Source organism: Carcharhinus amblyrhynchos, unplaced genomic scaffold (genome assembly GCF_965287045.1).
Source record: "Carcharhinus amblyrhynchos unplaced genomic scaffold, sCarAmb.v2.hapA scaffold_46, whole genome shotgun sequence".
In the NCBI taxonomy this organism is placed as follows: Eukaryota; Metazoa; Chordata; class Chondrichthyes; order Carcharhiniformes; family Carcharhinidae; genus Carcharhinus; species Carcharhinus amblyrhynchos.
The window spans coordinates 2,772,615-2,916,793 of NW_027649787.1; positions in this window are offsets into that span (position 1 = coordinate 2,772,615).

A 144,179-nucleotide genomic window follows, 5' to 3' on the forward strand; every position below is an offset into this window, starting at 1 on the left:
ACAAAGAGCAGCAGCCAGGGACCGAGTGGGCAAGATGTGACTGAGGGTAGGAGAGACTTGCTGAAGAGTTAGAGCGGCACCGTGTCGCCGAGAGTGGGAGCAGCGGCAGTGCCAGTCTTTGTCACAGGGTCCATTCTGAACAATTTGTAATTCTTCTGGAAGTGTTGATCTCCTGTGAAAATAATATACAAAAATCTCTTTGGAACCAGACAATAGATGACATTTCAAACGATTGTATCAATGCGGGCACTGTGTGTCTGCATAAGTCGCTCTTTTGAGAGTCGCTGCAGGTAATCCAGCACTGTGGCACAGTGCCTCACAATTCTCGGGATCTGGGTTGGATTCCTGGCTTGGATCACTCTTTGTGTTGAGTTTGCACGTTCTCCCCGTTTTTCCTGGATTTCCTCTGGTTTCATCGCTTACTAAATTGATCCCTTGTGTCACAAGATATGCAACTAAGGAGAATTGGCCTTGCTAAATTGCCCCCTAGTGTCCACAATGTGCAGGGCAGTAGAATCGGCATATGAAATTGCCCCTTATTGTCCCATGATATACAGTTTAGATCGATTGAGAAAGCTAAACTAACCCTTAATCTTCCAAGATATGTAGGTTGGATGGATTGGCCATGTTAAATCGAACCCTGGTGTCCAAAGATGTGCAGTTTAGGTGGATTGGTCATGCTAAATTGCCAATTGTTATCTAGAGGTGTGTTGGTTGGCTGGATTAGCTATAGTAATTGCTCTGGGGGTAGATGATTTTTCCAAGACCCTGTGCAGACTTGATTGGCCAATGGCCTCCTTCTGTACTGTGGGGATACTTTGGCCTCCAGTCCATCCTCTGCACAAAAACCTGGTTGATCTTCTAGCTCTGCTTCACATTCTGCTAATTCTCAAAAATGCATGGGTCTCTGTGTAGCGAATCCCAAAGTCCTCCAACTGATTTATCCAATCTCAGTCTTCATTTGGAGACTATTAATCCGTGTTCCAGAATCTACGCAAAGGGGGAGAGAAAGCTTGTCAACATTTACCCTGAACGCCCAGCCAGTATCTTGCATATTTTCATGAGATTACCACATACTATTCTGGACCCCAGGGAATACACACTCAGCTCACTCAGCGACGTAGAAGCCTCAAAGACATAAACATTACTGTTAAAGTACAGCCACCTCACAATAACTCCTAACAATCTGATTCATCAAAAATACATTAACTTTGTCATTAGTTGCAAATGAATGAACACTGCACTGAAGTTACTGTGAAAAACCCTATCGAAGGAGATTTACAAGGGTGTTGCCTGGCTGGGGAGGCATGCCTAATGAAGATAGGTTGAGGGAGATAGGTGTCTTCTCCCTGGAGAGACCAAGGTTGAGAGGCGACCTGATAGAGGTTTATAAAATATTGAGAGGTATAGATAGGGTGGATTCTCGGAGTCTATTTCCCAGGGCTGAAATGGTCGCTACGAGAGGACACAGGTTTAAGGTGCTGTGGAACAGGTACAGAGGAGATGTCAGGGGTAAGTTTTTCACTCAGAGGGTGGTGAGTGAATGGAATCGGCTGCATCGGTGGTGGTAGAGGTGAATTCGCTGGGGTCTTTCAAGAGACTTCTGGATGAGTGCGTGGGATTTAATGGGATTGAGACTTATAAATAGGCCTGGTAGGTATGGATATGATCGGCACAACTTGTGGGCCGAAGGGCCTGTTTGTGCTGAAGTGTTCTAAGTTCTATGTACTATGTTCTATGTGCACTTGTGATGTCAAAACATACACGGCTTTAGATCAAGTGACTGCTCCTTCACTGGCAGAGGAATAGAGTACAAAAGATGGGATATAATGATGACCATGTACAAGACATTGGTGAGGCCACAAGTGGAACATTGTGTGTAGATCTGGTCATGATGTTACAGGATGACATCTTTGCTCAGGAGAGAGTGCAGAACAGCGTGACAAGAATGCTTCCAGAGCTGGAGAATTGTAACAATGAGGAGAGATTGGAGAGGTTGGGTTTGTTTTCCATCGGGAGAGGTTGGGTTTGTTATCCACTGAACAGAGAAGGATAAGGGGTGACAATATTGAGGTACACAAAATTCTGAGGGGTGGAGATGAAATGGAGAGGAATAATCTGTTTCCCTTGGCAGAGCGATCAAAAAACAGAGGTCATAGATTTAAGAGAAGTGGCAATATCTGTGGAGGCGATCTGAAAAGAAGTTTTATTTTATGAAGAGGACGGTGGGAGTGTAGAATTCGCTGCCCGAATTGTTGACGGAGGGACAGACCCTAAACTCTGATTAGTAAAAAACAACTGGAGCTGCACCATAAGATGTATGCCTCAATTAGGTCACCTCTCAACCTTCTTCTATCTAACAAAAACAACCTCAAGTCTCTCAAACTTTCCTCATAAGACCTCCCCACCATACCAGGCAACATCCTGGTAAACCTCCTCTGCACCCTTTCCAATGCCTCCGCATCTTTCTTATAATGCGGCGACCAGAACTGTACGGAATACACCAAGTGCGGCCGCACCAGAGTTTTGTACAGTTGCAACATGACGTCACGGCTCCGAAATTCAATCCGTCTACCAATAAAAGCTAACACACCGTACGCCTTCTTAACAACCTTATCAACCTGGGTGCCAACTTTCAGCGATCTATGCACATATACAGTGTATACACCATATACACATGTTCCACTGGTCGGCGCAACATCGAGGGCCGAAGGGCCTGTCCTGCGGTGTAATGTTCGATGTTCTATAACTGCTGCAACCTACGGCTTTGGGCTGGGTGAACAAAGGTGGGATTAGAATGGGCACCTAGGTGCCTTGGATCGGCATGGCCAAGGTGCACCACATTCCGCCTCCTGTGCTGTATCATTCTATGGCTACATCATTCTGATTTGCACTGCATCCCTTTCAATGGATTACTTCAGATTTGCTGTGTCCACAATTATGCACAGAGATTCACATCCTGGGAGATTTAAGGAATGCAGCAGAAAGAGAGAGATCAGATAAGCATTGGCCTGCAAGTATAATATCAGGTGTGAAATTGGCTGATCTGACGTTGTGCATCGTGTGAATATTGACTTGGGCCAAATGAATACACCTGACATAGGACTTTGAATAGTGTGGAAGAACAGAGGGATCTAGGTGTGTGTGTACATAGATCCCTGAAAGTTGGGAATCAAGTAGATAAGGTTGTCAAGAAGGCGTACGGTGTCTTGGCGTTTATTGGTAGGGGGATTGAATTTAGGAGTCGCAGTGTAATGTTGCAACTGTACACTACTCTAGTGCGGCCGCACTTGGAGTACTGTGTGCAGTTCTGGTCCCCGCATTACAAGAAGGATGTGGAGGCGTTGGAGAGGGTGCAGAGGAGGTTTACTAGGATGTTGCCTGGTATGGTGGGGAGGTCCTATGAGGAGAGACTGAGGGATCTAGGGTTGTTTTCGTTGGGAAGAAGGCGGCTAAGAGGGGATCTTATTGAAACATATAAGATGATTAGAGGTTTAGATAGGGTGGATAGTGATAGCCTTTTTCCTCGGATGGAGAAAGCTAGCACGAGGGGGCATAACTTTAAATTAAGGGGGGGTAGCTACAGGACGGATGTCAGGGGTAGGTTCTTTACCCAGCGGGTGGTGAGGGATTGGAATGCCCTGCCTGCTGCAGTTGTAGATGCGTCTAGTTTGGGGGCGTTTAAGAGATCTCTGGATAGGTTTATGGACGAAAAGGGATTGGTATAGGCTAGTGGGTCATTGTTTTTGTAACTGGTCGGCGCAACATCGTGGGCCGAAGGGCCTGTTCTGCGCTGTAATGTTCTATGTTCTATGTTCTATGTTCTATATTGTGTGCAGTTTTGATCTCCTTTTTTCTGAGAAAATATATTCTTGCTCTCGAGGGAGCGCAGCGCTGGTTTTCCAGGCGGATTCCGGGGATAAATTAACTAGGGTTAGGATAGTTTTCGCTGGAGTTCAGATGAATGAGGGGGAATCTCACAAAGTCTTATAAAATTCTAATAGGATTAATCAGGGTCGATACAAGGAGGGTGTTCCCGATAGTCGGGGAATCGAGAACCAGGGTTTACGGTCTCAGAATTCGGGTTAGACCATTAAGGCAGAGGTGAAGAGATATTTCTGTCATTGTTAATTAGGAGTGTTTATCAGTATAAAGGAGATCTTTATAGACATGCTGGCTTCGTATAAGTGCTCTGATAAATAAATATTATTACTCTCCTTTACTCTTATGACCAATAGCCGATTTAAAGTGAATGACGTAAGATTATCTTAAGTACAACAAATCACGTTACTTTTTTTCGTTTCGAATTTAGAAACTTGTCTGTTTCTGTGTAGTGTCGCCATTTGTCATTTCTGCAAAAAAGACTAATACGTATTTGTAGAAAAGAGGAAAATATCGACAGGATTCAGCCATGTTAAATTGTCTCTTAGTATCCAAAGGTGTGCTGAATAGATGGATTGGTTCTGAGAATTTTTCCCTTAGTGTCCAAAAATGTGTAGATTAGCTGGATTGGTCATGCTAAATTATTCCTCAGTATCAAAAGATGCACAGGCAAGGCAGAAAGGATATGCTAAATTGCCCTTAATGCCCCAAGATGTTCAGGTTAGGTGGCTTGGCCATGTTAAATTGCCCTTAATGTATCAAGATATGCAGGTTAGGTGTATTGATCATGTTAAGTTGCCCTTAATGTATCAAGATATGCAAGTTAGGTGTATTGATCATGTTAAACTGCCCTTAATGTATCAAGATGTGCAGGTTAGGTGGATTCGCCATGTTAAATTGCCCCTTAGTGTCAGTAGGGTAAATATGGGAGGTCATGGCAATAGGGCCTGAGTGGGATCCCTGGCGGTGCAGGCTCGCTGGGCTGAATGACCCCCTTCTGCACTGAAGGAGTTTTATGATTTTACCAGTCAACATATCAAGGTGTCATCACTTGTCTGCTTTCGGGATCTGATTTTGCATAGATCTGAATCTCTTACATTGCAAAGACACATCATCGGCTGCAAAGAGCCCTGGGGTATTCTGTGTTCGGCGCAGACTCCACATGAAGCAAGGCAACTGAAATCTCACTGAAATAATGTCGGCCGTGCCCTGTTGCAAGTAATACAAAGCAAAGAGGCAGCGCTCACTGCTCACATATCAGCCTTTCAAAGCATGGCCTCCGTATGGCTTGGATTTCACGTTTTTTTCTAACACAATTGCATACAAAGCACAGCACAGGTTGGTATCATTTGCTCCACTCACGGCAGTTAATGCTCCAGACGTGCATCTTCCTGTCACCCCATCAACATATCCTTAATCCGGGATCGTCAGCGTGGTTTCGTGCGGGGTAAGTCCTGCCTCACAAATTTGATGGAATTCTTTGAGGAGGTAACTAAGTGTGTAGATGAAGGTAGAGCAGTTTATGTCGTACACATGGATTTTCGTAAAGCGTTTGATAAGGTTCCCTATGGTAGGCTCATGAAGAAGATAAGGAGTTGTGAGATAGAGGGAAATTTGGCCAACTGGATAAGTAAATGGCTGTTTCGTGGGAGACAGAGGGTGGTGGTTTGGAAGGTAGGTCTGATGAGGAAAGGTGGAGGGAGATGGGGGTTTTCTCTTTGGAGCGGAGGAGGATGAGGCACGACTTAGAGGTTTATAAGATGATGAGAGGGACTGATAAAGCAGGCGTGCAGAGACTATTTCCTCGGATGGATATCGCTGTTGCTAGGGGGCATAAGTATTAGATTCATAGTGGGAGATACAGGAGGGATGTCCGAGGTAGATTCTTTACTCAGAGAGTGGTTGGAGTGTGGAATAGACTGCCTACTGTGATAGTGGAGTCGGAAACTTTAGGAACTTTCAAGCGGTTATTGGATAGGCACATGGAGCACACCAGAATGATAGGAAGGGGATAGCTTGATCTTGGGTTGGTCATAACTCGGCAGAACATCGAGGGCCGAAGGGCCTGTGCTGTGCTGTAATGTTCTATGTTTTAGCTCTTTCCCTCCTTCGTGTCTATCGAGCTGCCCAGTTAAAATACATTTTTATCATTCGCCACGAGCAGAAGTGAGGAGGAAAATGGGACATTGAATGCCATGATCAGATTTTAATCGTGCGATTTTTTTAAAATCGGGAACTCTTTTTAATTTGATGTGATTTGATTTATTATTGTCACATGTATTAGCATATAGCGAAAAATTGGCCGACCTTGCATTAAGTTGTTCCTTCTCTACACCCTAGCTGTGACTATAACACTACATTCCCTCCTTTCTTTGTCTATGAACGGTAAACTTTGTGTGTATAGCGCACAAGAAGCAACACTTTTCACCATATCCCAACACATGCGACAATAAATCAAGTCTATGTACTCTATGAATGGTATGCTTTGTCTGTATAGCGCGCAAGAAACAATATTTTTCACTGCATTCCAATACATGTGCCAATAATAAATCAAATCTATGTACTCTATGAACGGTATGCTTTGTCTGTATAGCGCGCAAGAAACAATATTTTTCACTGCATCCCAATACACATGACAATAATAAATCAAATCTATGTACTCTATGAACGGTATTCTTTGCCTGTATAGCGCGCAGGAAGAAACAATTTTTAATCTAAGCTAATACATGTGACAATAATAAACCAAATCAAACGAAATCAAAACACTCCCTGTGGTAGCGAGTTCCATATTGTGCCCATTCCTCCAAAATACATTTTTTTTCCTGAATTCCTTACTGGCGACTATTTCATCCTATAATATTTTGAAATTCTACTTTGTTGAACCATTTCATAACTGCAAATTCTCGATGGGTCAGCCCTCAATTTTCACTTGTTTTAGAGAAAAAAAGAGCTCCAAACTCTTTAAGCTTCACTGACAGTTACACACCCTGTCTTCTGGTATCATTCATATGAAATGTTAACTGCATCTTTTCTGTCCCCTGTGCATCCTTGCTGGGGAAGCCCGGTGGCACCGTGCTTAGCACTTGCTGCCTCCCAGAGCCGAGGAACTGGGTTCGATTCCCGGCTTGGCACACCACCTGTGCAGAATCGACACGTTCTGCCGTGTCTGCCTGGGTTCCCTCTGGGTGTTCCGGTTTCTTCCCATAGTCTGAAAGATATGGTGGTTACTTGGATTGGTCCTTGCTAAATTCTCGCACGGTCTGCAGGCGGCAGGGTATGGCGATGAGGAGGTTTTCACAGTAACTTCATTGCAATGTTAATGTAAACCTACTTGTGCCCAATAAATGAACTTGAACATTTTTTTCTCGGACTCGGAACAACTGTGCTCTGCACTCAAAATCTGGCCTCAGTGATGTGAGTCAGACATCTGAGATATTCTGTAGAACATGTCGAGTGCTCGCAGTCACCTGAACCTCTAGTAAACAGGAAAACCGCAGAGAGATTCCACCTCGGTTCTATTTTCCAACCCCAGTCATGTTTTAGTTCATATGCACAGCGCGCACATTTCAGGCGTCCCCCACACAGAGAGAACAAGAGCTTGTTCTTGTTGTGAATCTTGTGAATCTCAGTGCGATTCGGAGCGCGGACTCAGAGTCTCACCTTCTGGGTCAAGGACAATGAATTTCCTGGGCATCTGTGCATTGTTCCATCTCTTCCAGGGTGAGATATCCTCATTATACACAGACAGAGTGGAGAAGGATTTGGATAGAGCGAAGGGGCAGAGACTGTTTCCATTGACAGGCGTTCCTGGAACCAAGGGAACATGGATTTGGTAAAAATAACAGAGAGGGAGATGAGGGGAGTTCTTTTCTTATCGGTCTGAGTTATTGTTGTCTAGGAGGCTTTGCCTGAAAGGGCGGAGGAAGCAGATTCAATAGGAGCTCCCAAAAGGGTGGAATGGAACTTTCAAAAGTGGGGAACTGGATACATCATTAAAGGGAGAAAATTTAGCAATATTAGCTAAATCTTTCAAAGACTCAACACAAACTCGAAGGTCCGAACGGTCTCCCTCTTGATTCTGTGCTACTATGCGATGTGAGTTAGCGTGTAAGTTTGACATAACAACGAAACAAAATTTACTGAGAAAATGGGAAGCCAACTAATAACAATGATTAGAAATCCCAATTGTGATTTCTCCTGTGATATGACGTGTGAGTGAGCTCCGTTAACAATATTGGCCACTATGGAGAAGAAAGTTCAAGTAGAACTTCAGAGTGAGTTTTTTTTTGGTGAAAAAAGGCGCCCAAATTCAGTGGAGGAGAAGAAGAAACGAAGCCAGAACTGAAACTGCTGGGATATCTCAGCGGCACAGTGGTTAGCATTTCTACCTCTCACCACCCGGGGCCTGGGTATGATTCCTGGCTTGGGTTACTGCCTGTGTGGAGTTTGCAGTTTCTTGCCGTGTCTTCGAGTGTTCCCCCTTCTTGCTCTTGTTTCCTCCCACAATCACAAAAAAATGTGCGGGTTAGGTTGATTTGCTGTACTAAATTTACCCTGTGTTAGCAGGGTAAATAGGTGGCATTATGGCGATTGTGATCAGTGAAGACTAGATGTGGCTCCTTTCTGCATTGTAGAGGCTCTGCGATTCTAGGCCAGAGAGCATGGAGCTCTGACGGAGGGTAACCTTCTCTGGCCTTGGAGGGAGAGAAGGTTCACTGGGCTGATACCAGAGATGAAGGGGTTAGCTTATAAAGAGAGACTAAACAGACTGGGTCTGTACTCGTTGGAGTTTAGAAGGATGAGGGGGGATCTTACAGAGACGTATAAGATGTTGAAGGGGATAGATAGGGTAGGGGTAGAGAGATTCTTCTCGCTTAGGAAGGATAGCAGGACTAGAGGGCAAGGCCTCAAGATAAAGGGGAGGGGGGCAGTTCAGATCAGAGTTGAGGAGGAACTTCTTCACTCAAAGGGTGGTGAATCTCTGGAATTCTCTGCCCGTTGAAGTGGTCGAGGCTACCTCGCTGAATATATTTAAGTCACGGGTAGGTAGCTTACTGATAGACAAGGGAATTAAGGGTTATGGGTAGAAAGCGGGAAAGTGGAAGTGATCCACTTCAGATCAGCCATGATCTTATTGAATGGTGGGGCAGGCTCGAAGGGCTAGGTGGCCTACTCCTGCTCTTATTTCTTATGTCCTTCTGTAATCCACACTCGGAATTTTGATTCTATTGTCTCTCCACAGATACCCTCAGACCTAGAATCATACAGTGCTTCAAGAGGCCATTTGGCCCACCGAGTCTGCACTGATCACCATTTCCATAACCCAACAGAGATTTTCCAGCATTTTCTGTTTTTGGTTCAGATTCCAGCACTCAGCTGGTGTCATATAAGGAGGGAGAGGGATGTAGGCAATCGTTGAGGCATGTAGTTTATCTGTAACTCTTTATGTGATTTAACATTACAAAGTTCACATGTGTCCCCTGCCAAACCAGATTTACAGGTGAATGAACTCGTATTGTAACTTTAGATCGTGAGGAGGAAAATGGGACAATTGAACACCATAATTAGAACGGTTTAATAGTGCGATTTTAATTTAGAATTGGGCATTTTTAAAAGTTTAATTTGATACATTATTGTCACATGTATTAGCATACAGTGAAAAGTATTGTTTCTGACACATTATACAGACAAAACATATTGCTCATAGAGAAGGAAAGGAGAGAATAGAGAATGTAGTGCAAAGAACAAAGAACAACACAGCACGAGAAACAGGCCCTTCGGCCCAACGAGCCTGCGCCGCCATCTTAACAATCTGTTTTTCCTCCTCCATCCTTGACCCGTGTCTATGCTTATGGTACCCCCATTGGAAACCAGATTAAGGGGAGAATAATTTAGGGACAATTTGTTACACCAATTAGCCTAAGTTTAGTGTTACCATCATAGCTGGGGTGTAGAGAAGGATCAGTTTAATGCCAGGTAGACCATTCAAAAGTCTGAAGGCTGCAGTGAAGAAGAAGTTCTTGAGTCGTTTGATACGTGACCTCAGACTTTTGTATCGTTTTCCCGACAGAAGAATGTGGAAGAGAGAATGTCCGGGTTGCGTTCGGCCCTTAATTATGCTGGCTGCTTTTTCTTTCTGAGGGAGGTGTCGATGGAGTCAATGGATGGGAGGCTGGTTTGATTATTTAATCCCAATCGGCGTGTCATAGTTGGGGGCTGTCTTCAGAAAATGTTCCATAACCCGAGGTGACTGTTCGCTCTCTCGCTTTCCTAGTTATAGAGCCTCAGATCACCTTGTCCCAGTCTCCGCCGGTTCAGACACTCCCTGCCGGAAGTTCCATTAATCTCAGGTGCCGCATCCAGGGTAAAGCTGCTCATTTGGTCCACTGGTACAGACAGAGAGAGGGTAACGACATGGAGTTGGTTTATACAGCGTTCCGGAACAGTCCAGCTGAGGGGAGGTTTTCCAGCGAGATTTCTGCAAAAGAGGGCATTTGTACACTAATCATTGCGAATTCCCAGAAAAAAGATTCTGGGATGTATTACTGTGCATTCGTGGAATATCAAAACATGGTGCATATATTCGGAAATGGCTCCAAGTTAGTGATTACAGGTAAATCCCATTATTATTTTATTGGAATGGATAGCCCAAAGCAAGTAAAGTTCAACCTGTTAATAAGTTCTCCGTTTCATTTGCCTGATTTAGGGGGGGCTCCCTCCTTAGTCCTCCTCACCCCGCCGCTGGATGAGATTCCCGCCATGGAAAGGGTCCCGTTGTTGTGTTTGGTCAGAGGCGTGTCTCCCCATTCCTTTCCCGTCCGCTGGAATGTTACGGGGCAGGATACCGAGGGACAGACCGATTCGGGGACCCTGGAGCCGGACGGGACCTACACCGTCAGGAAATACATCAGCCTCCCGGCGGAAACTTGGAGAAGCGGCGCTCGCTGCACTTGCGCCGTTCAGGTCAACTCCAGTGAAAGTATTCTCAGTGACAGTGTCTCATCTCAGAGAGGTAACTATCCTTTTATTTCAAGACATTTAACCTTAACGGGACAATTTACAAAGAACAATACAACTTTGTAAATTAATAATGTCTCTTCGGTATCTCCATGGAGATCGAATTCATCGCTGTCCTATCACAGCCCTCCCAATAACACTTTTTCGCTGCCGTAGAGAGCCGTGGATGTCCAATCGCTGAAGAACATTTGTGAGAGCGGATAGGAAAGGGGAAAGGGCGGGAAAGTTATGTTTATGTTAGCCATGGTGTTATAGAAAGACAGAACAGACTGGATAGGCCGAATGGTTTTTTTTCTCTCTCTCGCCACGTGTGTCTGCCGAAGACACCGTTACATTTCTGAAGGTCAGGGGCCATTCTGTCGGTGTGTCAAATTGAAATGTGTGACTAAACCCTCAGTGTTGCAATTCATCTCTCTACTTCAATCCCTTTCAATTGCACCGTGCGCTACAAATTACCTGTTCAATGGCATATTGGCATTGCTGTCTCACTGCTCCAGTGACCCGGGTTCAATTCCGGCTTTGGGTGACTGTCTGTGTGGAGTTTGCATGTTCTCCCCGTGTCAGCGCGGGTTTCCTCCAGGTGCTGCGGTTACCTCCCACACTCCGAAGATGGCATTCTCTGCCCATTGAAGTGGTGGAGGCTACCCCGTTGAATATATTTAGTCACTGGTGGATAGATTTCTGATAGGCAGGGGAATTAAGAGTTATGGGGAGAAAGCGGGAAAGTGGAACTGATCCACTTCAGGTCAGCCATGATCTTATTGAATGGCGGGGCAGGCTCGAAGGATGGCCTACTCCTGCTCCTATTTCTTATGTTCTTATGTGTAAGTTACATGGATTGACCGTGCTAACTTGCCCTTTAGTATGTAAAGATGTGCGGGTTAAGTGGATTGGCCATGCTAAATTGTCTCGTACAGTCCAGAGATGTCCAGGTTTTGTGGATTAGCCATACTAAATTACCCCCTAGTGTCCAAAGACACAGAGGTTATGTAGATTGACCATGCTAAATTGTCTCTTCGTGTCCAAAGGTGTACAGGTTAGGTGGATTGGCCATGCTAAATTGTCCCTTAGTGTCCAAAGATGTGTTGGTTAGGGTGGATTGGCCATGCTAAATTGCCCCTTAGTGTCCAAAGATGTGTAGGTCAGGTTGGATTGACCATGCTAAATTGTCCCTTAGTGTCCAAAGATGTGTGGGTTAGGTGAATTAACCAGTGCTAATTTGTCAGGATAAATACTTAGGTTCACGTGGTTGGGGCCTGGATGGCACTAGTGTCATCCTTGCTCGATGGGCCGAATAGACTTGTGTAGGGATTTTACAATCTGCCTAGTTGTTTATCTTCCCCTGTTAACTTCCCTTTCCTCCTCTTCTCTCTATTCGTCCTCCATATTACCCTGGAGTCAGTCTATCCTAACACACCGTTTGCATCTCTTTCACTCGCACTCAACCTTCAGCTGTTGATCTCTCTCTCTCTTCCTCCCTGTCTCTGTCTCTCTGTCTATTTGTTGGTTTATCTAGTATTCCCCAGCGTTCCTTCTTTACTATTATTATGCTAGTTACATGTTGCTCCATTTAAGTGTCTATCCATCACGCTCTGCATTATCTACATTGTCCTCTTCTTTCTCTAAAGCTCTATGTTTCATCATTGGAAATCGAGCTAAATAAGTTATCTGCTCTGTCTATCTCTTGACCTGTTTCAACAGTGTTCCATCAGATTGCTGCTCTAACTTTGAATCATTTATTCTCTCAATATATATGAGAGAATGCTTTTCTCACAGAAGATGGTGACTGTCTGGAACAGGCTACCAGAGGTAGTAGTGGAGGCGGGTAGGATTTTGTTCTTTAAAATGCGTTTAGAAAGTTACTTGGGTAAAATGGGTGTAGAGGGATATGAGCCAAACGCAGGCAATTGGGACGAGCGTAGTTGTTTGAAAAGGGGACTGGTTGGGCCGAAGAGCCTGTTTACAGCTGTAAACTTCTCTGACCCTATGGTTCTATCTTGTGCTTTAATTGTCTGTTGCTTAAACTGTGCTTTCTAAAATTTTGGTTCTTACTCTCTCCCTGAATCTTTCACTTTCTCCATCTTTCTGTATTTGTGCCTTGTTTAAAAAGTGTTTAGTCCTTCTGTCAGTGTCTCTTCCTGTGTCCCATTGGAAAAAAAGACTATCTAAAGTTTCTCGATTGGGCAGCGCGGAGGCATAGTCGTTAGCACTGATGCCTCACCGTGTCAGGTGACAGTCTTCAATCCTGGCCTCCAATCAATGCCTGTATGGAGTCTTCACATTCTCCCCATGACTGTATGGGTTTCTGAATCATAGAAATCCAACAGCACAGAAAAAGGCCATGCGGCCCATCGAGTCTGCGCCGACCACAATCCCACCCAGGACCCATCCCCATATCCCCACACATGTAGCCGCTTATCCGTCTAGCCTACACATCTCAGGACACGAAGGACAATTTCAGCATGGCCAATCAACCTAACCCGCACATCTTTGGAGTATGGGAGGAAACCGGAGCACCCGGAGGAAATCCACGCAGACACGGGGAGAATGTGCAAAATCCACACAGACAGTAACCCAAGCCAGGAATCGAAACCACGTCCCTGGAGCTGTGAAGCAACAGTGCTAACCCACTGTGCTCCCGTGCAGCCCACAAATTCATTCCTCCGGGTGATTCAATTTCCTCCCACAGTCCAAAGATATGTGGGTTAATTGGCTATGCTAAGTTGACCCGAATTTCAGGGGGATTGGCCGGATAACACGTGGGTATACGTGGATAGCGTGGGATTGTTGTCGTACAGACTCGATGGGCTGAGTGGTCTCCTTCTGCATTGTGGGACTCAATAACTACACTCTCCCTGAATGTTTTGCTCTATCTCTCTCTCTTTCTCTATAGGCGCCATGTTCAAAAATTGCTCAGTCTCTTTGTCACTATGTCGCTCTAGCTCTCCATACGTTCTATTGTAAAAGTGCTGCTCTATTGCATGATGGGAAAGCGTGCAAACACGTTTTGCCATTTTCCAGTCAATTTGCGATTTCGGAAAATCCTTCGCTTGTTTAATTATTTCCACAATCGATTTTCTTTGTGTGAAAGTTTAATTCTTTTCCAGATTCTCCATTCCCGACCACCTGTAATTTACTGTTTTCCGGGGGGTTTTCGGCCGCGGCGCTTCTCCTTCTGGGATTGGCCCTTGTGGCCGGAAGAAGGATCTACAGGAACCGGCAGAGAGGTAGCGTTTGTTGGGGGGCGCTGTTACTCCGCGGCTCTCTCAATCCACTTACAAATCACTGAGTTATTGGCACTTCTGAGCGGGTTCGGTGTAAAATGTAGCCATTTTAAATTTCAGATTTTTTCTAACAGGAACCACGAAAAGTGACGAGGAACTGACAGAATCCAGAGAACACAAACAGAATAAAGAGGTGAATAAATGGAATTATTGTGGCTATACCACACGGATATTGTTCATTTTTTTCAATCCAGGTTTTAAAATTCATATAGAACACAGAAAATTCTAGAAAATCTCAACAAGCCTGGTGGCATCCGCGGACAGAGAACGTTTCGAGGCCGAATTACATTTCATCAGTTTTGCCTTAGTTCACTTGTGGGAAATTTGATTTGATTGGATTTATTACTGTCACATAAGAACATAAGAAATAAGAGCAGGAGTAGGCCATCTAGCCCTTCGAGCTTTCCCCGCCATTCAATAAGATCATGGCTGATCTGAAGTGGATCAGTTCCACTTTCCCGCTTTCTACCCATAACTCTTAATTCCCTTGTCTGTCAGAAACCTATCTACCCGTGACTTAAATATATTTAGCGAGGCAGCCTCCACCACTTCAACGGGCAGAGAATTCCAGAGATTCACCACCCTTTGAGTGAAGAAGTTCCTCCTCAACTCCGATCTAACCTGCACCCCCCACACCCTATTTTGAGGCTGTGCCCTCTAATAGTCTGCATTAGCATATAGTAAAAACTATCGCTTCCTGAGCGCTATACAGACAAAGCATACCGTTCATAGAAAAGGAAAGAAGAGACAATAGATTGCAATGCTACAGTCATAGCTAGGCCGTGGAGAAAGATCAACTTAATGCAAGGGAGGTCCATTCAAATGTCTGATGGCAGCAGGAAAGAAGCTGTTCTTGAGTCGCTTGATACATGACCTAAGACCTTTGTACCTTTTTCTCTGGCAGAAGAAGTTGGAAGAAGGTATGTCCGGTGGCGTGGGGTCCCTGATTGTGCTGGCTGCTTTTCCGAGGCGGTGGGAAGTGTAGACAGTATCAATGGATGGGAGGCTGGTTTGCGTGATGGACGAGGCTACATTCACAAACCTTTGTTGTTTCTTGCGGTCTTGGACGGAGCAGGAGCCCATACCAAGCTTACTCACTTTGAAAGCACAAAATGGAAGGCAGGTGACTTCCTGAATGGTTCTATCTTGGGAGAGAAGAGTGTGCAGCGGGATGTGGGTGCCTTTGTGCACCAGTGGAGTGCCATTAGCGTTGGCAAGGGTCATGGGTGGAAGAGGGATTCACAATGTTGAAATGGCGGCGCGGGCTTGTTGGGCCGAAGGGCCTGATTCCCATGTTGTGTTCTTTGTTCTTAGCCCCTGAAGTTGGTACAGATACAGCAGGCGGTAAAATGGCAAATTCTATGCTGGCCTTCACGGCGAGAAATTTTGATTACAGGAGCAGGGATGTGTTGTTCCAATCATACGGGGCTTTGGTGAGGCCAGACCTAGTGTACTAGCTCCTTTTCTGAGGAAGGATGTTCTTGCTCTCGAGGGAGTGCAGCGAATGTTTACCAGGCTGATCCCAGGGATGGCAGGACTGACGCATGAGGAGAGATTGACTAGGTTAAGATTGTTTTCGCTCGAGTTTAAACAAATGAGGTGGATCTCATAGAGGCTTCTAAAATTCTAATAAGACGACGCACAATAGACGCAGGGAGGATATTCCCGATGGTGGGGGAATCCAGAGCTAGGGATCAGAGGAATCAGGATAGACCATTCAGGACGGAAATGAGGAAACATTTCTTCACCCAAAGAGTGGTGAGCCTGTGGAATTCATTACCACAAGAAGTAGCTGATGCCAAAATATTGAATGTATTCAAAAGTTGGTTGGATATGGGATCGAATGGGATCAAAAGTGAATGGGAGAAAGCAGGATTCGGCGATTGAAATGGATGATCTTCCATCATCGTGATCAATAGTTGAGCAGGCTTGAAGGGCCAAATGGCTTTCTCCTTGCTCCTCACTTCTATGTTCCTATGTTATGTGTAAAAGCAACCAGCAAAATCAAGGAAGCCACATATTCTAGACATACTGTCTTCTTCCATCGGAAAAGAAAAACATAAGTCTGAGGTTATGTACCAACCGACCCAAGGACAATTTCTTCCCTCCTTCTATCAGACTTGTTTGGAACCTACATTTAATTAAGCTGACGTTTCTCTACATCTCTAGCTATGATTCTATCACTGTAATCTAGACCCATCGCATTCCTTCTCAATGAACAAATGCTTTGTCTGTGTAACAAACAAGAAACAAAACTTTTCAATGCAATGCATTTGAAAGTAAAAAATCAAATCAAAACACTTCACACAAAGCGGGGCTGAATTCGGGAATACTCGCCACCAAAAAGCTATACAGAGGAGTGGACAATCGAAACTCTCAGAATTGAGACAGGTGCATTTGTGTTAAGGAATGGATTAAGGAATATGCAATGTTGGTGGATGTATGAGAGTTGAGCTGCTAGTCAACCATGAATAGATTGAATAGAATGGAGGGGCTCGATGGCCTCACCTACCCCTATAATGGTGGTGTGGATGACACTAACACATCACTTTTCATCCCCAGACTCTTTATGCTCGCCTGGCCTTTAACGAGGATCCAACACTCTAACCTGAGAGAAAAGAGAGAGAGAGATGACTCACCGGGTGTTTCCTGGATGTCTTGTGTTGTAGAAATATGCATCTTGTAGCACGGGAAATTCGGAAAGTGCAACGGGTGCAAATTCGGGCGGACTGGTGACTCAATTTCCGCCCAAAACAGGACAAGAATTTTCTCTAAATGACCGCCATTCTAAGGAGGAAGAGCGCCTGCAGTGCAATTTCACCTCTTCATCTTTCTCCTCTACCTGGCTAGGGGAGGGCACTCGTAATGTTAAAATGGCAGCGTGGGCTCGTTGGGCCGAAGGGCCTGTTTCCCCTGCTTTGTTCATGCTTCTAATTTCACATGTAGTTCTTACAGTTCTATTCTGCATTTCCCACTGTAATTGTGCAAGGAATAGTTCAAAATGTATCTTGTCCGAGTTATCAAAATATTGAAACAGAGCTTGAATACCGATGCAATGTGTGCGATTTTAGATTCTTTTATGCTACAAAACAAATGCAAGTCCCTTTGTTTTTCAACTCATTCACAGAGACATTTTCATAGTGAATGCGCATGCGTTGGATGTGTGGTTAAGGACTGACAAGCCATCTTTGCATCTGGCATGAGATTTCGGCTTCATGAATATGCAATACGCAAAATTAAATGTGTCCCCAGTTTTAAACGGATGTACCCTGGTATTGCACACTATTATATTTCATCCTGATAGAAACTAGCTACAATCCATATTCCCGTCCGTTAACACGGGTAAGCGGATGTTACAGAAAAGAAGCTTGGAACTATGGTCATTTCCGACACAGAAAGAGGCCATTCTGCCCGTCAAGCCAGTGCCATTTGTTTAATCTGGGAGTTCAGTCTGAATTCCCGGCCTTCTCCGAATGTCTCTGCGAAATATTCCTCTTTCACCACATCTCTCTTTCAATCTTGATTTTTTTCCCCTTAATTCTCAGTAAATGTTCGCACTGGATACCGAGGCGATGGCCCAGTGGTTTATGGCTAGACACATAATCCAAGAAAGTTAGCTAATGGCGACCAGGGTTCGTACCCCACCACCGCAGATGGTAAAATTTGGATTAAAAAAACCCCGCTGGAATGAAGAATCTATGGGTGACCATTGGCAATAGTGGAAAAATAATATCTGGTTCACTAATATCCTTTAGAGAAGTAAATCTGCCGCCCTTACCCCATCTGATCTACATGTGACTCCAGGGCCTCGGCAATGTGGTTGATTCTCAACTGCCCTCCAAGGGCAACTAGAGATGGGCAATAAATGCTGGCCAGCCAGTGGCGGCCATGTCGCGAAGATGACCATATAAAATCCATACAGCTCGAAGCATAACACATCAGCTTTAACTGCAAGAGGTTTGCTGGTGAACGTTGATTGTTCAGTCATGTTAGAAGATTAGGCAAATAAGTGAGTGCATTAGGGATGATTTTTCGCTGAGGTTGTGCGCCTTATTTCCATGATTTTTTAATATCAACACTATGGAGAATCTCTAATGTCGTATGACGATTTTGGGGTACTTGGGTCATTGTTAGTTTCGCAAGTAATATAGAACTTCGGACAATTCCTGGCACATATGTACATTTTCAAATTAACACCGCTGTGGTCCAAAAAGTCATTCTGCGCCGACATTTCGAAGAGAATTTTAAGCCATGTGCTACATTATGTCGAATCATAGAATTATAGAGCGCTGAAGAGGCCCTTCAGCCCATCGAGTTTACATCAAGACCTGAAATCCACCTAATTCGGTCCACCAGCACTTGGCCCATAGCCTTGAGCGTTACAATATATCAAGTGCTCATCCAGATAGTTCTTGAAGGGTGTAAGGCAACCAGTCTGTACCACCCTGTCAGTCAGCACGTCCAAACTTTCAGCACCCTCTGTGTGACCAATCTTTTCCTCACATCCGCCTAAACCACCTGCCTCTGACCTTGAATCTATGTCCACTCGTTACTGACATTTGAACTAAGGGGAACGGTTGCTCCTTGTATGCTCTGTCTCTGCTCCTCGTAATTTTGTACACCTGCATCAGGTCACCGCTCAGTCTTCTCTGCTCCATCGAAAATGACTCAAAGCTATCCAACCTCTCTTCATAACTTGAATGTTCCATCCCAGGCAGAATCATGGTGAATCTTCTTTGCACCTCTTCCCGTGCAGTCACGTCCTCCTGATAATTCGGCAACCAGAACTGCACACAGTAGTCCAGCTGTGACATCAGCAAAGTTCTATAGGACATCAACATGTCTTCCCGGGATTTGAAGGGAAGAGAAAAGATGGGAAAAGTTATTGTGCTCAAGACATTTGATCCGTCCCATGAGGTTTTCAAATTCTCATCCACCAGGACAATTGTTTCCACGGGAATGCAGGGATTTCATTAAATCATTCCCCAATTCGCTTTACTCAGAGATCCATTCTCAATGCCAATCACTTCCTGTCTGCTAGGCTCCTGGTATCATTCCTAAATTTGCCTTGGAATATTTTACACTATTGTATCAACAAGAACACTGGGATAGATGGAGTCCTTTCAGACACTCGGTAAGTTTGACCTGTCTTGACTGATCTGTATCTTAACTCCATCCAGGCTGTTCCATACAATAAAGCATTATTGAACAACATCTGAATTCTGATAGTTTTCAATGAACCTCCTGCACAGCAGCCCACCCCCCCCTCCCCTCAGCTGTTGTTGGAGGGTCGGAGTTCCAGAATATCCCACCCCTTTGTTTTCGGAAATATGAACAGGCCAACGGTCATGGGATCCCTGCAGTGCACAAGGAGGTCATTGAGGCAGCACCCATAACAATCCAATCCAGGCCCTGTCCCTGTAACAATATATATTTATTTGTTGAACCCCTCACACGAAAGTGGGGGGGGGGCGCTTGTGTGTGTGTGTGTGTGTGTGGCGTGAGATGTGTGTGAGTGTGTGTGTGTGTGTGTGTGTGAGAGAGAGAGAGAGATAAGTAGACACAATGACCAAGAAAAAATGGTCAAACTACGCTGGCACATAATTACATGGATTGAGAGAGAAAATATAGAGAAAAGGGGGATGTTGGGTCGTAAAGAACACAAAAATAAAAGGCAGGTAGTTAGACAACATTTTTCGGATGAAAGTATTTAAATGAGAATGATAGAAGTAGGTTATATGACATTTCAATTTGGCATATCTCCAGATTAGCCACTGATCACCAACTATGTCAATATTGCCTAGTCAGACGGAAGAACACAAGCAATAGAAGCATCAGGAGGCCACTCCGCCCCCTGTAGGCCGCTCCGCCATGCAATTACATCATGCCTAATCTTCTATCAAACATCCAGTTTCCCGCCCATTGCCCAAATCCATTAATCAGCCGCTGCCCACAGCGCCATCTCACAGACTGAACATCCACAACTCTCTGGGGTACAGAAAAAAGAGGAAGTACATATTTCAGAAAGGGAAACGTTGAATCTCTGAGAGGCCTGTGATAGATCAAAGATTAATTCAGATTATAGCATCCCTACAGTACAGAAGGAGGTCATTCGGATATCGACCATAGAACATAGAACATAGAACATAGAACATTACAGCGCAGAACAGGCCCTTCGGCCCACGATGTTGCGCCGACCAGTTACAAAAACAATGACCCACTAGCCTATACCAATCCCTTTTCGTCCATAAACCTATCCAGAGATCTCTTAAACGCCCCCAAACTAGACGCATTTACAACTGCAGCAGGCAGGGCATTCCAATCTCTCACCACCCGCTGGGTAAAGAACCTACCCCTGCAATCCGTCCTGTAGCTACCCCCCTTAATTTAAAGCCATGCCCCCTCGTGCTAGCTTTCTCCATCCGAGGAAAAAGGCTATCACTATCCACCCTATCTAAACCTCTAATCATCTTATATGTTTCAATAAGATCCCCTCTTAGCCGCCTTCTTTCCAACGAAAACAACCCTAGATCCCTCAGTCTCTCCTCATAGGACCTCCCCACCATACCAGGCAACATCCTAGTAAACCTCCTCTGCACCCTCTCCAACGCCTCCACATCCTTCTTGTAATGCGGGGACCAGAACTGCACACAGTACTCCAAGTGCGGCCGCACCAGAGTAGTGTACAGTTGCAACATTACACTGCGACTCTTAAATTCAATCCCCCTACCAATAAACGCCAAGACACCGTACGCCTTCTTGACAACCTTATCTACTTGATTCCCAACTTTCAGGGATCTATGTACACACACACCTAGATCCCTCTGTTCATCCACACTATTCAAAGTCCTCCCGTTAGCCCTATACTCGACACATCTGTTGCTCCTACCAAAGTGAATTACCTCACACTTCTCCGCATTAAATTCCATCCGCCACCTCTCGGCCCAGCTCTGCAACCTATCTAAGTCTCCCTGCAGACTATGACACCCTTCCTCACAATCTACCACACCTCCAACTTTGGTGTCATGGTCCTACAAAATTCCCACCCAGGCCCTGTAATCCCACAACTCCATCTATTTACCCTGCTAATCCCTCTGACACTAGGGGCAATTTAGCATGGCTAATCCACCGAGTTCACACATCTTATGGAACTCAGGGATAATTTAGCATGGCGAATCCAACCAACCTGCACATTTTTGGACACCATGGGGCAAGTTAGCATGACCAATCTGTCTAACCTGAACATCATCGGGAAGTGGGAGGAAGCTTGTGCTCTTGGAGGAAACATGCGCATAATGGGAGAATGTGCAGACTCCAAGCAGTCATTGTGGAATTGAATCTTGGCCTCTGGCGCTGTGAAGCAGCAGTGCAAGTCATTGTGCCACCGGGCCGCCAATTTCCATGGAGGCAATAGGAAATGTAATTTACAATGGTGGCCCACTCTTACTAAAAGTTAGCGCTGAATAGTTTTGTGAGTGGACATTGTAAATATCTACCTCTCTGAGCTGAGACACTGTCACTGAGAAGATAATCATCAGAGTTGATCTGAACAGCGCAAGTACAGCGAGGGCCGCTGCTCCAAGTTTCCGCCGAGACACTGATGTAACTCCTGACAGTATAGGTCCCATCCGGCTCCAGTGCCCCTGAATCGTTCTGTCCCTCCATATCCCGCCCCAAAACATTCCAACGGACGGGAAAGGAATCGGGAGACAAACCTCTGACCAAACTCAACAACGGGACCCTTTCCATGGCGGGAATCTCATCTAGCAGCGGAGTGAGGAGGAATCTGATGGGAGAATCCGCTAAATCCGGTAAATAGAACAGAAAATCCATTAACTTTTTGCACAGTAACATGATTGCATTATTAGCGCATGCAACGTGTGATTTCAATGAATAAACTTAAAACTTTAATTGTTGGAACAGGACACGTTTTAATTGCTGTTCAAATGCTTAATTCATTGGAAAAATGAAAATGATACGGATGTTTTTCTCTTTTAACTCACAGGTTTTAAGTCGGTCCGCCTTGTTGTCCAACGAGGGACATACATGCGATGGGTCGTACTAGGGCTGCTCTTGAATGTTCGAAAGTTGCCTAGTGCTTCATGTCGTTAGTGTGCGCTTAAAGTGGACCAGATGCTGAGCAACACGACAGCTCAGTGACTATCACTGTTTGCTGGGCAGACACCTGGATTTGGGCCGGTGTCTGTGGGAGTTTGCGCATTCTCCCCGTGCTTGCGTGGGTTTTCTCGGGTGCTCCGGTTTCCTCCCACACCCCAAAGATGTGCTATTACGCCGATTGGAGGTAATAAATTGTCCCTAAATTAGTTTCCCTCAATGTGGAATGCCATAAGCATAGATAAGGGTCATGGGTGGAGGGGGGACTGGTAATGTTAAAATGGCGGCGCGGGCTCGTTGGGCCGAAGGGCCTTTTTTCTGGGCTGTTTTTGTTCTTTGTTGTTCTTTGAGAATCAGCTAAATCCGGCAAATAGAACAGAAAATCCATTAACTAGGGGATTTTTTTTCACATTAACTTTATTGCATTATAAGAACATAACATAAGAACATAAGAAATAGGAGCAGGAGTAGGCCATATAGACCTTCGAGCCTGCCCCGCGATTCAATAAGATCATGGCTGATCTGTCGTGGCTGAGTTCCACTTTCCCGCCCTCTCCCCATAAACCTTAATCCCCTCTCTTATCAAAAACCCATCAACCCGCGTCTTAAAAATATTTAGCGAGGCAGCCTCCACCACTTCAACGGGCAGAGAATTCCAGAGATTCACCACCCTTTGAGTGAAGAAGTTCCTCCTCAATTCTGTTCTAAACCGCCCCCCCCCCTTTATCTTGAGGCTGTGCCCCCTAGTCCTACTATCCTTTCTGAGCGGGAAGAGTCTCTCCACCTCTATCCTATCCATCCCATTCATCATCTTATACGTCTCAATGAGATCTCCCCTCATTCTTCTAAACTCTAACGAGTACAAGCCTAATTTATTCAGCCTCTCCTCATAGCTCAACCCCCTCAACTCCGGCATCAGCCTAGTAAACCTCCTCTGCACTCCCTCCAAGGCCAAAATATCCTTGCGTAAGTACGGCGCCCAAAACTGCACACAGTACTCCAGCTGCGGCCTCACCAATGCCCTATATAGCTGCAGCAAGACCTCCCTACTTTTATACTCAATCCCCCTCGCTATGAAGGCCAGCATCCCATTCGCCTTCCTGACCACCTGCTGCACCGTGTGATTTCAATGAATAAAGTTAAAACTTTAACAGTTGGAACAGGACAGGTTTTAATTGCTATTCAAATGCTTAATTCATTGGAAAAATGAAAATATTTACCTGTGATCACTAACATGGAGCCGTTCCCGAATATTAATCCTCTGATCATGTAATGGCGCACTGCACAGTAACACATTCCAGAGTCGTTTGTCTGGGTATCCGCAATGATCAGAGAATAATTATCCCTTTTTTTGTTAGAAACATCACTGGAAAACGACTGAGATGAGGGGAAAATCCTTCATTCATAGATTTGTGAGGTTTCGGGGTGTTCTGCAATCAGAGTTCTGGATATTTATTGGAGACACAGATCGATGTCTGTGAGGAACCAAGACAATACGGAATTAATGTACAGTCAAGATCTAATTGCCTTTCAGAAAAAAAAAGAAAAAGAAAAGACCTAATCGCCTGATGGAGATCGAATGAAGTCTTTATTTAGCATGGTTTGGTATGTTAAACTCACTGAGGGTTGTTGCAGTTTCTCGTCCTGACCACACGGTGCCGCTCGAACTCCACCCATGCATTATCCAGTCCTCCCAAAGTGAAATATTGCTTGTTCCCTTTCCTCTTCCCCTTTTCCCTTTCCTTGTCAAACGTTGGCCATGACTCCATGCTGGGAGTGGTGTCGGTCATTGATTCATGCCGAGAAATCATTTATTTAAATCAAAAGTCGGCATCCTCAGAATGGAAAGAGAAGAGAAATTCTAATGAGCGAGGATTCTTCACGATTCTATCCCCGATACAGGTCTTTGTCAGACGCGAAATATTTTATGGAAACATATGCGGTCACTGGCTATCCAACTCTGAAAATGTCTGGCTGATTTCCAAAATAGGGTTGGGACCAGTAATGGATTTTGCATAGGACAGCACACAGATTTTTTGCCAAATATTTTATGAACTTTATCTTCTTTCTGAAGTTGTTCTGTCTCCCAGAACAAATATACTTCAGGAAAACTCTTCGAAATATCCGTCAGGGGTGCGGTTTGGAATCATTCTGAACTTTATTGGTCCACATCGATGTGATTTCCTCAGAATATTCACACTGTTGAGGATGTGCCAAGCTGCTACATGCAGACATACAATCCCTCAGCGCATGAGGAGGCCAATTACTCCCATCGAGTGGGTACCGATTCTCCGAGAAAGCATCTTATCCAGGGCTTAGTCTGTAACTGCTTGTACTTACCCCACTAACTCTCCTACACATATCAGCACACTAAATGAAATTTACCAAGGCCAACCTGCATATCTTTAGACTATGAGGAGAAATTGGAGCACCGAGAGGACACATGCGCAGACACGGAGAGATTGTGCAACCTGCACTCAGTCAGTGTTCCAAGCCAGGTTCCAAACCCAGGTCCTTGGATCTGTGAGGCAGCAAGGCTAACCACTGTGCCACCCTGCCCTTCTACTACATGACGCAGGAAGTAATTTTCAAATGGACTCATTGCTTAGAGTTTCCAAATAAACTTTCAACAGATGAGAAATTATAAAATTGCGAATTAACTGAAATTGTTGAATTACGCCATTTTTTTTTCGCTGGACGTGGATGTGACTCGCCAGGTTATTAATTGCGTCAAATCAGATGACATTTTATTAAACGTCTATAATTTTCCCAGGCAGCACATCACAAAAGTCTCTGTTCTACCAATCAGTTCGTTCTAGTTTTCTCGAACTCTATCGTTCACTTTTTCCCTTTCCCTCTCTCACGCACATAAGCAGACAATAAACATTACCACCTGAGCATATATATATACAACGTTAAATATTCATTTTCTCTCACACACAGTCAGTCTTCTATACATTAAGGAATTCTCTCTCTCATAAATACAGATATACTTGTCAAATTACTTTTTGTTAATTTTTCCCTATCTCATTCACGGGCTCTCATGCACGGTGGCACAGTGATTAGCACTGCTGCACCCACCCAGCCAAAGAGACGCATGTTGAGTTCCCTGTCTGGGTGACTGTCTGTGTTTTGCCTGCACGTTGTTGCGAATGTTTTAGCCTTAACGTTTGCCGTGAACTACACCATTGAGGATTGGGATGTTCTCGGGGCCTCCTCTTGCACTGAGTTGTTTCATTGTCCGCCACCATTCAGAGCTGGATGCGGCGGGACTGCAGAGTTTATGCGCTGAACCGATGGTTGTGGAAAGGCTTTGCCAGGCCTATTACTTGCTGCGTTGGGGTTTTTATGCACGCGGGCGATCCTGTGTATGAGTTTCCACATGGAGTCCTCAGCAGCTCGCATCATCTTCTGTTATGGATCACAGGACTGAAACCACATGGAGCTGCTTTGACAGTGGAAATTATTTTCTCCCAGAAGAGGGAAGACTTTCGAGCGAGTGTCCAACCAGGCAAGTAATTATTTCCCGCTCATTGTAACTATCTCGAAACAAAGGAACATAGAAACATAGAAACTAGAAGCAGGCGCGGGCCATTCGGCCCTTCAAACCTGCTCTGCCATTCATCCTGATCTCAGCTTATCGCCAGATACAATATTCAGATCCCCCTTTCCCCGATATTTCTTGATCCCTTTAGCCCCAACAGTTCTGGATAGGTTTAGAGAAAAATAGGGTGGTTGTATTGGGAGACTTTAATTTCCCTCATATAGACTGGAAATCCCTTCGGGCTGGGGGTGCGGACGGGAAGGAATTTGTAAAATGGGCCCAGGAAGGTTCTTTGGAACAATATGTTGATAGTCCGACTAGAGAGGGAGCTCTACTGGACTGAGAAATGGGGAATGAGCCCGGTTCGGTCATCAAACTTTCAGTAGGGGGACATGTGGCGAACAGTGATGACAATTCTGTAAACTCAATCCTATGTTCTTACAGTTGAATTTGGCACAGTTGAGCAGAAGATGCTTCATTCTGGGTATGATTCAAATAATCAACACGGAAGTTTTCATCAAACAAAGTTTATTTAAGAATACGGTTCAATTTAAATCAAAAGATTTAGCATAACATTTCCCAATTACACGATTCGAACATGACGTAGAATAAGCTTTACCAGCCAGCTGTCTATGAAGTTCCACTCCAAACAACATATCCCAAACATACTCGCTTTCCTTGTCTGAGCACAAAAGGTAAGCATATTCACGTGATGCTGAGTTTCCAGCTATTTAACATCTGTCATGAATTGATCCTTTTGGATTAAATCGCTGAGGCTTCCGAGTCCCGGACATTTCCAAAAAGCCTCTGGAGAGAGAAATGGACTGGGACATGGCAGCCTCCATCAGCCTCTAACAGTAACTCACACACAGCATTGTTTCCAACTCCAGAGCAAGGGCAAATGCACCGTAGATGCTCTCCATGTCAGGCTGCTGCTGAACAAGAAAACTAAATACTTGGACAAATTGTCCCTAAATTAGGTGCCCCTCAATCTGGTTATAATTCCTTAATTGTGGAGTTCAATAGGTGTAGACAAACTCATAGGTAGAAGAGGGCACTCACAATGTTAAAATGGTGGTGTCTGCTTGTTGGGCCGAAGGGCCTGTTTCCTGTGCTGTGTTGTTCTATGTTCTTCGTTCTTTGTTCTTTTCTCTGAAAGGAAAAAAAGTCCCCAGGCATCAGCTGACTTGTCGATCATGCTCCACCCGGTAGTTCCAAAAGGATCATATCACTTGAAGATTCTGCATTAGTTCAGATTAAAACTGAACTGGATGGCAATTATATTGCTTCAGTCACAATTAGAGGACGCCGGTCTCTGTGAGAAAAGCAGGGCCAACACAATGCTAGGAGCTGCTTGAAAACCCGACTAAATAACATGATTGAAAATACATTTTTAAAGGCACAGTGTTGCCACAGCTACTTACAGGTTACATTGGCTGTGTGTGGAAACATTTTACTCTTGAATGTAAACGTCTGGAAACACAATCGGCTCCTCAAATGAGCATGTCAGTCACATGTGAAACGTTTTCTGTTCACTGACATAATGGAATATATTTCCAAACCACCTTTAATTTCATAAACAATAAAACTCTGAACTGGAAATTGTTGGCCTGATCATTAATGGATAAATAAATTCTGATACAAAATATAACCTCTATCTTCCTAACCTATACAATCATTCTCAAATTAAAAATAGCTTATGTGGCCGTAAAATCATACCTAAAAGATATTGCAAACTGGTTCTACAGAAATCTGTTAAGACTGATAATTAGTCTTCCTGGAGGGTGTAGGACGGGTTAACTTAACTCTCCTAAACATAAGTACATAAGACCAGAGGAAATAAGAGCAGGAGTAGGCCATCCAGCCCTTCGAGCCTGCCCTGCCATTCAATCGGATCATGGCTGATCTGAAGTGGATCGGTTCCACTTTCCCGCTTTCTCCTCATAATCCTTAATTCCCCTGTCTATCAGAAACAAATTCATTCATTCAGAAATTTACTGGGCTGTGTATGATTTGACACGATCTGATTTATTATTGGCATATGTATCGGGATACATTGAAAAGTATTGTTTCTTGTTCACGACACAGGCACAACATACCGATCATAAAGTACACAGACTTGATTTATCATTGTCACGTGTATTGGGGCACAGTGAAAAATATTGCTTCCTACATACCACCCAGGCAAAACATGCCGTTCATAGTGGGTTAGCACAGCTGTCTCACAGCGCCAGGGCCTGAAGTTCCATTCCAGCCTTGGGTGACTATCTAGGTGGAGTCTCATGCTCTCCTTTTCTCTACCTGGATTTCCTCTAGGTTCCTCGCTTTCCTCTCACAGTATGAAAAGCATGCTGGTTAGGGACATTCACCATGCTAAAGTTTCCTTCCGTGTACCTAAACAGGAGCCAAAGTGTGGAGGATGGTTAGGAATGAAAGTTTCGAGACAAAAGCGAGTTATTTATGCATTATTGAATAGTTTCACAAGTAGGCTTCCATTAACATTGCAATGGCATCTCTGTGAAAACCCCTCGTCTGCACACTCTGGTGCCTGTTCTGGGACAATAGTCATGATGTAGAGATGCCGGCATTGGGCTGGGGTAAACTTAGAAAGAAGTCTCACAACACCAGGTTAGAGTCCAACCATTTTATTTGATAGATGGAGATCTGTAACCTCCATGTCTTGCCTGGGCTTGCAAAATCTCACTTACTGTCTGGAGACAATCCACATCTCTTTAACCTATGCAAATGCTCTCTCTGCATCTTTATGACTTGAATAGCAGATTACCTGCAAAGACTTACATTCTAATGAGTACTCTGTAAACTGTGTGTGTCTTTATATGCCCTTCTCTGATCAGAACCTTCCTCACACCTGACGAACATAGAACATTACAGCGCAGAACAGGCCCTTCGGCCCACGATGTTGCGCCGACCAGTTACAAAACAATGACCCACTAACCTAAACCAATCCCTTTTCGTCCATAAACCTACCCACGGAGCTCTTAAACGCCCCCAAACTAGGCGCATTTAGAACTGCAGCAGGCAGGGCATTCCAATCCCTCACCACCCTCTGGGTAAAGAACCTACCCCTGACATCCGTCCTATAACTACCCCCCCTTAATTTAAAGCCATGCCCCCTCGTGCTAGATTTCTCTATCAGAGGAAAAAAGGCTATCACTATCCACCCTATCTAAACCTCTAATCATCTTATATGTTTCAGTAAGATCCTCTCTTAGCCGCCTTCTTTCCAGCGAAAACAACCCCAAATCCCTCAGCCTCTCCTCATAGGACCTCCCCTCCATACCAGGCAACATCCTAGTAAACCTCCTCTGCACCCTCTCCAAAGCCTCCACATCCTTCCTGTAATGTGGGGACCAGAACTGCACACAGTACTCCAAGTGCGGTCTCACCAGAGTTGTGTACAGTTGCAACTTAACGCTGCGACTCCTAAATTCAATCCCCCTACCAACAAACGCCAAGACACCGTATGCCTTCTTAACAACCTTATCTACTTGAATCCCAACTTTCAGGGATCTATGTACACATACACCTAGATCCCTCTGCTCCTCCACACTATTCAAAGTCCTCCCGTTAGCCCTATACTCGACACATCTGTTATTCCTACCAAAGTGAATTACCTCACATTTCTCTGCATTAAACTCCATCCGCCACCTCTCGGCCCAGCTCTGCAACCTGTCTAAGTCTTCCTGCAAACTATGACACCCTTCCTCACTATCTACCACTCCTCCGACTTTGGTGTCATCAGCAAATTTACTAATCCACCCAACTATACCCTCACCCAGATCATTTATAAAAATTACAAACAGCGGTGGCCCCAAAACAGATCCCTGAGGCACACCACTCGTAACTGAACTCCATGATGAATATTTACCATCAACCACCACCCTCTGTCTCCTATCTGCTAGCCAATTCCTGATCCAATTCCCTAGATCACCACCAATCCCATACATCTGCATTTTCTGCAGCAGCCTACCATGGTGAACCTTATCAAACGCCTTACTAAAATCCATATATACCACGTCCACTGCCTTACCCCCATCCACCTCTTTGGTCACTTTCTCAGAAAACTCAATAAGGTTAGTAAGGCACGACCTACCCGCCACAAAACCATGCTGACTATCTCCAATCAATTCATTACACTCCAAATAACTATAAATCCTATCCCGAATAATTTTTTCTAAAACCTTGCCCACAACAGAAGTGAGACTCACCGGTCTATAATTCCCGGGGAAGTCTCTGTTCCCCTTCTTAAACAATGGGACAACATTCGCTAACCTCCAGTCTGCTGGTACTATACCAGAGGCCAACGACGACCTGAAGATCAGAGCCAGAGGCTCTGCAATCACTTCTCTTGCCTCCCAGAGAATCCTGGGGTAAATCCCATCCGGACCAGGGGACTTATCTATTTTCAGACCCTCCAGAATATCCAGCACATCCTCCTTATCAAATGTAACACTGTCAATTCTACTTCCCTGCAACCCAGTGTCCTCCTCAGCTATATCCATGTCCCCCTGCGTGAACACCGAAGAGAAATATTGGTTCAGTGCCTCTCCAATCTCCTCCGGTTCCACACATAACTTCCCTCTGCTGTCTATAACTGGCATTAATCTTGCCCTAACCAACCTTCTGTTCTTGACATACCTGTAGAACGCCTTAGGATTCTCCTTAACCCTATCAGCCAAAGTCTTCTCATGTCCTCTTTTAGCCCTTCTTAGCTCACTCTTCAACTCCCTCCTAGCCAATCTAAAGTTTTCTAGTGCACTACCCGAGCCCTCAAGCCTCATCCGAACGTAAGCCTCCTTTTTCCTTTTAACCAACGAATCAACTTTTTTGGTGCACCACGGTTCCCTAGCCCTACCAATTCCTCCTTGCCTGACAGGGACATACGTATCACGGACTCGCAGTAGCTGCTCCTTGAAAAAACTCCACATTTCGGACGTTCCCAGTCTCTGTAATCTCCTAGTCCAACCTATGCTTCCTAATTCTCTCCTAATACCCTCATAATTACCCTTCCCCCAGCTAAAACCACTGGCCCGAGGTTCATGCCTATCCCTTTCCACCACTAAGGTGAACGTAATCGAATTGTGGTCACTATCACCAAAATGCACACCAACTTCCAAGTCTAGCACCTGGTCTGGCTCATTTCCCAGCACCAAATCCAATATAGCCTCACCTCTAGTTGGCCTATCTACATACTGAGTCAAAAAACCTTCCTGCACGCTTTGTACAAAAACTGACCCCTCTAACGAGCTAGAGCTATAACAATTCCAATCATTATTAGTAAAGTTAAAATCCCCCATACCAATTACATTATTACTTTCACTCCTAACCAGGATCGTCTCCGCAATCCTTTCCTCAACCTCTCTAGAACTTTTAGGAGGTCTATAAAAGACTCCCAACAGGGTGACCTCTCCTCTCCTATTTCTAATCTCCGCCCATACTACCTCAACAGACAAGTCCTCATCAAACTTCCTCACTGACACTGTGATACAGTCCCTGACCAATAATGCTACCCCTCCCCCCCTTCTACCTCCTTCTCTCCTCCGACTAAAACATTTGAACCCCGGGACCTGCAGCAACCATTCCTGCGCCTGCTCTATCCATGTCTCTGAAATGGCCACAACATCGAGGTCCCAGGTACTGATCCACGCTGCAAGTTCATCCACTTTATTGCGAATACCCCTCGCATTAAAGTATACGCATTTCAAACCCTGCTCCACCCCACCCCTGCGATCCTGTGCATTGCAGTCCCCATCTATGCCCCCCTCACTTTCAACCCCTCTACTCAGGATCCCACCCCCCCTCCGAATCAGTTTAAACCTCCCTGCATAGCCTTAGCAAATTTACCCCCCAGGATATTGGTTCCCCTCTGATTCAGGTGCAGACCATCCTTCTTATAGAGGTCCCACCTTCCCCAGAATGAGCCCCAATTGCTCAAGTGCCTGAACCCCTCCCTCCTGCACCAGCCCCTCAGCCACGAGTTCAAACTTTCCCTCTCTCTATTCCTCTCTAAACTATCCCGTGGCACAGGCAAGAGTCCGGAGATAACCACTCTTTCTGACTTGGCCTTTAGTTTCCACCCCAACTCCATGAATCTCTGCTTAATGTCCGCTTCCCTTAACCTCCCTATGTCATGTGTCCCCACATGAACTATAACTTGGGGTTGATCTCCCTCTCCCCTAAGAGTCCTGAATACCCTTTCTGATACATCCCGGGCCCCAGCCCCTGGTAGGCAACACACCAGCCCTGAGTCCCTACCTTTACTTCCAACTCTCCTATCTGTCCCCTTAACTGTAGAGTCCCCAATCACGAGGCCCAATCTTTTACATCCCCTAACCACCTGAGCTTTTACAATAGGCTCATCCCCAGAGACCTGCTCCCTTTGGCTATCCCCAGTTGATTCCTCCTCAACTGTAGCCTCCAGGACCGAAAACCTATTTTGGAGGGGAACAGCCCCAGGGGATTGTCCCCCCGATTGCTTCTTTCCCCTCTTCCTGGCAGTGACCCAAGACTCATTTCTAGGAGTGACTATCTCCTTATAACTCCTATCGATTTCCACCTCCGCCTCCCGAATTATGCGGAGTTCCTCTAATTCCACCTCCAGCTCCTTTACACGCTCCTCCAGAAGTTTCAATCTAACACACTTCCTACAAGTAAAATCACCTGAAACACTACTGGAGTCCCTCACCACATACATCCCACAGGAGATGCAGCTTACTGCCTGAACTGCCATCACTGAAGCAATTACCAGCAGAAAAATAAAAATAAAATAAAAAAAAACTTCCCCCACACTTATAATTAGGTTAGAGGAGGTGGGAGGGTGGGATTCTCTACCAGTGTAGAGGTCCGAAAGCTTGTGTTATTACTATCAAATAAACTGGTTGGACTCTAACCTGGTGTTGTGAGATGTCTCTCTGGGACAATAGGCCAGTGCACAATCCAGCACGTCAATCGGACAATGGGAGGAAACTGGAGCACCCGGAGGAAACCCACACAGACACGAGGAGACAGTGCAAACTCCACACAGGCAGTGACCTGAGCCGGGAAACAACCCCAGGTCCCTGAAACTGTGAGGCAGAAGTGGTAAACCCAGTAAAACAGTCAGCCTGGGGCCGTGGCCGGGAGGGCAAATACAGGTTGTCAAATCCCCTCAGCTACTTCCATTTATTTCAAACAGATAACAATCTTCCTGATTTGTTGCCGTGTGTTTGTGTAGACATTACACAGTGCGATCCCAGAGAGGAGCTGATGAAGGGATTAATCCCAACATTAATGAGGTACATGAATCTGAATGTGAAGAGCCTGGTAGAAGGGATTACTGACAAAATGGGTTCTGAAATGAGCAGTGAGTGCTGAGCCTCACTGAGGGCCTGAACTATTTTGCACAAATGCTTGAGTCGGTGGAGGCAGCCGCAGAGAGCGGGGCTCGGCAGCAAAGAGGCTCATTGCCTGTGACAGCAGCTGTTTGCTGTGAGGGTCAGAACACCCTTACTCACAGCCCATTCGGTGCTGTGCAAAACGCCCCGAGGAGAGGAGATCGCTGACCAAGATTCCGACCATTTCACCACCTGATGCTCGCGATGGAAAATGACGTTCGAGCAGAAGCTGTCAGTGCATTTCCGGTTTTAATAGTTGCTGTTCTTTAGGCACAGAACTGCCTGCTGTAGTCAAAGTGTTAGAATACAGATTGATGAGTGTGTCCAGTCTGGGTGTATTAGATCAGTAAAAAGTCTGACAACACCAGGTTTTAGCCCAACCAATTCATTTGATAATACTCACAAGCTTTCGAGGGGACTGCCTCTTCGTCAGGTGAATGGAGAGTAAGAACTCCCCTCGAAAGCTTGTGAGTATTATCAAATAAATTGGTTGGACTAAAACCTGGTGTTGTCAGACTTTTTACTGTGTTTACGCCAGTCCAACGCCGGCATTCCCGCATCATGTATTAGATCAAACAGAGAATAGGCTAATGTACAGTTTGAGAGAGAGAAACCACACGGAAACAGCATCAATTCGTCCATGCCGACTAAGTCTCCAAACCGAAAGTGATCCCATTTGCGTTTGGCCCACATTCCTATAAACCTTTCCCATCCATGGACCTGTTCAAGTTTCTTTTAAATGTTGTAATTGTGCCCACCTCTGCCACCTCCTCTGGCCGCTCATTCCATAAACACACCGCACTCCGTGTGAAAAGGTTTCTCCTCAAAACCCTTTTCATCGTTCCCCTCTCAAATTCAAGCTGTGCTCTTTAGTTTTAGACTCTCCTATCCTGGATAACCGACACCCAGAAGAAAGCGGCGCAGACACGGGGAGAACGTGCAAACTCCGTACAGACAGTGAGCCAAGCCGGGAGTCGAACCAAGGTCCTTGGAACTGTGAGACAGCAATGCTAACCGCAGTAATACAGTAAATGTGGGGTGCTGCCGGGAGGGCAATTGGAGATTGTCGAATTCCCATGTCCCCCTCTGTTCCTCCCTCCAATTTCCAGCAATTTTCCTGAATTGTTACAGTTTGTGTAGATATTACACAGTGCGATCCCAGTGAGCTGCTGGTAAAGGGACTGATCCCCTACATTAATGAGTTACATTAATATGAATGTGAGGAGACTGGTGGAAAGGATTACTGATAAAATGGGTTCTGAAATGAGCAGAGAGTGTGGAGCCTCACTGAGGGCCTGAACTATTTTGCAGAATTGCTTGATCTTGAAGGATGAAGAAGGGAGTCAGTAGAGGCAGCAGCTGAGAACCAGCTCCGGCAGCAAAGAGGCGCATTTCCTGTGACCGCGGCTGTTCGCTGTGAGTCTCAAAATACTCTAACCCACAGCCCAAATGGGGCTCTGCAACATGAACTGATGTGCGGAGTTGATTGGCCAAGATTCTTATCACCTCATCACCTGATGTTTGAAATGGAAAAATGATGTTCTTGCCAGATGTTGTCAGTGCCTTTCCCGTTTCTACAGTTGAGGGGCTTCCTGTACAGAACTGCATAAGGTGGCCAAACACTGGACGAAGTGTTTAACTGCAGGTTGAGGAGTGTTACCTGCCGGGGGTGGATTGGAGTAAACAGAGAACAGGCTTGTATAAAATTAGAGAGAGGTGCAGCATGGGAACAGATCCTTCGGCCTAATTTGTCCTTGTTGACCAGATTTCCTAAACTGAACTAATCCCATTTGCCTGCGCTTGGCCATATCCCTCTCCATCCTATCCGTCCATGTACCTGGACAAATGTTTTTTTTTAATGTTGTAATTACACCTGTCACTAACACCCCCTCTGAAAGCTCATTCCATATGGGTCCCACACTCTGTATGAAGCAGTTTACCCCCACACACCCCTTTATACGTTCCCCTCTCAACTTCGAGCTATGCTCCTTAGTTTTTTTTCCTGACTTTTAACAAACAAAGAACAAAGAACAACACAGCACGGGAAACAGGCCCTTCGGCCCAAAGACCCCGAGCCGCCATTTTGATGAAGTTACTTGTGCAATTCACTGGGAAAATACAAAACCCAACTGCAGGGGCATAAGAGTGTAACACTCATAAGTTGACTTTTGTACAGAAGAATTTATTCCAAATTTGGGCTAACTGTCTTGATTTGCGCCCCTCCATCGTACAAAGAGGAAATTCAGAGGCTGGAATTAGCGCAGTTTCTTAGAAGGATAGCAGGAATAATAGTAGGAGGGATTACTCTTTAAAGGGCGAAAAGCTGCAGCATGCTATGGTGCAGAGGGACCTGGGGGTCCTTGTGCATGAGTCGCAAAAACCCAGTCTGCAGGTGCAGCAGGTGGTCAGGAAGACGAATGGGATGCTGGCCTTCATAGCGAGGGGGATTGAATATAAAAGTAGGGAGGCCTTGCTGCAACTGTACATGGCACTGGTGAGGCTGCAGCTGGAGTACTGTGTGCAGTTTTGGTCGCCGCACTTGCGCAAGGATATTTTGGCCTTGGAGGGAGTGCAGAGGAGGCTCACTAGGCTGATACCGGAGATGAGGCGGTTGGACTATGAAGAGAGACTAAATAGGCTGGGTCTGTACTCGTTGGAGTTTAGAAGGATGAGGGGGGATCATATAAAGGCGTATAAGATAATGAAGGGGCTGGATAGGGTAGAGATAGAGAGATTCTTTTTACTCAGAAAGGACAGCAGGGCTAGAGAGCACAGCCTCAAGATAAGGTGGGGGGGGGCAGTTTAGAACGGAGTTGAGGAGGAACTTCTTCACTCAAAGGGTGGTGAATCTCTGGAACTCTCTGCCCGTTGATGTGGTGGAGGCTGCCTCGCTAAATATATTTAAGTCACGGTTAGGTAGGTTTTTGGTAGGCAAGGGGATTAAGGGGAGAAGGCGGGAAAGTGGAACTGAGCCACGACAGATCAGCCATGATCTTATTGAATGGCGGGCAGGCTCGAAGGGTTAGATGGCCTACTCCTGCTCCTATTTCCTTTGTTCTTTTGTACTTATTAGGACGGAACTATCATTAGTAACAGGGAAGGACAAACAGATTAGGTCTCTTTTTATTCAAGAACACAAGGCTGAGGGGGAACAGAATAGATGTCCTGAAAATTGGACCAGCAGCAACTATTCAGTAACAGTTTCCGGTTTCTGGGGAGGCGATGGCCTCCAGATATTATCGCTAGACTATTAATCCAGAAACACAGTTGATGCTCAGGGGACACAGTTAGAATCCTGACACGGGTGCAGATTTAAATTTGAGTTCAACACAAAAATCTAGAATTAAGCATCGTCTAATGAGCACGAAACCATTGTTCACAGTAGGGAATGAACCGCTCTGCTTCACTCAAGTCCTTTTGGGATGGAAATCTGCCATCTTTACCTGGTCTGGCCTACATGCGACTTTACAGCCACAGTAATTTGGTTCTAAAGTCTCAATGAAACTGAAATACCCTCCATAAGTCATGGACAGTAAATGTTGGCCAACCAGCACGCGCATGTCCCACAAATGACTAAAAATGCAGATATTTAAACTTAAAAAAAAGTTAACCCGTCCTTCAGCCTGCATCTATCCAATAGCAGACTCTGAACTACAATGGAGAAAAGTTAATTATTACACTCTATCAATTTGTGCACTGGATAGCACTGCTGCCTCATCGCACCAGAGAACCGGGTTCGATACCTGGTTTGGGTCACTGTCTGTGTGGAGTCTGAATGTCCTCTCCCTGTCCGTGTGGATTTCCTCTGTTCGCTCCCACGTGCTAGTTGCTGCATTGGCGGTGCTAAAAAATCTCCTTAGTGCATCCGAACAAGCGTCGCAGTGCAGAGACGAGGGGATTTTCGCCGTTACTTCATTGCAGTGTTAATGCAAACCTACTTCTGCCATAAACAAAATAAACTTTAATTCGAGGAGATTTGATTTTTTGAGTCGGCTGCTCTGCTGTGACGCACAAACTGTGAGGTTTGCCAAACGAATATTGTGTTCGCCCCAAGACTGCCCTACAATGGTGACATCATCTCCACAGCAGAGGTCGTCATAGTTTCCATTGAATCTGTAAAGGCCCAACTGAATGGGACGCAGACCACGTCATTGTGTCTACAGTGTCTATAGAAACGAGCCTGGGAGACAGAACAGGAGGAAATTTCTATCAAGATGGCCGAAGAATCTCTGTCTCTGATCCTCATTTTCCAAGTACTGAGGTTTCACTGTGAGTAACAGGCGGGTGGGAATTTTAATCGGAACCAATTTTATAAACCAGAATGAGCTTTTTCTAAGCCGAAAGCGTGAGCCAGTGTTCAGGTGAAGGCATTTGAACTAATCATATAAGTTCATTTATTGGTTCCACCCAGAACGCGAAAAAAATAAGTATAACAAACACTGATTACAAAGTATAATGAGATTGTGCAGTGGATAGCACTGCTGCCTCACAGCGCCAGAGAACCGGGTTCGATACCTGGTTTGGGCCACTGTTTGTGTGGCGTCTCCATGTCCTCTCCCTGTCTGTGTGGGTTTCCTCCCATCGCTCCAGCTTGCACCCACAATCCAAAAGAGGTGCGAGTTGATGCATTAGCGGTAATTCTCCCTTAGTGTATCCGAACAGACGCCACAGTGTGGAGAATAGGGGATTTTCGCCGTTACTTCATTGCAGTGTTAATGTAAGCCTACGTCTGACATGAATGAAAACAATTTTAATTCGAGGTGATTTGATTATGAAAATCTACTTCAGGTATTTCAATAATCAGTGCTTATGTCAGAATATCTCTTTAGTTACAGAATCCGAGTCTTCTCTGTCTCAGATCCCCTTCACAATGACAGCTGAAGTGGGCCAAACGGTGGGATTACCCTGTCATGACACTCAAGAAGTGGATTTGGTGTCCAACTATGCTTGGTACAAACAGCGGCTGGGTGAAGCCCCGATACTCGTAGACAATACATCCTGTACTGGGCCCGAGTGTAAGTTTAGTTTTGAAAAAGCCAATCCAGGGAATGTGTTGATTCTGAAAATTCGCAATGTCCAGACAACTGACTCTGGTTCCTACTACTGTGCATATCGTCGGTCTGCACTGTTCCGGAATGGAACCACACTTCTGGTTGGAGGTAAGAGAGCAAGTGCAGTTCACTCAGAGTATGCGCAACATTTTCTTTTTTTTGTGCAAATTAATTGTTAACTGTGTCCGAATTTCTATCCAGACAGTTCCACCAGCAAGACGGCTGTGCAGGTATTAGTCCCGCCGGGTGAGACGGATGTGAATGATCATGTGCCCTTAATGTGTTTGGTCAGTGGAGTTTCCTCCAACCGGATTGCTATTTTCTGGAATATTTCTGGCCTGGTCACTGAGGGATCGAGTGATCCCGGGATAATGGAGGAGGACGGGACCTACAGCATCAGAAGTCTTGTCATGGTGTCGGGGCAAGTCTGGAGAAGTGGCGGTGTCGGTACTTGCATTGTTCAACTGGGGATTCCAGGCAAATATTGGACGGAAAGTGTGCCCTTCCCCAGTACAGGTAAGTTGTTCATCTCCACAATGATGGTTTGAATTCAACTTGTAATCAGTTGCGTTAATGTTCCAACTATTCAGAAACTGACGTCTGTTAGGTACACAGGAGAGATCTCCTATTTTACCTGCGTTATTTATTAGTGTCACAAATATACTTACCTTAACGCTGCAATGAAATGGCTGTGAGAATGCCCGATTCGCCACACTCCTGCGCCTCTTGGAGTGCACTGAAGAAGAATTCAGCATGTCCAATTCCGCCAACCAGCTCGGCTTCCGAGAATTGGAGGAAACTGGGACACCCGGAGGAGGCGAGCACCGATCTGGGAGAACGCGCCGACTGTGCACAGACAGTGATCCAAGCCGGGAATTAAACCATGTTCTCTGGCAATGTGAGGCAGCAGGGGTAAGCACTGTGCCGCCCGGTATCCGGTCACTTCTCCCCTTCAAGGCAGTGTCTATTTTCCTGGCTGAAAGTTTTTATTGAATCTGTGTCCACCGCCCTTCTCAGAAATTGGATTTTCAAATTCAGTTGCGTTCAATCCGACGTTGGGTGCGCATTGCAACCAAGAAACGAACAAGCATTGACACTATTTTCTAAATCTGTCTTTTTTTCCCCCTGACGCATTAATTCAATTCTCCAGAATCTCACGCCACAATCTCTAGTTAAGAACATAAGAGCATAAGAAATAGGAGCAGGAGTAGGCCATCCAGCCCTTCGAGCCTGCCCCGCCATTCAATAAGATCATGGCTGATCTGAAGCGGATCAGTTCCACTTTCCCGCTCTCTCCCTATAACCCTTAATTCCCCTGTCTATCAAAAAAAAACTATCTACCCGTGACTTAAATATATTTAGCGAGGCAGCCTCCACCACTTCAATTGGTAGAGAATTCCAGAGATTCACCACCCTTTGAGTGAAGAAGTTCCTCCTCAACTTTGATCTAAACTGCACCCCCCCGCCCTTATCTTGAGGCTGTGCCCTCTAGTCCTGCTATCCTTTCTAAGCGGGAAGAATCTCTCTAAATCTACCTTATCCATCCCCTTCATTATCTTATATGTCTCTATAAGATCCCCCTCAGCCTTCTAAACTCCAACGAGTACAGGCCCATTCTACTTAGTCTCTCCTCATAGTCCAAACCACTCTCGTTTGGCATCTGATTTATTATAAATTCCTAATCCCTAGAATCCAATCGCATTAAGATCAAGGTCAAAAGCAAGACATTAATTGCATTTTCAATGGCTTTATGCTGTCAACAACGAGGTTAAGACTGCTCTGGGAGCAGTGGGAATGGTTGGAACTGTTCATGCGAGTATCACTGTAATTCCATAGAACCCTACAGTGCAGAAAGAGGCCCTTCGGCCCATCTAGTCTGCACCAACCACAATCCCACCCAGGCCCTACCCCCATGTCCCTACATATTATGCCCACTAATCCCTCTAACCTATGCATTCCTGGACACTAAGGGGCAATTTCTTAGCGTGGCCAATAAACCTAACCTGCACATCTTCGGACTGTGGGAGGAAACCGGAGGAAACCCACGCAGACACGAGGAGAATGTGCAAACTCCACACAGACAGTGACCTGAGCCAGGAATCGAACCCAGGACCCTGGAGCTGTTGACGTAGCGGGGCTAACCACTGTGCTACTGTTTGATCTTGTGGTTACGAGCGCGTCTGGACGGCCAATGGACGCATCTATAACAATAGACCTCAGAACTGGAATTGTATGTGGACTCGGTAGTGAGAAATACACAAAAGTGTGAGGGAAATTTAGAAAGAGTGGCTGTATTTCAATAGCTATTTCAAAGATGCGGCACAGTCTACGTGCTGTGGGTTGACCCATAATGACATTAGGGATGGAATTCTAGGATTTTGACCCAACAAGTGCGACAGAATGCTGATATGTTTCCAAGTCAGGATATTGAGTGGTTTGGAGAAGAAAATGCAGGTGGTGGTGTTTCCATGTATCCGCTGCCCTTGTCCTTCTAGATGGAAAAATGTTTGAAAGGTGCCGTCTAAGGATCTTTGATGTGTTGCTCCAGTGAGTGCACACACACAGCTGATTCTGAGCGTGGGCTGGTGGAGGGAGTGAATGTGTTGCCAATCGAGCGGGTTGTTTTGCCCTTGATGATGTCAAGCTTCTTATGCGTTGTTGGAGTTACACCCAACCAGGCAAGTTGGGGTGGGGGTGTTGGGGGTGGGGGGCGGAATCCATCACACTTCTGACTTGTGCTTTCTAGATGGTGAACAGGCTTTGGGGAATCAGGAGGTGAGTTATTCTCCACAGGATTCCCAGCCTCTGACCTGCTTTTGTAGTCATTCTGTTTAAGTGGGGATTCCATTTGAGTTTTGATCAATGATAATCGAAAAAAAAATGCCAGTGGTGATTCAGTTATGGATATAACACAATGTCGAGAGGCAATGGTTAGAGTGTCTGCGTTCAGCTTCCCGTCCGAGCAACGCGGAAAGATTTATTTGACCCAGCAGCAATTTCTAATAGTTTTCTCTCTATAGGATGGTGCAATCTGGAACTTTCCATTGCCATAATTATCCTGGTGATCCCGATTATCCTTTTTGTCCTTCTCTCCATTTGTATTTGGAAGAGAGGGAGATCAGGTGAGGAATAATGTTCAGTAGGAATATCATTACTGTTCATCCAATGTGACTCCCCTCGAAGGTTTAAATTACTGATCACAGTGTCTTGTTTCAGGAGAGCGAGCGGAGGGGGCCGGGAATGAAAGGTGAGTAACTGAGCCATTTTCAAAGTTCATGCCTCTGTATATAATATCCTGTTAAACACACTTCAAAACCACTACTTATTCCAATGGTACATGTTGAAATTTTCCATATTTTAACAATGAGTATCCTTTCTCTCAAAGATTTCTTGGCCAGGATTTGCAGGATATAACACCTCTTTAGAACATTAGAACATAGAACATGGAACATTACAGCGCAGAACAGGCCCTTCGGCCCACGATGTTGCGCCGACCAGTTACAAAAACAATGACCCACTAGCCTATACCAATCCCTTTTCGTCCATAAACCTATCCAGAGATCTCTTAAACGCCCCCAAACTAGACGCATTTACAACTGCAGCAGGCAGGGCATTCCAATCCCTCACCACCCGCTGAGTAAAGAACCTACCCCTGACATCCGTTCTGTAGCTACCCCCCCTTAATTTAAAGCCATGCCCCCTCGTGCTAGCTTTCTCCATCCGAGGAAAAAGGCTATCACTATCCACCCTATCTAAACCTCTAATCATCTTATATGTTTCAATAAGATCCCCTCTTAGCCGCCTTCTTTCCAACGAAAACAACCCTAAATCCCTCAGTCTCTCCTCATAGGACCTCCCCACCATACCAGGCAACATCCTAGTAAACCTCCTCTGCACCCTCTCCAACGCCTCCACATCCTTCTTGTAATGCGGGGACCAGAACTGCACACAGTACTCCAAGTGCGGCCGCACTAGAGTAGTGTACAGTTGCAACATTACACTGCGACTCCTAAATTCAATCCCCCTACCAATAAACGCCAAGACACCGTACGCCTTCTTAACAACCTTATCTACTTGATTCCCAACTTTCAGGGATCTATGTACACATACACCTAGATCCCTGTGTTCATCCACACTATTCAAAGTCCTCCCGTTAGCCCTATACTCGACACATCTGTTGCTCCTACCAAAGTGAATTACCTCACACTTCTCCGCATTAAATTCCATCCGCCACCTCTCGGCCCATTGTGTTTCATTGTGTTTATTTTCTTATGCAGTTTTAGATTGAGAGAAAGACAACACAAAGGGCAGCGGAAAGAGAGACAAACGGGTAAGTCATATTCAAATGTTGGCAACGATTCAATATCACTGAACACATAAATCATAGAGACTTTGCCGTGCAGGAGGCCATTCGGCCCGTCGAACCTGAATTGAGACCAATCCCACCCAGGCTCTATCCCTGTAGCCCCACACATTTACAGAGGTAGTGCTCCTGGCGGTAAGCACAATTTAGCCTGGCCCATCCTCCTAACCTACACATCTTTGGGCACTAAGGGACATTTCAGAATGGCCAATCCAGAGAACCTACATATTTCTGGGCACGAATGAACAAGTTGGCATGGCCAGTCCACCTAACCTACACATCTTTGGACCATGGGAGGAAGCTGGAGCAGCCGGAAGAAATCCATGCAGATATGGGGAGGGCGGGCAAGCTACACACGGAGAGTCACCCAAGCCTATAATTGAATCCAGGTCTCTGGCTCTTGGTGGAAACAGTGCTAAACAATGACAAAATGGGAGAAATTAAAAGGTTGATCCGTGTACCTCACGCAATCAAATTGTTGAGGAATTAATTGGCCACATAAAAAGGCATAACTGTTGATTGCCAATTCCGGCAGGGAAATATCAGATGGACAATCGACACCAGGAGGGGTAGATATTCCTTATTCCTCCATCGGTGAATTGGGATCGAGTGAATTATTGTTGGTGTATTGGAGGACATTTTATGGGTCAGTAAAATGCTGGTGTATGTGGGAGTATTCTTTGGATTGTCACCCAGTGGGGCCATTGAGGTATTGTTCTCATTTGTGCAACAGGGCATCATTGGTTCACTGTATTTCAAATTATTTATTGCTTAAACGGAACAGGATTAGATTCGATTTCTGGAATCATAGATTCAAACAGTGCAGAAGAAGAAGGCCTTTACCGCCATTGAGAGGTCACTCCCACTGAGCTAAACAAAAACAGTAAGTGAGATGGATACACCAGTAATGGCACTGCATCCCGCCATGCCCCACCCTGCCCCGCCCCACCCCACTTGCCACACCCCGCACCGCCCCACCCCGTCCCACTCCACCCTGCTCTGCAGTTCCCCACCCACCCTGCCCTCCCCTGCCCTGTACTGCCATATTACAAACACGCAAACTCACGCCTAATCCCATCTGCCAGCACTTGTCCCAGAACCCCGAATATCATGCTCCAACTGCTCATCCAGATACTTTTTATGAGGCGGCCCACCTCCACCCTCCCTCCCTGGCAGCGGATTCTAGACTGTCACCACCCTCTGGGTAAAACAACTTTTCCTCACACCCCCTCCCAAATTTCCTGCCCCTCACCTTAAACCTATGCCCCACGTGACTGACCCTTCAACTAAGAGGAATAGCTGTTTCTTACACTCTCTATCCATGTCCTTCGTCATCTTGTATACTCGATTACTTCAGCACTAATTCTTCTCTGTTCCAACGAAAACACAAGCTTATCCAACCTCACTTCATATGGTCCACCCCAGGCAGCATCCTGGTGAATCTTCTCTGCACTCCCTCCAATGCCATCACATACTTCCGATAATGTGTCTACCATAACTGCACACAGTTCCCTAGCTGTGGCCTCACTAAAGTTCTATACAACTCCAACATGGCTTCCCTGCTTTTGCACACAATGTCTCGATTGGTAAATGATAGCGGCCTGTATTCCATTTCACCTCCCTACTAACATGTCCTTCCACTTTCAGAGATCTGTGGATAAAGACGCCAAGGTCCTTTTGTTCCACAGAATTTCCTAGTGTCCTCCCATTCAATGAATACAAGATTGTCAAATTATTCCTTCCAGAGCGTGTCATTTCAACTTTTCAGTGCTAAATTCCATCTGCCACTTATTTGCCCATTTGACCATTCCATCTATATGTTCTTGTAGATCAAAACACTCCACGTTGCTGGTAGTCATACATCCAATACTTGTGTCTTCTGCAAACTACCTAATCCTACCTGCCACACAGATATCAGTGAAATTTATGTAAATGGTGAAAAATAGGGGGCGGCACAGAGCCCCATGGTCCGCCAATGGACACTGGCTTCCAGTCACTGAAGCGTCCTTATGTCGTCACACGCGGTCTCCTACAACTGATCCAATTCTGAATGCACTTTATCAAATTACCCTGAATATTTGCATGTCTCCCATTTGGAACCATGTCAAAGATTTTGCTGAAATTCATATAAACTATATCGACTGCACTACCTTCATCTGTACACCAGGTCAGCCTCACAAAATTCAATCAAATTTGTTAGGCCTGACCTCCCTCTATCGAAACCATTCTCACTATCTCTACACAAGCTTTGTCTCTCCAAGTGTCGCTACATTCTCTCCTTCAGAGGTTTATCCCGTTGTTTCCCTACCACTGACATGACACTCACCCGTCTCTAGTTCTCTGGTTCATCTCTACAACTGTTCCTAAATAACCCAGCCACATTTGTTGTTCTTCTGGGACCTCCCGTGGCCAGAGAGGAATTGAAAAATATGAGCCAGTGCACCTGCAATCTCCCCTCTTGCGTCCCAATGCTGGTGAGGCGCAATTCAGCTGGACTTGGAGATTTATCCACTTCTCAGGTTGACAAGACCCCCAATAGCTCATCTTAGCCCATGTCAATTTGTTCAAGAACCGCACAGTCCCTCTCCCTGAATTCTGGATCATAGTCCTCATTCTCTTGTGTGAATAAGGATATGATGTATTCATTTAGCACCTGACCCATGTCCTCTGGCTGCACGCAAGTTTGTCGCCTTCGTGCCTAATTGGCCCTATTCTGTCCCTGTTTGACATAAACGCTGATTATGCTGGGATTTTCCCTACCTTAACCAGACAAAACTTTCTCATAACCGTTCTTTGTATTCCTAATTGTTTTCCTAAATTGATATCTGTCACGTTGTTACACAGATAACTATGACCAAACATATGGAGAGAGAACACAAGACTGTGCAGCTCAGGTAAGCGCTTTGCAAATATTTTTATATCATGGAGGATATTGGATTTTGGAATAAGTTGCAGGATGTCCCATCTGGGATAGTTCATGCGGCTGTCCGCGAGCAGCCCACCGTCTGAAGCATCTACTTGTAACCAAATTACATTCGTCCACACTTTGGAACCAGAACATATATCTCTGCGGCTCTTCCAAACGATCATACAGCGATTGAGTTAATGTTCCGGTTACATAAGAACATAAGAAATAGGAGCAGGAGTAGGCCATCTGGCCCTTCGAGCCTGCCCCGCCATTCAATAAGATCATGGCTGATCTGTTGTGGCTCAGTTCCACATTCCCGCCCTCTCCCCATAACCCTTAATCCCCTCGCTTATCAAAAACCCATCAACCTGCGTCTTAAAAATATTTAGCGAGGCAGCCTCCACCACTTCAACGGGCAGAGAATTCCAGAGATTCACCACCCTTTGAGTGAAAAAGTTCCTCCTCAACTCCGTTCTAAACCGCGCCCCCCCCCTTTATCTTGAGGCTGTGCCCCCTAGTCCTACTGTCCTTGAGCGGGAAGAGTCTCTCCACCTCTATCCTATCCACCCCATTCATCATCTTATACGTCTCAATGAGATCTCCCCTCATTCTTCTAAACTCTAACGAGTACAAGCCTAGTTTATTCAGCCTCTCCTCATAGCTCAACCCCCACAACTCCGGTATCAGCCTAGTAAGCCTCCTCTGCACTCCCTCCAAGGCCAAAATATCGTTGCGTAAGTACGGCGACCAAATACCTCAGACAATACCTCAGACAGACGTTTCTGCGGATTTCCAGCTGTTTTCATTGCTGATTGCCAGATATCTGCTACTTTTCACTTTCCTTATTATTGTGGTGGGTCTAATTCTCCCTCACTCAGTTCCAGGTTTCCTCCCATCCGCGCACAGTTGGAAATGTACTAATTGCTGGGATTATCTTCACAGTGGTTGGCAATGCTGCTTCAGAGTGTCAGGGCCACGGGTTCAATCCTCGGCTTGGGTCACTGCCTCTGTAGAGTTTGCATGTTCTCCCCGTGCCTGCATGGGTTTCCTCCGGGTGCTCCGGTTTCCTCTCACTGTCCGAAGATGTGGGTTGGCTATGCTGAATTTCCCCCTTAATATCAGGCAGATAAGCTGGAGGAAATGTATAAGGCTATGGGGAAAGGGCCTGACTGTGATTGTGGTGCAGACTGGATGGACCGAATGACCTCATGCTGTATGGTAGGATTCTATATATGTGCTGGTTTGAGTCTGTGTGTTTGAGAGATTCAATGTATATCTCTGTGTCTGTTGTTGAGAGTTTGTGTGTGTGTGAGATTGTGAGATTCTCTTTCTGTGTATCTTTCTCGGTGAGAGATTGTGTCTGTGTTGAGCGGGATGGGTGAAACTGTGGGGAGTTTGCACATTCTCCTCGTGTCTGTGTGGGTTTCCTCCGGGTGCTCCGGTTTCCTCCCACAGTCCAAAGATGTGCGGGTTAGGTTGATTGGCCACACTAAAATTGTCCCTTAGTGTCCCGAGATGCGTGGGTTAGAGGGAATTGTGGGTAAATATGTAGGAACATTGGGATGGGGCCTGGGTGGGATTGTGTTCGGTGTAGTCTCGATGGGCCGAATTGCCTCTTTCTGTGCTGTAGGGTTTCTATGTTTTGCACTGTAGGCGATCTATCGCTCTCTATGATCATTCTCTGATTTGTGCATGTTTCAGAGTGAACCTATCTACGCCAATGTGGAATTGGTCGCCTTGGAAAAGAGATCAAAAATGAAGGCGGGTCGAAAATAAGAATCCAAACGACAAATTCTGGAGGGGGCAGAATTTCCGAAAATTCCACAGCCTCGTGGAAGTAACCATGGAGCCAATGAGACTCCCTTCAAACACCTATACTTTCCCTGAGCATCCGCCAATCGTTGGCTCCAGTGTTCAATGGAAATGATTGGAAATTGAGTTTCGGGTATTTCACTGGAATAGTGTTCTTCAGCTGTAGACAAAACTTGGAGCAATGCTCGGAGAATTTCCTGAGTTTCTCTGGAAAGGTTCTGCTGATCGTATAGCTCAAGTTACTCACAGGAAATGTACCAATTCTCTTTGTAAATATCAATGCTTGAATACCAACTAATGATTCTATATTTACAACGATGATTTGTTTTGATCTTGATCAACAATAAACTTATAACTAAATGTAATCTTTATGATGTTGCGGTTTCTGTTGAACTGACATTATCAGTCCAGAATTCAGATGTTTGTCAATGCTTCCGGTGTGAGAGGTTTGATGATTTGTCGAATTGGAATTCAATGAGAGATGGGCCCAGATTGCAATGCATGGAATTTCCAATGGTTTCATCATAAATTTACACAGTGAGTTTGTGTTTGTATTTAACATAAACCGTACATTTCAAAACAATAGGTTGAGAGCAATGTTACGGAAGAAGTAACGAATTTCGGTTTGTGCTCTGCAGCATCTGAATCTTCTTGCCAATCCTTGTCATTTCCTCGCCAACTCTGCCCTGATTTATAGAAACTGGTATTTTTGTGAGAATATTAACCCAGAAACTCACATGCCACAAACTCAGTAGCCTTGCATGCTCAGACGTTTAAAGTGTTCATCTTAATTTTACCAGGATGTTGCCTGGTATGGTGGGAAGGTCTTATGAGGAAAGGCTGAGGGTTATTTTCATTAGAGAGAAGAAGGTTACGAGGTGACCTAATTGAGGCATACAAGATGATCAGAGGATTAAATACAGTGGACAGTGAGAGCCTTTTTCCTCGGATGGTGATGGCTAACACGAGGGGACATAGCTTTAAATTAGGGGGTGGTAATTATAGGACGGATGTCAGAGGTAGGTTCTTTACTCAGAGGGTAGTTAGGGCGTGGAATGCCCTGCCTGCAGCAGTTGTGGACTCGCCAACTTTAAGGGCGTTCAAATGGTCAGTGGATAGGCATATGGATAACATTGGAATAGTTTAGGTTAGAGGGTCATTAGATTGGTTCCACTGGTCGGCACAACATCGAGGGCCGAAGGGCCTGCACTGTGCTGTAATGTTCTATGTTCTATTAATGCTTCTTAAATGCTGTGAGAGTTCTCACCTTTACCACCCTCTCAGGCAATGCCTTCCACATTCCTATTACCCTCTGAGTCGAAACCTTTTTCATCCCATCTGTTGTAAACCTCAAGCTCTTTACTTTAAATCAATGTCCCAGGCTGGGTACTGACCCCTCCCCTCGGCTACATAAGGTCCTTTCTATCCATCCTGTCTATACCGCTCATAACATTTGAAACATTAATCAGTTCCTCCCTCAGCCTTCTCTGCTTGAAGGTGAACGACCCGAGCCAATCCAGCCCTCGTTGTAGCTGAAACAGTCCAAGCCAGGCCACATCCTGGTGAATCCCCTCTGCACCTTCCCAAGTGCAATCACTTCCTTCCTGTCCTTTGGCGGCCAGGACTGCAGCTATACCCCACAAAGTGTTGCGTACAGCTCCATCACAACCTCCCTGCTATTGTACTCAATGTCTCAGTTAATAAAGACATGTAGAATCATAGAACCCTATAGTGCAGAAAGAGGCCCTTCGGCCCATCGAGTCTGCACCGAACACAATCCCACCCAAGCCTACCCCCATATCCCTACATATTATACCCACTAATTCCTCTAACCTACACATCCCGTGACACTAAGGGGCAATTTCTTAGCAGAGCCAATCAACCAATGTGTCCCACATAGCCTTTTTGAATGACCTTATCAACCTGTCCTGCTGTTTTCACAGATCATTGGACATGCAGATCAATGTATCTTTGATCATTTGTACTTCTTTTGTGTCCAACGGCTCCTTGTGCAATCCGTTGCCATGTTGGCCATTCTAAAATGCGTCAACTCACACTTACTGCATTAAATTCAATTTGTCACTGGTCTGACTATCTGGCCAATCCTTCTCCATCATCCTTTAATCTAAGGCTTTGATCGTTTTTTCATTTGCATACCACCAATGATTTCTGTATGATGTGGGAGCTGGTGGACCCCAGGGTCCTTCCCAGTGACCATGTCTGCAGTAAGTGCAGGTTGCTGGAGGAGCTCCAGCTCAGGGTAAATGAGCTGGCCTCTGAGCTACAGACACTGAGGCTCATCAAGGGGAGAGAGGGTGCCATTGTCAATGGGGTGCAAGAGACATCCACCCCCCCTAGACTGGCTAACTCTAAGGGTCAGGAGCAAGAGGGGGCTGCTGGGAGGAGGAAGGGGGGTGAGGTGCGGAGGAAGGAGGGTGGGGGGAGGAGGGAGGAGGGTGGGGGGAGGAAGAAGGAGGGTGGGGAGAGGAGGGAGGAGGGTGGGGAGAGGAGGCCTCAGCCTGTCAATCTGCATAACAGGTTTGAGGCTTTTGCTTCCAGTCTGGACGAGGACGAGGGAGGTGAGGTTGGTGAGCAAACTGCACACGGTACAGTGATGCAGCAGGACATAGGCAAGGAGAAGGTGAAAAGGAACATAGTAGTGATTGGGGATAGTGGGGTGAAGGGTATTGACACTGTCCTTTGTCACAATGACAAAGTGCACAGAAGGGTGTGTTGTCTGCCTGGTGCTCGGGTCCGGGATGTCGCATCTGGGCTGCAGAGGAACCTGGAGTGGGAGGGTGAGAATCCGGTCGTTGTGGTACATGTGAGTGCCAACGACGTAGGCAAAATGCGAACTGAGGATCTGAGGAGGGAGTATGAGAAGCTGGGAATGGAATTAAAGAGTAGAACCGACAGGTTGGTTATCTCTGGGCTGCTGCCTGAACCGAGTGCAGACGGGCGGAGGGTAGATAGGATTAAGGAAGTGAATGGGTGGCTCAGGGATTGGCGTGGGAGGAATGGGTTTGAATTTATGGGGCATTGGCATCAGTATTGGGGTAGGTGGGACCTGTTTGGGCGGGATGGGGTGGGTCTGAACCGTGCTGGGACCAGAGTGCTGGCGAATCGAGTAAAGAGGACTGTAGACAGGGCTTTAAACTAATTGGGGGGGGGGGAGGGTGCGAGGGTAGGTGACGTTACAGGGTCTAACGTTTACAGGCCGAGGATGTCCCAATAATAGAGGGAGTACGGGGCGTGAGTATGGTGGGTGGCGTTACGGCAAATAGGGTCCAGGTGAAGGCTGGGATGAAGGCACTTTATCTGAATGCTCGAAGCATTCGGAATAAAGTGGATGAGCTGGTGGCGCAGATCAGCACAAATGGATATGATCTGGTGGCCATTACAGAGACGTGGCTGCAAGGTGACAGGGACTGGGAGCTGAATGTATAGGGCTATCAAGTGTTTAGGAAGGATAGGCGGGAGGAAAAAGTTGGGGGGGAGTAGCTCTGCTGATTAAGGATAGCATCAGGGTGGTAGCAAGGGATGATATTGGAGCCAAGGAGCAGAAAGCGGAATCGTTGTGGGTAGAGATTAGGAACAGCAAAGGGTGGAAGACGCTGGTGGGTGTCGTCTATAGGCCCCCCAATAATGATCTGGAGGTGGGGCGGGCTGTTAACGCGCAAATAAGTGCGGCGTGCAGGAATGGGGCGGCCGTAGTTATGGGTGATTTCAATCTGCACATTGATTGGTCGACCCATGTTGGACGCGGTGGGCTCGAGGAAGAGTTCTTGGAATGCTGCCGGGATAGTTTCCTGGAACAGTGTGTGTTGGAGCCGACGAGGGAGCGAGCTATCTTGGATCTGGTGCTATGTAATGAAGCGGGTAGAATTAGGGACCTTGCGGTGAAGGATCCTCTTGGGGAGAGTGATCATTGTATGGTGGAGTTTCTGGTGCAGATGGAGGAGGAGAAAGTGGGTTCCCGGACACGCGTCCTTTGTTTGAACAGAGGGGAGTACGGTAGGATGAGAGAAGAATTGGCGAATGTGGACTGGGGGAGCGCGTTGGAAGGTAGGTCTGCTGAGGAGCAGTGGAGGATCTTTAAGGAGATCTTTCTTGGTGCTCAGCGGAAATTTATTCCGATGGTCAAAAAGGACCGTAGGAGGAGAGGTAATAAGCCGTGGATAACGAAGGAGGTGAAGGAAAGTGTTAAATTAAAAGCGGAGGCGTTTAGAGTAGCTAAGAGTAGTGGGCGAGAAGAGGATTGGGAGAGGTTTAAATGTCAACAAAGATTGACAAAGAAGATGATAAAGAAGGGTAGGAGAAACTATGAAGCTGGGCTTGCGATTAATATAAAAAAGATAGCAAGAGTTTTTATAAATATATAAAACGGAAGAGGCTGGCTAGGGTGAACGTTGGTCCCTTAGAGGATGAGAAGGGGGACTTAGTGGTAGGGGATGGGGATATGGCTGAGGTCCTGAATAACTTTTCTGTTTCTGTCTTCACGGAGGACGTGGATATTTTGCCGGGTGTTAGAGATGGAAAGGTGGTAGGACTGGAGGGTCTTAATGACATTACTGTTACTAGAGAGGTGGTGCTCGACAGACTGGAGGGACGGATTGTGGACAAGTCGCCAGGACCGGATGGAATGCATCCGAGGTTTCTGAAAGAAATGGCGGAGGTGATAGTGGATGCCTTGGTGGTTATTTTCCAGACGTCGCTGGATTCCGGGGAAGTGCCGGAAGATTGGAAAACGGCTAATGTTACGCCGTTGTTTAAGAAGGGTGCCAGGCAAAAGGCGGGGAATTATAGGCCGGTTAGTTTAACGTCTGTTGCAGGTAAAATGTTAGAATCCGTCATCAAGGAGGAAATTGCGAGGCATCTTGAGAGGAATTGCTTGATAGAGCAGACGCAGCACGGTTTCGTTAAAGGGAAGTCGTGTCTGACAAATTTACTGGAGTTCTATGAGGATGTGTCTAGGGCGGTGGATCGAGGAGAGCCGGTGGATGTGGTCTTTCTGGATTTTCAGAAGGCGTTTGACAAGGTACCCCACAGGAGGTTATTGCAGAAGGTCAGGGGACAGGGAGTTGGGAGTAGGGTGTTAGCGTGGATAGAGGATTGGTTGTCAAATAGGAGGCAGAGAGTGGGGGTCAATGGGTGCTATTCGGATTGGCGGATGGTGACTAGTGGAGTGCCTCAGGGGTCGGTGCTGGGGCCTCAGCTATTTATCATTTATATAGATGATCTGGAGGAGGGAACCGAGTGTAGGTTGTCGAAATTTGCTGATGACACCAAGATTGGTGGAACGGCAAATTGTGCGGAGGGTTGGAGAGTCTACAGAAGGATCTAGATAGGCTGGGCGAATGGGCCAGGAAATGGCAAATGGAATTTAATGTTGGCAAGTGTGAGGTGGTCCACTTTGGTAGGAAGAATGGTAGGAAGGACTATTACTTACGTGGCGAAAAACTGCAGCAGGCGACGGTGCAGAGGGACCTCGGGGTCCTTGTGCATGAGTCGCAAAAAACCAGCTTGCAGGTGCAGCAGGTGGTCAGGAAGGCGAATGGGATGCTGGCCTTCATAGCGAGGGGGATTGAATATAAAAGCAAGGAGGTCTTGCTGCAGCTGTATAGGACATTGGTGAGGCCGCAGCTGGAGTACTGTGTGCAGTTTTGGGCGCCGTACTTACGCAAGCATATTTTGGCCTTGGAGGGAGTGCAGAGGAGGTTTACTAGGCTGATGCCAGAGTTGAGGGGGTTGAGCTATGAGGAGAGGCTGAATGAACTAGGCTTGTACTCGTTAGAGTTTAGAAGAATGAGAGGAGATCTCATTGAGACGTATGAGATGATGAATGGGATGGATAGGATAGAGGTAGAGAGACTCTTCCCGCTCAGAAAGGATAGTAGGACTAGGGGGCACAGCCTCAAGATAAAGGGGGGGCGGTTTAGAATGGAGTTGAGGAGGAACTTCTTCACTCAAAGGGTGGTGAATCTCTGGAATTCTCTGCCCGTTGAAGTGGTGGAGGCTGCCTCGCTAAATATTTTTAAAAATATCTGAGGCACAGAATTAATCTCCACTTGGGGAGGCAAGTGAAGGATGAAGGATAATCATCATGGCTTTGCCAAAGGGAAATCATGCCACACAAATTCTACTGAATTGTTCAAGGAGGGAACTAGTTGTGTCGATGCGGGCAGTACACTTGACGTGGTCGACATGGACTTCAGAAAGAATGTTGAGCAGGTCCCACATTGGCGGCTGATGAAAATGGTGAGAGCCCATGGGATCCAGTCAATTTTTCAAACTGGACCCAAAATTATTTTAGTGACAAGAGGCAGTGCCTGATTGTCGAAAGTTATGTTTGTGACTGGAAGTCTGTGACCAGTGGTGTCCATGATGTGGATATACCGGCGTTGGACTGGGGTAAACACAGTAAAACGTCTGACAACACCAGGTTTAAGTCCAACCGATTTATTTGACAGTAAACTTACAAGCCTTCGAGGTTAAACTCTTCTTCAGGTGAATGGAGAGTTCTGGCCTCAGACAGAGCATATAAAGCACAGACAGTTTACAGATTACTGATTAGAATGCGAATCTTTACACCTAACCTGCTGTTCAAGTCTTAAAGTGGCTGACAATGTGAGTGGAAGGAGCGCTGATCACAGGTTAAAGAGATGTTATTGTCTACAGACAGTACAGTAAATGAGGATTTGCAAACCCAGGCAAGTCACGGGGCTTGCCTGGGTTTGCAAAACCTCACTTACTGTACTGTCTGGAGACAATACACATCTCTTTAACCAGTGGTGTTCAACAGGAACAGGTTCAGCCATTTCTGTGGGATGTTGAAAGAAGCAGAAATCCGTTTGGTGCAAATCACTCAGTCCCTCGTTTAGTATAGCTCAGTGCCTCTAATATGAATTTCCAATTATTGGGCAGCACCGTAGCACTGCAGCTTCACAGCTCCAAGGGCCTGGGTTCGATTCGCGGTTTGGATCACCTCTGCGTGGAGTTTGCACATTCTCCTCGTGTCTGCGTGGGTTTCCTCTGGGTGCTCCTGTTTCCTCCCACAATCCAAAGATGTGTGGGTTAGGTCGATTGGTCATGCTTAAATTGCCCTTTATGTCCTGAGATGTGTAAATTCGAGGGATTAGCGGGTAAAACATATAGTGATAAGGGGCCAGGGCCTGGGTGGGATTGTGGTCGGTGCAGACTCGATGGGCCGAATGGCCTCCTTCTGCACTGTAGGGTTTCTATTTATGTTGACCATTTGTGAATGAAAAGGGCATTACAATATGCTGGCATGGATTGGTGGAAGGCTTTTGGACTGAAGGAAAATAACACCAGCTGTGCGCAAAGCCGTATTGCAAACTTGAAAAAAACAGAAAAGGAAATGTTCAAAACTATTGACTGAAAAGTAACTCAACCCCCACCCCCATGCGATACCTCAATATTATCCTCTTTGTGAGTTTACTTCGCTTGGGCAAATTCCTTAGCAATGCATTAAAGGGACGATAGCACACGTTTTTTTTCTCAGATACAAAAGTCATAGGTAGAAGAAGGATTGGAATGAGGCACTCACTGAATGTTAAAATGGGCGGCATGGGCTTGTAGGGCCTGTTTCCTGCGCTGTGTTGTCCTCAGGAAATCATCATAGAACCCTACAGTGCAGAAAGAGGCCCTTCGAGTCTGCATCGACTAGAAGCAACACCGCCATATCCGTACATATTATACCCATTAATCCCTCTAACCTACACATCCCTGGACACTAAGGGGCAATTTCCTTAGCATGGCCAATCAACCAAACTCGCACATCTTTGGACTGTTGGAGGAAACCAGAGCACCCTGAGGAAACCCAAGCAAACACGAGGAGAACATGCAGGCTCCACACAGACAATGACCCGAGGTGGGGATCGAACCCAGGAGCTGTGAAGCAGCAGTGCTAACCACGGGGCTACCGTGCCACCCTGTTCTTCGTTCTTTGTTTGGATAGCTTGGAATTCCTCCTGCTGAAGGCTGATGGAAATTGAAAATTCGGAAACTGGACAGAAATCACAATGTTTACTTCTTTATTTTGTTTAATTTTCGGATGGCATCGATTGCAATTCCAGTTTTTTTTTTCTGCCCACTCTGGAAATCAATGATTTGCTGGTACTGCTGTGGCGCCACATTCCGGCCAAACCAGATATAGACAGTCGATTACCTTCCAGAAAAAGAATAAAGAACAACACAGCACGGGAAACAGGCCCTTCGGCCCAACGAGCCCGCGCCGCCATTTTAACATTATGAGTCCCCTCTCCACCCATGACCCTTGTCTATGCTTATGGCATTCCACATTGAGGGAAGACTAATTGAGGGCCAATTTGTTACACCAATCAGCCTAACAGCACATCTTTGGGGTGATGTACCAATAATTGATTATATTGATCACGGTTGCCATGGATTAGACGAGATGCTAATCCAATTAATTTAGTTTAAACTTTTCCATCTGCCCAGGCGCTATTTGCAAGCCTCCACACTCAAATAATCATTGACACTCTTCACTCCACTGAATGCGTCTGATTGACCATGTTCCTCTGGTGTGCGGCCACTCCACAGTTCCTTGCACAGGGTGTACATTGGTAAGTCCCTTCACATCGGTTGGACAACTGTCTTCTCTCCTCATGGCCACCATTTAAGATATGAAGTGCTTCCATCTTGCCGCCCTGAATGTGGCTGACCATTCCAAAACTGACTATGGCCGGATGTAAATAGAAACAAGAAGAAAAAGTAAGACAAACTTTCTTGTTATTGGTGGCCGTGGAATCATTGTCAGCCCAGAGGAGCAGAAAGTCTAAATGGAAATATTGCTGAATGTTTCCCATGAGCGCTTCTGATCAACTACAAATGATACATTCTTTCACCATGAGATTCCTTTTTTTATCGGAAGTTAGCATTAGCAAAAGTTTCTACTTGATTCACTACCTCAGTAGTTCTACAACCTGCAAATGTGCGACGCTAATGGAGGACTGATGAAGACACAGACCTGCAAAGAGACGCTGCAACGTTCAGGGTGACAGAAAGTTGCTGGGCTGCGGTAACACAGGGAACCGAAAGACATGGTGAACGTGCACGTTTTGCAGACACAGCTGCTGCGGTGAAAATTGCGCACTAAAAATATCAGAGCAGGGTGACTTGTCGTTCAGAGTTTCCTCTTTATAGATGAAAAGGCCGCGCTGAGCTCAGTCTGCAACGAGAAACATCTTCCAGCTAGTGCTAAACACGTGATCAGACTGATCTAAACTGTGTTGAACAGATAATGTTGCTGAATTCAGTAACGTGGCTGTCTGAGAAATTCGAATGGGCACATCGGATAGCACAGTGGCAGAGGGGCTGAACGGCACGGTAGCACAGTGGGTTAGCACTGCTGCTTCACAGCTCCAGGGTTCGATTCCCGGCTCGGGTCACTGTCTGTGTTGTTCCAATTTAATGATAGCTCCCACCAGTATGCAACCTTCCTCTGGATTATTTAATACAAAAACTCGTCTCCTCATGCAAGACAAGATTTCCAGCCTTTAACACCAATCGACAGAAATCCAAACAGTCGTTTTCAGAGAAGTATTTATGCCCAAAGCAGCAAAACAGTGAAATAAATCTAGCCTCTGGCAGCTTCGAGGTTTCAGATCTGAGGGTCTGAACAGAATACTACTGACCATCACTGTTTGCTGTACAGATACATGGATTTGGGCCAGTTTGTGTGGGAGTTTGCACATTCTCCCCGTGCTTGCATGGATTTTCTCCCGGTGCTCCAGTTTCCTCCTACACCCCAAAAACGTGCTCTTTGGTGTTAACAAATTGACCCTAAATTAGTCTTCCCTCAATCTGGTTATGGTTCCTTTATTGAGGAGTCCAATAGGCCTAGAAAAATGTCGTAGGTAGAAGAGGGCACTCACAATGTTAAAATGGTGGTGAGGGCTTGTTGGGCCGAAGGGCCTGATTCCCGTGCTGTGTTGTTCTTTGTTCTTTTTTGTTAATACCTCTCTCCCTTTCTCTCTGACTCTCTGCAGCTTCGAAAACAGCAGCACTCAGAAAGCAAAATCTACAACATCAAAGAGGGGTGCAAACTGACATTGCTCTATCTCAAGTCCAAACAACATCTGGAAGTAGCAACACAGTTGGAATTCTCTGTGTAAGATGCATTGTTCACAGTCATATGACCGGATCTGTCAATCGTACCGATCAAGGTCTGCCCTGCGAGCCCAAGGAAGCACTCTAAAAACAGATCACTGCATTCAGATTGAAACAGACCTAGCATCAATTTTGATGTCTCAATAGCAATGGAGGAGGCCATTTGTAGACAAAAGTTTCCAAACGCTGCCACAGACTACTAGAGACATCCTGTAAATCAACATTTGTTTAAGGCAAGGTATTGTCAAAGTCAAGGACGATTCGGATAGATGTGGTATGAAGTGGTGGCCGGATATTTGGATACAGTGTCCCTCGAAAATGAAGCCTGTGCGTCTGGATGTGACGTGTTCACAGTTCTTCAAATAAAGGAAAAGGGGGATCTGTAATTCTTAACTTCAAAGATTACAGAGAAAATTTGCAAGGATGCTGCCTGGATTGCTGCCTTATGTGAATAGGTTGAGGGAGTTCCATCTTCTCTCCCTGGAGAGATGAAGGGTGAGAGGTGACCTGACAGAGGTTCAGAAGAAGTTGAGAGGTATAGATAGGGTGGATTCTCGGAGGCTATTTCCCAGGGCTGAAATGGTCGCTACGAGAGGACACAGGTTTAAGGTGCTGGGGAGCAGGTACAGAGGAGATGTCCGGGGTAAGATTTTCATTCAGAGGGCGGTGGGTGAGTGGAATCGGCTGCCGTCGGTGCTGGTGGAGTCGAACTCGTTGGGGTCTTTTAAGACAATTCTGGATGAGTACATGGGATTTAATGGGATTGAGGGTTATAGATAGGCCTAGTAGTTGGGGATATGATCGGCGCAACTTGTGGGCCAAAGGGCCTGTTTGTGCTATAGTTTTCTATGTTCTATGTTCTAAATAGCTGCTGAGGCCAGGGCTAAAATGAAACTGTCAAAACAGAAATTGATAGATTGTCTTTTGCTAACTGGATAGATTTATGGATGCGAGCGGAGTGGATGGAGTTAAGATATTGTTCCAGGTTCGCGGAAATTAACTCACCAAAGTGCTGAATGGTTTCCTACTGTTTGCATGCACGGGGGGAAGGAAAGTAATTGTAATCGCTGATTAAAGAGAAATAAGCCTATTGTTCATGCTGTGATAGATAAAATATGGAACGAAAGTACAGATTGAAAGAGCCAACAGGTTCTTTCTCTGCTGTACATGGGTATGGTTCTCTGATCCGATTCTGTAAAATCCACTGAGCGACGTTATCCAAAGCGAACATGGATTGGAAATGATTTTGTCTCAGCAATAAATGTGTTCATTACCCCTGCACAACAAGTTCAAGAATGTTCTCAATCTGCATTTTTAATTAATCCAGCCAGAATCCCAAACTCAAACGCCCCGTCAGTTCTTTACCCATTTCCAAACGCACACACATTCACTGCAAAAAATGTCTTTGGTAATTAGCCAAAGAGCGACCGGAAGCGCGTTTGGGCTGAACCCAAATGGAATCTGGAATCATGCAGTTTACATTCCAAACGAGTTTCGATCAATTGGTAACTCGGATACAGATACATTTTGAATTGTTTATTGCATATTTACCATAGTCAACGGAGAATAGAATTGTAAGAAAACGACATAAGGAATTAGAAAAGCACGAAGGGGTGAAATTGTGCTGCGGGCCATATTCCATTGTAGAATGGCGGACATTACAAGCGAGTGTGTTTTCCGCTTTGGGCGCCATCACAACATTGAGCCGCCAGTCCGCCCGAATTTGCTCCAGTTGTACCTTCAAAGTTTACCGTGCACCAAGAGGAATGTTTCTACACTAGACATAGAGGAAACACACTCTCCTCTCCGTCTCTTTCTCTATCGCTCCTCTCGAGTTAGCGTGTTGGATTTTCACTGTAGGCCAGACCAGCATAATCACTCTGTGGATGAAAAGTGATCTGTCAATGCACTCTGCACCATTATTATAGGGATAGAACAAAGAACAAAAACAGCCCGGGAAACAGGCCCTTCGGCCCAACGAGCCCGCGCCGCCATTTTAACATTACTAGTCACCCCTCCACCCATGACCCTTATCTATGCTTATGGATAGGTGAGGCCATTGAGCCCCTCACTACATTCAACGAGATTAAGGCTAGCATGTATTTTAGCCCACATGATCCCACCATTTTTGAATATTCCGAAATATTCTCCCACATATAAATCTACCCATCTCAGTTTTGCACATTCCAACTGTTAACTGGCCTGATCAGCTGTTGTTTTACCCGGGGACAGTGTTCCAAAATTTGACTCCCATTGCGTGAAAAAACAAATCAACTTCCTAATTGGATGCGGTGGCTCCCAAGTTGGTATTCCGCTTCCTTGGCGGGACATCCCTGTCGGTCCCCTGCGCCCCGTCCCTCCCCGCAGCCCCCAGCCACGTCTGCATCTTCCGGTGCCACCGACGTCAAAAAAAAACCTCCACGGCGGCGGAGTGGTGCAACTGACCGGAAACCAGGTTGACACAAAGTTCAACAAAGGGCCGCATCCCATTGTTGTGGAGGTAGGGGAAACAGACAGGGGTGCGCTGCTTATGACGGGGCAGGAAAACCGAGCCAGCTGGATGGACTGGAGATTTCAGCAAATGATTCAAATTAGGTCTGAAGAAATATCCCAAGGGTTCGAAATGAGGAAAGGTTGAGGGAAAGTGAGAGGAGATTTACCAGGATGCTGCCTGGTTTGGAGGGTAGGTCTTATGAGGAAAGGGAGCTGTGGCATTTCTCTTTAGAGCGGAAGACATGAGAGGCGACTTAATAGAGGTTTATAAGATGATGAGGGAAATAGATAGAGTGGACGTGCAGAGACTATTTCCTCGAGTGGATGTAGCTGTTACGAGCGGGCATGACTATAAGTTTCAAGGTGGGACATATAGGAGGGATGTCCGAGGTACATTCTTCACTCAGACAGTAGTTGGGCTGTGAAATACACTGCCTGCTGTGATAGTCCGACACTTGAGGAGCTTTCAAGTGGTTACTGGTATAGGCACATGGAGCACACCAGAATGATAGATTGATCTTGGGTTTGGACATAGCTCGGCACAACATTGAGGGCCGAAGGGCCTGTATTGTGCTGCACTGTTCTATGTTCTATGTTCTATTCCCGTCTCCACGAATGCTGCCAGCGTTGCAGATTTTTTTTTCTAGAGCCATGTACTCATTACGAACTTTGAACCTTGGGTGAAAAGGTAGGGAAAAATAATCACGCATTATGGGAAATAAAACGCACCTTTTCATTCCCTACGTGCGATCTGGAGACTGTCAAGGCCTCAACACTCCTTGCATTGCCTGTTTAGAAGAAAAAAACGTCGGGCTAAATGGCCATAAAAACATAGGAACATAAGAAAAAGCAGCAGGAGTCGGCCTTCTAGCCCTTCGAGACTGCCCCGCCATTCAGTAAGATCATGGCTGATCTGAAGTGGATCAGTTCCACTTTCCCGCATTCTCCCCATAACCCTTAATTCCCTTGTCAATCAGAAATCTATCTACCCGTGACTTAAATATATTTAGCGAGGAAGCCTTCATCACTTCAACGGGCAGAGAATTCCACAGATTCACCACCCTTTGAGTGAAGAAGTTCCTCCTCAACTCCGATCTAAACTGCCCCCCCCCCCCTCCTTATCTTGAGGCTGTGCCCTCTAGTCCTACTGTCCTTTCTAAGCGGGAAGAATCTCTCTACCTCTACCCTACCCATCCCTTCCATTATCTTATACGTCTCGATAAAATCCCCCCTCATCCTTCTAAACTCCAACGAGTACAGACCCAGTCTATTTAGTCTCTCTTCATAGGCCAAACCCCCTCATCTTCGGTATCAGCCTAGTGAACCTCCTCTGCACTCCCTCCAAGGCCAAAATATCCTTGCGCAAGTGCGGCGACCAAAACTGCACACAGTACTGCAGAAGGCAGAGAGTGGTTGTGGATGGGTCTTCCTCTGAATGGATGTCGCTGACCAGTGGAGTGCCCCAGGGATCTGTTCTAGGACCCTTGCTGTTTGTCAATTTCATCAATGACCTGGATGTGGAAGTGGAGGGATGGGTTAGTAAGTTCGCTGATGATACAAAGGTTGGTGGTGTTGTGGATGGTCTAGAGGGATGTCGGAAGTTGCAGCGTGACATAGATAGGATGCAAGACTGGGCGGAGAAGTGGCAGATGGACTTCAAAGCGGATAAATGTGTAGTGGTCCATTTTGGCAGGTCCAATGGGATGCAGGAGTACAATATCAAGAGTCGGAGTTTTATCAGTGTTGAAGAGCAGAAGGATCTTGGGGTCCGGGTCCACAGGACTCTTAAATGGGCCTCGCAGGTGGAGGATGTGGTCAAGAAGGCGTATGGTGTACTGGCCTTCATTAATCGAGGGATTAAGTTTAGGAGTCGGGAGGTAATGCTGCAACTTTATAAGCCCCTTGTCAGACCCCACTTGGAGTACTGTGCGCAGTTCTGGTCGCCTCACTACAGGAAGGATGTGGAAGCTATTGAGAGGGTGCAGAGGAGATTTACAAGAATGTTGCCTGGATTGGGAGGCATGCCTTATGAGGATAGGTTGAGGGAGCTGGGACTCTTCTCCCTGGAGAGACGAAGGTTGAGAGGCGACCTGACAGAGGTTTATAAAATGTTGAGAGGGATAGACTGCAGGCACAGTGAGGTAGGGAGGGGGAGTCTCGCTGCCTGACTGCAGGCACAGTGGGGTAGGGAGGGGGAGTCTCACTGCCTGATTGCAGGCACAGTAAGGTAGGGAGGGGGAGTCTTGCTGCCTGATTGCAGGAACAGTGAGTTAGGGAGGGGTCTCACTACCTCTCTGATGGACATTACTATAGAAAGTGGACCTCGCTGCCTCTCTGCATGCACAGTGGGGTAGGGAGGGTGCCTCGCTGCCTCTGCATGCACGGTAGTTAAGGAGGAGGGCATCACTGCCTCTCTGCATGTGTAGTTAGGTAGGGAGGGAGTCTCGCTGCCTCTCTGCATGGACAGTCGGGTAGAGACTGGCTCTCGCCTCTCTGCATGTAATTGGTATGAAGGAACTGAATTGGTGGCGTGGAAGGGGTGGAGTTGATCACGAAGAGCTGTGGCCCCCGGACTATCTAGGGGCAGCTGCTGTGTTCAAGCTAGCTGCAGCAGCAGAGGGCTGACAGATGTCTCTCTCAGAGCAGGCAGCTCACTGCTGGCTGCAATTGCACATTTGCAGCAACGTAGGTTTGGGACGTGGTCAGTATCTCAGCCAGCGCTGTGAGAGCTGCAAGTGATGGCTTTCTGCTGAAGGTGTCTAACAGCCTTCGAGTTTTAACAGCACAAAATGAGGCCCTTCGGCCCATTATGTCTGAACTTATCATCAAACATCTATCCAATGCAATCCCATTTTGCAGAGCTCGATCCACAGCCCTGTATGTTCTGGTGTCTGAATTGATGATCTAAATGCCTGTTGTGGTTGTTCCCGCTTCTGCATTCAGGGCCTGAGCTGCAGATCCCAGCACCCTGTGGATGGGAACATATTTCCTCAAATCCACATAAAAACCTGCCCTTTACCTTAAATCCACACCCCTCTGGTTATTCACACCGAACAGAAGGTGAAGAGAAAAAAAAGTTTATTCGCATCTATGTGCCAAATAGTTTCGTCCATATCACTCAATCCGCCCCCCCGCCCCCAACACCCCTGAAAACACTCCCACCACGACCCACGACACTCACTCCCCCTCCAGCCGTCTCTGCTCTAAGGTAAAAAATCTGCTGAACCAGCCTCTCCACACAGCTGAAATTCTCCAGCCCACGCAGCATCCCGGTGAATCTCCTCTCCACCGTCTCCTGTGGAATTCCATCCTTCCTGTAGCGTGAGATAATAGAGGTGTATAAGATAATGAAAGGAGTTATAGAGGGGTATAGATAGAGTGAACAGTAGCAGGCTTTTTCCAACATAGGAGACAAATATCACGAGGGGCCACGGGCTTAGGGTGAGGGGGGTGAGGTATAATTGGGATGCTAGAGGGAGGTTTTTCACACAGAGGGTCGTGGGGATCTGGAATGCTCTGCCAAGTAAGGTGGTGGAGGCAGGCACGCTGGACTTGTTTAAGGTTTACTTAGATAGACACATGAGCGAAATAGGGATGGAGGGTTATAGGAGACTGTTTTAAATAAGGGTCAGAGCCTCGGGACATTCCTGGAAATCAACTGTTACATGTGTTGATGTTTTTCTCTTTTACCCCGCAGGTGTGTCGGTCCACCTTGTTGTCTAACGAGGGACATACACACGGTGGGTCGTGCATGGGCTGCTCTTGGATGTTTCAAGAGTAGCCTAGTACTTTGCGTCATTTGTGTACACTTAAAACTGGACCAGCAGATGGGCACCACGACAGCTCAGTGACTATCACTGTTTGCTGTGCAGATACATGGATTTAGGCCAGTGCCTGTGGGAGTTTGCACATTCTCCCTGTGCTTGCGTGGGTTTCCTCCGGGTGCTCCGGTTTCCTCCCACACCCCAAAGATGTGCTCTTAGGCTGATTGGTGGAACAAATTGTCCCTAAATTATTCTCTCCTTGATCTGGTTTCCAATGGGGGAACCACAAGCATAGACATGGGTCAAGGGTGGAGGAGGGAAAGCACATTGTTAAAATAGCGGCGCGGGCTCGTTGGGCCGAGGGGCCTGTTTCCTGTTCTTTGTTCTCTTTGTTCTTTGAATAGTGCTGCACACAGTAATCTTGCTCTGGTGTAACCAGCATCTTATACACTTCCATCACATCCCCCCAGCTCTTATATTCGATGCTGTGGCTGCTAAAAGCAAATATCCTGCATTTGTTTTAATCCCGTTGTATACCTGTCCTTCGGCCTTCAGGGACACTCATACATGCAGCCCATATTCATTCTGGTCCTCTTCACTTCCTCATACCCTACTCTTCATTGTGCATTTCTTTATCCTGTTAGTCGTCCCAAACGCATTGCACCATATTTTCCAGGTTTAAATTCCATTTGCCCATCTGAGCAGTCTGTCTGTTTCCTCGGCATGGTGACGTAGTGGTTAGCACGGCTGCCCCACAGTGCCACGGATGCCTGTTTGTTTCCTGGCTTGGGTTACTGTCTGTATGGATTTTGCACATTTTCCCCGTGTCTGCGGGGGTTTCCTCCAGGTGTTCCATTTCCTCTCACATTCCAAAGACGTGTGGGTTATGTGGATTGGCCAGGGTAAATTGCGCTTAATGTCAGAGACTCGCAGCGGTAAATGCATGTGGTATGGGGATAGGACCTGGGTGGGATTGTCATCGGTGCCGACTAGATGGGCCAAATGGCCTCGTTCTGCACTGTAGGATTCTATGATTCCTGTAATCTAAGGCTTTCCTCCTCAATACTCACTACATCACCAATTTTTGTATGATCTGTGAACTTACCAATTATACCTCACACATTCTTGTCTACACTATCAATTTGCACTACAAATAACAAGGGACCTATCATCGATCCCTGTGGAAGCCCACTGGGCACAGGCTTGCAGTCACAAAAGCAACATTCCACCACCCTCCTGCCAATCAGCCAATTTTGAGTGCAATTTACCAAATTGCCCTGGATCCCATTGGCTATCACTTTCTTGTTTTTTTCTCCCATGAGGAATTTGTCAAAAGCTTTCCTGAAGTCCATGTAGACAACATCGGCTGCACTTCCCTCATCTACTCATTCAGTCACATCCTCAATATATTCAAACAAATTGTTAGACATGATCTCCCCCTGACAAAACCATACTGACTATTGTTCATAAATCCTTACTTCTCAAAGTGGAGATTAGATCTGTCCCTCACATTGTTTTCTAATCATTTCTCTCCAATGGATATGATGATGATGGTGTCCTGAGCGTGATCTTGGATGTCGGAGGGCATCCTGCAGGATGGCACTATGGTATCCCGGTTCAATTCCTGCGATTCCATCAGCACCAGTGAAGTTTCTTTCTTACTTTGAAACCAGTTCCATTCTCACATATTGTCCGGTTACAAGAATGTGTGGTGTTTTTCTGGAAAGGATCCACTTTGAGAAAGTCCAGTTTCTCGCAATTCCCCAGTGTCCACATTGAGCCTTGTAACTTCATTCTCAATTACAGCAGTCCCGTGTTCATCGCCAACCTGCAGAAGGTGACTGGAAAGGCCAGGGCACATTGTGCTGATGTTCCTGCCTGAGAAGTGAATGGCTGATTTGATTTGATTTGATTTATTACTGTCACAGTATTAGTATACTGTGAGAAGTATTGTTCATTGAGTGCTGTACAGACAAAGCATACCGTACATAGAGAAGGGGAGAGTGCAGTATGTAATGTTGCAGTCATAGCTGGGGCATAGAAAAGAACCATCTCGATGTGATGTATGTTGATTCAAATGTCTGCTGGCAGCAGAGAAGAAGCTGCTCTTGAGTGGGCAGCATGATTGCACAATGGCCAGCACCGCTGCCTCACATCTCCAGAAACATGACTTTGATCACCTCTTGGATCACTGTCTGTGTGGAATTCACACATTCTTCCGGTGTCTTCTGGGTTTCCTCTGAATGCTCGGGTTTCCACCCACAGTCCAAAGATGTGCAGGTTACGTTGGTTGGCATGCTAAATTGCCCCTTGGTGTCCCGCATGTGTATGTTAGAGGGATGAGCTGGATAATTATGTGGGATTTTGGGGATAGCACATGGGTGGGATTGTTGCAGGTACAGATTTGATGGGACAAATGGTCTCCGTTTGCGCTGTACGATTTCTATGATTCTATGAGTCGGATGGTACATGTCCTCCCTTTTTTAAACTCTTTTTTTCCCGATGGAAGAAGGTGGAAGAGTTTATGTCCGTGGTGTGTGGGATCCTCAATATGCTGGCTGCTTTTCCTGGTGTAGACAGTATCAATGGGTGGGAGGTTGACTGGACTTCATTCACAAACCTTTGTAGTTTCCTCCAAACTGGGACAGAACAGGAGCCAGACCAAACTGTGACACAACCAGAAAAAAATGTTCTCTCTGGTGCATCTGGAAAACTTGGTGAGAATCGTAGCTGACATGCCAAATTTCCTGCGACCTCTGAAAAAGGAGACACGTTGATGGACATTCGTAACGATAGGGTCATCGTGGGGAGACTAGGAAGGTTGTTGGTGATCTGGACCCATAAATTTCAGCCTCTCGAGCATTTCAAATTCATCCCATTGATAGGAATGTGCTCCATTCTGCTTCCTGAACTCAGTGACTATCTCCTTTGCTTTGTTGATGGTAAGGAAGAAATTATTATTGTCAGATCAGTTCACCAGATTCTCTTCCCTATTCTCGCTCTCATCATTGTTTGAAATCTGACCGCAGTAGTGATGTCACCAGCAAACTTGGAAATGGAGTTGGAGGGAAATTTGGCCATCCAATCATCGGCGTATGAGGATTCTACCAAGGTGCTGAGGAAACAGCCTTGTGGGGCACTGTTGCTGAGGGTCATTGTGGAGGAGTGGTTGTTGACTGTCTTTATATATTGACGTCTGTGGGTTAGGAAGTTCAGAGTTAAATTGCAGAGGAGGATCCGAGCCCCAGGCCGTGGACGTTGGAGATAAGTTTCGTATTTGAAGGCTGGGCTGTCTTCCATAAACACGAGTCTGTATTCCAAGGTTGACTGTAGGGTCAGGGAGATGGTGTCTGTGGATGTAGGTGAATTGAAGTGGATCCAGGCAATCTGGGAGGTCAGAATTGATTCATGCCTTTTGATGCATTTCATAATATTGGATATCAGAATCACTGGACGATCGTCATTAAGGCAGACTGCTTGGCTTTTCGTTGCTACCGGCCTTTGTTTGAGTTTTTCTTGCCAGGTGCACAGATTATCAACCTTCCTGCTGAGAGGGGACTCATTGAGAATCAGTGGTCCAGTAGTCCATAGTGGGACAGCAGCGTACACACAGGGCACTGTGGCTGATAGCCATTCACTGAACCCTGAAGCTTCCTCAAACTGTTGAAAGCATATCCTGGTACTTACGTTTTGTTCTAATTGAATGTGAGATTTCTGTTTCTCCCTGTGTTGTGTCAACAACAGCCACGATATATGGTCTGCTCTCCAGGGTACAGTTCTGTGTAAATGCAATTGAGATCTTGAGCTGTCAAGGCACTAGGATCTTCCTCTGCCAACTGTTAATATTGCCCATAATGAAATATTGCCCAGGATGAAACCAGCACTGTTTGGGACCAGCTCTGCTGCAGGGTTGTCAGTAAGTTGTCTTGGAGACGACAGCTAACAACCTACAGGACTCCACTCCGGATTTTCGGTCAGGGTTTACTCCCTCAGCCTTCTTACCTTCCAAATCCCCCACAAGGTAGAGGGACTATTTACCTGTTGCTGAGTGAGGGTCAATGTTGAGGAGTCTGTGGAAAACCCTCACCCAAATGTATGTCATTGTGTCACTACCATGGAGCAACATGGTGACACAGTAGTTAGCATTGCTGACTCACAGCATCAGGGACCTGGGTTGAGGTCTGGGATCACTGTCTGTGTGGATTATGGGCCTTCTCTCCATGTCTGTGTGGGTTTCCTCCGGATGCTCCACTTGCCTCTCACACTGCAAAAGACGTGCTGGATTTAAAAAGAAGAGATACCTCAGTGATTCTGTTTATGTGCACATGTTTTTTATTCTAACCCATCCTCAGTCTAAATGGTAACTTCTTCCCCTGAATCATGTCTAATTTTATTCTTCATTTCCTTCCTGACAGTGAACATACTCACAATCGCGACACTGACGAGCAGAAACTGTGGTCTGTCCAAATGTGTGACTCGTTACCTGGTGGCCATGTCAGTGGGGGATCTGCTGGTCATTATCCTCGACCCGATATTCAGACACATTCCCATTGTTTATCCAAAACAGTTTAATTTTCTCCGCTCGGTCCCTCTGTGTAACATCCACGCCGTCCTGCTTTATGCAGCCACTGACTGTTCTGTCTGGTTCACCGGCACTTTCACCTTTGATCGATTTGTGTCCATTTGCTGCCCCAAGCTGAAAAGTAAATATTGCAGTGAGAAATCAGCGGCTGTGGTTCTGGGAACAGTGACCGTGCTGAGCTGTTTAAAGAACATTTTCTGGTATTTTATGTTATTAAATAACTCTCAGCTGGTGAATATCCCCTGGTTTTGTAGTGTTGCGGACAATGTTGTGGATTCTCCGGTCTGGGGAGCCATCGAGTTCCTCCACCACATTCTAACCCCGGGTGTCTCATTTATCCTGATTCTGCTGCTCAATGTGTTCACTGTCAGACACATTTTAGTGAGCAGCAGGGCCCGCAGGAGACTCCGGGCTCAAAGCGGTGGGGAAAATCTCAGAGACCCAGAGATGGAGAGTCGAAGGAAATCCATCGTTTTACTGTTTGTTATCTCAGCCAATTTCATCCTCTTATGGTCGACATTAATGACATACTTTATATGGACTCGAATGTATTATTCGGGCTTTGGGTCAATAATGTTAGATTATTGTGTTCAGGAAGTGGGCTACATGCTGCAACTTACAAGTTGCTGCACAAATACTGCTATTTATGCTGTGACACAGACTCACTTCAGGCAGCAGCTAAAAAGTCCACTGAAGTATCCCCTTACTTCAATTCTTCAACTTATTAACTGAGAGGAAACTACACCCAAAAGATTCCTGACTCTTCCTATTGGACATTCAAACTGTAAATCACTAAACAGCCTCATAGAGACAGAAAGAGTGACAGATAGAGACAGACAGATAGATGGAGAGAGAGAGAGAGGGAGAGAGAGAGGGCAATGATAGCAATAGTGAAGTGATAAAGAGAGAGATTGACAGAGAACAAGGAGGGCACAACAACATGAAGAGCAACAGAATTTGAAAAAGATTTTGATAGGTGCAGGAAAAGAAGCAGACAGACAGAGGGATATAGAGACAGAGAACAGGGACAGAGAGAGACTATCACAGAGTGAGAGAGACAGGGATAGAGAGTGTGGCAAAAGGCGAGGGAGATATACAGGGAATAAGAAAAGGTGACAGAGGAAGAGGTTGCAATAAGAGAGGGAGGCGGAGCAAGAAAAGGAGAGTGAGACTGAGAGGGGCAGGAGAGACATAGGAAGAGGGTGAGGGAAGAGATGAAAAGAGATAGAGAGAAATATTGAGGGAGACAGAGAGAAACAGATAGGGTGGACAGTGATAGCCTTTTTCCTAGGATGGAGAAAGCTAGCACGAGGGGGCATAGCGTTAAATTAAGAGGTGGTAGATATAGGACGGATGTCAGGGGTAGGTTCTTTACCCAGAGGGTGGTGAGGGATTGGAATGCCCTGCCTGCCGCAGTGTAAATGCGCCTAGTTTGGGGGCGTTTAAGAGATCCGTGGATAGGTTTATGGATGGAAAGGGTTTGGTTTAGGTTAGAGGGTCATTGCTTTTTAACTGGTCGGCGCAACATCGTGGGCTGAAGGGCCTGTTCTGTGCTGTAATGTTCTATGTTCTATTCTAAACATCGAGGGAAACAGAGGGAAACATCGAGGGAGACAGAGACACAGTGAGACACAGAGAAAGAGCAACAGGAAGGGACACACAGAAACACAGAAAGAGACAGAGAGACATATTCAATGACATTAAGAATAACCATCAGATGGATTATTGGAATATGAGCTCCCTGATTGAGGCAGTTGATATTGTCCAATCCGGGAGACATGTCTGCGTATGTAATACGGTGTGTCTAAGTTACTGGACACTCAGGATGTGGATGCGATGTTCTATAGAACATAGAACATAGAACATTACAGCGCAGAACAGGCCCTTCGGCCCACGATGTTGCACCGGCCAGTTTAAAAAAAAAATGACCCTCTAATCTAAACCAATCCCTTTCCATCCATAAACCTATCCACGGATCTGGTGGCTTTATCGTGAGAGCATAAATACAGAAACTCAGCTAATATTCTGGGCACACTGGTTCCAATCCCGTCACAGCAGAAAGTAGAATTTGAATAAATATATCTGGAGTTTAGAATCTGCTGGTGACCAGAAAACGACGATTGAATTTTGGAAAAAGACCCATGTGGTTCACCAATGTACCCGGGAAGGAAATCTGTCTTCCTTATGAGGTCAGGACTAAATGTGACTCCATACCTAACAGGCCATAGAACTATCTGTAACTCCCAATCCCATTAATTCCCATGTACTCATCCAGAAGTCTTGTAAAAGACCCCAGCGAGTTCGCCTCTACCATCACCGACGGCAGCCGATTCCACTCACTCACCACACTCTGAGAGAAAAACTTACCCCTAATATCTCCTCTGTACTTGCTTCCCAGCACCTTAAACCTGTGTCCTCTCGTAGCGACCATTTCAGCCCTGGGAAATAGCCTCCGAGAATCCATCCTATCTATTCCTCTCAACAGTTTATAAACCTCCATCAGGTCGCCTCTCAACCTTCGTCTCTCCAGGGAGAAGAGACCTAGCTTCCTGAACCGAGTTTCATAAGGCATGCCTCCCAATCCAGGCAACATCCTTGTAAATCTCCTCTGCACCCTCTCAATAGCTTCCACATCCTTCCTGTAGTGAGGCGACCAGAACTGTGCACAGTACTCCAAGTGGGGTCTGACAAGGGTCTTATAAAGTTGCAGCATTACCTCCCGACTCCTAAACTCAATCCCTCGATTAATGAAGGCCAGGACACCATACGCCTTCTTGACCACATCCTCCACCTGCGAGGCTGATTTAAGAGTCCTATGGGCCCGGACTCCAAGATCCTTCTGCTCTTCAACACAGCTAAGACTCCTACCCTTGATATTGTATTCCTTCATCCCATTGGTCCTGCCAAAATGGACCACTACACATTTGTCCTTGTTGAAGTCCATCTGCCACTTCTCCGCCCAGTCTTGCATCCTATCTATGTCACCTATATCGTTCCAATCCTACCTACTTACGCTGCTACCCCCTGCTAATTTCTTGTGAGTTATTTTTTACAGTTGTTTATCTATCAAAATCCAGTAATAATACTCAAGGCAAAACTATTCTCATTATATTAAAGGCAAAGCAGGTGGATTCTGACACTTCCACTGCACTGTGGAAATCCAAAATATTTAGAAAAAGGGATGCGTTCTGAAACAAAAATCTTTCTTGGTACCTGGATGGACGCTTCAAGTTTTACAACTTCACTCAGCAAAGTGTTAGTCACAGAATATAGAGCATAGAACATAGAACATTACAGCGCAGAACAGGCCCTTCGGCCCACGATGTTGCGCCGACCAGTTACAAAACAATGACCCACTAACCTAAACCAATCCCTTTTCGTCCATAAACCTATCCACGGATCTCTTAAACGCCCCCAAACTAGGCGCATTTACAACTGCAGCAGGCAGGGCATTCCAATCCCTCACCACCCTCTGGGTAAAGAACCTACCCCTGACATCCGTCCTATAACTACCCCCCCCTTAATTTAAAGCCATGCCCCCTCGTGCTAGATTTCTCCATCAGAGGAAAAAGGCTATCACTATCCACCCTATCTAAACCTCTAATCATCTTCTATGTTTCAATAACATCCCCTCTTAGCCGCCTTCTTTCCAGCGAAAACAACCTATATCTCCTCTTCCAGCCGATATAGAGTCGTAGAGCAATACAGCAGTCATAGAGCAATACGTGCATTTCCTCCGGGTGCTCCAATGTCCTTTTACGCTTCAGAGATGCCCAGGATTGGTGGATTGACCATGCTAAAATTGGCCCTTGTGTAAGGGCACTAGCTCGGGTAAATACATGAGATCACAGGGACCTGGATGGACAGTGGTCAGGGCAGACTTGATGGAGCCAATGGCCTTCTTCTGCATTGTAGTGATTCTATGAAAATCTCATCGAGTATCTGTCATGATACAAAGAACAAAGAACAAAATCAGCCCAGGAAACAGGCCCTTCGGCCCAACGAGCCCTCGCCGCCATCTGAACACCACCAGTCCCCCTTTCCACCCACGACCCCTGTCTAATATTTTATGGCCATCCACATTGAGGGAAACTAATTGAGGGACAGTTTACTCCTGCCAATCAGCCTAACAGCACATCTTTGGGGCGTGGGAGGAAACCGGAGCACCCGGAGAAAACCCAGGCAAGCACGGGCAGAATGCGCAAACTCCCACAGACACCGGCCCAAACCCATGTGTCTGCACAGCAATCAGCGATAGTCACTGAGCTGTCGTCTTGCCCAGTATCTGGTCCAGTTTAGGCACACACTAACGACAATCTCGAACAACCAAGAGCAGCCCCAATACGACCCATCGCGTGTATGCCCCTCGTTGGACACGAGGTGGACCGACTTAAAACCTGTGAATGAAAAGAAAAAAAACATTATTATCATACTATACCCATTTACCTTACCAGGGCGCCTCAATGTTAATGACCCTTATTTAAAACAATCTCCTATATCTACCCATCTCCAACCCAGTCATGTGCCTGTCTAGGTTACTCTCAAATGACTCTAACGTGTTTGCCTCCACCACCTTACTTGGCAGAGCATTCCATACCCCCACTACCCTCTGCGTGAAAAACCTCCCTCTAATATCTGTGTCATATCTCTCCCCCCTCACCTTAAGTCCATGGCCCCTTTTCCTATGTGTCTCAATCATAGGAAATAGCTTACCTCTGTTTACTCTATCTATACCCTTCATCATCTTATATACATCTATTAGAACCCCCCTCAGTCGCTGTCTTTCAAGGGAAAAGAGCCCCAATTTCTTCAATCTTTTCTCATACCCCAGTCCTCCTATACCAGGCAACATCCTGGTAAACCTCCTCTGCACTCTCTCCAGAGTCTCCACGTCCTTCCCGTAGTAAGGCGACCAGAACTGGATGCAGTACTCCAAATGCGGCCTAACCAAAGTTCTGTACAACTGCAACATTAGACTCCAGCTCTTATATTCTATACCCATTCCTATAAAGGCTAACATACCATAGGCTTTCTTGATCACACTCTCCACTTGCACTGCCACCTTCAAAGACTTGTGCACTTGCACCCCCAGGTCTCGCTGCGATTCTATACTCCTTATGGGCTTACCCTTTATCATATAACTCCCCCCTACATTATTCCGGCCAAAATGCATCACCTCACATTTATCCGGATTAAACTCCATTTGCCATGTATCTGCCTAATCAACCAGCCTATCAATATCCTGCTGTATTGCTAGACACTGCTCCTCACTGCCCGCCAATCCAGCCATCTTGGTGTCATCAACAACTTTGCTTGTCACACCACCTATTCCCTCTTCCAAGTCATTTATATACCCTACAAAGAGAAGGTCCCAGTGCTGGCTCGCTCGAAAATTACCAGTGTGCTGCAGCCATTTGTAACATCTACAACACTACCTTTTGCATTAAACCACAGATTCCCGCTAGGATAGGAATTGAGATGTTAAACATACACAGAAGAGAGATAACACTGATAAATTCTAGCGAGGAATTGAGACAAAGCTTGGGAGACTATTTTGGAAAATTTGATCCCGGGATAACACTCCTTCCCGAGAAATTTCAACAAATCCGGACAGAATTGATCACAGCACGCGAGACCTTTGTCAAAGTGGTGCAAAAAACAGGGGAAATAGAAAAGAACATTCGAGAAATTAGAGTCACTACCCGGTGGGAAGACCTCTGGGATTGGGGTTCAAATGTCCAAATCCACCCATGGGTCCACATCCTGTCACACCTGGCCGTAACAGGAATCCTAGTTACGGCAGTGTACCTAACCATCCTCACATTTAAATTCGCTCGATGGAAGAAGGAATTTCTGCAAAACTTGGACTCGGCAAGGGCCATCCAACATCAGAAGAGGCCCTACAGGCCTTGATACTCTCCCCTCTATATTTAATATGTATAGACACTTGTCATTTTGTCCTGTTTATTGCATTGTCGTCTAAATACCCAAGTAATGTATTGTTTCTTATTGTTTTTTCTAAGTATTTGACTTCATTTATTTTTTTGTTAATTGTTTCACTTCATTTAAATGTGTTGGTACAAATGTGGGTTAGGGATGATACTATCAACCCCAGATTCAGGGTACTTGCTTGTTGAGATGGTTTGGTGAGAATTGTGTGATCCAGTGAGCGTCAGCGAACTGGATCAAAAGGAGGGAATGTAACATAAACAGGGCCTAGTTTTAAGGCTGATAAAATTTGATATCCTAAACTAAAGAATTAGGCATATTAAAAATCAAACACGGTCAAACCTCAGGCAGGCCAGTTGTACAATACACAAACCTGTCTGGGCCTGGCTCATCAATCTCCCCTGCATCCTACTGATACTTAGCAGGAGATCATTGCACCCCATTGAAATGCACCAACCTATTGTTTGAAGCTCAGATTGGGCCAGACTTTCTGCCACCAAGAGTTCCTGTAGTTGGTTTAATCTGATAACAGGTTACATGTAAGCAGCAGCATGGAGATGGACACCTGGGGGTGGACCCTGGTGTCCTGTCTGACAGACATCAATAAACCCACTAGGTATTGGAACCCCCTCCTAGGACCTCATTGGCCGGAAGCCAGAGAAGCTTCTGGAAAGGAAAGCAGGCAGGGGGATAAAGGAACACCAGGAGCGAAGACTCGATGAAGGAGGCGACCCCTGGCCATTCGGAAGACTGACCAGAGAAGGAAGGAAGGAAGAAGCTGCCATCGAGACTCACCTTCGTGACGACAGACCAGAGGGACTCAGAGAATCGAGCCTGCAGTTTTAACCAAACCATCTTTGTGGGTAGTGTATCTGATTTTGGGGTATCCTCTAGTTTTATGTGGGTAATTTAAGGGTTAGTAGTGTTATTGTTAATAAACTTGTTGAATCTTTACTTGTGTTTGTCCTTTGTCCATCTTGCAAATAAGGACATTGGGGTAAAACATTAGAGTAAGGAAACTGGTCGAACGTATCCAAGGGAGATGTGCAGGTTGGGCGGATTGGCCATGCTAAATTGCCCCTCAGTACCAGAGGGCTTTAGCAAGGGTAAATAGGGGTACCAGCATAGGGGCTGGGTGGTTTTGTGGTCTGTGCAGTTTTGCATGGCCTCCTTCGGCACTGAAGGTATCTTATGGATAGAATGACCATGACTATGTTCTATGGAAAAGCACACAGAGCACACCAGAATGATAGGAAGGGGATAGCTTGATCTTGGGATTGAACATAGCTCGGCACAATTTTGAGGGTCGAAGGGCCTGTACTGTGCTGGACTGTTCTATGTTCTATGATCTAATCGGGTTGTTTTGACATGTTGGTCTTTCCACGTATAATTCAGGTTCCTGTCATGAATCATTCCGACATGATTCATTGAAACAGGAATGGGATTTAACAGCAAGGTTCACTTTCAGATTGGCAATTCAGGAGAGAACTGTGCTGAGTGACATTTTCATATGAAATATTCGCACTTGTGTTTCCACTTTTGGTTTCCATTGTCATGGTTGCACCTTTCATCAACTTCGCATTGGTGGAACAAATAGAGATCAGTTTTATTCATTCATGGGCCATGGGAGTCTCTGGCTGGGCCAACATTTATTGCCCATCCCTTCAACTGAGGGACTTGCTCGGACATTTGGGAGGATAATTGAGAGGTAACCACATTGCTGAGGTTCAGGAGTGACATGTGGGCCAGACCAGGTAAGGACGGCAGGTTTCCTTTCCTAAAGGGAACAGATGTTTTTTAATATAATCGACAATGGGTTTCATGATCAGTCGGAGATTCTTAATTCCAGTTTTTTTTTCAATTCAAATTCAACCATCTGTTGTGGTGGGATTCGAACCCAGGTCCCAGAACATGAGATGTGTTTCTGGATTTATAGTCCAGCAATAATATGAATAACACTTCCCTAACTTGTGTTGAGGGTATTGCAACATAGCGTTGGTTTGGAAGGAGTCAATGAGTAGCAAGGCATACGTTTAAGATTATTTATTAGTGTTACAAGTCAGCTTACATTAACACTACAATGAAGTGACTGTGAAAATCCCCTATTAACCACACACGTCTGCTTGGGTACGCTGAGGGAGAATTCATCAAGGCCAAAGCACCTAACCAGCACATCTTTCAGACTGTGGGAGGAAACTGAAACAGCCGGAGGAAACCCACGCAGACACGGGGAGAATGTGCAGACTCCATACCGTGAATCAAGCTGGGAATCGAACCGGGTCCCTGGTGCTCTCAGATAGCCGTGCTAACCACTGTGCTGCTCCAGTGAAGTCTCCAGTGACTCAGCACTCTGTTTCAAGTGCTCTGAAGCTTGCAAAAAAACTTAGTGAATTATTTCAACGCTTAATCAATTGGCTCACAAATTTATTGGAGGAGATGAATGGCAAAAAGTTGAATGAATTATGTTATCCTTCCAATAATATTTCGGGGCATATTCTGGTACAAAACAAACAGATTTATGTGAAAGTTTGAAGTAAATTATATGAAAACCAACAATATTTGTGCATTGAGAGGCCCTTTCATGCCTGCACATTTAAGTATTAACATTGATCTTAAAAGAAATCATGTATGCACATGATTCCAATGTGGGTAAGATGCTCTGTCGAAGAGTCAGTGCAGGCTCGTTGAGATCTATGGCCTCCTTCTGCACTGCCGTGTCTGACCTTCCATTATTTCCACTTTTCCATATTTCTCTGGTGCTTAACGCCCCATCGCCGTTGTAAATTTTGTATTTTGAGGGGAAAAATTGTTGGATTGAACGGAGTTAATTGAAACTGTTTGTTAAGTGACTGTAATTGATGTGTCTCCATGGATCCGATTAGTGTGTCTGGAGGGATTTCCCTCTCCTATTAATAAGGGATTCCGTTCATTGTGTTGTCCCATTGAGTCAGCGGGGGTGACAATTCCAACACTAACAGAGATCAGCGGCTGTGGAGAGAGAGGGTGGGAGAGGAGAGATCCGAATCTGGGAGAAATGGATTGGAAAGTTCCGGCAATGGATCCGAATCCGGGAGAAATGGACTGGAATGTTCCGACCATGGACAGGGGTTTGTTCTATTGGATTTCTCAGTTGACTGCAGATGATTGGTGGATAACACCAGCCTTTCGGATTTGTTTTGTACTGTTTGCGATTCAATGCTTTTACTATCCACTCCTGGCGATTGTTGGTGTTCCGGGTAGGTACCTGGCTGTAATTGCTCTGGCCCGTGAATGAGCGGGCGAGGGGTTGGACATGGGAAGATCTGTTGAGCACAGATGGGATTTTACAGCTTCGGGAAGAGTGAGGCTGTAACGTCCCGTCCCCTGTGTCCAGTTCCTCATTCTAGAAAGGCTGTTTCACTGCGTGGATTTTCTTGTCATTTACTGGACTGGGTTTGCTGCTCTTGTTGTTTCTGTTGAATCACTCTGTGCAGTTATTCATTCTTTCAGCCACTGGCAATTGTCTCAGGGCCTATGGGCTAAGGTTGTCTTCTGTGTGCTGTGGCTTTTCACAGACATGTGACCTCAAATACTATCCCATTGTGAGTAAAAGACTGAGACAGAATACTTTTTACCCTCTACTTATATCACCAGTCCATTCTAATCACCCGCCCAGTCTCAGACAGCAGAATCCATTTTTTTGGTCAAATATGCACAGCAAGATCTCACAGAGAGAGAAAACGTTTTGTAAAGTTTGAAGCTAATTCATTAGTGTAACAAGTAGGCTTGCGTTAACACTGCAATTAAGTTACTGTAAATAAAAAGTCCCCTGGCACAACACTCCAACACCTTTTCAGGGACACTGAGGGAGAATTTAGCATGGCCAATGCACCGACCCAGAACAAATTACAGAGTCTGGGAAGAAACCGGGGCACGCAGAGGAAACCCACGCAGACACAGGGAGAACGTACAGAAACTGCACAGACAGTGGCCAAGCTTGGAATTGAATAGGGCCTCTGGTGCTGTGAGGGAACAATACTATCCCCTGTGCGTCCACAAAATCCCCGAGAGTCACAGGAACACGAACACACTGACACGCCCAAACACACACATATAAATACAGAGATTTGCTGATAGAAGCGAACAGATTGAAGAATGTATTCCCACTCAAACACCAATTCAAGAATAGCTCAATAGAACACTGATACGGTACTCTGTTGCTTTCTCCCCCTCTCCCTCTCTCTCAGACACACACACACACATACACACAAACACACACACACACACACACACACACACACTGACAGGAGGGGGGCGGGTTTACAACGACTCCCTGTCCATTGATGACGGGGTGAGCAGGAAAACCGCGTGACAGCCGAGAACTCAGGTCCAAACCCAATTTCTCGCCTCTTGCGAACTTCACCGACAACGGATATGTGACGGATTCAGTCTCCTGCACCTTTCTGGCAAGACGCTGGATAAATTATTTAAATGTAATTTCAAACAAGTTGAATTAAATGAAGCGAGACACACTTGTCTTTGCAGCCTCCCCGAGAGAGGAGCCACTTGGGCAGCGCCCACCGGCAGGACCAGGGGGTGGGACATGAAGTAGCGGGGTCTACAGGAGCAGGGCCTGAAGATATGTAGTTGTCAGCAAGGCGTTTGAGAAAGTCCCTCATGGTAGGTTGGGGAAAAGGTTAAGGCTTATGGGATACAAGGACAGGCGTCAAGATGGATTGAGGACGAGCTTGGTAATAGGAGACAGAGGGTAGTAGTGGAAGGGTCTTTTTCTAGCTGGAGGTCTGTGACACGTGGTGTGCCACAGTGCTCAGGACTGGGACCTTTGCTATTTGTAATATGACTCGGAAGAGGGGGTAACTGGTGTGATCAGCAAGTTTGCAGATGACACGAAGACGGCTGGAGTTGCTGATAGTGAGGAGCAGTGTCAGACAATACAGCAGGATATAGATAGGCTGGTATATTGGGCAGAGAAATGGCAGATGGAAATTAATTCTGATAAATGCGAGGTGATGCACTTTGGAAGAAATAATGCAGGGGGGAGTTATATGATAAATGTGGGACTATTAAGAGTAAAGAAACGCAGAGGGACCAAGGGGTGCAAGTACATAAGTCCTTCAAGGTGGGAGTACAGGTGGAGAAGGTGGCGAAGAAGGCTGATGTCATGCTGGCCTTGAGAGGAAGGGGTATAGAGTATAAAAGCTGGCGTCTAATGTTGCAGTTGTATAGAATGTTGGTTGGACTGCATTTGGAGGACTGCGTCCAGTTCTGGTCGCCTTACTGCCGGAAGGAGGTGGAGACCCTGGGGAGAGTGCAGAGGAGGTTTACCAGGATGCTGCCTGGTATGGAAGGACTGAGCTATGAGGGGAGATTGGGCAAATTGGGGCTGTTCTCCTCGGAAAGACGGAGAATGAGGGGAGACCTAATAGAGGTGTATAAGATTATGAAGGGTATAGATAGAGTGATCAGTGGTAAGCTTTTTCCGAGGTGGGATACAAAAATACGAGGGGCCATGGGCAGTGAGGAGGGCGAGGTACAATTCGGATGTTAGAGGGAGGTTTTTCACACAGAGGGTTGTGGGGACCTGGAATGCACTGCCAAGTAGGGTGGTGGAGGCAGGCATGCTAGAGTTGTTTAAGGCTTACTTAGATAGGCAGATGAGCGGACTAGAGATGGGAGGACACCAGAAACTGTTCCAAATAAGGATCAAGAGACTTGGGACGTTCCTGGGAATCAATTGATTCATATGGACCTTCTAACATATTTTATGGCTCACCTGTCTTCCGTCTGAGCTTCTGTGGATCCCGTAACTGTCTGTCTAAGTTGTGCATGTTTATTGATGTCACTTTTTTTAAATCCACAGGTGATTCGGCCCACCTTGTTGTCCAACAAGGGACACACACGCGATGGGTCATGTGAGGGCTGCTCTTGCATGTTGCTTTGAGAGTTGCTGAGTGCTTCATGTTGTTAGTGTGCACTTAAACTGGACCAGCTGACGGGCAACACGACAGCTCAGTGACTATCACTGTTGGCTGTGCAGACACATGGATTTGGGCCGGTGTCTGTGGGAGTTTGCACATTCTCCCCGTGCTTGCGTGGGTTTTCTCCGGGTGCTCCGTTTACCTCCCACACCCAAAAAAGGTACTCTTAGTGCACGTGTTAATTGGTGTAACAAATTGTCCCTACATTAGTCGTCCCGCAATCTGGTTATGGTTCCTTTATTGTGGAGTCCAGTAGGCGTGGTCAAAAGTCAGAGATAGAAGAGGGCGCTCAGAATGTTGAAATGGCAGCACGGGCTCGTTGGGCCAAAGGGTCTGTTTCTTGTGCTGTGTTGTTCTTTGCTCTTCGTTTTTTCCAGCGGGCCGGATGGGTGGTGACCTGTAGGGCGGGGCCTTAAGGGTAGGGACTGAAGGCAGCTTGTCCCTTGGGGAGCAGATCTATCCAGGAGGGAGAGGGTGGGGCGGGACTCCCCTGCCGCTCTGAATGTGATTGGTGCAGAGAGAGGGTGGCCCCGCTGCGGATCAACACGAGAATATTGGAGGTGTAGGCATTCCCGCTGCCACGCTGCACGCTGTCTTTGGGGTGGGGTGGGCCCCACTGCAAAACTGCACGTGATTGGTGTGGGGGAAGGGAGGCGATTAGAGAGCTTGGTGGTGCTGGAAGGGGGGCAGCGAGTGGGTGCGATATCCATTGGGGGGGTCCTCATGAAGAACTGCTGCCACCGGACTATCTAGGGGCAGCTGCTGTGTTGAAGCTAGCTGCAGCAGCAGAGGGCTGACAGAAGTCTCTCTCAGACCAGGCAGCTCACTGCTGGCTGCAATTGCACATTTGCAGCAACGTAGGTTTGGGACGTGGTCAATATCTCAGCCAGCGCTGTGAGAGCTGCAAGTGATGGCTTTCTGCTGAGGGTGTCTAACAGCCTTCGAGTTTTAACAGCACAAAATGAGGCCCTTCGGCCCATTATGTCTGAACTTATCATCAATCATCTATCCAATGCAATCCCATTTTGCAGCACTCGATCCACAGCCCTGTGCGCTCTGGCGTTTGATTTGCTGATCTAAACACTACTTGTTCCCGCTCCTACCATTCTTCCAGGCCGTGAGCTCCAGATCCCAGCACCCTGTGGATGGAAACATTTTTCCTCAAATCTACAGAGAAATCTGCCCTTTACCTTAAATCCATGTCCTCTGGTTACTGACACTCCCAATAAAGGGAAAAAGTTTCTTCCAAACTATGTGCCACAGAATTTGTACCGATCACTCAGATCCCCCCTACTTGAAAACATTCCTCTCCCCACCCACTACACCCTCTCCCCCACCCACTACACCCTCTCCCCCACCCACTACACCCTCTCCTCCACCCACTACACCCTCTCCCCCACCCACTACACCCTCTCCTCCACCCACTACACCCTCTCCCCCACCCACTACACCCTCTCCCCGACCCACTACACCCTCTCCTCCACCCACTACACCCTTTCCCCCACCCACTACACCCTCTCCTCCACCCACTACACCCTCTCCCCCACCCACAACACCCTCTCCCCCACCCACTACACCCTCTCCCCCACCCACTACACCCCCTCCCACACCCACTACACCCTCTCCCCCACCCACTACACCCTCTCCCCCACCCACTACACCCTCTCCCCCACCCACTACACCCTCTCCTCCACCCACTACACCCTCTCCCCCACCCACAGCACCCTCTCCCCCACCCACTCCACCCCCTCCCCCACCCACTACACCCTCTCCCCCACCCACTACACCCTCTCCCCCACCCACTACACCCTCTCCCCCATCCACTACACCCTCTCCCCCACCCACAACACCCTCTCCCCCACCTACTACACCCTCTCCCCCACCCACTACACACTCTGCCACACCCACTACACCCTCTCCCCCACCCACTACACCCTCTCCCGCACCCACTACACCCTCTCCCCCACCCACTACACCCTCTCCCCCACCCACTACACCCTCTCCCCCTCGCACTACATCCTCTCCCCCACCCACTACACCCTCGCCTCCCCCCACTGCACCCTCGCCTCCCGCCACTACACCCTCTCCCCCTCCCACTACACTCTCTCCCCCACCCGCTACACCCTCTCCCACACCCACTACACCCTCTCCCCCACCCACTACACCCTCTCCCCCTCGCACTACATCCTCTCCCCCACCCACTACACCCTCGCCTCCCCCCACTACACCCTCGCCTCCCCCCACTACAACCTCTCCCCCACCCACTACACCCTCTCCCCCACCCACTTCACCGTCTCCCCCACCCACTACATGCTCTCCCACCCACTACACCCCCCCGACCCCACCGCCGCCTCCCCCCCCCAACCCCTGGGCCATCTCTGCTCAAAGGTAAAAAACAAGCCGAGTTGTGTGGCACACATGCCTTTGCAGCCTCACCGGGAGAGGTTGTGACCAGCGAGGCAAAAAACTGGTCCACATGTACGAAGATGAGTTGTGATGATCTCGCTGGAAGAATCGAAGCCATTGAGGGCACTGGGCAAGGCCGAGAGCAAAGATATGTGCCCTTTGGGCAATGCCCACCGGGCAGTACCAGGGTGTGGGGTTCGAGGTGTCTGGATCTGCAGGAGTGGGGCCTGAATTTGGCGGGGCATATGATCCATGGCCTGCAGGGGCGCGACCTGAAGGAATGGGTCCTGAAGGGAGCTTTGCCCTTGGGGACCGCGCCAATCAGTAGGGAGGGTGGCCCAATGTCACTCTGAACGTGATTGGTTGTGGGGCTGCTGGCCACTGTCACTCTGCTTGCAGTCGGTGGAGTAGGGTGGGGGTGTCACTGCCTCTCTGCAGGCACAGTGGGTTAGGGTGGGGGTGTCACTGCCTCTCTGCAGGCACGTTGCGGTAGGGAGGGGTTCTCACTGCCTCTGTGCATGCACAGTGGGGTAGGGAGCGGGGTCACTCTGTCTCTCTGCATGGACGGTCTGGTAAGGAGGGGAACTTGTTCCCTCTCTGTGTGCACAGTGGAATAGGGAGGGGGTCTCCGCTGCCTCTCTGCAGGCACAGTGGGGTAGAAGGGGGTTTCCTGTTGCCACTCTGCATTTATTTTCTGTGGGGGATTGGGTAATTGGTCCGGTTGGTAGTGATGATGATGGTGGAGAGGTCGGGGGGGTGGGGGTGCGGACCCAAATCAGTTGGGGGCTCCTCACAAAGAGCTGCGTGCCCTGGACTATCTGGGAGGGCAGCTGTTGTGTTGAAATAAGCTGCAGCAACAGACAGCTGACGGATGTCTCTCTCAGACCAGGCAGCTCACTGCTGGCTGCAATTGTACATTTGCAACCACACAGATTTGGTAATTGGTCAGTATCGCAGCCAGCGCTGGGAGAGCTGCAAGTGATGGAGCTTTCTAGGGTGGCACGGTGATGTGGTGGTTAGCCACTGCCTCATAGTGCCAGGCTCCCGTGTTTGATTCCGGACTTGGGTTGCTGTCTGTGTGGGTTACTTCTGGGCTTCCTGATTTCCTCCCACAGTCCAAAGATGTGTGGGTTAAGAGGATTGGCCATGCTAAATAAATCCTAGTGTCACTGGGATTAGCAGGGGGCTTACAAAAACAGGCCTTGGGTGGGATTGTGGTCAGTGGAGACTCGACGCACTGAATGGCCTCATTCTGCACTATATTAATTCTGTGACTGATTGTGTGACTAATGGGGGTCATTGCTGAAGGACTAACAGCCAGCGAATTTTAAAAACACAAAATGAGGCCTTTCTGCCCATTATATCTGAACTGGTCATCAAATATCTCTCCAATCCAATCCCATTTTCCAGCACTCGATCCACAGCCCTGTGCGCTCTGGTATCTGAATTGCTGATCGAAATGCCTCTTGTAGTTGTTGCTGCTTCTAACATCCTTTCAGCTCCTGAGCTGCAGATCCCACACCCTGTGGATGGAAACATTTTACCACAAATCCACACAAAAATCTGCCCTTTACCTTAAATCCACACCCCTCAGGTTATTGGCACCTGCACTGAAGGGAGAAAAAAAGTTTCTTCCCATCGATGTGAAGCATAATTTTGTACAAATCACTCAGGTTCACCCCCCACCCCCAACACCCAGCTGAAAGCAATCCCACCACCACTCATTACAGCCGCTTCCCCTCCAGCCATTTCTGCTCCAAGTTAGAAAACCCAGCCAAACCAGCCTCTATTCATAGCTGAAACTCTCCAGCCCAGGCAGCACCCCGGTGAATCTCCTCTCCACCGTCTGCAGGGGAATTACATCCTTCCTGTAGTGTGATGACCAGAACTACACACAGCACTCTCGCTCTGGTCTAAACAGCATTTTATACTTCCATGGGGTGTGGAAAAGACTGCCTGCTGTGACAGTGCAGTCGGACACTTTCGGAACCTTCAAGCAGTTACTGGATATGTCATCTTAACCACCTCATTTCACCTGTCTTGTTTCCTTCAGGGATCCACATGTATGCACCCCAAATTCATTCTGGTCCTCTGTACTTCTTCACACTCTGTTGTTCATTGTGTATTTTCTTGCCCTGTTAGTTGTCCCAAATGCATCTCTTTACATTTTTCAGGTTTAAATGCCATTTATCCCCCCTACCAGACTGTCCATTTCTTCGGCACAGTAGTATTCTGGTTAGCACTGTTGTCCCAAAGCACCAAGGATGTGTATTCGATTCCTGGCTTCCGTCACTTTCTGCGTGGAGTTTGCACATTCTCCCCGTGTCTGCGTGGGTTTCCTCCGGGGGCTCCCGTTTCCTCCCACATTCCAAAGACGTTTGGGTTAGCTGGATTGACCGGCCTAAATAGGCCTTAGTGCCAGGGAGACTTGCTCGGGTAAATGAAAGGTGTTATGTGGATAGGTCCTCATTGAGATTGTGGTCGGTGCTGACTGGATGGACAGAATGGACTCATTCTGAACTGTAGGATTCTATGATTCCTGTAATCTAATGCTTTCCCCCTCAATATTTACCAAACCACCTTTTTTTACCATCTGTGAACTTACTGATCATACCTCACACATTCATGTTGAGACCATCAATGTACATTACAAACAGCAAGGGACCCAGCACCGATCCCTGTGGAACCCCACTGGACACAGGCTTGTAGGCACAAAAGGAACCTTCGCCCATCACCCCCTGCCTCACGCCACTCAGCCAATTTTGGATGTAATTTCCCAAATAGCCCTGCATCCAATCGGCTATCATCTCCTTGTTCAGTCTCCCATGCTGAATTATTCAAAAGCTTCTCTGAAGACAATGTAGATTACATCGGCTACACTTCCCTCATCTCCTCATCCAGTCACCTCCTCAATATCTTCCAGCAAATTGTTAGACATGATCTCCCCCTGACAAAGCCATGCTGACTATTGTTCATAAATGCTTCCCTCCCGAAATGAGATTAAATCTGTCCCTCAGATTGTTTTCCAGTCATTTCCCTGTCATGGATATGGTGATGATGGTGTCCTGGGTGTGATCTTGGATGTGTCCAGAGCTCCTTGTAGGATGGCACTATGGCACAGTGGTTGGCACTGCTGCCTCACAGTATCAAGGACACCGGTTCAATCCCTGGGAGTCCATCATCACGAGTGAAGTTGTTTTTAAACTTTGAAACCAACTCCATTCTCACATCCAGCCTATTGGGATTTCTCCTGTTACAGGAACGTGTGGTGTTTCTCTTGGAAGTATCCACTTTGAGCAAGTCCAGTGTCTCGCAGCTCCCCAGTGTTCACACTGAGCCTTGGAACATCATTCTCGATTACAGCAGTCCCACGTACATCACCAACCTGCAGAGGTTCATTGATAAGTCCAGGGCACATCGTGCTGATATTACAGCCTGAGTCGTGAAATTTGATTTGATTTATTATTGTCATATCGATTAGTACACACTGAAAAGTATTGTTCCTTGAGTGCTTTATAGAGACAAGGCATACCGTGTATAGAGAAGGAGAGCGTGCAGTGTGGAATTTCGCAGTCACATATTGCTAGGTGTAGATCAATTTAATGTGATGTAGTTCTATTCAAAAGGCTGATGGCAACAGAGAAGAAGCTGTTCTTGAGTTGGCAGCCTCGTGACACAATGGATAGAACTGCTATCTCACACCTCCAGAGACCTAAGTTCAATTCCCGGCTTGGATCACTGTCTATGTGGAATTTGTGCATTCTTCCCATGTCTGCGTGGGTTTCCTCCGGATGTTCCGGTTTCCACCACAGTCCGAAGATGTGCAGGTTCGGTTGGGTTTGGTCATACTAAATTGCCCATTTGGGTCCCAGGGGATGTATGTTATAGGGGTTAGCAGTGTACATGTGGGACTTTGAGGGCAGGAACTGGCTGGGATCGTTGTCAGCGCAGACTCGATGAGTCTGTATTGTTTCTATGATTAATTGAGTTGGTTGGTACATGTCCTCAGATGTTATTATCTTTTTTTCCCGACAGAACAAGGTGGAAGAGTTTATGTCCGTGGTGCGCTGTTTCCTTAATTAGGCTGGTTGTTTTTGCGGAGCAGCAGGAAGTGTAAACAATGTCAATGGGTGAGAGGTTGGTTTGAGTGATGGTCTGGGTTCCAATCACGAAGCTTTGAAGTTTCTTGAGGTCTTGGACAGAGCAGGAGCCATACCAAACGGTGATACAATCTGAAACAATGTTTTCTTTTGTGCATCTGTAAAAGCTGGTGAGAGTTGTAGCCAACATTCCAAATGTCCATGGATCTCTGAGAAAGAAAAGGCGTTGATAGGCTTTCCTAATTATTGGGTCATCATGGGGGGTCCAGGGCAGGTGGTTGGTGGTCTTACACCCTAAATACTTGATACTCTCGGCCATTTCAACTTCATCCCATTGATGTAACCAGGGGGATGTACTCCATTCTGCTTCCTGAAGTCGATGACTATCTCCTTTGCTTTATTGACATTGAGGAAGAGATTATTGTTGTCCCACCAGTTCATCAGATTCTCTATCTCTTCCCTGATCTTGGTCTCATCGTTGTTTCAGATGTGTGCAGTAGTAGTGTCAATGAATTTGGAAATCGATTTGGCGGTGAATTTGGCCACGCAGTCATCGGCATGTAAGGAGTATAGTAAGGGGCTGAGGATTTTAAAAGCGGAGGAATTTAAATTAAAAGCGGAGGAATTCAGAGTAGCGAAGAGTAGTGGGCGAGAAGAACATAGAACATAGAAAATGGCTAATGTTACGCCGTTGTTTAAGAAGGGTGCCAGGCAAAAGGCAGGGAATTATAGGCCGGTTAGTTTAACGTCTGTGGTAGGTAAAATGTTAGAATCTGTCATGAAGGAGGAAATTTCGAGGCATCTTGAAGGGAATTGCTTGATAGAGCAGACGCAGCACGGTTTCATTAAAGGGAAGTCGTGTCTGACAAATTTACTGGAGTTCTATGAGGATGTGTCTAGGGCGGTGGATAGAGGACAGCCGGTGGATGTGGTCTTTCTGGATTTTCAGAAGGCGTTTGACAAAGTACCTCATAAAAGGTTATTGCAGAAGATCAGGGGACTTGGAGTTAGGGGTAGGGTGTTAGCGTGGATAGAGGATTGGTTGTCAAGTAGGTGGCAGAGAGTGGGGGTCAACGGGTGCTATTCGGATTGGCGGATGGTGACTAGTGGAGTGCCCCAGGGGTCGGTGCTGGGGCCTCAGCTTTTTACCATTTATATAGATGATCTGGAGGAGGGAACCGAGTGTAGGGTGTCGAAATTTGCTGATGACACCAAGATTGGGGGAACGGCAAATTGTGCGGAGGGTGTGGAGAGTCTGCAGAACATAGAACATAGAACATTACAACGCAGAACAGGCCCTTCGGCCCACGATGTTGCGCCGACCAGTTTTTTTAAAAAAAACACTGACCCACTAATCTAAACCAATTCGTCCATAAACCTATCCATAGATCTCTTAAACGCCCCCAAACTAGGCGCATTTACAACTGCAGCAGGCATGGCATTCCAATCCCTCACCACCCTCTGGGTAAAGAACCTACCCCTGACATCCGTCCTATAACTACCACCCCTTAATTTAAAGCCATGCCCCCTCGTGCTAGCATTCTCCATCCGAGGAAAAAGGCTATTACTATCCACCCTATCTAAACCTCTAATCATCTTATATGTTTCAATAAGATCCCCTCTTAGCCTCCTTCTTTCCAGCGAAAACAACCCCAAATCCCTCAGTCTCTCCTCATATGACCTCCGCTCCATACCAGGCAACATCCTGGTAAATCTCCTCTGCACCCTCTCCAAAGCCTCAACGTCCTTCCTGTAATGTGGGGACCAGAACTGCACACAGTACTCCAAGTGCGGCCGCACCAGAGTTGTGTACAGTTGCAACATGACGCTGCGAATCCTAAATTCAATCCCCCTACCAATAAACGCCAAGACACCGTATGCCTTCTTAACTACCTTATCTACTTCATTCCCAACCTTCAGGGATCTATGTACACATACACCTAGATCCCTCTGCTCCTCCACACTATTCAAAGTCCTCCCGTTAGCCCTATACTGAACACATCTGTTACTCCCACCGAAATGAATTACCTCACACTTCTCCCCATTAAACTCCAACCGCCACCTCGCGGCCCAGCTCTGCAACCTGTCTAAGTCACCCTGCAAACTATGACACCCTTCCTCACAATCTACCACACCACCGACTTTGGTGTCATCAGCAAACTTACTAATCCACCCAACTATACCCTCATCCAGATCATTAATAAAAATTACAAACAGCAGTGGCCCCAAAACAGATCCCTGAGGCACACCGCTCGTAACCGAACTCCATGACGAATATTTACCATCAACCACCACCCTCTGTCTCCTATCTGCCAGCCAATTCCTGATCCAATTCCCTAGATCACCCCCAATCCCATACATCTGCATTTTCTGCAGAAGCCTACCATGGTGAACCTTATCAAACGCCTTACTAAAATCCTATATACCACGTCAACTGCCTTACCCCCATCCACCTCTTTGGTCACTTTCTCAAAGAACTCAATAAGGTTAGTAAGGCACGACCTACCCGCTACAAAACCATGCTGACTATCTCCAATCAATTCATTACTCTCCAGATAACGAGAATCCTATCCCTAATAATTCTTTCTAAAACCTTGCCCACAACAGAAGTAAGACTCACCGGTCTATAATTCCCGGGGAAGTCTCTGTTCCCCTTCTTAAACAATGGGACAACATTCGCTGTCCTCCAATCTTCCGGTACTATACCAGAGACCAACGATGACCTGAAGATCAGTGCCAGAGGCTCTGCAATCACCTCTCTAGCCTCCCAGAGAATCCTAGGGTAAATCCCATCCGGACCAGGGGACTTATCTATTTTCAAGCCCTCTAGAATATCCGGCACATCCCCGGTTTCAACTGCAATACTTTCTATTTTACACCCCAGCACCCCAGTGTCCTCCACAGCTACATTCATGTCCCCCTGCGTGAACACCGAAGAGAAATATTGGTTCAATGCCTCTCCAATCTCTTCCGGTTCCACACACAACTTCCCTCTACTGTCTGTAACTGGCCCTAATCTTGCCCTAACCAACCTTCTGTTCTTGACATACCTATAGTACGCCTTAGGATTCTCCTTAATCCTATCAGCCAAAGTCATCTCATGTCCTCTTTTTGCCCTTCTTAGAATTATCTAGATAGGCTGGGTGAATGGGCCAGGAAATGGCAAATGGAATTTAATGTTGGCAAGTGCGAGGTGGTCCACTTTGGTAGGAAGAATGGTAGGAAGGACTATTACTTTTACGTGGCGAAAAACTGCAGCAGGCGACGGTGCAGAGGGACCTCGGGGTCCTTGTGCATGAGTCGCAAAAACCCAGCTTGCAGGTGCAGCAGGTGGTCAGGAAGGCAAATGGGATGCTGGCCTTCATAGCGAGGGGGATTGAATATAAAAGTAGGGAGGTCTTGCTGCAGCTGTATAGGGCATTGGTGAGGCCGCAGCTGGAGTACTGTGTGCAGTTTTGGGCGCCGCACCTGCGCAAGGATATTTTGGCCCTGGAGGGAGTGCAGAGGAGGTTTACTAGGCTGATACCGGAGTTGAGGGGATTGAGCTATGAGGAGAGGCTGAATAAACTAGGCTTGTACTCGTTAGAGTTTAGAAGAATGAGGGGAGATCTCATTGAGACGTATAAGATGATGAATGGGATGGATAGGATAGAGGTGGAGAGACTCTTCCCGCTCAAAAAAGACAGTAGGACTAGGGGGCACAGCCTCAAGATAAAGGGGAGGCGGTTTAGAACGGAGTTGAGGAGGAACTTCTTCACTCAAAGGGTGGTGAATCTCTGGAATTCTCTGCCCGTTGAAGTGGTGGAGGCTGCCTCGCTAAATATTTTTAAGAAGCGGGTTGATGGGTTTTTGATAAGAGAGGGGATTAAGGGTTATGGGGAGAGGGCGGGAAAGTGGAACTGAGCCACGACAGATCAGCCATGATCTTATTGAATGGCGGGGCAGGCTCGAAGGGCTAGATGGCCTACTCCTGCTCCTATTTCGTATTTCTTATTTCTTATTTCTGATACAGGCTTGTGGGGCAACTCTGTTCAGGATGATTGTGGAGGAGGTGTTGTTGACTGTCCTTACTTATTGCTGTCTCTGGGTTCGGACGTTCAGGATCAAATTGCAGCGGCAAGAGCCGAGTTCAATGCCACAGATTTTGTACCCGAGTTTTGTTTGAAGAATGGTGTTAAAGGCTGAGCTGTACTCGACAAACACGAGTCTGTGTCCCCGAGTTTCCTGTAGGACCAGGGAATTGGGGTCTGTGGGCCTGCAGTGGAGGTAGGCGAACTGTAGTAGATCCAGGCAATCTGGGAGGCCAGAATTACAAAGAATAAAGAACAACCCGGCACGGGAAACAGGCCCTTCGGCCCAAACAACCCGCGCCGCCATTTTGAAGCATTTTCCTACACCGACCCTGCCCCGTGTGTATGTGAATGGTACCCCTATTGTAGCCAAATTCAGGGGAGAACAGTGTAGGGTCAATTCGGTGAACCAATCAGCCTACGAGTGCATCTTTGGTGTGTGGGAGGAAACCGGGGCACCCGGAGGAAACCTATGCAACCACAAGGAGAATGCGCAAACTCCCACAGACACTGGCCCAAATCCACGTATCTGCACAGCTAGCAGTGATAGTTACTGAGCTGTTGTGGTGCCTGTCTGCTGGCCCAGTTTAAGCGCACACATCGACACGAAGTACGAGGCTACATCCAAGAACAGCCCACGCACGACCCACCGTGTGCATGCCCCTCGTTTGACAACAAGGTGGACCGAGACCTGTGGATTAAGAGAGACAAAACATTAACATGCACTTTTACATTTCCAGTATCGACCCGAGGCTCTGACCCTTTTTGAAACCGTCTTATATAACCCTCCATCCCGGTTTCACTCGTGTGCCTGTCTAAGTAAACCTTAAACAAGTCCAGCGTGCAGTAAACCTTCAACAAGTTTCATGTCATGACTAACTTTTTGATGCAACTTTATAAGACCCTTGTCAGACCCCACTTGGAGTACTGTGCGCAGTTCTGGTCGCCTCACGACAGGAAAGATGTGGAAGCTATTGAGAGGGATGTTAGGGGTAAGTTTTTCACTCAGAGGGTGGTGAGTGAGTGGAATCGTCTGCATCGGTGGTGGTGGAGGCGAACTCGCTGGGGTCTTTACAAAGACTTCTGGCTGAGTATATGGGATTTAACAGGATTGGAGTTATAGATAGTTCAATGGCCTGGTAGGTATTGATGTGATCGGCGCAACTTGTGGGCCGAAGGGCCTGTTTGTGCTGTAGTGTTCTATGTTCTATGTGCTATAATAATAAATACCAGTGTCACTGGACAATAGTCATGAAGGCAGGCTGCTTGGCTTTTCTTTGGTACCAGCCTTTGTTTGAGCTTTTCTTATCTGGTACATGGATCAGCAACCTTCCCAGCTAGAGAGGTTTCACTAAACCTCAATGGTCCAGTTGATCACAGTGGGACAGCAGCAAGCTGTTTGGACGCAGCTATTCGGTGAACCCTGAAGCTTTGAAAGCAAACCCTGACAGTTGTGTTCTGTGCCATTCGAGAACGAGTTTACTGTTTCTTCCTGTGTTGTGCGAACTGTGGCTACAATGTTCTTGTCTCCTCTCCAGGCTACAGTCCTCTGTAAGTATAATAGAGATTCTGAGCTGCCAAGGCATCAGGACCTTCCTCTGTCAACTGTTAGGATTGTCCAGAGGAAAGGGTGAAACCAGCACTGTTTGGTAGCAGCTCTGGTGCAGGAGTTGTCAGTCAGCTGTCTGGCAGACAGCAGTTCACACTTACAGGACTCCACTCTGGGTTTTCTTTCAGGGTTTACTCCCTCAGCCTTCTTACTCTCCACATCCCCCACAAGGTAGAGGGGCTATTTACCTGTAGCTGAGTCAGGTTTGAGGGCTCCCCGGAAAACTGTCTCCCAAATATATATCATTGTGTCGCTACCATGGTGTAGCACGGTGACACAGTGGTTAACACTGCTGACTCACAGTGTCAGGGACCCGGGTTCAGTTCCAGGCTTGGGTCACTGTCTGTGTGGAATTTGGACTTTCTTCCCCGTGCCTGCGTGGGCTTCCTCCAGATTCTCAATTTTGCTTTCACACTGCAAAAGACGTGCTGAATTTCAAAAAAAGTAATTCTGTCTGTGTCTACATGTGTTTTTCATTTTAACCCATCCTCAGTCTAAATGGTAACTTCTTCCCCTGAATCGTGTCTAATTTTATTCTTCATTTCCTTCCTGACAGTGAACATACTCACAATTGTGACACTGACGAGCAGAAACTGTGGCCTGTCGAAATGTGTGACTCGTTACCTGGTGGCCATGTCAGTGGGGGATCTGCTGGTCATTATCCTCGACCTGATATTCAGACACATTCCCATTGTTTATTGGCAACAGTTTTTTTTCCTGCTGTCGGTCCCCGTGTGTAACATCCACGCCGTCCTGCTTTATGCAGCCACTGACTGTTCTGTCTGGTTCACCGTCACTTTCACCTTTGATCGATTTGTGGCCATTTGCTGCCCCAAGCTGAAAAGTAAATATTGCAGTGAGAAATCGGCGACTGTGGTTCTGGGAACAGTGACGGCGGTGAGCTGTTTAAAGAACATTTGCTGGTATTTTATGTTATTGAATACCTATCGGCTGGGGAACAGCCCCTTTTTTTGTGATGTCACAGCGGATTTTGAGGAATCTCCGGTCTGGACAACAATCGAGTTCCTCCACCACATTCTAACCCCGGGTGTCCCATTCGTCCTGATTCTGCTGCTCAATGCTTTTACTGTCAGGCACATTTTAGTGAGCAGCAGAGCCCGCAGGAGACTCCGGGCTCACAGCAGTGCAGAGAATCCCAGAGACACAGAGATGGAGAGTCGGAGGAAATCAATCATTTTGCTGTTTGTTATCTCAGCCAATTTCATCCTGTTATGGTCGACATTAATGGTTTATTCAATATGGCGTCGGATGTTTTATTTTGGCTATGGGTCAGTATGGTTAGATTATTTTGTTTTGGAATTGGGTTTCATGCTGCAACTCACAAGTTGCTGCACAAACACTGCCATTTATGCTGTGACACAGACTCACTTCAGGCAGCACCTAAAAAATCTCCTGACGTATCCCTTACATCAATTCTTCAACTCATTACCCCTGAGAGGAAACTAAAAGCACAAGACGCCTGATTCTTCCCACTGGACATTCAAACTATAAATAACAAAAAGCCTCAAAGAGACTGAAAGAGTGACAGATTGTAGAGGGAGGGCAGTGAGAGAAACAGTAAGAGTGATAGATCGACACATATTGACAGAGAAGGATGGGCACAAAGTGATGGAGAGAGGCAGAGTTTGAAAGAGTTTCTAACAGATTCAGGAAAAGAAACAGAAACCGAGAGACCGAGAGAGAGAGGGAGAATGAGAGAGAGAGAGAGAGAGAGAGAGAGAGAGAGAGAGAAACAGACAGAGATTTTCAAAGAGCGAGAGAGACAGGGTAGAAGGTGGGGAAAATGGTGAGGAAGATGATAGAGAATGACAAAGGGAGACAACAAAAGACAGATGGGAGGACGTTAGAAAGGAGGGAAAGCGAGACTAAGTGGGAAAGGGATACAGAAAGGGAAAGGTCGGAAAATAGTCAGAGGCAGGGGGAAACAAGGATACGAGATCGAGAGTGTCAGCAAGTATGAAAGAATAAGACTGAACGGTACCATGGGCACAGCAAGAGCAAAAGTCAGTGCGAGGTAGAGAGCGGGAGAGAAACAGACAAAGAAAAGGAGGGCAGAGACAGAGAGGGAGTGGGAGATGAAGATGAGACGGGAGGAAGAGAGTGAGATTGAGAGAGGGCTTGAGGGACAGAGGAAGAACGTAGAGAGAGGGAGACTGAGGGAGAGGTAGAGAGAAACATAAAGAGAGGGACAGAGAGAGAGAGGGATAGGGAGAGAGAGAGAGAGAGAGAGGCTGAGAGAAAGAAACAAAGAAAGCAACAGAGAAACTTATTTAATGAATGTAACGATAACAATCAGGTGGTGTTATTGGAAGATGAGCTGCCTGATTGAGACAGTGAGTGCTGTCCAATCTGGGAGCCCTCCATCGTATATAATATGCTGTATCTCTGTTACCAGAACTCAGGGTGTTGTACACTCAGAGTGTGGATGTGATGGACTGGTGGTTTTAACACTAGACTATTAATACAGAAACTCCGCTAACATACTGAGGATCTGTGTTCGAATCCTGTCACGGTAGATAGTGGAATTTGAACAAATATATCTGAAATTCAGAATCTGCTGGTGACCATAAAAGCATTGTCGATTTTCAGAGAAAACAAAACAAATGGTTCACTAATATCCCAGGGAAAAAAACCTGTCGTCCTTAAGTGGTCAGGACTAAATGTGACTCGAGAGCCGTAGCAATGTGGTTGACACTTAATTGGCCTGTGAACAACGGCATAATATATGTGACAGAATATGTTCAGGAAATTAGTTCAAGAAGCAATTCGTTTAGAATCTGTGGTGAGAAGGATAATGGAATCTTTAATCAAAGATGTGACTGTAACATGTAAACAAACTGAAAATCCAGGGGAAGATCTTGAGTTTGTGTTCACTGTCTGTGGGAATGGAAACGAGGGCTCAAGTTCCGACCAAACCCAGAAGGCGCCAATCTTGCCGGCGTTTTTCATCTGTTTTGCTGCCCTTCACTGGGGGCCTCATCAGGCTCATATCCACACCAGGTGTGAACCGAATTCAAATCCATCTTCACACATTAACATATTATTCAAGCCCCACCCCTCTTACCGGATATCGAGCCCAATGTGCGTGTTTAACTCTCACCAATGTGATGCGACCATTTTGAAGGGTCCCCTGCGTGTGTAAATTTAAGTGTAACTCCTGGGAGAGAGGGACATGGGCAGACAATAGCCTGACAATGCCCAAGCATTGCTCTTGTCACAGACTGGCACTGCCAAGTTGGCATAGGCATGGTGCCAATCTGACATTGTCAACCTGTGCTAGGGAGCAGTGACAGGGGCAGGCCCCAGTGGGAACCTCATGGGGAACTGTGGGAGGGATTAATTTATTGGTGAGGATAGGGCAAATGGAGGTGGGAGCTGTGGATGCTGGTGATGGCCGTTTGGGTGTGGGTGGAGGGGGTGGGTGGATTGACTGGGTGGTGATTTGGGGGGAAGTGGTCCAATGTTTGGGGGAAGAGGGGTGGGTGAATGCCCGCTCTGATCACGGGCGGAGGGGGCGGGGAGGGGGGGTGGTCGCCCTGATGCGGGTGGGGGTGGTGTTCAAGTCGAACCCCTGAGACTCCTTGGTGGGATAGGTGTTCGGTTCCTCGTTCGTCTGATAGAGGTGCTAAAGAGCATCATGGTGCCCCGCTCGCAGTACAGCTCGGCTGTGCTGCACTCAGTGTCTCCCTCTAATGAATCGATGATTTATGAATTTGTATATTACTCAGGATCCCCGTGATCCCATCAGTGTTTTGCTCTTTTGAGTTCATCTCTGTTTCTACCTCTCTCCCTCTCTGTTCTGGAGGTGAGCTGCTGGAATTGATGCCATTTCCGGATGTGCTCCTGGGCAGGCTGGAGAGGGGGCCAGGCTCAACAATGCTAGAATAGGCTTCATAGACCTTCTGGCTACCTTCTAGAATCTTGTGAAGATTCGGTCTAGTATGTGCTTTGGTCTGATTTGCTTCACAACATTTTTGGTGGGTTTTCAATGGGTATTAATGAGTTTCAGTGGTGGACCTTTTGTGTTTGTGTGCTGTGCACTGTAACAGTCCTTTTACTCCAGGCAGAAGGCCTCGGATGCCTCTGATAAATGTGAGTGCCTCTCTCTTCCAGGCGCTCAACCCACAACCTGCAAGAGAGAGGAAGAAAGACTCACTGTTTAGTCCTGACCAGTGGGCTCACTGTCATGACACACGAGTTACCCGGGCTGCCACCTACGACCGTGTGTCTCTCTTTCTCGTAGGGAGTAAAATACAACCCAGAAGTGTCACACTGGGACAGCTTCACAAGAGAGAGAAAGAGAGAGAGATCACTGTTTCTTCCTGACCACTAAACTCCTTTGAGTGAGCGGTTTCTAGTGCTCGGCCCCTTTGCGGTCCTGTACCCCAAGAATTATGTTCTGGCTTTTCAGTGACTCACCAAGATGGACGATGAGAGAAAGAGATAGAGAGAAAGAGAGAGAGAGAGAAAGAGAGAGAGACTCGTCAAAGTTAATTCAAAAATACTTTTTCAAGAATAACCCCAACCAAACGCAGTCAGTAAAACACAGACAATCAATGCGATGCTATTGAAAGCGAACTCTAACGACACAACGTAAATTTTTAGGATTACACAATTTACACGATTTACACAGAAACAAGAAGAATCCTCGAACCCTCCTCAACCTGGACCTAATTGGGGAATTTGTGAAGCCTGAGAGAATACACTCACCACTCCTTGGACCGTTTGAAAAGTGAAAGTCCTTGTTGCTGAATCTTCCTTTTTCATTCCTCTGCCACACAGTAGTCTTCTGGCTGGACACCTGAATTCACTCCTTTCCGAAGTCACACAACTCTCCTGCACTGTTCTTCACAGGACTCCTTGCTGAGTTAACTGTTGAAAGGTCAGCCTCCTCTCCTCTTGTTTTCTTTTGGCCCCGGTGGGAGATTATTTAAAAGGTCGTTCGCTGAATCAAATCCATCGGTCAGTCAGGGTGCAAAGTGCTTCCAGAATGAAACTGATTTGATTTGTTTCAATGACAAAGAGTCCAAACTGTTTTAGTGGGGGCCTGATAAGCTGCAAAGTGTCCCAAAGTCGTTTTCTGGAACTGCTAAATATTTCCCATTAGTGGAGGCATTATTCTATATAGCTGGGTTAAAACTCGTCCCCATTTCCATTGACTCTCCTGTAGTTGGTCAGGTAGAAATGTTTCTGTGACAGCTCGACTGCACCCAACAGTTCCGTGAGCTTTTCCTTGAAGGGGGGAGTGCCATTCCCAAATTGAACAATGTATTCTTGGAAATTGATGAAATTTTGACGTACCGTGATGTGAATTGAAGAAAGTTCTGGGATGGGTACTGTTGGTTGATGTACCACATGAACTTCCGCCCAGGTTTAAAACAGAAACTGCTGTGTGGTATTTGGCACCATGTTGTGTTGATCCCACCGGGCACTGGTGGTGACACAATAGGTCCCACTCCATATGTATGCAACCTGTGGGTGGATGCGGCTGGTGGCCATCGCTTCCATTGTGCAATTATAGGCTCTGCCCCAGTACTCCTGAACCCGCACTGAGCTCTTGTATAGACTTTCATGTGCTGGGAACACAGATTCACTCCTGCTCCCCTGCTCTGACAATCGGAGAGGTCGGTGCCTGTCACAGTCTGCTCCCACACTCTGACATATAGCGGGACCTTCCTGTAAAGAACATATACACTCCCACATTCCCAGCCCAGTACTGGGATGTTGGCTGTGAGGATGTTCCCGTCACCAGCACACTTACAACCACCCCTATAACTGGGTTTTTGGACTTCCCACAATCAACTCGCAAAGGCTACGCGTCTGAGGCCACATCGAGCTGGCAGGGACTCAATGTGCTGTTGTAAGTGTGTAATGCCGCTCGGTGCTGGGTTGCTGATCCATCAGGGTTCCTGCCCATGTCTCAAACCTTCCAGATTGTTCCATCCCTCCCTATATCGCCCCGCACACCTCATTCTGGGCAGCTGGATCGGATGCATTCCGATCCTCTAATTATTACATTTATCGTTTTAACATGGGTCTCCAATTGCCTATGATTTATTTTCGATGTAGAGTCATCACTAGCTCTGTGTAACCCCAACCTCACCACAGTTCTTTTTTAATCCCACGACACCTTTCTGAGCTGCTTTTTAATTGGTTCATCTGTAGAGCCAGTTCAACATCATAAGAACATAAGAACATAAGAAATAGGAGCAGGAGTAGGCCATCTATCCCTTCGAGCCTGCCCCGCCATTCAATAAGATCATGGCTGATCTGTTGTAGCTCAGTTCCACTTTCCCGCCCTCTCCCCATAACCCTTAATCCCCTCTCTTATCAAGAACCCATCAACCCGCTTCTTAAAAATATTTAGCGAGGCAGCCTCCACCACTTCAACGGGCAGAGAATTCCAGAGATTCACCACCCTTTGAGTGAAGAAGTTCCTCCTCAACTCCGTTCTAAACCGCCTCCCCTTTATCTTGAGGCTGTGCCCCCTAGTCCTACTGTCTTTTTTGAGCGGGAAGAGTCTCTCCACCTCTATCCTATCCATCCCATTCATCATCTTATACGTCTCAATGAGATCTCCCCTCATTCTTCTAAACTCTAACGAGTACAAGCCTAGTTTATTCAGCCTCTCCTCATAGCTCAATCCCCTCAACTCCGGTATCAGCCTAGTAAACCTCCTCTGCACTCCCTCCAGGGCCAAAATATCCTTGCGCAGGTGCGGCGCCCAAAACTGCACACAGTACTCCAGCTGCGGCCTCACCAATGCCCTATACAGCTGCAGCAAGACCTCCCTACTTTTATATTCAATCCCCCTCGCTATGAAGGCCAGCATCCCATTTGCCTTCCTGACCACCTGCTGCACCTGCAAGCTGGTTTTTTGCGACTCATGCACAAGGACCCCGAGGTCCCTCTGCACCGTCGCCTGCTGCAGTTTTTCGCCACGTAAGTAATAGTCCTTCCTACCATTCTTCCTACCAAAGTGGACCACCTCACACTTGCCAACATTAAATTCCATTTGCCATTTCCTGGCCCATTCGCCCAGCCTATCTAGATCCTTCTGCAGACTCTCCACACCCTCCGCACAATTTGCCTTTCCCCCAATCTTGGTGTCATCAGCAAATTTCGACACCCTGCACTCGGTTCCCTCCTCCAGATCATCTATATAAATGGTAAATAGCTGAGGCCCCAGCACCGACCCCTGGGGCACCCCACTAGTCACCAACCGCCAATCCGAATAGCACCCATTGACCCCCACTCTCTGCCTCCTATTTGACAACCAATCCTCTATCCACGCTAACACCCTACCCCCAACTCCATGTCCCCTGACCTTCTGCAATAACCTCTTGTGAGGTACCTTGTCAAACGCCTTCTGAAAATCCAGAAAGACCACATCCACCGGCTCTCCTCTATCCAGTGCTCATCCATGCTGTTTATCATCGATGTGCCAGTGTTAAAAGCCTTGAAACCTTCGTTAACAAACCTTAATCGCTGCTTCCCGGGTTCCTCAGCCAAATCATATATAAATTTATGCAAATCACCGGCAATAATATCACCAAATCTGAATTTTAGCATTTGTGGAAAAGCTCTGTCAATAAGGCTCAATATAGCGATATAACACTCTGCAGGCAACCGTATCTCCGTTAAATTTAAATCGACTGAAATCACTACTCAATGCACCCCCTGGTAGAATAGGTTCTTAACTGGGGCAAATACCAACCCACTGCTGCGTCCCCAACTTGTGATCGGACAGTAGTGAGGATTGATCAGTTGGGCTGTGGGTGGAGGATTCTCCGCTTGAACCAGCAGTTCAGTGGCCTTTACTGACAGCCCTGACTTGGTGGGGGAGGAGTGGGGGAGGTGGGTGGTGGTGGAGGGTGGGGTTAGTTGGGGGGGGTGGTTGGTGGGGGGGTTCTGGGGGGGGTGTGGGGGGGGTGGTGGGGGCGGCGGTGGTAGGCGCTGCACATGCTTCCCCGCTATGATTCCAATCCATACTGGCTGCTGGGTCCTGCAGCATAATTATGAACATAATCAATGAACCTTCAGGACACACCTCGACAGACCCCCACAAACACAATATCGCCCCTGGTTATACGCCCACCATTTCTCCCAACATACCGTGACACCTCCCCGTGAACCCGTGACGGTCCGGTAAGATTCATTGTCTAATTGTAACCAGTCCAAGGACCGGCCCCTCATGTCTGGGTTCAGCTTCCTGAGCCGCCACCATCTCCCAAAGGGACGTCCCTTTTACAAGTTAAACCCACCCTCCTATCCTCAGTCACACTAACCCCGGCAGTCAACACTTTCATTTCGGAACAGCGCCCAGGTGCTTCTCCGTAAGTGAAACTCTGATGGCTGGAGAGTATAATGGAGTTCGATCCCAGCCATTCATGGGATCTCCCCTCAAATATCGGACAGGATTTTGTGGCCTTGCTCGTCCTGAAACCGGAAAACCTCACTCGAGTCAACAGGACCTTTCCATTGGCTCACTCTTCACCCGCTCTGATTCCCGTGGCGGGCAGGAAGGTTGAATTCCAGCCATTAACTTTCTTTGATTACAAAGCTAACTGTGTGAAGGAAATAAATGTTAAATTCTAACCTTAACTTCTGAACAAGCCTTTTTTCCACCTGTAATAATTAGGAATTAGCGGACAGTGCAGTCCATTTCCCAAACAGGAAACTGAGAACAGGCAAAATACACGCAAGTTTCACGGTCCAACCTTTCGCATTGTATTTGGAATTAAAGAGGCAATGGCCGAGTGGTTTTATCTTTCGATTATTAATCCAGAAAATCGGCTAATGTTCTGGTATCCAAGTAGTGGAATTTGAATCGGAAAAAAAGAACACATCTGGAATTAAGAACGCACTGATGACCAAATAACCATTCTCAATTGTCGATAAAAACCCATCTGGTTCACTGATGTCCTTCAGGGAAGAGAATCTGCTGTCCTCACCTGGTATGGACTAAATAGAACCAAGAACAAAGAACAATACAGCACAGGAAACAGGCCCTTCCGCCCTCCAAGCCTGTGCTGCTCATTGGTCCAAGTAGACCATTCTTCTGTATCTCTCCATTCCCAGTCTGCTCATGTGACTATCCAGATAAGTCTTTAGTGATCCCAGAGTGTCCGCTTCCACCACCCTGCTTGGCAGTGCTCTCCAGACCCCCACCACCCTATGTGTAAAATACGTCCCTCTGACATCTGAGTTAAACATGCCCCCCCCCCCCCCTCCCCCCCCCACCGAACCTGTGACCCCTCGAGTTTGCAATCTGCGACCTGGCAAAAAACACTTCCCACTGTTCGCCCTATCCACATCCATCATAATTTTAAACACCTCTATTAGGTTTCCCCTCATTCTCCGTCTTTCCAGGGAGAACAACCCCAGTTTACTCAATCTCTCCTCATAGCTAAGACCATCCCAAACCAGACAACATCCTGGTAAACCTTCTCTGCACTCTCTCCAAAGCCTTCACGTCCTTCTGGTAGTGCGGCGACCAGAACTGGACAAGTACTCCAAATATGGCCTAACCAGCGTTCTATATAGCTGTACCATCAGACGCCAATTTTTACACTCTATATCTCGTCCTATAAAGGCAAGCATGCCATATGCCTTCTTCACCATCTTCACCGCCTGTGCTGCCACCTTCAAGGATCGGTGGACTTGCACACCCAGGTCCCTCTGTGCGTCCATACTTCTGATGGTTCTGCTATTTATTGTACAGCTCCCCCCACCTACATTAGTCCCACCAAAATGCTTCACTTCGCATTTATCTGGATTAAATTAAATGTGACTTCAGAAACACAGCAATGTGGTTGACTCTGGACTATCCTCCAAGGATAACTATTGATAGGCAATAAGTAAAAAGAGAAAATACTGGAAACCCTCAGTAGGTCTGACAGCATCTGTGCGAAGAGAGCGGAGCCAACGTTTCGAGTCAAGATGACCTTGACCGGGCTGAGATTTTCCACCACTTCTGTTTTTGCATCAGATTCCATCACCCGCAATATTTTGCTTTTATCGATGCAGGCCAGCCAGCGACACACGAGTCCCACAAACAAAGAAAAAGAAAGCAGACATCTTGCAAGAGGTGGACCAATTATTCGACCTCTAAACCTCACATTTCCGGAAGGCTTGCCGAAGTGACTTTTTACCTTGTGTTTCCTCAACGTCGGAACATTCACAATCCACCAATCCCTGGAGCAGAAGGGTCAGCATAGGAGTTATTCTTACCTGCGAAAGTTCACTCTTTAGTGAGGTCCGTTACCAAAAGTGCCTTGTTCTTGTTGTCATGAAGATTTCCTTTCGCTAACTGTTGGATTTGTTTCAATTCAGCTGAGTTGGAATGGATCAGTTGGCTTCAATCCTTGAGAGAGTTGACAAAGAGACTGAAATTTCAGGGTATGAGTTGAGCTGACCTTGAATTATGTTGAATGAATTGAGTTACGTTGAGCTCTCAAACGTTGCAGTGTCTGTCGAATTTCAAGTGTTGCTGTTTCAATGTTGGGATAAGGAGTTGCACTGGCAAAATAAATCAACATTTTATGGCAAGAGATGAGTCTGTATGTTGTTTTCAATATATTTCATGTATTACTTAGAAAAATAGAAGACAGGGGCAAGAATTCCACAGGCTCACCATTCTTTGGGTGAAGAAATGTCTCCTTACCTCCGTCCTAATGGTCTATGCTGTACCTTCAGACTGGGACCTCTGATTCTGGACTCCCCCAGCATCGAGAGCATCCTCCCTGCATCTACCTTGCCGTGTTCTGTTAGAATTGTATGTCTCCATAAATTCACCCCCTCCCCCCGCCAATTCTTCCGAACTCCAGCTGAAACAATTCTAACCGAGTCAATCTTTCCCCATACATCAGTCCCGCCATTCCCGGAATCAACCTGGTAAACCTTCGCTGCACTCCCTCGAGAGCAAGAACATCCTTCCTCAGAAAAGAAGACTAATATTGCACACAATATTCCAGATGTGGCCTCAGCGGGACCCTCTATAAATGTAACAACACATCCCTACTCCTGTACTGGAAGCCTTAATTATCAGAAACAGTACTTTCTATTTGTCAACGTTTTTTAATATATAAATATATCTGTTTTGTTCTGGGCAGAGCAGGTTCAAGATGCTGAATGAGTTACTTCTGCTTTTGGGCGGCACAGTGACACACTGCTTAGCACAGCTGCCTCACAGCACCAGGGACCCGCGTTCTGTTCCAGGCTTGGGGCACTGTGCAGAGACTGCACATCCTCCCCGTGTCTGTGTGGGTTTCCTCCTGGTGCTCCAGTTTCCTCTCACACCCCAAAGATATGCGGGTTATCTTGATTGGCCATGCTAAATTAACCCTAGCGTCAGGGGAATTACAGGGTAAATATGAGGGGTCACGGGAAAAAGGCCAGGGTGGGATTGTGGTTGGTACAGGCTCGATGGGCAGAATGGCCTCTTTCTGCACTGTAAGGATTCTATGATTCTAAATGCAGGGAGCACGGATAATGGCTTCAGTTCTGAAGAATGCAAGCTCTCAAAGGTTATTTAGTAGCATCACATGTAGGCTTACATTAACAGTGCAATGAAGTAAGTGTGAAAATCCCCTTGTTGACACACTCTGTCATGTGTTTGGGTACACTGAGGGAGAATTTGGCATGGCTAATTCACACAACCAGCACATCTGTGACTGTGAAAGGAAACTGGAGAACCCGGAGGAAACCCACACAGACGCGGGGAGGATGTGCAGACTCCACACAGACCATGACTCGAGGCCAGGAATCGAACCTGGGTCCGTGGCGTTGTGAGGCCGCAGTGCTAACCACTGCGCAACTGTGAATTCTCAGGATTGGCAGGGTGAACGCCATTATCTTTCTGCTGCATTTATGTTACATTTCGTTCAAGCTGAGGAGACCTCCGTGAGGTACGGTGCACGAAACGAAATCAGTACTCTAAGACGCTGTATAACAGAAACAGAGCATCACACTGGTTTTCAACCTGTTGGGATGAAGCCTGGAATCTGTGTCAAATTTCCAATATCTTTTTCCACAAAAACTGTGTGGAAATAATTTAATTTTCACATTTTGGACTGAAACAAGGATTCAGTGAAAATTGGAAAATAATGCTTAGACACAATAATACAGCAACAGAGGCAGACTGTGGGTAGCGCAGTGGTTAGCACTGTTGCCAAAGTCTCGGGTTCAATTCCTGGCTTGGGACACTGTCTGTGCGGAGTCTACACATTCTCCCAGTGTCTGCGTGGTTTCCTCAGTCTGCTCCAGTTTCTTCTCACTGCCCAAAGATGTGTAAGTCAAAGAACGAAGAACAAAATCTGCCCGGGAAACAGGCCCTTCGGCCCAGCGAGCCCGCGCCGCCATCTCAACGCCACCAGTCCCCCTCTCCACCCACGGCCCCTGCCAAATGATTTATGGCCATCCAGATTGAGGGAATCTGATATCGGGACAATTTATTCCTGCCAATCAGCCTAACAGCACATCTTTGGGGTGTGGGAGGAAACCGGAGCACCCGGAGAACCACGCAAGAACGGGGATAATGCGCAATCTCCCACAGACACCGGCCCAAATCCATGTGTCTGTACAGCAATCAGTGATAGTCATTGAGCTGTCGTCTTGTCCAGTATCTTGTCCAGTTTAGGCACACACTAACGAGATGAAGCACTAGGCCAATCTCGAACAACCAAGAGCAGCCCCAGTACGACCCATCGCGTGTATGCCCCTCGTTGGACACAAGGTGGACAGACTTAAAACCTGTGAATGAAAAGAGAAAACACGTTATTATCGTACCATATCCATTTACATTACCAGGGACGCCCCAATGTTAATGACCCTTATTTAAAACAATCTCCTGCATCCACCCATCTCCAACCCACTCATGTGCCTGCCTAAGTTACTCTTAAATGACTCTAGCGTGTTTGCCTCCACCACCTTACTTGGCAGAGCATTCCATACCCCCACTACCCTCTGTGTGAAAAACCTCCCTCTAATATCTGTGTTGTACCTCTCCCCCCTCACCTTAAGCCCATGGCCCCTTGTCCTACTTGTCTCTATCATAGGAAATGGTTTACCTCTGCTTACTCTATCTATACCTATATATATATATATCTATATCTATATTGCGGAGACAATCCTGGTTAGGAGTGAAAGTAATAGGGTAATTGTTATGGGGGACTTTAACTTTACGAATATTGATTGGAGTTGCTATAGTTCTAGCTCGCTAGAGGGGTCAGTGTTTGTACAAAGCGTGCAGGAAGGTTTTTTGTCTCAGTATGTTGACAGGCCAACTAGAGGTGAGGCTATATTGGATTTGGTGCTGGGAAATGAGCCAGACCAGGTGCTAGACTTGGAAGTTGGTGTGCATTTTGGTGATAGTGACCACAATTCGGTTACGTTCACCTTAGTGATGGGAAGAGATAGGCATGAACCTCGGGTCAGCAATTTTAGCTGGGGTAAGGGCGATTATGAGGCTATCAGGAGTGAATTAGGAAGCATGGATTGGATTAGGGGATTACAGGGACTGGGAACGTCTGAAATGTGGAGTTTTTTCAAGGAGCAGCTACTGCGAGTCCTTGATAGGTATGTCCCTGTCAGGCATGGTGGATTTGGTAGATCTAGGGAACCGTGGTGCACTAAAAGAGTTGAGTCGATGGTTAAAAAGAAAAAGGAGGCTTATGTTCGGATGAGATTGGAGGGCTCAGATAGTGCACTAGAAAGCTTTAGATTGGCTAGGAGGGAGTTGAAGAGTGAGTTGAGAAGGGCTAAAAGAGGACATGAGAAGACTTTGGCTGATAGGATTAAGGAGAATCCTAAGGCGTTCTATAGGTATGTCAAGAACAGAAGGTTGGTCAGGGCAAGATTAGGGCCAGTTACAGACAGCAGGGGGAAGTTGTGTGTGGAACCGGAGGAGATTGGAGAAGTATTGAACCAATATTTCTCTTCGGTGTTCACGCAGGGGGACATGAATATAGCTGAGGAGGACATTGGGTTGCAGGGGTGTAAAATAGACAGTATTACGGTTGATAAAGGGGATGTGCTGGAAATTCTTGAGGGGCTGAAAATAGATAAGTCCCCTGGTCCGGATGGGATCTACCCTAGGATTCTCTGGGAGGCTAGAGAGGTGATTGCAGAGCCTCTGGCTCAGATCTTCAGGTCGTCATTGGTCTCTGGTGTAGTCCCGGAGGATTGGAGGATAGCGAATGTTGTCCCATTGTTTAAGAAGGGGAACAGAGACTTTGCCGGGAATTATAGACCGGTGAGTCTTACTTCTGTTGTGGGCAAGGTTTTAGAAAAAATTATTAGGGATAGGATTTATAGTTATTTGGAGTGTAATGAATTGATTAGAAATAGTCAGCATGGTTTTGTAGCGGGTAGGTCGTGCCTTACTAACCTTATTGAGTTTTTTGAGAAGGTGACCAAAGAGGTGGATGGGGGCAAGGCAGTTGACGTGGTATACATGGATTTTAGTAAGGCGTTCGATAAGGTTCACCATGGTAGGCTTCTGCAGAAAATGCAGATGTATGGGATTGTGGGTAATCTAGGAAGTTGGATCAGGAATTGGCTATCAGATAGGAGACAGAGGGTGGTGGTGGATGGTAAACATTCATCATGGAGTACAGTTACGAGTGGTGTGCCTCAGGGATCTGTTTTGGGGCCACTGTTGTTTGTAATTTTTATTAATGATCTGGATGAGGGTATATTTGGGTGGATTAGTAAATTTGCTGATGACACCAAAATTGGAGGTGTGGTAGATTGTGAGGAAGGGTGTCATAGTCTGCAGGGAGACTTAGATAGGTTGCAGAGCTGGGCCGAGAGGTGGCGGATGGAATTTAATGCGGAGAAGTGTGAGGTAATTCACTTTGGTAGGAGCAACAGATGTGTCGAGTATAGGGCTAACGGGAGGACTTTGAATAGTGTGGATGAACAGAGGGATCTAGGTGTGTGTGTACATAGATCCCTGAAAGTTGGGAATCAAGTAGATAAGGTTGTTAAGAAGGCGTACGGTGTCTTGGCGTTTATTGGTAGGGGGATTGAATTTAGGAGTCGCAGTGTAGTGTTGCAACTGTACACTACTCTAGTGCGGCCGCACTTGGAGTACTGTGTGCAGTTCTGGTCCCCGCATTACAAGAAGGATGTGGAGGCGTTGGAGAGGGTGCAGAGGAGGTTTACTAGGATGTTGCCTGGTATGGTGGGGAGGTCCTATGAGGAGAGACTGAGGGATTTAGGGTTGTTTTCGTTGGAAAGAAGGCGGCTAAGAGGGGATCTTATTGAAACATATAAGATGATTAGAGGTTTAGATAGGGTGGATAGTGATAGCCTTTTTCCTCGGATGGAGAAAGCTAGCACGAGGGGGCATGGCTTTAAATTAAGGGGGGGTAGCTACAGGACGGATGTCAGGGGTAGGTTCTTTACCCAGCGGGTGGTGAGGGATTGGAATGCCCTGCCTGCTGCAGTTGTAAATGCGTCTAGTTTGGGGGCGTTTAAGAGATCTCTGGATAGGTTTATGGACGAAAAGGGATTGGTATAGGCTAGTGGGTCATTGTTTTTGTAACTGGTCGGCGCAACATCGTGGGCCGAAGGGCCTGTTCTGCGCTGTAATGTTCTATGTTCTATGTTCTATACCCTTCATAATCTTATATACCTCTATTAGATCCCCCCTCAGTCGGCGTCTTTCAAGGGAAAAGAGCCCCAATTTCTTCAATCTTTCCTCATACCCCAGCCCTTCCATACCAGGCAACATCCTGATAAACCTCCTCTGCACTCTCTCCAGAGTCTCCACGTCCTTCCGGTAGTAAGGCGACCAGAACTGGACGCAATCCTCCAAATGCGGCCTAACCAAGTCAGGGTGATTAGCTGTGCAAAATTGCTCCTTGCTGTCAGGGGGTTAGCAGGATAAATGCATGGGGTTGTGGGTATAGTTCCTGGGTGGAATTGTTGTCGGTGCAGGTTCCATGGGCCGAATGACCTCCTTCTGCAAAGCCAGGATTCTATGAACAGTCTTATTAAAACCCCAGTTTCTGAGAATAATCTCACAAACACTTTCAGAGAATCATAGAATCCCTGCAGGGCAGAGTTAAGCTAATCATCCCACCAAGTCTTCACCAACCACGATCAAACCCAGGCCCTCTCCCGATAACCTCACGTATTTACGCCGCTAACCCCGGCGAATTTCTTGTCAGTTACTTTTTAAAGTTGTTTATCGATCGAAATCCAGTAATAATACTCAGGGCAAAACTATTCTCATTGTATTAAAGACCAACCTCATGGATTCTGACATTTCCACTGCACTGTGGAAATCCAAAATATTCAGAAAAAGGGATGCATTCTGAAAGAAAGATCTTTCTTGGTTCCTGGATGGACGCTTCAAGTTTTACAGTTTCACTCAGCATAGTGTCAGTCACAGAATATCTCCTCTTCCAGCCGAAATAGAGACATAGAGCAATACAACAGGGAAACAAGCCTTTCGTCCCAACCACTCCGAGCCTAACATGGTGCCCTCACAGCTGGCCCACGTTTGATCCATATCCCTCTAATCTTTCCCATCCATGTACTTATCCAAATACTTTTTAAATGTTGCTATTGAACCCGCCTCAATCACTTTCTCTGGCAGCTCATTCCATATCCACATCGCCCCCTGTGTGAAGAAGTTGCCCCTCAGGTCCCTTTGAAATCTTCCCCCTCTCTCCCATATGTAATCACAGAACTCAGCTCAGTGACTTTCCTTACAAACCCTGCTTCCCTCCCAACTCCCATTTCATTTTGTCTCGCACCTCTTTGAACTCCACATATTAAAGTCATCCACTTTTGACCAGAATGGCTGCCTCCCACTGCGGGTCAAACACAATTTACGGAGTTTCCCTCATTACTGATTAAACCTTTCGAAATTATAAGAAGCTTTTTTTCCTCCTTTCTCCTGTGGGGTTCCACGTTAGCACAGTGGTTAACACCGCTGCTTCACAGCGCCAGTGACACGTGGTCGATTCCCGGTTCGGGTCACTGTCTGTGTGGAGTCTGTACATTCTCCCCGTGTCTGCATAGGTTTCCTTCGGGTGTTCCGGTTTCCTCCCATAATCTGAAAGACGTACTGGTTAGGTGCATTGGCCATGTTAAGTTTTCCCTCCGTGAACCTGAACTGGCGTGTGGAGACTGGGGATTTTCACTGGAACGTCATTACAGTTTTCATCTAAGCCTACTTGTGAATTGATAAGTAAACATCAAACAAACATTGTAAATTCAGAAGTGTCAAGCCAAACGTAACCATTAGATTACCTTGTGCAGTAACATACACTGGCATGAGGAGATGCACACACTCACTCATACACATACACACGCACACACATGCACATACACACACAGACACAAACACACAAACACACACACATACACACACACTCTGTAGTGATTCTATGAAAATCTCATCGAGTATCTGTCCTGATGTGTTGGCATTGGAAGGAGTTCAGTGGAGGTTCACCAGATTGATCCTACTTCTTATGTGCTTATGGCAGTGAATCTTTGGAATTATCTCCCCAATGAAACAGTCAAGGCTACCTCGTTAAATGTGTTTAAGTCATAGATCGATAGATTTATAACCTATAAGGGAATTAAGCGTCATGGGGAGCGGGTGATTAAATGGAACTGAACCCACTATCAGATCAGCCATGATCTTATTAAATGGCGGGTCAGGCTCGAGGGGCGATGTGGCCAACTCGTGCTCCTATTTCTTCTGTTCTTATGACCCCGGGGATGAAAGTATGAGGAGAGATTAAACAGCTTGTACTCGCTGGTGTTTAGAAGGATGAGAGGGGATCTGGTCGTATATAAAATTTTAAAAGTGATTGATAAAGTAAATGTCGACAAAACGTTTCCTTTTGTGGGGCAATCTCAAACAAGAGGTCTCAGGTATTGGTTGAGAGGGGATAGATTTAAAACTGAGATGGGGAGGAACTATTTCTCGCAGAGGCTGGTGGATTTGTGGAACTCGCTGCCCCATAGCGCGGTGAAGTCTGAATCATTGAATGGTTTCAAGAAGGAGATAGATATAAAAAAAAGGGAGAAGTGGATATGGGGAACTGTTGAGGAGGTGGATTTTAAACCAGGGAAATATAAACCATGATCTGATTGAATGGCGGAGCAAGCTCAAAGGGCTGAATTTGCCGACTTCTGCTCCTAATGTTCCCATGTTATAGAATCATAGAGATTTACAGCATGGAAACAGGCCCTTTGGCAAACTTGTCCATGTCACCCAGTTATTACCATTAAAATAGTCCCAAATCTCCATGTTTGGCCCATATCCCTTTACGCCCATCTTACCCATATAACTGTCTCAATGCTTTTTAAAAGACAAAACTCCACCTGCCTCTACTATTATCTCTGGCAGCTTGTTGCAGACACCCAGCATCCTCTGTGTGAAAAAATTGCCCCACTGGACACTTCTGAATCTTTATTTTTAGGATCCTGTATTCTGCATCTGTTTTCACAGTAGAACACACCACTCCCATAGCAGGAATAGAGAATTACCAATGGGCTTCCTCATAACAGCAAGGAGCCCCAATAATTTACTATCTGGAGGCGGAGGTATGAGAATAAGTTGAGAGATTTAAAACATACAGCATCGCCAAAATATAAAACCAACTTTAGAGCTTTGAAGTAGATAGCTGCAAATATAGTACATCTGCTGTTTTCATTAGTGTCACAGGGAGGTTTGCATTAACACTGCAATGAAATTACTGTGAAAAATCCCCGAGTCGCCGCACTCCGGCGCCTGGTTCGGGACACTGAGGGAGAATTTAGCACGGCCAATGCACTAACCAGCATTTCTTCCGGACTGTGGGGGGATACCAAGCACCTCGAGGAAACCCATGCAGACAAGGAGAGGACTTGCAGACTCCATACAGACTGTGACACTAGCCGGGGATGGGGTCCTGTTTCCTCCCCCTGTGAGACAGCAGTGTTAACCATGGTGTTATAATGTGGCCCATTTCAGTTCACCATTCAAAGAGGAAAGAACAAAGAAAAGTTCAGCACAGGAACAGTCCATTCGGCCCTCCAAGCCTGCACCGATCACGATGCCTGCCTAAACTAAAAACATATGCACTTACAGAGTCCTTATCCTTCCATTCCCATCCTATTCATGTTTTTTGTCTAGATGACCCTGTCGTACCTGCTCCCACCATCTCCACAGGCAGCACGTTCCACACATTCACCACCCTCTGTGTAAAAAAACTTGCCTCCCACATCTCCTCTAAACTTTTCCCCACACACCTTAAACGTATATCTCCGAGTACTTGACTTTTCTACCCGAGGAAAGAGCATCTGATAATCCACTCTGTCCATGCTACACTTGCACAAGGTGTGGAGGCATATTTACAAATCACTACAACCTGTAGGGGGATTAACCTCGCATCATTAGTCGCATACTTTGTGGTTTTATATATCACATACATATCATTGCTGATGACACCAAGATTGGTGGAGTAATGTATGGGGTGGAGGGCTCTTGTTGGCTGCAATGAGACATTGATAGGATGCGGAGCTGGGTCGGAAAGTGGCAGATGGGATTTAACGGTGATAAGTGTGAGGTGATTCATTTTGGGAGGACAAACTTGAATGCGGATTACAGGGTCAACGACAGGGTTCTGAAGAATGCGGAGGGAAAAGGAGATCTTGGGGATCGTATCCACAGATCTCTGAAGGTTGCCACTCAAGTGAATAGAGCCGTGAAGAAGGCTTATAGAGTGTTAGCGTTTATTAACAGGGGGATTGAGTTGAAAAGCCGTGGGGTTATGCTGCAACTATACAGCACTTTGGTGAGACCACATTTGGAATATTGTGTGCGGTTCTGGTCACCTCACTATAAGAAGAATGTGGAAGCATTGGAGAGAGTGTAGAGGAGATTTACCAGGATGCTGCCTGGTTCGGAGGGTAGGTCTTATGAGGAAAGAACAAAGAACAAAATCAGCCCGGGAAACAGGCCCTTCAGCCCAACGAGCCCGCGGCGCCACCTTCCAGAGGGAGCTGGGGCTTTTATCTTTAGAGGGGAGGAGGATGAGAAGTGATTTAACAGAGGTTTATAAGAGGATGAGAGGGATTGATAGAGTGGACGTTCAGAAACTATTTCCTCAGGTGGATGTACCTGTTATTTGGGGGCACAACTGTAAGAATCATGGTGGGAGATATAGGAGGGATGTCCCAGGTAGATTCTTTACTCAGTGAGTGGTTGGGGTGTGGAATACACTGCCTGCTATGTTAGTGGAGTCGGACACTTTAGGGATTTCCAAGCGGTTATTGGATAGATAGCCTATGATCGGTTATTGGATAGCCTATGAAGCGGTTATTGGATGGATAGATAGCCTATGATCGGATGATAGGGAGTGGGATAGCTTGATCTTGGGTTTGAACATAGCTCAGCACAACATCGAAGTTTGAAGAACCTGTACTGTTCTGTGTTGTAAGTTCTATATTCATACTGAATCACACCCTTGCCATGTAGACATGTGAGTTAACCGCTCTGTACAGTGGATCCAGTCAATGTCATAGATTTGAATTTTAACAATCCCACAGCATGCTGCACAATAGTCGAGGTGTCTGACTGTGGCTCGTGGACCTGAGGTTGACAGCCTGGATTGGATAAATAATTCAGAGCAGGCATGGGACAGTGAGTCGGAATACAAAAGCACATTCAGGCTGGCTGGCTGTAACTGATGAAGTATTGCAAAGATAAGTGTCGGGGAGGTAGATGTTTATGTGATACGTCAATAATCTAATTGAAGATGCTGGGAGTAAGCTACCAGATTTCCAAAATTATTTAAAACTAGTTGTGAATTCAATCTATGAGGGCGTTTCAAAGGGGCTGTACAGAGGAACGGATAAAATTACAGAATGGATCACAAGTTGGCAGTTCGAGGATTAAACTAAATTATTTAGTTTTGTGATTATTTGATTGATTTGATTCAATTTATTATTGTCACATGTATAGTGGACATTGAAAAGTATTGATTCTTACGCGTTATACAGGGAAAGCATACCGGACATAGAGAAAGAAAGTAGAGAGTGTAGAATGTAATGTTATAGTCATAGCGAGGGCGTAGAGAAAGATCAACGTAATATGAGGTAGGTCCATTCAAAAGTTAGATAACAGCAGGGATGAAGGTGTTTTTGAATCAATTGGTGCGTGACCTCAGACTTCTGTATTTTTTTTTCTCTGATGGAAGAAGGTGGAAGAGAGAATGATTATCCTGGCTGCTTTACTGAGGCAGCGAGTGTAGATAGAGTTAATGGATGGCAGGGATATATTTAGAAGGTATATCTCAGTGAATGGGAAAGTACTGAAGGAAAACAATCAATATGTCGATGTATTTTCCTCTGAATGGAGAGTCACTGAAATTCTGTACTAAGAGCGCAGATGTTTCCCTGTAGGTGGAGAGGGAGTGAGGGTGCAGGGCACTAATCAAGAAAGGTTGTCATTGAAAGAAGTGCTAGTTTAAAAGTTTTTTTTATTAATGTCACAAGAAGGCTTACATTAACATTGCAATGACGTTACTGCGAAAATCCTCTCGTCCCACACTCTGGGGCGTGTTGGGTACATTGAGGGAGAATTTCGCATTACCAATACGCCCAACCAACACCTCTCCCAGTCTGTGGATTAAAAAGGGGCACCTGCAGGAAACCCACAGATACAGGGAGGAAATGCAGGTTCCACCCAGACATTGAACCAGGCCGAGAGTCGAACCCAGGTTCCTGGCGCTGTGGGGTTAGCAGTGTTAACCACTCTGCCTCCGTGTTGTTACTGAATCCTCTTGTGTTTAAGGCCTGCCAATAGATTTGTGTTTGCATTTATTTGTCCTTTCTTCGGTGCCACCATCACCTCTGTGCATTCACTGGACTGGTCTGTTCAATTCTGTGGAAACTCCCTCAAAATTATGTTTGACAAGATGGTTAGCGTTGCTGCCTCACAGCGCCAGGGACCCAGGTTCAATTTATGTCTTGGGTCACTATCTAAGTGGAGTTTGCACGTTCTCCCCGTGTTTGCATGGGTTTCTTCTGGATGTTCCGGTTTCCTCCCACACTCGAAAGATGTGGGGATTCGGGTGATTAGCCATGTTCAATTTCCCTTTAGTGTCAGGGGGATTAGCAGGGTAAATATATGTGGTTATGGGAATAGGGCCTGGTGGGATTGCAGTGGCTGCTGACTCGATTTTTGTTTCTGTCAATATTGAGTCATATTTCATTTCATTTATCTGAATGTTGAGTTGTTTTTGTTTACAACAGTGAAATTATTAAAAAAAGTTCATGGACACAAACGACTGTGGATGATAAAAGTGGAAGAGATTCTAAAAACAAGAGCGGGCTGTGAAATAGTGACTTATTCGGCAAACAACGTTCAGCTACTTTGCCTACCACTGAAACAGCAGTACTTTGAAGGTGAACATAAACTATCTCATAGTGACATCTTAGCGCCAACTAAACTTAACCGTCCAACCTGCCTTGTGTTCAGTTCAAGTCATGCCATGGAATTTCAAGCTGTATAAACTCCATTCACTTGAAGCCAACGCAAAAACGGAACTGAACCACTGGATTCCACTCAACCTCAAATAATGCAACACTTCAAAAGGCAAAACCTACATGTGTCCACTGGAATTACTGGATGGTTCTAAACCAAATGAGAAGGGAGCCTGACGGGGACACTTTCATCATGAATAATTCCCGTGCTATGTTTTTTTTTAGCTCCCATGTTTGACAGACCGGCGAAGTTTAAAATGAGAAGGAATGTCTTTTTTATTCCACAAGACGTTATAAGTAAGAGATTTTTACCCAAATTCACTCGTCAAAACATCAATATCATTATGGTTATTTGCTGTCAACTCAATGATATAATGCACAATGTAATTTTTCAGGAATGAATCTTCTGTTTTCTGTTGAGGAACTAGTATATCTCACAATGAGGTTTTTTTGAAATATTCAAAGCCTGAAATAATATGCACTTTCCACTTTAGTTTGGGTCATTGTTCTTTCAAAGACTTTTACAAAAATAAGTTTCAACAAATGCTGGAAGTCGAATGTCTCCTTAAGATTTTAAAAATGTTGATAGTTCCTAATTGTACTCTGGTCTTCATTTCTCAGAAGGTGATGCTGCTTTAGTTGGTTGATGTGATATTCAGGTGCAGTGAGGTTCACAGGAAGGGAGTTGCTGCCCTTTACAATGATATCTTCCGTTTTGCTGCTTATGCAACTGGATTGATATTACATCAAAGTTCTAAGCGCAAACTCGAACTGTGTCCTTAAGGGGCCAGCCAGGAAAGTACGTGTTTGTCTGGGAAGGAAAACAAAAAGTTTCAAATTAACTTCTGTGTTAAACAAAAATTGTAGAATCCCTACAGTGCCATTTAGCTTTCGGGACTTCACCATCAACAATCCCACCCAGGGCTGATCCCTGCAACCCCACATAACTATCCTGCTAGTCCCCCTGACACGAAGGAGCAATTTCACACGGCCAATCAACCTAACCTACACATCTTTGGGGTGTGGGAAGAAAGTGGAGCACCCGGAGGAAACCCACACAGGGGACACGAGGAGAAAGTGCAAACTCCACAGAGATAGTGACCCAAGCCCGGAATCAAACCCGGGTCTCTGGCGCTGTGAGGCAGCAGTAATGACAAGTCTGGGATAGCAGCATTTCATGTAAATGTTGTGATGGATATATTAGAATGTGGTTTATTTTTTACTGTATTAGACAGGTGCCGATTACATTGCAAAGTCTCAAACGCCAGTGATTGACCCCCGACATGGTGGCACAGTGGTTAACACGCTGCCTTACAGCGGCAGGGACCCGGGTTTGACTCCCAGATTGGGTCACTGTGTGTGTGGAGACTGCACGTTCTCCCCATGTCTGCATGGGTTTCCTCTGGGTAATCCGGTTTCCTCCACCGTCCAAAGATGTGCGGGTTGGGTGGATTGGCCGTGCTAAATTGCCCCTCAGTACCAGAGGGCATTAGCAAGGTTAAATAGGGGTACCGGCATAGGGGCTGGGTGGTGTTGTGGTCTGTGCAGTCTTGCATGGCCTCCTTCAGCACTGTAGGTATTTTATGGATAGAATGACCATGATCTCGTCTATGTTCTATGGAAAAGCACATGGAAAACACCAGAATGATAGGAAGGGGATAGCTTGAACTTGGGATTGAACATAGCTCGGCACAATTTTGAGGGCCGAAGGGCCTGTACTGTGCTGGACTGTTCTATGTTCTATGATCTAGTCGGGTTGTTTTGACAGCATGTTGGTCTTTCCACGTATAATTCAGGTTCCTGTCATGAATCATTCCGACATGATTCATTGAAACAGGAATGGGATTTAACAGCAAGGTTCACTTTCAGATTGACAATTCAGGAGAGAACTGCGCTGAGTGACATTTTTATATGAAATATTCGCACTTGTGTTTCCACTTTTGGTTTCCATTGTCATGGTTGCACCTTTCATCAACTTCGCATTGGTGGAACAAAGAGAGATCAGTTTTATTCATTCATGGGCCATGGGAGTCTCTGGCTGGGTCAACATTTATTGCCCATCCCTTCAACTGAGTGAATTGCTTGGACATTTGGGAGGATAATTGAGAGGTAACCACATTGCTGCGGTTCAGGGGTCACATGTAGGCCAGACCAGGTAAGGACGGCAGATTTCCTTTCCTAAAGGGAAAAGATGTTTTTTTAATATAATCGACAATGGGTTTCATGATCATTAGGAGATTCTTAATTCCAGTTTTTTTTTCATTCAATTCAAATTCAACCATCTGTTGTGGTGGGATTCGAACCCAGGCCCCAGAACATGAGATGTGTTTCTGGATTTATAGCCTAGCAATAATATGAATAACACTTCCCTAACTTGTGTTGAGGGTATTGCAACATAGCGTTGGTTTGGAAGGAGTCAATGAGTAGCAAGGCATACGTTTAAGATTATTTATTAGTGTTACAAGTCAGCTTACATTAACAATACAATGAAGTGACTGAAAATCCCCTATTCGCAGCACACGTCTGTTTGGGTACACTGAGGGAGAATTCAGCAAGGCCAATGCACCTAACCAACACATCTTTCAGACTGTGGGAGGAAACCGAAACAGCCGGAGGAAACCCACGCAGACACGGGGAGAATGTGCAGACTCCATACCGTGAATCAAGCTGGGAATCGAACCGGCTCCCTGGTGCTCTCAGATAGCAGTGCTAACCACTGTGCTGCTCCAGTGAAGTCTCCAGTGACTCAGCACTCTGTTTCAAGTGCTCTGAAGCTTGCAAAAAAACTTAGTGAATTATTTCAACGCTTAATCAATTGCCTCACAAATTTATTGGAGGAGATGAATGGCAGAAAGTTCAATGAATTATGTTATCCTTCCAATAATATTTCGGGGCATATTCTGGTACAAAACAAACAGATTTAAGTGAAAGTTTGAAGTAAATTATATCAAAACCAACAATATTTGTGCATTGAGAGGCCCTTTCACGCCTGCACATTTCAGTATTAACATTGAAACTTGTACGCACATCATTCCAATGTGGGTAAGATGCTCTGTCGAAGAGTCAGTGCAGGCTCGTTGGGTTCTATGGCCTCCTTCTGCACTGCCGTCTCTGACCTTCCATTATTTCCACTTTTCCATATTTCTCTGGTGCTCAACGCCCCATCGCCGTTGTAAATTTTCTATTTTGGGGGGAAAAATTGTTGGGTTGAACGGGGTTAATTGAAACTGTTTGTTAAGTGACTGTAATTGATGTGTCTCCATGGATCCGATTAGTGTGTCTGGAGAGATTTCCCTCTTCTATTAATAAGGGATCCCGTTCATTGTGTTGTCCCATTGAGTCAGCGGGAGTGACAATTCCAACACTAACAGAGATCAGCGGCTGTGGAGAGAGAGGGTGGGAGAGGAGAGATCCGAATCTGGGAGAAATGGATTGGAAAGTTCCAACAATGGATCCGAATCCGGGAGAAATGGACTGGAATGTTCCGACCAAGGACAGGAGTTTATTCTATTGGATTTCTGAGTTTAATGCAGATGATTGGTGGATAACACCAGCCTTTCGGATTTGTCTTGTACTGTATGCGATTCAATGCTTTTACTATCCACTCCTGGCGATTGTTGGTGTTCCGGGTAGGTACCTGGCTGTAATTGCTCTGGCCCGTGAATGAGCGGGCGAGGGGTTGGGCATGGGAAGATCTGTTGAACACAGATGGGATTTTACAGCTTCGGGAAGAGTGAGGCTGTAACGTCCCGTCCCCTGTGTCCAGTTCCTCATTCTAGAAAGGCTGTTTCACTGCGTGGATTTTCTTGTCATTTACTGGACTGGGTTTGCTGCTCTTGTTGTTTCTGTTGAATCACTGTGTGCAGTTATTCATTCTTTCAGCCACTGGCAATTGTCTCAGGGCCTATGGGCTAAGATGTCTTCTGTGTGCTGTGGCTTTTCACGGACATGTGACCGCAAATACTATCCCATTGTGAGTAAAAGACTGAGACAGAATACTTTTAACCCTCTACTTATATCACCAGTTCATTCTGATCACCCGCCCAGGCTCAGACAGCAGAATCCATTTTATTGGTCAAATATGCACAGCAAGATCTCACAGAGAGAGAAAACGTTTTGTAAAGTTTTGAAGCTAATTCATTAGTGCAACAAGTAGGCTTGCATTAATACTGCAATGAAGTTACTGTAAAAAATGTCCCCTGGCACAACACTCCAACACCTTATCAGGGACACTGAGGGAGAATTTAGCATGGCCAATGCACCGACCCAGAACAAATTACAGAGCCTGGGAAGAAACTGGAGCACGCAGAGGAAACCCACGCAGACACAGGGAGAACGTACAGAAACTGCACAGACAGTGGCCAAGCTTGGAATTGAATAGGGCCTCTGGTGCTGTGAGGGAACAATACTATCCCCTGTGCGTCCACAAAATCCCCGAGAGTCACAGGAACACGAACACACAGACACGCCCAAACACACACATATAAATACAGAGATTTGCTGATAGAAGCGAACAGATTGAAGAATGTATTCCCACTCAAACACCAATTCAAGAATAGCTAAATAGAACACTGATACTGTACTCTGTTGCTTTCTCTCCCTCTCTCTCTCCCTCTCTCTCAGACACACACACACACACACACACACACACACGCGCACACACACACACACACAGACAGACAGACACACACACACACACACACACACACACACACACAGACACACAGGAGGGGGGCGGGTTTACAACTACTCCCTGTCCATTGATGACGGGGTGAGCAGGAAAACCGCGTGACAGCCGAGAACTCAGGTCCAAACCCAATTTCTCGCCTATTGCGACCTTTACCGACAACGGATATGTGACGGATTCAGTCTCCTGCACCTTTCTGGCAAGATGGTGGATAAATTATGTAAATGGAATTTTAAACAAGTTGAATTAAATGAAGCGAGACACACTTGTCTTTGCAGCCTCCCCGAGAGAGGAGCCACTTGGGCAGCGCCCACCGGGCAGGACCAGGGGGTGGGACATGAAGTAACGGGGTCTACAGGAGCAGGGCCTGAAGATATGTGGATGTCAGCAAGGCGTTTGAGAAAGTCCCTGATGGTAGGTTGGTGGAAAAGGTTAGGCTCATGGGATACAAGGACAGGTGTCTAGATGGATTGAGGACAAGCTTGGTAATAGGAGACAGAGGGTAGTAGTGGAAGGGTCTTTTTCTAGCTGGAGGTCTGTGACACGTGGTGTGCCGCAGGGCTCAGGACTGGGACCTTTGCTATTTGTAATATGACTCGGAAGAGGGGGTAACTGGTGCGATCAGCAAGTTTGCAGATGACACGAAGACGGCTGGAGTTGCTGATAGTGAGGAGCAGTGTCAGGCAATACAACAGGATAGAGATAGGCTGGTATATTGGGCAGAGAAATGGCAGATGGAATTTAATCCAGATAAATGCAAGGTGATGCACTTCGGAAGAAATAATGCAGGGGGCATTTATATGATGAATGTAGGACTATTAAGAGTATAGAAACGCAGAGGGACCAAGGGGTGCAAGTACACAAAGTCCTTGAAAGTGGCAGTACAGGTGGAGAAGGTGGCGAAAAAGGCTTATGGCATGCTTGCCTTGAGAGGAAGGGGTATAGAGTATAAAAGCTGGCGTCTAATGTTGCAGTTGTATAGAATGTTGGTTGGACCGCATTTGGAGTACTGTGTCCAGTTCTGGTCGCCTTACTGCCGGAAGGTGGTGGAGACCCTGGGGAGAGTGCAGAGGAAGTTTACCAGAATGCTGCCTGGTATGGAAGGACTGAGCTATGAGGGGAGATTGGGCAAATTAGGGCTGTTCTCCTTAGAAAGACGGAGAATGAGGGGAGATCTAACAGAGGTGTATAAGATTGTGAAGGGGATAGATAGAGTGATCAGTGGTAAGCTTTTTCCGAGGTGGGATACAAAAATACGAGGGGCCATGGGCGGTGAGGAGGGCGAGGTGCAATTCGGATGTTAGAGGGAGGTTTTTCACACAGAGGGTTGTGGGGACCTGGAGTGCATTGTCAAGTAGGGTGGTGGAGGCAGGCATGCTAGAGTTGTTTAATGCTTACTTCGATAGGCACATGAGCGGACTAAAGATGGAGGGATACCAGAAACCGTTTTAAATAATGATCAAGAGACTTGGGACGTTCCTGGGAATCAAATGATTCATACGGATCTTCCAACATATTTTATGGCTCACCTGTCTTCCGTCTGAGCTTCTGTGGTTCCCGTAAATGTCTGTCTAAGTTGTGCATGTTTGTTGATGTCATTTTTTTTAAATCCACAGGTGATTCGGCCCGCCTTGTTGTCCAACAAGGGGCACACAGGCAGTGGGTCATGTGAGGGCTGCTCTTGGATGTTGCTTCGAGAGTTGCCGAGTGCTTCATGTTGTTAGTGTACACTTAAACTGGACCATCTGACGGGCAACACGACAGCTCAGTGACTATCACTGTTTGCTGTGCAGATACATGGATTTGGGCCGGTGTCTGTGGGAGTTTGCACATTCTCCCCGTGCTTGTGTGGGTTTTCTCTGGGTGCTCCGGTTTCCTCCCACACCCCAAAAACGTGCTCTTAGTGCACGTGTTATTTGGTGTAACAAATTGTCCCTAAATTAGTCGTCCCTCAATCTGGTTATGGTTCCTTTATTGTGGAGTCCAATCTGCGAGGACAAAGGTCAGAGGTAGAAGAGGGCACTCAGAATGTTGAAATGGCAGCACGGGCTCGTTGGGCCGAAGGGTCTGTTTTTTGTGCTGTGTTGTTCTTTGCTCTTTGTTCTTTATAGTGGGCCGGATGGGTGGTGACCTGTAGGGCAGGGCCTTAAGGGCAGGGACTGAAGGCAGCTTGTCCCTTGGGGAGCAGATCTATCCAGGAGGGGCGGGACTCCCCTGCCACTCTGAATGTGATTGGAGCATAGAGAGGGTGGCCCCGCTGCGGATCAACACGACAATATTGTGGGTGTAGGCATTCCCGCTGCCAAGCTGCACGCTGTCTTTGGGGTGGGGTGGGCCCCACTGCAAAACTGCACGTGATTGGTGTGGGTGAAGGGAGGCGATTAGTGAGCTTGGTGGTGCTGGAGGGGGGCAGCGAGTGGGTGCGATATCCATTGGGGGGTCCTCATGAAGAACTGCTGCCCCCAGACTGTCTAGGGGCAGCTGCTGTGTTGAAGCTAGCTGCAGCAGCAGAGGGCTGACAGATGTCTCTCTCAGACCAGGCAGCTCACTGCTGGCTGCAATTGCACATTTGCAGCAACGTAGGTTTGGAACGCGTTCAGTATCTCAGCCAGCGCTGTGAGAGCTGCAAGTGATGGCTTTCTGGCGTTTGAATTGCTGATCTAAATGTTACATGTTCCCGCTCCTACCATTCTTTCAGGCCATGAGCTCCAGATCTCAACACCCTGTGGATGGAAACATTTTTCCTCAAATCTACAGAGAAATCTTCCCTTTACCTTAAATCCATGACCTCTGGTTATTGACACTCCCAATAAAGGGAAAAAGTTTCTTCCAAATAATGTGCCAGAGGATTTTCTACCTTTCACTCAGATCCCCCCTACCTGAAAACATTCCTCTCCACCACCCACTACACCCTCTCCCCCACCCACTACACCCTCTCCTCCACCCACTACACCCTCTCCTCCACCCACTACACCCTCTCCCTCACCCACTACACCCTGTCCTCCACCCACTACCCATAAGAACATAAGACATAGGAGCAGGAGTAGGCCATTTTTTTTCTTTTTCCTTTTTCCTTTTTCCTCGGATGGAGAAAGCTAGCACGAGGGGGCATGGCTTTAAATTAAGGGGGGGTAGCTACAGGACGGATGTCAGGGGTAGGTTCTTTACCCAGCGGGTGGTGAGGGATTGGAATGCCCTGCCTGCTGCAGTTGTAAATGCGTCTAGTTTGGGGGCGTTTAAGAGATCTCTGGATAGGTTTATGGACGAAAAGGGATTGGTATAGGCTAGTGGGTCATTGTTTTTGTAACTGGTCGGCGCAACATCGTGGGCCGAAGGGCCTGTTCTGCGCTGTAATGTTCTATGTTCTATGTTCTATGTTCTATATCTAGCCCCTCGAGCCTGCCCCGCCATTCAATAAGATCATGGCTGATCTGCTGTGTCTCAGTTCCACATTCCCGCCCTCTCCCCATAACCCTTAATCCCCTCTCTTATCAAAAACCTATCAACCCGCGTCTTAAAAATATTTAGCGTGGCAGCCTCCACTACTTCAACGGGCAGAGAATTCCAGAGATTCACCACCCTTTGAGTGAAGACGTTCCTCCTCAACTCCGTTCTAAACCGCACCCCCCCGCCTTTATCTTGAGGCTGTGCCCTCTAGTCCTACTGTCCTTTCTGAGCGGGAAGAGCCTCTCCACCTCTATCCTATCCATCCCATTCATCATCTTACACGTCTCAGTGAGATCTCCCCTCATTCTTCTAAACTCTAACGAGTACAAGCCTCGTTTATTCAGCCTCTCCTCATAGCTCAACCCCCTCAACTCAGCTATCAGCCTAGTAAACCTCCTCTACACTCCCTCCAAGACCAAAATATCCTTGCGCAAATGCGGCGACCAAAACTGCACACAGAACTCCAGCTGCGGCCTCACCAGTGCCCTGTACAGTTGCAGCAAGACCTCCCTAGTTTTATAGAACATAGAACATAGAACATTACAGCGCAGAACAGGCCCTTCGGCCCACGATGTTGCGCCGACCAGTTAAAAAACAATGACCCTCTAACCTAAACCAATCCCTTTCCATCCATAAACCTATCCACGGATCTCTTAAACGCCCCCAAACTAGGCGCATTTACAACTGCAGCAGGCAGGGCATTCCAATCCCTCACCACCCTCTGGGTAAAGAACCTACCCCTGACATCCGTCATATTATATTATATTATATTATATTCAATCCCCCTCGCTATGAAGGCCAGCATCCCATTAGCCTTCCTGACCACCTGCTGCACCCGCAAGCTGGGTTTTTGCGACTCATGCACAAGGACCCCGAGGTCCCTCTGCACCGTCGCCTGCTCCAGTTTTTCACCACATAAGTAATAGTCCTTTCTACCATTATTCCTACCAAAGTGGACACACTCTCCTCCACCCACTACACCCTCTCCCCCACCAACCACACCCTCTCTCCCACCCACTACACCCTCTCCCCCACCCACTACACCCTCTCCTCCACCCACTACACCCTCTCCCTTACCCACTACACCCTCTCCCACCCACTACATCCTCTCCCCGACCCACTACACCCTCTCCCACCCTCTCCACCATCCCCCACCATCCCGCCCCCCCCAGGCCATCTCTGCTCTACGGTAAAAAAACAAGCCGAGGTGTGTGGCACACATGCCTTTGCAGCCTCACCGGGCGAAGTTGTGTCCAGCGAGGAAAGGAACTGGTCCACATGTACGAAGATGAGTTGTGATGATCTTGCTGGTAGAATTGAAACCATTGAGGGCACTGGGCAAGGCCGAGAGCACAGGTATGTGTCCTTTGGGCAATGCCCACTGGGCAGTACCAGGGTGTGGGGTTCGAGGTGGCTGGATCTGCAGGAGTGGGGTCTGAATTTGGTGGGCCTTATGGTCCATGGCCTGCAGGGGCGCGACCTGAAGGAATGGGTCCTGAAGGCAGCTTTGCCCTTGGGGACCGGGCCAACCAGTAGGGAGGGAGGCCCAATGTCACTCTGAACGAGATTGGTTGTGGGGCTGTTGGCCACTGTCCCTCTGCTTGCAGTCGGTGGAGTAGGGTGGGGGTGCCACTGCCTCTCTGCAAGCACAGTGGGTTAGGGTGGGGGTGTCCCTGCCTCTCTGCAGGCACAGTGGGTTTGGGTGGGGGTGTCACTACCTCTCTGGAGGCACAGTGGTTTAGGGAGGGGTTCTCACTGCCTCTCTGCAGGCACAGTGGTTTAGGGAGGGGTTCTCACTGCCTCTCTGCAGGCACAGTGGGTTAGGGAGGGGTTCTCACTGCCTCTCTGCAGGCACAGTGGGTTAGGGAGGGGTTCTCACTGCCTCTCTGCAGGCACGTTGCTGTAGTGAGGGGGGTCTCGCTGCCTCTGTGCATGCACAGAGGGATAGGGAGCGGGGTCACTCTGTCTCTCTGCATGGACGCTCTGGTAAGGAGGGGAACTTGTTGCCTCTCTGTGTGCACAGTGGAATAGGGAGGGGGTCTCCGCTGCCTCTCTGCAGGCACAGTGGGGTAGAAGGGGGTTTCCTGTTGCCACTCTGCATTTATTTTCTGTGGGGGATGGGGTAATTGGTCCGGTTGGTAGTGATGATGATGGTGGAGAGGCCGGGGGGGTGGGGGTGCGGACCCAAATCAGTTGGGGGCTCCTCACAAAGAGCTGCGTGCCCTGGACTATCTGGGAGGGCAGCTGTTGTGTTGAAATAAGCTGCAGCAACAGACAGCTGACGGATGTCTCTCTCAGACCAGGCAGCTCACTGCTGGCTGCAATTGCACATTTGCAACCACATAGATTTGGTAATTGGTCAGTATCGCAGCCAGCGCTGGGAGAGCTGCAAGTGATGGAGCTTTCTAGGGTGGCACGGTGATGTGGTGGTTTGCCACTGCCTCATAGTGCCAGGCTCCCGTGTTTGATTCCGGACTTGGGTTGCTGTCTGTGTGGGTTTCTTCCGGGTTTCCTGATTTCCTCCCACAGTCCAAAGATGTGTGGGTTAAGAGGATTGGCCGTGCGAAATAGATCCTAGTGTCACTGGGATTAGCAGGGGGGTTACAAAATCAGGTCTTGGGTGGGATTGTGGTCAGTGGAGACTCGACGCGCTGAATGGCCTCATTCTGCACTATATGAATTCTGTGACTGATTGTGTGACTAATGGGGGTCATTGCTGAAGGACTAACAGCCAGCGAATTTTAAAAGCACAAAATGAGGCCTTTCTGCCCATTATGTCTGAACTGGTCATCAAATATCTCTCCAATCCAATCCCATTTTCCAGCACTCGATCCATAGCCCTGTGCGCTCTGGTATCTGAATTGCTGATCGAAATGCCTCTTGTAGTTGTTGCTGCTTCTAACATCCTTTCAGCTCCTGAGCTGCAGATCCCACACCCTGTGGATGGAAACATTTTACCACAAATCCACACAAAAATCTGCCCTTTCCCTTAAATCCACACCCCTCAGGTTATTGGCACCATCACCCCCGCCTCACGCCACTCAGCCAATTTTGGATGTAATTTACCAAATTGCCCTGCATCCAATCGGCTATCATCTCCTTGTTCAGTCTCCCATGCTGAATTATTCAAAAGCTTCTCTGAAGGCAATGTAGATTACATCGGCTACACTTCCCTCATCTCCTCATCCAGTCACCTCCTCAATATCTTCCAGCAAATTGTTAGACATGATCTCCCCCTGACAAAGCCATGCTGACTATTGTTCATAAATGCTTCCCTCCCGAAATGAGATTAAATCTGTCCCTCAGATTGTTTTCCAGTCATTTCCCTGTCATGGATATGGTGATGATGGTGTCCTGGGTGTGATCTTGGATGTGTCCAGAGCACCTTGTAGGATGGCACTATGGCACAGTGGTTGGCACTGCTGCCTCACAGTATCAAGGACACCGGTTCAATCCTTGGGAGTCTATCATCACGAGTGAAGTTGTTTTTAAACTTTGAAACCAACTCCATTCTCACATCCAGCCTATTGGGATTTCTTCTGTTACAAGAACGTGTGGTGTTTCTCTTGGAAGTATCCACTTTGAGCAAGTCCAGTATCTCGCAGCTCCCCAGTGTTCACATTGAGCCTTGTAACTTCATTCTCGATTACAGCAGTCCCACGCACATCACCAACCTGCAGAGGTTCATTGATAAGTCCAGGGCACATCGTGCTGATATTATAGCCTGAGTAGTGAAATTTGATTTGATTTATTATTGTCACATCGATGAGTACATACTGAAAAGTATTGTTCGTTGAGTGCTATAGGGACAAGGCATACCGTGTATAGAGAAGGAGAGCGTGCAGTGTGGAAGTTCGCAGTCACATGTTGCTAGGTGTAGATCAATTTAATGTGATGTAGTTCTATTCAAAAGGCTGATGGCAACAGAGAAGAAGCTGTTCTTGAGTTGGCAGCCTCGTGACACAATGGATAGAACTGCTATCTCACACCTCCAGAGACCTGAGTTCAATTCCCGGCTTGGATCACTGTCTATGTGGAATTAGTGCATTCTTCCCATGTCTGCGTGGGTTTCCTTCGGATGTTCCGTTTTCCACCACAGTCCAAAGATGTGCAGGTTCGGTTGGGTTTGGTCATACTAAATTGCCCATTTGGGTCCCAGGGGATGTATGTTATAGGGGTTAGCAGTGTACATGTGGGACTTTGAGGGCAGGACCTGGCTGGGATTGTTGTCAGCGCAGACTCGATGAGTCTGTATTGTTTCTATGATTCTATGAGTTGGTTGGTACATGTCCTCAGATGTTATTATCTTTTTTTCCCGACAGAACAAGGTGGAAGAGTTTATGTCCGTGGTGCGTTGTTTCCTTAATTAGGCTGGTTGTTTTTGCGGAGCAGCAGGAAGTGTAAACAATGTCAATGGGTGAGAGGTTGGTTTCAGTGATGGACTGGGTTTCATTCACGAAGCTTTGAAGTTTCTTGCGGTCTTGGACAGAGCTGGAGCCATACCAAACTGTGATACAATCTGAAACAATGTTTTCTTTTGTGCATCTGTAAAAGCTGGTGAGAGTTGTAGCCAACATTCCAAATGTCCATGGATCTCTGAGAAAGTAAAGGCGTTGATAGGCTTTCCTAATTATTGGGTCATCATGGGGGGTCCAGGGCAGGTGGTTGGTGGTCTTACACCCTAAATACTTGATACTCTCGGCCATTTCAACTTCATCCCATTGATGTAACCAGGGGGACGTACTCCATTCTGCTTCCTGAAGTCGATGACTATCTCCTTTGCTTTATTGACATTGAGGAAGAGATTATTGTTGTCCCACCAGTTCATCAGATTCCCTATCTCTTCCCTGATCTTGGTCTCATCGTTGTTTCAGATCTGACCCACTGCAGTAGTAGTGTCAATGAATTTGGAAATCGATTTGGAGGTGAATTTGGCCACGCAGTCATCGGCGTGTAAGGAGTATAGTAAGGGGCTGAGGATACAGGCTTGTGGGGCAACTCTGTTCAGGATGATTGTGGAGGTGCTGTTGTTGACTGTCCTTACTTATTGCTGTCTCTGGGTTCGGAAGTTCAGCATCAAATTGCAGCAGCAGGAGCCGAGTTCCAGGCCACAGATTTTGTACCCGAGTTTTGTTTGAAGAAATGGCAGAGGCGCTTAATGAGTACTTTGCCTCAGTATTCACGGTGGAAGCTGATCTGGGAGATTTTGCTACGGATTTGCAGCAGATGGAAAAGATTGAGTCTGTGGATATTAAGGAGGAGGATGTGTTAGAACTTTTGAATTCTATCAAGATAGGTAAGTCGCCGGGACCAGATGGGATATACCCCAGGATACTGTGGGAGGCGAGGGAAGTGATTGCAGAGCCCCTGGCGATGATCTTTGCGTTGTCAATGGAGACGGGAGTGGTTCCGGAAGATTGGAGGATTGTGGATGTAGTCCCTATTTTCAAGAAAGGGAACAGAGATAGCCCGGGAAATTACCGACCTGTGAGTCTGACCTCAGTGGTTGGTAAGCTGATGGAAAGGCTACTGAGGGACAAGATTTACGAGCATTTGGAGAGGTTTGAAATGATCAGGAATAGTCAGCATGGATTTGTCAAGGGCAGGTCGTGCCTTACGAGCCTAGTTGAGTTCTTCGATAATGTGACTGAACAGATTGACAAAGGAAGTGCCGTGGACGTGGTGTACATGGACTTCAGCAAGGCGTTTGATAAGGTCCCCCATGCAAGACTTCTTGAGAAGGTGAGAGGGCATGGGATCCAAGGGCCTTTGGCCTTGTGGATCCAGAACTGGCTTGCCTGCAGAAGGCAGAGAGTGGTTGTGGATGGGTCTTTTTCTGAATGGAGGTCAGTCACCAGTGGAATGCCCCAGGGATCTGTTCTGGGACCCTTGCTGTTTGTCATTTTCATAAATGACCTGGATGAGGAAGTGGAGGGATGGGTAAGTAAGTTCGCTGATGACACGAAGGTCGGTGGTGTTGTGGATGGTCTGGAAGGATGTCAAAAGTTGCAGCAGGACATAAATAGGATGCAGGACTGGGCGGAGAAGTGGCAGATGGACTTCACCGCAGGTAAATGTGTCGTCGTCCATTTTGGCAGAACCAACGGGATGAACGAGTACACTATCAAAGGCAGGGGTCTTAGTAGTGTTGAAGAGCAGAAGGATCTTGGGGTCCGGGTCCACAGGACTCTTAAATCGGCCTCGCAGGTGGAGGAGGTGGTCAAGAAGGCGTATGGTGTACTGGCCTTCATTAATCGAGGGATTGAGTTTAGGAGTCGGGAGGTAATGCTGCAACTTTATAAGACCCTTGTCAGGCCTCATTTGGAGTACTGTGCGCAGTTCTGGTCGCCTCACTTTCGGAAAGACGTAGAAGCTATTGAAAGGGTACAGAGGAGATTTACAAGGATGTTGCCTGGACTGGGAGGCATGCCTTATGAGGATAGGTTGAGGGAGCTGGGTCTCTTTTCCCTGGAGAGACGAAGGTTGAGAGGCGACCTGATAGAAGTTTATAAGATGTTGAGAGGAATAGATAGGGTGGATTCTCAGGGGCTATTTCCCCGGGTTGAAATGGTCGCTACGAGAGGACAGAGATTTAAGGTGTGGGGAGGAAAGTACAGAAGTGATGTGAGGGGTAAATTTTTCACTCAGAGAGTGGTGAGTGAATGGAATCGGCTGCCGTCCGTGGTGGTGGAGGCGAACTCGCTGGGGTCTTTTAAAAGACTTCTGGATGAGTATATGGGGTTTTATGGGATTGGAGGTTATAGATAGGTCTATAGATTGGTAGTTGTTGATGTGATCGGCGCAACTCGTGGGCCGAAGGGCCTGTTTGTGCTGTAGTGTTCTATGTTCTAATGGTGTTAAAGGCTGAGCTGTAGTCAATAAACACGAGTCTGTGTTCCCGAGTTTCCTGTAGGACCAGGGAGTTGGGGTCTGTGGACCTGCAGTGGAGGTCGGTGAACTGTAATGGATCCAGGCAATCTGGGAGGCCAGAATTGTTTCATGTCATGACTAACCTTTTGATATATAACATAATACTGAATTCCAGCGTCACTGGACAACAGTCATGAAGGCAGCTGTTTGGCTTTTCTTCGGTACCAGCCTTTGTTTGTATTTTTCTTACCTGGCACATAGATCAGCAACCTTCCTACCGAGAGAGAATTCACTGAACTTCAATGGTCCAGTAGATGATATTGGGTCAACAGCAAACTCATTGGACAGTTCCTTTTCACTGAACCCTAAAGCTTTGAAAGCAAACAGGGTTTCCTCCCTCAGCCTTCTTACCGTCCACAACCCCACAAGGTAGAGGGGCTATTTACCTAGAGCTGAGTGAGGGTCAATTTTGAGGACTCCCTGGAAAACTCTCTTCCAGATAAATGTCATTGCGTCGCTACCATGGTGCAGCAGGGTGACACAGTAGTTGACACTGCTGACTCACAGTGTCAGGGACTTGCGTTCAGTTCCATGCTTGGGTCACTGTCTGTGTAGACTTTGGACCTTCTTTCCCGTGTCTGCGTGGGCTTCCTCCAGATGCTCCATATTACTCTCACACTGCAAAACATGTGCTGAATTTTTAAAAAAAGTAATTCTGTATGTGTGTGTATTTCATTTTTCATTTTAACTCATCCTTAGTCTAAATGGTAATTTCTTGCCTGAATCGTGTCTAATTTTATTCTTCATTCCCTTCCTGACAGTGAACATACTCACAATCGCGACACTGACGAGCAGAAACTGTGGTCTGTCGAAATGTGTGACTCGTTACCTGGTGGCCATGTCAGTGGGGGATCTGCTGGTCATTATCCTCGACCTGATATTCAGGCACATTCCCATTGTTTATCTAAATCAGTTTGTTTTCCTGCTGTCGGTCCCTGTGTGTAACATCCACGCCGTCCTGCTTTATGCAGCCACTGACTGTTCTGTCTGGTTCACCGTCACTTTCACCTTTGATCGATTTGTGGCCATTTGCTGCCCCAAGCTGAAAAGTAAATATTGCAGTGAGAAATCAGCAGCTGTGGTTCTGGGAACAGTGACGGCGGTGAGCTGTTTAAAGAACATTTTCTGGTATTTTATGTTATTAAATAACTATATGCTGGGGAACAACCCCTTTTTTTGTCATGTCACAATGGATATTGTGGAATCTCCGGTCTGGACAACAATCGAGTTCCTCCACCACATTCTAACCCCGGGTGTCCCATTCGTCCTGATTCTGCTGCTCAATGCTTTTACTGTCAGGCACATTTTAGTGAGCAGCAGAGCCCGCAGGAGACTCCGGGCTCACAGCAGTGTAGAGAATCCCAGAGACACAGAGATGGAGAGTCGTAGGAAATCTATCATTTTGCTGTTTGTTATCTCAGCCAATTTCATCCTGTTATGGTCGACATTAATGATTTATTCAATATGGCGTCGGATGTTTTATTTAGGCTATGGGTCAGTGTCGTTAGATTATTTTGTTCTGGAACTGGGTTTCATGCTGCAACTGACAAGTTGCTGCACAAACACTGTCATTTATGCTGTGACACAGAGTCACTTCAGGCAGCACCTAAAAGATCTCCTCAAATATCCCCTTACTTCAATTCTTCAACTCATTTCTTCTGAGAAGAAACTAAAAGCACAAGACGCCTGATTCTTCCTATTGGACATTCAAACTATCAATAATAAGCAGCCTCACAGAGACTGAAGGTGAGTCAGGTGGAGGGAGAGGGCAATGAGAGCAACAGTGAGACTGATACAGCGACAGATATTGACAGCGAGGGAAGGGCACAAAGAGATGGAGACCAACAGATTTTGAAAGCGTTTCTAACAGATACAGGGAAAGAAACGGAAACCGCGAGACTGAGAGAGAGAGAGACAGAGAAGACAGAAACAGACAGAGATTTTCAAAGACCGAGAGAGACAGGGTAGAAGGTGAGGAAAATGGCGAGGAGGATGGCATGGATGAGAAAGGGAGCCAACAAAAGACAGATGGGAGGACGTTAGAAAGGAGGGAAAGGGAGACTAAGTGGGAAAGGAATGCAGAAAGGGAGGCATCGGAAAGTAATCAGAGACAGGGAGGAACAAGGATACGAGATAGAGAGTGTCAGCAAGTATGAAAGAGTAAGACTGAACTGGTAACATGGACAGAACAAGAGCAAAAGTCAGTGCGAGGAAGAGAGAGGGAGAGAGGCAGACAAAGAAAAGAAAGAGGGCAGAGACAGAGAGCGAGTGGGAGATGAAGATGGGACGGGAGAAAGAGAGTGAGATTGAGAGAGGGCTGGAGGGACAGAGGAAGAATGTAGAGAGAGGGAGACTGAGGGAGAGGCAGAGAGAAACATAAAGAGAGGGACAGGGAAACAGAGAGGGATAGGGAGAGAGAGAGACAGAGAGAGAGGGGCTGAGAGAAAGAATCACAGAAAGCAACAGAGAAACTTATTTAATGAATGTAACGATAACAATCAGGTGGTGTTATTGGAAGATGAGCTCCCTGATTGAGACAGTGAGTGCTGTCCAATCCGGGAGCCCTCTATCGTATATAATATGCTGCATCTCGGTTACCAGAACTCAGGGTGTTGTACACTCAGAGTGTGGATGTGATGGACTGGTGGTTTTAATACGAGACTATTAATACAGAAACTCCGCTAACACACTGAGGATCTGTGTTCGAATCCTGTCACGGTAGATAGTGGAATTTGAACAAATATATCTGGAATTCAGAATCTGCTGGTGACCATAAAAGCATTGTCGATTTTCAGAGAAAAAAAAAACAAATGGTTCTCTAATATCCCAGGGAAGAAACCTGTCGTCCTTAAGTGGTCAGGACTAAATGTGACTCGAGAGCCGTAGCAATGTGGTGAACACTGAATTGACCTGTGAACAACGGCAAAATATATGTGACAGAATATGTTCAGGAAGTTAGTTCAAGAAGCAATTCGTTTTGAATCTGTGGTGAGAAGGATATTGGAATCTTTAGTCAAAGATGTGATTGTAACATGTAAACAAACTGAAAATCTAGGGGAAGATCTTGAGTTTGTGTTCACTGTCTGTGGGAATGGAAACGAGGGCTCAAGTTCCCACCAAACCCAGAAGGCGCCAATCTTGCCGGCGTTTTCCATCTGTTTTTTGCTGCCCTTCACTGGGGGCCTCATCAGGCTCATATCCACACCAGGTGTGAACCGAATTCAAATCCATCTTCACACATTAACATATTATTCAAGCCCCACCCCCCTTACCGGATATCGAACCCAATGTCCGTGTTTAACTCTCACCAATGTGATGCGACCATTTTGAAGGGTCCCCTGTGTGTGTACATTTAAGTGTAACTCCTGGGAGAGAGGGACATGGGCAGACAATAGCCTGACAATGCCCAAGCATTGCTCTTGTCACAGACTGGCACTGCCAAGTTGGCATAGGCATGGTGCCAAACTGAAATTGCCGACCTGTGCTCGGGAGCAGTGACAGGGGCAGACCCCAGTGGGAACCTCATGGGGAACAGTGCGAGGGATTAATTTATTGGTGAGGATAGGGCAAATGGAGGTGGGAGCTGTGGATGCTGGTGATGGCCGTTTGGGTGTGGGTGGAGGGGGTGGGTGGATTGACTGGGTGGTGATTTGTGGGGAAGTGGTCCAATTAGGCAGTTGACGTGGTATACATGGATTTTAGTAAGGCGTTCGATAAGGTTCACCATGGTAGGCTTCTGCAGAAAATGCAGATGTATGGGATTGTGGGTAATCTAGGAAGTTGGATCAGGAATTGGCTATCAGATAGGAGACAGAGGGTGGTGGTGGATGGTAAATATTCATCATGGAGTACAGTTACGAGTGGTGTGCCTCAGGGATCTGTTTTGGGGCCACTGTTGTTTGTAATTTTTATTAATGATCTGGATGAGGGTATAGTTGGGTGGATTAGTAAATTTGCTGATGACACCAAAATTGGAGGTGTGGTAGATTGTGAGGAAGGGTGTCATAGTCTGCAGGGAGACTTAGATAGGTTGCAGAGCTGGGCCGAGAGGTGGCGGATGGAATTTAATGCGGAGAAGTGTGAGGTAATTCACTTTGGTAGGAGCAACAGATGTGTCGAGTATAGGGCTAACGGGAGGACTTTGAATAGTGTGGATGAACAGAGGGATCTAGGTGTGTGTGTACATAGATCCCTGAAAGTTGGGAATCAAGTAGATAAGGTTGTTAAGAAGGCGTACGGTGTCTTGGCGTTTATTGGTAGGGGGATTGAATTTAGGAGTCGCAGTGTAATGTTGCAACTGTACACTACTCTAGTGCGGCCGCACTTGGAGTACTGTGTGCAGTTCTGGTCCCCGCATTACAAGAAGGATGTGGAGGCGTTGGAGAGGGTGCAGAGGAGGTTTACTAGGATGTTGCCTGGTATGGTGGGGAGGTCCTATGAGGAGAGACTGAGGGATTTAGGGTTGTTTTCGTTGGAAAGAAGGCGGCTAAGAGGGGATCTTATTGAAACATATAAGATGATTAGAGGTTTAGATAGGGTGGATAGTGATAGCCTTTTTCCTCGGATGGAGAAAGCTAGCACGAGGGGGCATGGCTTTAAATTAAGGGGGGGTAGCTACAGGACGGATGTCAGGGGTAGGTTCTTTACCCAGCGGGTGGTGAGGGATTGGAATGCCCTGCCTGCTGCAGTTGTAAATGCGTCTAGTTTGGGGGCGTTTAAGAGATCTCTGGATAGGTTTATGGACGAAAAGGGATTGGTATAGGCTAGTGGGTCATTGTTTTTGTAACTGGTCGGCGCAACATCGTGGGCCGAAGGGCCTGTTCTGCGCTGTAATGTTCTATGTTCTATGTTCTATGTTCTAATGTTTGGGGGAAGGGGTCTGGTGAATGCCCGCTCTGATCACGGGCGGAGGGGGGGGGGGGGGAGGAGGGGGTGGTCGCCCTGATGCGGGCGGGGGTGGTGTTCAAGTCGAACCCCTGAGACTCCTTGGTGGGATAGGTGTTCGGTTCCTCGTTAGCCTGATAGAGGTGCTCTTTAATCATGGTGCCCCGCTTGCAGTACAGCTCGGCTGTGCTGCACTCAGTGTCTCCCTCTAATGAATCGATGATTTATGAATTTGTATATTACTCAGGATCCCCGTGATCCCATCAGTGTTTTGCTCTTTTGAGTTCATCTCTGTTTCTACCTCTCTCCCTCTCTGTTCTGGAGGTGAGTTTCTGGAATTGATGCCATTTTCGGATGTGCTCCTGGGCAGGCTGGAGAGGGGACCAGGCTGAACAATGCTAGAATAGGCTTCATAGACCTTCTGGCTACCTTCTAGAATCTTGTGAAGATTCAGTCTAGCATGTGCTTTGGTCTGATTTGCTTCACAACATTTTTGGTGGGTTTTCAATGGGTATTAATGAGTTTCAGTGGTGGACCTTTTGTGTTTGTGTGCTGTGCACTGTAACAGTCCTTTTACTCCAGGCAGAAGGCCTCGGGTGCCTCTGATAAATGTGAGGGACTCTCTCTTCCAGGCGTTCAACCCACAACCTGCAAGAGAGAGGAGGAAAGACTCACTCTTTATTCCTGACCAGTGGGCTCACCGTCATGACACACGAGTTACCCGGGCTGCCACCTACGACCGTGTGTCTCTCTTTCTCGTAGGGAGTAAAATACAACCCAGAAGGGTCACACTGGGACAGCTTCACAAGAGAGAGAAAGAGAGAGGGACCACTGTTTCTTTCTGACCAATAAATTCCTTTGAGTGAGCAGTTTCGTGTGGTCGGCCCCTTTGCGGTCCTGTACCCCAAGAATTATGTTCTGGCTTTTTAGTGACTCACCAAGATGGACGATGAGAGAAAGAGATAGAGAGAAAGAGAGAGAGACTCGTCAAAGTTAATTCAAAAATATTTTATTCAAGAATAACCCCAACCAAACGCAGTCAGTAAAACACAGACAATCAATGCGATGCTATTGAAAGCGAACTCTAACGACACAACATAAATTTTTAGGATTACACAATTTACACGATTTACACAGAAACAAGAAGAATCCTCGAACCCTCCTCAACCTGGACCTAATTGGGGAATTTGTGAAGCCTGAGAGAATACACTCACCACTCCTTGGACCGTTTGAAAAGTGAAAGTCCTTGATGCTGAATCTTCCTTTTTCATTCCTCTGCCACACAGTAGTCTTCTGGCTGGACACCTGAATTCACTCCTTTCCGAAGTCACACAACTCTCCTGCACTGTTCTTCACAGGACTCCTTGCTGAGTTAACTGTTGAAAGCTCAGCCTCCTCTCCTCTTGTTTTCTTTGGCCCCGGTGGGAGATTATTTAAAAGGCCGTTCGCTGAATCAAATCCATCAGTCAGTCAGGGTGCAAAGTGCTTCCAGAATGAAACTGATTTGATTTGTTTCAATGACAGAGAGTCCAAACTGTTTTAGTGGGGGTCTGATAAGCTGCAAAGTGTCCCAAAGTCGTTTTCTGGAACTGCTAAATATTTCCCATTAGTGGAGGCATTATTCTATATAGCTGGGTTAAAACTCGTCCCCATTTCCATTGACTCTCCTGCAGTTGGTCAGGTAGAAATGTTTCTGTGACAGCTCGACTGCACCCAACAGTTCCGTCAGCTTTTCCTTGAAGGGGGGAGTGCCATTCCCAAATTGAACAATGTATTCTTGTAAATTGATGAAATTTTGACGTACCAAAAAACAAAGAACAACACAGCACGGGAAACAGGCCCTTCGGCCCAACGAGCCCGCGCCGCTGTTCCATTGTCTCAGTGACCTATTCATGATTTTAGTCTACGCCTAATGTGCGAGGATCAGGGAGGTCCAATATAGGGACAATTTGTTACCCAATCAATCAGCCTAAAAGCGCATCTTTGGGATGTGGGAGGAAACCGGAGTACCCGGTGGAAACCCACGCAACCACGGGGAGAACGCGCAAACTCCCACAGACACAGGCCCAAATCCATGTGTACGCACAGCAACAGAGATAGTCTCTGAGCTGTCATGTTGCCCTCGAGATGGTCCAGTTTAAGCACACTAACGATATGAAGCAATAGGCAACTCCCGAAGCAACATCCAAGAGCAGCCCACTACAACCTGCCGCATGCATGCCCCTTGCTGGTCAACAAGGTGGACTTAAATGCCTGTGGAGACAAAAAATTCATTATTAAACAGGCAAAGACTGTAACATCCCTGAGGCAAAAACGGAATCCCAAGCCTACAATGTTTAGTAAGGCCTGCTATATCCCCCTATATGTAGACCGCTCATGTGGCTGTCTAAGTGACTCTTAAACAACCCTAGCGTGCCTGCTTCCACCACCTTACTCGGCAGTGCATTCCACACCCCCACTACCCTTTGCGTGAAAAACTGCCCTCTAATATTTGTCTTATACCTAGCCCCCCTCACCCTAAGCCCGTGACCCCTCGTTCTATCCATTTCTAATAGCGGAAAAAGCTTACCACCATTTACTCTATCTATCCCCTTCATAATCTTATAAACCTCTATTAGATCCCCCCTCAGCCGACGTCTCTCAAGGGAAAACAGCCCAAGTTCGTTCAATCTTTCCTCGTAAGACAGCCCTTCCATACCAGGCAGCATCCTGGTAAATCTCCTCTGCACTCTCTCCAGGATCTCTACATCCTTCCGGTAGTACGGCGACCAGAACTGGACGCAGTACTCCAAGTGAGGCCTAACCAACGTTCTATACAACTGCAACATCAGACTCCTACTCTTATATTCTATACCCCTTCCTATGAAGGCTAACATACCATACGCTTTCCTCATCACATTCTGCACCTGCACCGACACCTTCAGGGACTTGTGCACTTGCACCCCCAGGTCTCTCTGCGTATCTATACTCTGGATAGTTCTACCTTTTATCGTATAACTCCCCTCCACATTATTCCGGCCAAAGTGCATCACCTCGCATTTCTCCGGATTAAATTCCATTTGCCATCTATCTGCCCAATCTACCAGCCTGCCTATGTCCTGTTGCATTGCCAGGCACTGCTCCTCAGTACCCGCCAATCCAACCATCTTAGTGTCATCAGCAAATTTGCTGATCACACCACCTACCCCCTCTTCCAAGTCATTAATATATACTACAAATAGAAGAGGTCCTAGTACCGAGCCCTGCGGCACACCACTGGTGACAGACCTCCAATTGGAAAAGGAGCCTTCCACTACTACCCGCTGTCTCCTCCTCCCAAGCCAGTTCTCCACCCATCTACATACCTGGCCTTGTATCCCATGAGCCTTCACCTTTTCTATCAGCCTACCATGAGGGACCTTGTCAAACGCCTTACTGAAATCCATATAGACGACATCAACGGCTTGTCCTTCATCAACCGTTTTTGTCACCTCTTCAAAAAATTCCACTAGATTCGTAAGGCACGACCTCCCTGTGACGAAGCCATGCTGCGTATCCCTGATCAGATTGCAGCGCTCCAGATGTTCATACATCCTATCCTTGAGGATCCTCTCCATTAGCTTGCCTGTAACTGAAGTCAAGCTCACCGGCCTATAATTCCCTGGGTTATCCCTCTGACCCTTTTTAAACAACGGTACTACATTTGCAATCCGCCAATCCTCTGAGACCTCACCTGTGTCCAAAGAAGAGACAAAGATTTGCGTCAGAGGCCCAGCAATTTCATCCCTCACCTCCCTTAGCAGCCTGGGATAGATGCCATCAGGCCCCGGAGATTTACCCGTCTTTATACTGTCTAAAAGTCCCAACACCTCTTCCCTCGTGATGACTATTTCCCTCAACGGATCCTCAAACTCCTCAAGCACAGCACCAGACATCAGGCCCCTCTCCTGCGTGAATGCCGACGCAAAGTATTCATTCAGGATCTCCCCCATTCCCCCAGGCTCCAAGCATAGTTCCCCTCCTCTGTCCCTGAGAGGACCAATCTTCCCTCTAACCATCCTTTTGTTTCTAACATAGGAGTAAAATGCCTTAGGATTTTCCTTAATCCTACCCGCCAAAGCCATTTCGTGGCCCCTTTTTGCCTTTCTGATGCCCCTTTTAAGTTCTCTCCTACATTCTCTGTATTCTTCTAACGCTATCTCTGTCCTCAAATGCCTAGATCTAATGTACGCCTCCCTCTTCCTCCTGACCAGGTCCTCAATATCCCTAGTTACCCACGGCTCTCTAATCCTACCCTTCCCATCCTTCCTCTTGACCGGCACGTGCCTTTCCTGCAAAGATTTTAGTTTTCCCTTGAGAGACTCCCACATACCCAGCGTCGACCTGCCATCAAACAGCTGATCCCAGTCCGTATCTTTAAGATCCTGCCTAATCCGGTTGTATCTAGCCCTCCCCCAGTTTAACACCCTCCCCTTAGGACAGGCTTCATCTTTATCCATTAATATCTTAAACCAGACAGAGTTGTGGTCACTGTTAGCCACATGCTCTCCTACTTCAACGTCAACCACCTGCCCAGGCTCATTCCCCAGAACCAAGTCCAGTATAGCCCCCTCTCTGGTCGGGCTATCCACATACTGCTCCAGGGATCCTTCCATTACACACTGTACAAATTCCTCCCCGTCAGTACCCTCTGATCTCGGCACCTTCCAATCTACCCCGGGGAGATTAAAATCTCGTGATGTGAATTGAAGAAAGTTCTGGGATGGGTACTGTTGGTTGATGTACCACATGAACTTCCGCCCAGGTTTAAAACAGAAACTGCTGTGTGGTATTTGGCACCATGTTGTGTTGATCCCATCGGGCACTGGTGGTGACACAATAGGTCCCACTCCCTCTGTATGCAACCTGTGGGTGGATGTGGCTGGTGGCCATCGCTTCCATTGTGCAATTATAGGCTCTGCCCCAGTACTCCTGAACCCGCACTGAGCTCTTGTATAGACTTTCATGTGCTGGGAACACAGATTCACTCCTGCTCCCCTGCTCTGACAATCGGAGAGGTCGGTGCCTGTCACAGTCTGCTCCCACACTCTGACATATAGCGGGACCTTCCTGTAAAGAACATATACACTCCCACAAATGACTCCCACATTCCCAGCCCAGTACTGGGATGTTGGCTGTGAGGATGTTCCCGTCACCAGCACACTTACAACCACCCCTATAATTGTGTTTTTGGACTTCCCACAATCAACTGGCAAAGGCTACGCGTCTGAGGCCACACCGAGCTGGCAGGGACTCAATGTGCTGTTGTAAGTGTGTAATGCCGCTAGGTGCTGGGTTGCTGATCCATCAGGGTTCCTGCCCCTGTCTCAAACCTTCCAGATTGTTCCATCCTTTCCCATATCGCCCCACACACCTCATTCTGGGCAACTGGATCGGATGCATTCCGATCCTCTAATTATTTCATTTATCATTTTAACATGGGTCTCCAATTGTCTCTGATTTATTTTCGATGTAGAGTCATCACTGCTCTCTGTAACCCCAACCTCACCACAGTTCTTTTTTAATCCCACGACACCTTTCTGAGCTGCTTTTTAATTGGTTCATATGTGGAGCCAGTTCAACATCATCCATGCTGTTTATCATCGATGTGCCAGTGTTAACAGCCTTGAAACCTTCGTTAACAAACCTTTATCGCTGCTTCCCGGGTCCCTCATCAAAATCATATATAAATTTATGCAAATCACTGACAATAATATCACCAAATCTGAATTTTAGCATTTGTGGAACAGTTCTCTCAATAAGGCTCATAGAACATAGAACATAGAACATAGAACATAGAACATAGAACATTACAGCGCGGAACAGGCCCTTCGGCCCACAATGTTGCGCCGACCAGTCTTATTTTTAAAAAAAAAACATTGACCCACTAATCTAAACCACTCATTTTTCGTCCATAAACCTATCCACCAATCTCTTAAACGCCCCCAAACTAGGCGCATTTACAACTGCAGCAGGCAGGGCATTCCAGTCCCTCACCACCCTCTGGGTAAAGAACCTGCCCCTGACATCCGTCCTATAACTACCCCCCCTTAATTTAAAGCCATGCCCTCTCGTGCTAGATTTCTCCATCCGAGGAAACAGGCTATCACCATCCACCCTATCTAAACCTCTAATCATCTTATATGTTTCTATAAGATCCCCTCTTAGCCGCCTTCTTTCCAGTGAAAACAACCCCAAATCCCTCAGTCTCTCCTCATAGGACCTCCCCTGCATACCAGGCAACATCCTGGTAAACCTCCTCTGCACCCTCTCCAAAGCCTCCACATCCTTCCTGTAATGTGGGGACCAGAACTGCACACAGTACTCCAAGTGCGGCCGCACCAGAGTTGTGTACAGTTGCAACATGACGCTGCGACTCCTAAATTCAATCCCCCTACCAATAAACGCCAAGACACCGTATGCCTTCTTAACAACCTTATCTACTTGATTCCCAACTTTCAGGGATCTATGTACACATACACCTAGATCCCTCTGCTCCTCCACTCTATTCAAAGTCCTCCCGTTAGCCCTATACTCAACACATCTGTTATTCCTACCGAAATGGATTACCTCACACTTCTCCGCATTAAACTCCATCCGCCACCTCGCGGCCCAGCTCTGCAACCTGTCCAAGTCACCCTGCAAACTTCGACACCCTTCCTCACAATCTACCACACCTCCGACTTTGGTGTCATCAGCAAACTTACTAATCCACCCAACTATACCCTCATCCAGATCATTAATAAAGATTACGAACAGCAGTGGCCCCAAAACAGATCCCTGAGGCACACCACTCGTAACCGAACTCCATGATGAATAATTACCATCAACCACCACCCTCTGTCTCCTATCTGCTAACCAATTCCTGATCCAAGTACCTAAATTACCACCAATCCCATACATCTGCATTTTCTGCAGAAGCATACCATGGTGAACCTTATCAAACGCCTTACTAAAATCCATATATACCACATCTACTGCCTTACCCCTATCCACCTCTTTGGTCACCTTCTCAAAGAACTCAATAAGGTTAGTAAGGCACGACCTTCCCGCTACAAAACCATGCTGACTATCTCTAATCAATTCATTACTCTCCAAATAACTATAAATCCTATCCCTAATAATTCTTTCTAAAACCTTGCCCACTACAGAAGTAAGACTCACTGGTCTATAATTCCCAGGGAAGTCTCTGCTCCCCTTCTTAAACAATGGGACAACATTCGCTGTCCTCCAATCATCCGGTACTATACCAGAGACCAACGACGACCTGAAGATCAGAGCCAGTGGCTCTGCAATCACCTCTCTTGCCTCCCATAGAATCCTAGGGTAAATCCCGTCAGGACCAGGGGACTTATCTATTTTCAACCCTTCTAGAATATCCAACACATCCTCTGTATCAACTACAATACTTTCTATTTTACACCCCTTCACCCCAGTGACCTCCTCAGCTACATTCATATCGTCCTGTGTGAACACCGAAGAGAAATAATGGTTCAATGCCTCTCCAATCTCTTCCGGTTCCACACACAACTTCCCCCTACTGTCTGTAACTGGCCCTAATCTTGCCCTGACCAACCTTCTATTCTTGACATACCTATAGAACGCCTTAGGATTCTCCTTAATCCTATCAGCCAAAGTCATCTCATGCCCTCTTCTAGCCCTTCTTAACTCCCTCTTCAACTCCCTCCTAGCCAATCTAAAGCTTTCTACTGCACTACCCGAGCCCTCAAGCCTCATCCGAACATAAGCCTCCTTCTTCTTCCTAACCAACAAATCAACTTTTTTCGTGCACCACGGTTCCCTAGCCCTACCAATTCCTCCTTGCCTGACAGGGACATACCTATCACAGACCCACAGTAGCTGCTCCTTGAACAAACTCCACATTTCAGACGTTCCTAGTCCCTGTAATCTCCTAGTCCAACCAATGCTTCCTAATTCACTCCTAATGGCCTCATAGTTACCCTTCCCCCAGCTAAAACTACTGACCCGAGGTTCATGCCTATCCCTTTCCATCACTAAGGTGAACGTAACCGAATTGTGGTCACTATCACCAAAAAGCACACCAACTTCCAAGTCTAGCACCTGGTCTGGCTCATTTCCCAGCACCAAGTCCAATATAGCCTCACCTCTAGTTGGCCTATCTACATATTGAGTTAAAAAACCTTCCTGCACACTTTGAACAAAAACTGACCCCTCTAACGAGCTAGAGCTATAGCTATTCCAATCAATGTTAGTAAAGTTAAAATCCCCCATAACAATTACCCTATTACTTTCACTCCTAACCAGGCTCAATATCGCGATATAACACTCTGCAGGCAACCGTATCTCCGTTAAATTTAAATCTACTGAAATCACTCCGTGATGCACCCCCTGGTACAATAGGTTCTTAACTGGGGCAAATACCAACCCACTGCTGCGTCCCCAGCTTGTGATCGGACAGTAGTGAGGATTGATCAGTTGGGCTGTGGGTGGAGGATTGTCCACTCGAACCAGCAGTTCAGTGGCCTTTACTGACAGCCCTGACTTGGGGGTGGGGGGTGGGGGTGGGGGGTGGGGGTGGTGGGGAGGGGGTCGGGGTGTGGTGAGGGGGGAGGCGCTGCACATGCTTCCCCGCTATGATTCCAATCCATACTGGCTGCTGGGTCCTGCAGCATAATTATGAACATAATCAATGTCCCTTCGGGACACACCTCGACAGACCCCCACAAACACAATATAGCCCCTGGTTCTACGCCCACCATTTCTCCCAACATACCGTGACACCTCCCCGTGAACCCGTGACGGTCCGGTAAGATTCATTGTCTAATTGTCGCCAGTCCAAGGACCGGCCCCTCATGTCTGGGTTCAGCTTCCTGAGCCGCCACCATCTCCCAAAGGGACGTCCCCTTTACAAGTTAAACCCACCCTCCTATCCTCAGTCACACTAACCCCGGCAGTCAACACTTTCATTTCGGAACAGCGCACAGATGCTTCTCCGTAAGGGAAACTCTGATGGCTGGAGAGTATAATGGAGTTCGATCCCAGCCATTCATGCCATCTCCCCTCAAATATCGGACAGGATTTTATGGCCTTGCTCGTCCTGAAACCGGAAAGCCTCACTCGAGTCAACAGGACCTTTCCATTGGCCCACTCTTCACCCGCTCTGATTCCCGTGGCGGGCAGGAAGGTTAAATTCCAGCCATTATCTTCCTTTGATTACAAAGCTAACTGTGTGAAGGAACT